Source organism: Macaca fascicularis, chromosome 5, assembly GCF_037993035.2.
Source record: "Macaca fascicularis isolate 582-1 chromosome 5, T2T-MFA8v1.1".
Taxonomy (NCBI): Eukaryota; Metazoa; Chordata; class Mammalia; order Primates; family Cercopithecidae; genus Macaca; species Macaca fascicularis.
In genome coordinates this window covers 126959064-127103242 of record NC_088379.1, presented here as the reverse complement: position 1 = coordinate 127103242, position 144179 = coordinate 126959064, and the positions used below count along the sequence as shown (strand labels likewise).

Sequence of the window (144179 nt, the reverse complement as noted above, 5' to 3'; positions counted from 1 at the left end):
CTCACTTTTCCATTTTCAAGGGGTTTCAAAGTCCTCACTTTGAAAAGAAAAGGCTTTGCAGAAGTGACTTCTTTCTCATTGTGTTAATGACAGATAAGGAAAATGTGTCCCTCCAATCACCTCACCTATGTGGCCCCTGGGGTGCTTCACCAGCCTGTAGACCACCCATCATTATCTGTCCCAGCCTTTGTGAAGACAGCCAATAGCTCACATTAGGCTTTACTAGGATCATGTTTCTTTACTGGTCTCCTGACTCTTCATGAATCAAATCCTTAGCAGGCCTTAAACTTGCCTTACCAGTTATTATTAATAGTAACTGAATGTTGTCACTATCCCACTGGTACATCTGTAGCGAGTTTTCTTGCTTGGGCTGACACAGAAGAAGCAGGCAATATCCATCTTTTTGAACCATTGATTCACACAGGGACGGAAGAAAAAACACTGAACAGGAAGAAAACACCAAATGCTCTCTATGGTTTGTGTTCAGACTTATATGACAGATGAAAGGCAAGGGAAACCAAAATAATAGCTCTGAGAATGACGAGGGCTCCCTAGAGAAAACTCCCAGTGAGGGAGATTTGCGAAATAAGCCTGACCGGTCAACAGCACCCAAGCAACGTTTATTTCAATAAATGTTCACTGGATGCCCTACTGTATGCCAGACCCTGCGCTAAGTATCAACCTTAATTCTGCATATTTTGTCATCTGTGGATACCAAAAATAAGAATACTGACACATTTGGAAACAGGACAGTTTTACAGTCATGGTTTTAATAGCCTTAGCACCTTTAGAGAAATGATTAATTTTGGCAATTATTGATGTTCAATTAGGGTTACTCTTTGCATATTAACTAATACTACCTGGGATATTGGAATAAGAATCCAAAAACATTTGAAAATTTTCAAAAGAGAAATTATCAGTGTAACATAATAATTTTCATATGAGATGCTATTATTTAAAAAACTTTTTGGCAATCCATTTGGCATGGTTCCTGACAGCGCTAAGGATTGTGATTTTTGAAGAGTCAAGAGACCAGTACAGAAATACAATCTTAGGAAAGCCTGAAGTGAGCTGTTCGCTGCTTCACAAAGACTGGGTTAGAAAGTAATGGGTGGCCTACAGGCTGCTGAAGCACCTGGGGGCCACACTAGGTGAGGTGGTTGGTGGGGCACATTTTCCTTACCTGTCATTGAAACAGTGAGAAAGAATTCACCTCTGCAAAGCCTTTTCTTTTCAAAGTGAGGATTTTGAAAGCATTTGACAAACAAAATGGGAAAGCAAGTTGATTGCCTTTACTCTGCTTTTCTTCTGGTGAGATATTTGCATAGATGTGACTGAATTCCAGAATGCATTAATGAAATCATAATGTTCTATATAATTCCACATTCATGTGGTGTGTATAATCATGCTGGCACTTTGATCTTATCTTTCTATTCCCCAAACAGTCTCTGACCATACTGACTACCCAGAACTTGTAATGAAAACACTGGTGGGTGTGAAGGAAAGGGGAGACACCCAAGTCTTCAGCTTTTACCTGACTCAAAATTTGACCATCCTTAGAAACAAGTATAGGATGGAAAAGAGGTACAGGAGAGTTTAGATACACTCCACTTGACATCAACAGACACATGTGGTTCCAGAAGGCAAAGTTGTAAGAGCAGTCGTAAGCAAAAACCACTCACGCTATACTACTCATATTAAGTGAAGAAATATAATGGAATTTATCAAAAATCTAGATAACCTTTCCTAAATAGCTTGACATTCCAATATGTGGCATTGGGAGCACATATATTTGATACTGAAAATTTTCTGGCATGACAAATATGCAACCACATAAGGAATTCAACATAAATACCTCGCATATAGTGAACCTCATTCATTGCTGTAATGTCATAATCCTTGATGAAACAAACAAACTGGCAGAAGAGAGGAATTTTTCTTTATAAGATTCTGGGTATAAAAAATGAAAATAACTCCGTAGTCATAATTCAGTGTATCAAAGAAACTTAGATTCTGGGACACCAGTGTGAAAACAAAAACTTAAAACCACTCACCACTTCTCACTACCCTCCATCTGAAAATGTTTGTAGCCCTATGTCCTCAGGCTGCCATCCATGCTTCTAGTCTTGGAGTTTGTCCCAGTTGCTTAGATTGGAGTCAACTTTCACTGCTTTCTAGGACAATCATATCATACTAGGGGAGGCCCAATCTGCCCTGAACTATTTCTAGGGTAAGTGTATTGGGCTTCTAGATTGCTACCAGTGAGTTTCCACCATTGTTGGCCTAACACATGAGAAACTTCTACCAACAATATTATATAGCAATAATAAATGTTACTAATAAAAACTAAGAAAAGTGGCATTGGCAATTCTGGTAGCTGATATCATCAAATCATCTGGGCCTTTGGTAATTTATTGACAGCACCAAGAAGCCAGAATTGGACAATGAGGTTCTGGGACAGCCACCACTGCGAGGAGTACCCACACGGGAATGCAAATATCAGTTCCATTATTCACTGAGTATGGCCGCTCACAACATAGATGCCGAAGGATGAAATGTCTTTGTGATTGGGTTACACTAACTCTGCAGGAATATTCAGGAAAACAAAACAAAAACAACTGTATAGTTTACGACACAGAGCAAAACTCTTCAAATTGGGAAAATTAACAAGGTAACTAGAAATTTCATTTAATGCCATTTACATTTTCCCAATTACACAGCATTTTAAAGATATGTTTCCAGTTTCTCAGGTAGCACATCAACCTTCAACTCATTTTTAACCACTGGTAGCCAATGTTGGAGTTGGTGTGGTTTCTCCTATCCTGTTCTAGCTGATTTATTTCTCTCTTCACACTAATCACATGGCCCATTTACAGAGCGTTCTCTGAGTTCCCTTTTGGCTCTCCTAATGCTTTAGTAAGATTTTCATAGCAAGTCTTTTAACAAATTGCCACCAAGTCTACACATTACCATTGCCCCTTGTTGGAAACCAAACCTTTAGCATTCCATATGTGCTAGGATTGTTTTGACTACTTCTTGGGTGATGTTTTTTATTTATTCAAACTTGAAACATTTTCAGGTTTTTTTTTTTTTGCAAAATCTTCAAATGGCATATCAGCATTAATTTTGTATGTTTTATCATCAGTAACTAAAATTCCTGTTCAAATATTAAAACCATTTTTGCTAAATCACTAAACTTTGGTAAATTGGCAATTCAGTAAATTGAATTTTAACTTCAAAAGACAAAATGATCTTTGGTGCATTGATCTATGAGGGCTGCAGGCTGTGAATATTTCCATACTTACACTGAACAACTTCTATAAAACATAAATATATATTGACATTTTTGAAACATTTTGGCTATAATAGTGCCCTCAATAGAAAGAACACACATTAGAACACATTATCTGTGATGTCAATCACTAATAAAGGGACAAGCCCTTGAGGAATTTAGACTCAAGCAAAGGAGAAGTGTCTTCAACAAGAATTCCATACAGTGTTTATAAATAACCAAGAAGGCCCAGGATTCTGTTTATAGATATTATGTTGTATCTTTCATCTAGGAACATTGTTGTACACTGCTGGGTCTTTCATGTGCTTACTTACCTGTGATGCCCTATAAGAACTTTGGGGGGCCAGGGGCAGTGGCTCACACCTGTAATCCCAGCACTTTGAGAGGCCAAGGTGGGCAGATTGCTTGAGTTCAGGATTTCAACACCAGCCTGGGCAACATGGCAAAACCCTGTCTCTACAAAAAATACAAAAATTAGCCAGGCATGGTGGCACATGCCTGTAGTCCCAGCTGCTTGGGGGCTTGAGGTGGAAGGATCACTTGATCTCAGGAAGTCGAGGCTCCGGTGAGCTGAGATCATACCACTACACACCAGCCTGGGTGACAGAGTGAAACCCTGTCTTAAAAAAAAAAAAAAAAAAAAAAAAGAACTTTCATCTTACTGCTTCAGCCATAGGGTTCCTACTTGTTAAGGTTATAATAATTATCATTGTTTATATGGTAATATATTACTTACAAAAATACTGTGAACCATTCTGTCTCTTAATAAGGCAATGAACTAGTTACACTACAGCAGATTTTCTTTATAATGAGGTATAATTTTATACAGTAGTATAGAAGAATACTTCAATTCTTCACCTAAAATTTCAACTTGTTACACATTCACACGTAGAAATTTCAGTTGAGTCAAAATTCTGTGAAAAATAAATGTAATACTCAGAAAGCCAAGTTCCCTTTCCCCAAAGCTGGCTCAGCAGGTACCTATGCCTCTATCATCACTATGCTCCAACTCAAATGTGGCCTCTCTTAAGACAGACAACAGCAAATTCAGGAAGAATTTACCTAGCTGAGACTAAAACCACAATGAAGAGTATTGGAATGACATTTTGATAAAGTCAGGGATCAAACTGACACCACCAATAAACACTGGAGCATGTTTGGCTTCATTGAGAAGAAACCATAAAAAGAGAGTAATGTTTGGCTACAAAACCAAGTAATCGCAAACGTGCATATACCAAATTTTTCTTCTAGTATTCATGAAATAAAGCTACTTCCCCCAGGATGGCTCAGCCAGCCCTGCCCCCACTAGGCTCTATTCTCATCTATTCCTGGAAACAGTATAAGAATTGAGCAATCTTGAGCTATATTCACACTGGTGACTGGCAGAGATTAATATCCTCTCTGAATTACAGTAACTTCCTCCAAATCAAACCATGCACAAAAACCCCACTCTGATTATAATATATAACTATGATATAAAATGAAGGAGCAAAATATCTGGACACTGAAAACCAAAATAGATTCTTAACTCTTTTCCCTAAAATAGGTTATATGAAATCTCTTTTTACAAAGAGATAATTGGCTACCATAAATAGTATAATAAAAATAGTCTCTTGTTTCTGCTATAAAAATTAAAATGTGTTCATGACAAAAGAGAAGACCACTGAGTTCTAACCTTTGATTCTTAATATTGAAGTCATTTTACAAAAATATAAATATCTTATTATACGTAGCAGTTAAACTAGCCTTGAGTTTACTACCAAATGATTACCTACTTTGGGCACTATTAAATGACTTAATTTCCAATATACTTCTTCACTTAGTAATGAAGCTATTAGTCACACTTTAGCCCATATAATTTATAAATGATTGATGTTATTAAAACTTAGCTTGTTATCTAACTGTGGGAATATGCTTGTGTGAAGCACAGGCTGCAGTGTTAGGACATACTTGTTAAGGCTGCAAAATATCAGCTTGACCAGCTGAATTCCAAATTTTAGAATTTTTGTAAATTAAGGATAATAATGCTATGAAAATAACAAATGCTTTCAAAAGGGAAAATGTTATCGAAACACCCTTTCTGCCTTGTGTTTTGATATTTTCTCTACCTTGTCATTGGAAAGCCAGTTTAGAATTCATTTCTGTTTCATACCAGAAGTTCAGAGCTCTTGTTAAATGAGCAATGACCAAAGACATGATAATGACAGCTGGAAAAATGTGGGGAACTGGTTCTACAAAGGCAGGTATAGTTATGACACTAAGTAAGGAGTCATAAGATTGGAGAGAATTGAAGTGGATCTGGTTGGCAATTGGAAGTCTCTCATTTCATGAGTGAGTGATGAAAATTATTCTGTATGTGAAGGACAAATTGAAATAAAGGAGATAGGAAGACCAGCTAAGAGGCTATTATGAACATAAGTGAGAGGTGAGTAGGACATTGACTGATGTAGTAACTCTGGAATTAGTAAGAAAGACGTTAAAGGGGAAGGGGAAGTATGAATGAGGTGAGGCAGCAGATTAAGTAAGAAGGAAAGATAAGAACAGGTCACAGAAGCAGTGACTAAGATGAACTCCAAGGTTGGAAACCTAGAGTCCCAGGAGAATGTGGAGGCCTTGGCATTCATAGAGAATTTTGAAAGAGCTGCAGATTTGGAGAGCAGACAGAATGGGAGCAAAAGATGTAAATCATAGATTCAGAAAATAAAACAGTATTTCATGGTAAAGAAAACTTGAGTCATGTCTAAATATCAAAGGGAGAAATAAAGGAAAAAATATGTAAAATATTAGAGAATAGGGAAGAATTCTCAATATGCACAAAGGCCCTGGTCAGAAGAATTCATGTTAGTGATAATGCACTGAAAAGAAAATGTGATCTGCAGAGACACCTAATCCTAAAGTGAGAGGACTCTGAAGGAAGGCAGGTGGAAGCCAGGAGATAACATCACAAGATGCCAGTGCGCCAGACTCTTGAAGGTGAGTCGACTGTCATCAGACCCTATTCCATCCTCCAATCCTGATTCATGTTGTCTGTACGCTACCCATTTATTCATTTATTCATCCATTCATTCACTTAACAAACTGATTAGGGACCTACTATGTAGCAGGCACATGCTAAGATGTGAAGAGATATAAAGCAGAATCTTTCCCCCCAGAAAGCTCACAGACTCACAGAGGTGTTAGCGGGTAGGGAGGAGACAGATGTCGATAACTCATGCTTGACGCTCCAGTAAGTGCTCATTTTGAGAACAACAAGGAGGACACATAATTCTGACTAGGGAATGAGCAGGACTTCCTAGAGAACGTTTGTCAAAAAGTCATAAACATAAAAACTTTTCACCAAAAGATATGTACAAGCATGTTTACAGCAACATAATTCATCAGATCCCCCAACTGGAATCTATCCAAGAACCTGTAACAGTAGAAAGGTAAATAAATTGTGGTATATGCACATAATGGAATGAGAATGAATGACCTACAGCTACACACAACAGCATAGATGACTCATAGAAACATAATGTTGCGTGAAAAGACAGACACAAAGGAGTGCAGATGTAAAATTCCTCTTATGTGAAGTTGAAAAGCAGGCAACATGTATCTATGGTGTTAGAAGCCGCAGTGATGGTTGTTCTTTTGGGGATGGAGGGATAAAGACTGGAAGGGAGTAGGAGGGGGCTTCTGTAGTGTTAATACTGTGTCTTGATCCAGATGCTGTTTACATGGGTATGTTGAGTTTCGAGAAATTCCTCGAGCTATACACTTACTGTTTGTATACTTCTGTATACACCTTATACTTTAATAAAAAATGAAATGAAGCTTAAGAAGAGATGTCAAAGTTTGGGACACTGTGGAGTGTGAACCAAGGAGGACATGATGAAAAGAGAGTACACTAATTCTCCTCTGCCTGTTCCTCTCCATCCACTATTTTTCACCCTTCTCCATCTGCCTGTGCTCTGGAGGATGACTGCTATGGGCTCAATTGTGTTTCTTCAAAAAAGATATGTTCAAGTCCCTAATCTCTAGGACCTCAGAATGTGACCTTATTTGGAAATAGAGTCATTGCAGATGTAACTAGTTAAGATGAGGGTGTACTGGAGTAAGGTGGGCCCCGAATCCAGCATGACTGGTGTCCTCATAAGAAGACAGTCATGTGAAGACAGAGACAGGGGAGAGTAAACAGCATGGCAAGATGAAAGCTTGAAGTGAGGCTTCTATAAGGCAAAGAATGCCAAAGATTTCCAGCAAACCATTAGAATCTAGGAAGAGGTGGGGAAGGATTATGCTACAGTTTTAAGAGGGGCAGTGGCCTTAATGACACCTTGATTTTGAACTTCCATCCTCCAGAATTGTGAGACAACACATTTCTGTTGTTTTGAGTCACCCAGTTTGTGGTACAGCAGCCTAAGAAATGAATCCACTGACCTTTATAGATGGAATCAGTGGGCCAGGAAGTAGCTGTAGGAGGTACCATAGATCAGAGAGGATGAAAGAGCCCGACTATGCAGGCAGCTGCTGCATTTTTCTACCAAAGGCCAGCTCTCTCTCCAGGCCCTTTAACTGCCCCCTCCTCCTGCCTCTTAGTCCCAGGGATGGTGATGGGTCCTGCTATTGCTAGCACCAGGGTAATTCTTCATTCCCTGTACCTCCCCCTTTATCCAGCTTATGCTTTTGTAAATAGTCCTTTCACAAGCCCTCTTCAATTGTCTTATTTGAGTACTCTTAATTATATAAAGAAAGAAACTAGCACTTCCTAAATTTTACATTTGTATGTATATGTACATTACAATTTTCAGAACAAGCTTGTGAGAATTATAATGAGAGGCCCTCAGGAAAATCTCCTACAAAGGAACTAAGACCCTCTGATACTGACATGTAAAGGTTTTTTCTTTTAGTGGTAATTGATGGGATTCAAACATCACAGGTATTGCCTGTTGTTCTTAAGCAAGATATGTGTGCTGTTTCCAGAGACAGACTGCAACAAGAGAGAATTTCTGCATTCAGCAGAGCCCCTCTTTAAAATTCCTTTGTTTAGAAACCATTCTTGTTTGCTTTTATTTCCACAAAAAATAGAGGGGAGGGGAATTTATGTTTCGATGTACAGCAATGTAAGGTGAAAGAATTTTGTGGTTGGCTGGACCATGGCCCATAATTTCTATTCTGGGAAAAGTTACCAAATTGTCTCCATAGGCTTGGCTACAAGCTACAGGCCATAAGAAAAAGCCTTTGGTCATTTGCCCATAAATGAAACATCTACATTCAGAACTCAGAAGCAATAATCAATTGAGAAGACCCATCTTCATGGCCAAAAAGTGTGCTTCAAACAATACAGGCAATAGCTAGATATGGCTTTGCACTGAATTTAATAAAGAAAAAAGAGTGAAGGAAATTGTGACTTAGAATTTGTTGCATTATGGTAAAAAAATAAATAAATGATTATTCTGGTCCAGCGAGAGGAGTAGTAAAATAATTGCAATAATAGTATTATGTGCCGGACTAAGCATTTTGCACATTTATCTCTTCAACCCTACAACATAGGTAATATTATTACACCATTTCGTAGATAAAAAAGGTAAACCTTGAAGAGGTCAAGTAAATTACCCAAAGTCATATGGCTAGTAAATGTTAAAGTTTAGGAGTCACACCAAAGTCTACAATATAGACATCAAAGTGCCACTGTCTTCCCATTACAAATGGGAGGGGAGAACCTTTGCATCTCCTCTCACAGGCTGAAAAACCTGGGTGTAAGGAAAAGCTGAGTTGCATTTAAAACAAATGGAATTTCCCCCCAGATTCTGAATTCTGACCCTGAGTCCATGGCAGAAGCAATGCCCCTATGTGGCAGATGAGGAAACCAAGGCTCTTGGAGGTTAAGTAATTTGCTCAAAATCACACAGCTATTAGGTAGCATAACCAAAAGTCTTGCTATCCAAAGATGAATATATGTTCGTAATGAGTAAAAGCTGGTCCTCTACGTTTGGAAAGCTTATGAGTATTAACCTCGAAAATTAAAGTGCTAATCAAAACAGAAAGTGTCTTTTCCAGAAATGTACTGCTACTAACTGATTTCACAAACCAGATCCAATGCCTCAGGGAGGGTACTTTTTCCTCAGGGTAAACAAGCTTAGCCTCTTACAAAATTTTATCGAATAAGGAATTGGCAGTGTGAAAGAAATATTTAGCAGGATAGATCCTGTAAGGCCAGGATTACTCAAAAACTAAGAGACAAAATTGAATTTACCGTGTAGGAACAGTCAAATGGGGTCATTACAGAAAAATGACCAGTCCCAGTGGAACTGAACTAGGGTTCAAACATCGCCTGTAGGCCAGTGCGGTGGCTCATACCTGTAATCCCAGTACTTAGGGAGGCCGAGGTGTGCAGATCACTTGTGCAGATCACTTGAGCTCAGAAATTCAAGACCAGCCTGGCCAACATGGTGAAACCCCGTCTCTACTAAAAACACAAAAATCAGCCAGGCGTGTTGGCACACGCCTGTAATACTAGCCACTTGGAAGGCTGAGGTGGGAGGATCGCTTGAACCTGGAAGGCAGAGGTTGTAGTGAGCCGAGATCATGCCACTCCACTGCACTCCAGCCTGAGCGAGAGCAAGACTCTGTCTCAAAAAACAAAAAAAAGTTTTTTATCACAAGTATCTTATGATTTATGTTTATTCATTTCATATTATGTATTGATGCTAATTTATAATTAAGGTTTAATATATCTTTAAAATACATGAAGGACATTAATAATATATGTCCAAGGTAGCAATAAGAAAATTGAAAAGGTAATGGAGTGTTACAACAGAGCTAATTGTTATTCTGTAGTTACAGCTGTGCCTTACTGGCCCCATGTAAAGTTTCTTCTATTCCAATAACAGATATTCTCAGTGGTTTCCCTTCCAGAGCCATGCTGAGTAGCTAAAACTGAAAAAATACCATAATAAGACAATAATCTAACTAAGTAGTTATTAAACGTTAGAGCGTAGCGAAAGCATCTGGAGGGCTTATTCAAACACAGATTTAGGGTCTCCAGTTTGAGAGTTTCTGACTCACCAGGTCTTCAGAGGGGCTGGAGAATTTTCATCTCTAACATATTTTCAGTTGATGCTGATGCTATTGGTCCACGGAAAACATTTCGGGTGCCTCTGATCTAACTGCATGAGTAGATCTGTTGCCCATCTGTTGTAGAATCCCCCAGGAAAGTCTTTTTCTCTATTTGTGTTTTCAGCAAGTATCAGTTTCACATGCATGACAAGGTTAGAATTGAGATTTAGAATTGAGATTTAAAAATTTAAAAAAAAAAAAATCTTGGCCTCTCCATTCTTGATACAAACAAAGATGTCAACAAAATGCTGTAAGAAGAACATAACATCAAAGCTAAAAACAAAAACAAATCCAAAAACCAATTCAATATAAGTTTCCATAGATTTTGGTGTGCTACCTGGACCTGCTGTTTTAAGACTTACTTGATGGAGACAGAAGTTGTAAACCTCCATAAAATTGTGTGAGAACAGCACTATTTTCTTCATTTAGCAGCTGACAAAATAAGGACTTGAATGGTATAAATAATTACTGAAAGGCAGCAGACTAAGGGAATGGTAAAAGAAAGAAATGAAGATAAAGGAGGAGAGAGAAAAAGAAAAAAATATTCAGCTTTTCTGTTTTCCTCTGCTGCTAAATGTGTACATCACACTTGGAGGAAAAAAACTCCTGATGGCCCTGTTTGCTTATCACTGGATCATACAGCATGAGAGCTAAAAACGATTTTATTTTACAGAAAAGCAAACTGAGGCTCAGAGCCAATAAGCAACCACTGCTAATTCCCCTAGCTGGTAATGAATGACTTACAGGAAATCTTGGAGCTCAGATCCAGTGCCCCCTCCACCACATCTAGTTGCAACAGTTCTAAAGGCAAAAGATACTCTGGTTAAAATGGAAAGAACACTAGCCTATAATTTGAGTTCTGGATCTCCTCTGTGGACCTGTCATGGAATCGGTTTGGTTTCACTTTCCTCAGTTCTAAAATGAAAATAAGTTCTACCTCACAAGGTTTTTCTGGGAATCTATGACGGAAAGGATGTGATGTTATATTTTGTAAACTGAAAAGCACTGCACAGATGACAAATACTCCAGTGGAGATCTGGTGTGACTGATGGGCCTGTGGGCATTTTAGAGCTTAATTGGCAGGTTATAAACAGGAAGAGACAAAGGTCTTAAAGAAATAATTTATGGCCGGGCGCGGTGGCTCAAGCCTGTAATCCCAGCACTTTGGGAGGCCGAGACGGGCGGATCATGAGGTCAGGAGATCGAGACCATCCTGGCTAACATGGTGAAACCCCGTCTCTACTAAAAAAAAAAAATACAAAAAACTAGCCGGGCGGGGTGGCGGGCGCCTATAGTCCCAGCTACTCGGGAGGCTGAGGCAGGAGAATGGCGGAAACCTGGGAGGCGGAGCTTGCAGTGAGCTGAGATCCGGCCACTGCACTCCAGCCTGGGCGACAGAGTGAGACTCCGTCTCAAAAAAAAAAAAAAAAAAAAAAAAAAAATTAATTTATTCAAAATGAAAGAGCCAATAACAAGTAGCTCTAACAGACTTCTATTTCTTGTGGTGAATGGCATACTCCGACATTAAAATTGCATATAAGACCAAATTTGTATTGAAGTTTGAAAAAAAAAGTTAAAACAAAAACGAACAAGCAGAAAGCAAGAGAAGATGTGATCAAGTCACATCTGGACCATAGGTATTATGAACCCATAATACCCAGGTTATCCCATAGGTTGGCATTGCCTGGGAGGACTGAACAATCACTCTTTAAGCCTTTGGTATTAATCACATATTCCACAGAGCTCTTGCCCTAGCTGTAGCTATTCATGCCAAATTGTCAGTCTGCCTGCACCATCTGGGGAAGTTGTAGGTCAGTAATATCTAGATCTGAACTTTCGAATGGCTTATGGCTCTTGCGATTACCAAGAGACTCCCAAACCTCTTGTTTTGGGACTAGAATTTCTGGGAGGCTATTTAGCAACACTGTGGTTCTTCTAGTTAATGGGAATTGCAGCTGTGGCTCCAGAAGCCTGTGACTGCAGATACTGCTAATCGGGGCATTAACTACGAGACACTAGAAGCAATACAGTGACCTTTATGCAAAGGCCCAAAATAACCAAGGCCAAACTGAGATGGAATAAGGAAAACTTAGCCTGAATTAGCAGCCATGATATACAGCAAGAAAAACAGGGATTACTTGTCTCCACAGTCTATGTTTAGCAGAATGTGCTCCTTCGAAAGCTGGAATGTGTAGCTGATATTTATAGAAAGCACCATATGCATGTCCAGAACCTTTCTGTGGTATAAAAAAGCAAACTGTGGTGAACCATGGAAAGGAATTCATTGTCAATGTTGGTAAACTGAAACCCCAGTGATGGGGATGTAATTCTGTTTGACTCACTGGAGCTGTTTCCCCACCAGTCTTGGGTGCTATGAGGCAGTTCAGGGCACTGTGAGGATAGAGATGGGGGAGGGAAGCTGGTAGTAAATAAGAAACTTTTTAAAAATTAAAAGAAGTTTCTTGATCTTCTGGTGTCCTTATTTAAAAGCAGAAAAGATACAATAAAGGTGTCATCGATTCTAATGCTGTTCGGTGGAATGGACAAAAAGCAATGATCAGGAAGAAATAAGCCATGCATGGAAATAGGAGCATTTGCTAACATTTTCCTTCAGGCAGATTATCAAGAAAATCATTACCCTACTTATTCTATAGTGTATTCATTTAGTTCAGTAAGTACTTATTAGGCACTTATGTGTTAATTTTTCTAGGGAAAATGTTACTTCTGTTTTTTTTCTGTTTTGTGTTTCAAAAGAAAGCCTTTTCCTTCTAAAGAGTTTTAGGTAGCAGGCAGGTCTGCTTTACTTATGGTAGGGCCACCACTGACCTAGATGGTGTCCATGTGTGGGTGGAGGCAGGCTCGTGGGTGCGTGGCTTAGGATGTGAAGTGAGGGCTGGATTTCAGCTCCCATTTGTGCCCCAATCAAGGTGTCATTGAACAGTGAGCAGACTGCCCAGCTGTCCTTAGTAGCCTGGCTTCATATAATAAACATTATGTCTGAAGAAGTTGTGTGTTAATTAAATATATGCGGACTCACTATGACCTTTGGCTTCTCCATAAGGGGAGGTTTTATAAATTGTCAGGACAGTATCTTACACTCTGAAACCAAATACTTGTAGCAATTCCATGATGGGTTTTTTTTTGAGGGGGTGGGTGGGGGTGTAAGGTGAAGAATTATCTCCTAGTTGATCTGTTCTATAAATTAATATTTAACATCATAGTAATTATTGAATTATTCTAGAATAGTTTAATGAATTAAGTTAAACTCAGTTGAGTTCATGTCCAGGGTGGCGAAAAAACCTCTGTCTATGTGCTCCTGAGTTCTTCAGGATAAAAACTTTATTATCAACTATTCTGAAGGAATATGTGGTACCATAACAAATTTATTTCTTGCTACCTAATGGTTCGGGAAGACTCCTCCAAAATAAGTATTGAAAGTTGGCAAAGGAGACAAGAAAACAGGACTGCTATCAAGAAATTATTCCTAAAATTGGTTTCCCTGGTCTGTCGATTCTCACCACTACCCTCCCTTCTAGGGCTGCACAGTCTAAGTTTAGAGGTGAAACGCATGCCATGTGCAGATAAAAGACAAAGTATTTTCTCTTTTCTCTCAGGGTAAGCATAGACCTTATGTGTTAATGCGAGTTTTTAAAAATTCACGGTCTTGGTCAGAACTATTTTGGTTGGAAGTGACTAAACCCAACTTGGATTGTTTTAAGATGATGCGAAGGCAACTGTGGAGCTGGGACTTGAGAAGAAATTCATACCAGGTCTCAAAACCTGTTGCTCTCACTTTCTCCTAATCTCTCCTTCTGGTTTCCATCTCTTGACCTCTCAGTTTCTGTCTATAGGTCAGCTGTATATTTTCAGACGCATCTCCTCATGGAAATATGACCACCAGCCGCTATTATGCCGAATACCTCCAAGTTTCACCACCAGAGGGAGACTGAGACTAGCCTCTGATCACAGTTTAACCATCACAGGGGAGGCTCCCTCTGATTGGCCTCCCTTGTGTTCATCCCAGCTGGGCCGGAACCTGTTCCAATCAGCTGTAAGTAGGACATGGTTTACTATCACCACCTGGGCCAATCAGAGCAGGCCGGTTGGGCTCTGTAAGTGAAGGGCAACTTCTATTTGCTTATAGGTAGAGTAGGGGAAGGAGCATTTCCCGAAATAAGGCCGTACAGTTGTGGACAATGACCAGTATACCCATTCTTACACCAGGTGAGAGTTAACAGCCTCCTTTGTACTTATTTATTCAGCACCAGTTTATTGAACTAGGTAAGAAGGTTGGGATGGGAAGACATGGTTGTCTGTATATTCCAGAGCACAGTCCAGTTGAATATCATTTAGGGGCAAAATGCTAAATGATTAAGAACTTGTGCTCTGACTGGGAAGACCTAAGTTCAAATCTCAACTTTACCATTTACTTGGTGAGTGATCCTGAATGAGTTGTTTAACCTCCCTCAAACTCAGTTCCCCTTATATTCAAAGCACTTTGCCAAAGAGCCTGACATGCAGTAAGCACTCCATAAATGACAGCTACTATTATTATTACAAAATATATCAAGTAAGTCTTATTGTCACTGTTGTGTTAATAAGATAGTGGCATGTCTTGTGAAGACCACGTAGAATTTGGGTAAAAGTCCACATTGTTTTATTTGGATGCACCCTCACCAGAGCAGCTGCTGCTGCGAAAAAGCCCCTGTACAAACCAGACTTTACCTCAGAATAATTTTCTCATTATAGTGGCACCCTGTCCTAAATTTCTGTGTTTCTAATTTTGTGCCTCTTCCTGCCCATTCTCTAATACTTGCTCGTCTCTCAGTCTGTGTCTTGACACACTACATTCCCGATATTCTTATTGTTCCTAACCTTCTCTGCCTGCATCTTTCTGGCAGGAGTTCCTGACTCTCCAGACAAGTGAAGCCTGCATGTTTCATACTGTCACTGGAGTAACTTGCTGTGCAGGAAGGCAGGAATGCATTGGATATCAGCACTGACACAGGAGAGCAGAACCAAAACAGGGAGAAGTGAGTGCAGATACTGAAGTAGAAAGGGATAGAGAGTAAGTGAGTCACCAACGCTCTTAGAAGAAGAAAAGCATGCATCCCAAGGGACAGTGGGCAGCGAGTAGCTAAACTCTTGTGGGAGGCTGCCATAAGGTGGTCTGCAGTCTGGTCCACGAGGGAGAAAGGAAGAGCAAGGCAAGAAAAATGAAGATATACAGTGCAAAAAAGCATGTGCAGGTGGAAGGATTAGTAGGGATTCACTTAATTGCTGAAAGGCTTGAGATTCAGACTTGAAAATGGGCAGGCATCAATGCAGCTCTGGAAGATGGGAAAGGAGGAACTTTAGCATGGTCTCCTGACAGGGCAGGGTACCACTGATAAAATCTCTAAACCCCGGTGTTCCTTTTGTTGTGTCACTCACTCCAGATTCAGAGACCCAAGAGAGGGCATCTGACTGACAGAGTACAGGTTAGTAACTCACACCTTTGTTGGCCTGGGGCTTTGAGAGGATAGAGCAAGTCACTTCAGCTCCTTTGAAGGGCGGTCCCCAGATCTACCATCCACCAGCATCACACACAGTGAGAGAGAGGTAGTTCCCCAAAAGGAAATTAGGGTACTGCTAGGAAATGGAATAAACCCCAGGCAGCCAACAAAACAGCAAATGTCCTCTGCATAGTTCCCACGGCATGACATTTTTGTTATTTTAATACAGAAAAATGAGTTGCATCGATTAGAGGAAAATAAACATCTCCATAGATGGATTACATCATGTAAGGATTTTTTTTTTTAACAGAATCCATTTTGTAATTCTAAATTTTATATAGAAATCCAAATGTAAACAGATAAAAAGCAAAACTGCTGGGTTGGAAGGGGAGAAAAGACCCCACATTCAGTCTACTTTTGGCAGCCCTGAGGTCCCACCACGTAGAACCTCAGACTTTGAGAAACACAGTTTGAAAACCTCAGCTGAAAGTCCTTAATGGTGGCTATTTTTTATAAACTTCAAGCACATATTGAAAGGCAATTCTCACATTAGAGTTTGTAGGGGAAAATATATGCACCAGTGTATTTAAATCGTAGTTCTTGGTCTTCCTTGCTGTCAACCAGAGGTTAAATTATGGCTGTGAAAAAATAAAAATGCAAGAATAATAGACTGTCCATAAAATGTTTCTTTGCTTTTCAGATATGTTTTCCATGTTGCTTTATCATTTCAAGTTAGTCCTGAAAGACTAGAAAATTTACTCTTTATTATTAATATGTTGTTCTTGGAACTTGAAAAGGATGAGACTGAATGCTCTGTGATTGTTAGAACCACTGTTAAAACCAGCAGAGACTGATCTCTATACAAGTAGCTTCAATGGAGAAGAAACTAAAGACTAGAGGGCATGAACTCTACAATTACAGAGGTATTTTCTCCAGCTCAAAACGAAAGTGCATTGACTGGACAGAAAAGCAAATTGCTAGCACTAAGCCTTCCTGAATGAATAGAAGAGTTCAGTGATATCTGCACTATTCAAGCCAGCACATTGCAACTGCATCAACATTTACAGTCAACTTTTTTTTCAATTTAAAATGATTTCCAGCATCTTCAAACACCAACTTATATAAAAATATTAGAATATGAACTTTTTTCAAGACCTTTTCTCATCTTTAATTTAAAACAGTTCTTCCCAAACTCTTTTGCTTAATTGCCAAATAAATCATAGTTACCTAGAGATTCCCTAAATGATAAACATTGGCAACTTGTTCTTTTATCACAATTAGAGAAAGAAAATAAATAGGTGGATATTAGTTTGTAACACTTAGGGTCAGAAAGAGGAGATTCAGGAATGTAAAGAATTATGTATTATTATTATTTTTATTGTTGTTATTATCAAAAAAGTAGACTCATAAAGTCCTGCAAACATTGTGCTAAACCTGCTGACTTCCATTCCAAATGAGGAGTTAAATATAGGTGAGAGAAAATCAGTGGTGTGGGGAATTTCAAAAAGATCTCACATTCTAATCCTGCCTTTCACAATTTGGGATATTGTTTAATATTCATTTAGAAGAGAGGAAGAGTAAATGCTAACATTAATTAGCCCTTGAGGAAAAAAGCAAACTGAATGTATTTCTGAACTGCTTATTTATATATAGGCACTAATTTTATCCTCAGAGAATTTATTGTTGTACCTGTGAGCTGGCATTACTGTTTGAATTCTTATATTTAGCTGATGCTAAAATCATACTATGATATTTATAGGACATTTAGAAGCCTTCTGTGACTTCTGACTTTTCATTCCTGGTGTGCCATCTACACAGATGGGTGATAATTGCTTTGGGGGTTTAATAATAATATTAATAATAGTCTTTTCCAGTTGGGAATTTATAATCTAGTGGACAAGTAGACACATACACATTTTAAAATATGAAATAGCAAACCAAACCAGTACACACTTAAGGTCTGATTAGGATATACAGCAAGTACTATAGGAGTTGGGAGAAGAGAGGGGTCACCGTGAGCTGTAAAGATCATTGAAAAGTTTGTGAGTCAGATAGGACTTTAGCTGGGTCTTTGAAAGTTGGTAGGATTTTGATTAGAAAAAAAAAGTAAGAGACGAGAATATCCATTTGGGGCAAGAGGACTTCCATGCACAATACTGAAGGGTATATAAGAGTAAATAATTCTAGCTGCTAAAACAAACAATCTCCAAATCTCAATAGCTTAACACAATAAATCTTTACAACTTTAAATAATAATTTAAAGGCACTGGAATTCTTTCTTTAGAGAGTTTCTCATATGGAAACATTCCATTTCCCATGCTCTTTTTACTCCTTCTGGTCTTCAGTTATACATTTTTGACATTATTGATATGCTAATAGCAACAGACAATAACGTCATAATTAATAGAGCTATTCACATCCCAATTCGATATGGTGGGGGTGAGCATCAGGAGAGAATAAGGGGTTCATCTCCATCCAGGTCTACCCTATTATTCAGGGCCTGAGGCTCATTTCATCCTTTAACATGGTCATCTTCTGCATATGACTTCCAAGTTTACCACAGAAGAAAATGAGTGAACGGAGGATTGTGCATGGGAGGTTCTTACGGGACAGCCCCAACAATGGTGTAAATTGCTTCTGCTGTCCACTGTCCAGAATGCAGTCAGCCAGCCCCAACCTAACAGCAAGGAACCTGAGAAATATATTTTATCTGTGTGCCTGAGAGCAAACTTACATTGCTGAACCAAGTGTTGTTTTTGTTGCAGGGGATCATATGAGGGACAGTAAGAAGAGGCAAACTTTAATGGCAATTGCTGGTCACCTCCCCAGTTCCCATTTTTCCCTCCTAACATTACTGTAAATTTTGTACCCCAAGTACCTCCTTCACTTCAAAGGATATTGACACTGCCTTTAAGTACAACTGGAAGCAGAGGAGTTCGGAGCAGGCTAGCTGTCATAGGTTATTAGAAGCCCTTGTCAGTTCCTTAGTAGATAACTGACATGGTAACACTGGTACTAGTCAATAACAGTAGAAGACTGATTGGAAAAAAGGGAGAGACTTGAAGAGGAATAATAATAATGTCTTTGTATTATTTTTAACCATATTTGTCTTTTTTAATATTTTTCCCCTACAACCTCTTATTATTACTAGACGAGGAGAGTCTGGATTATTGCCCTAGGGAACAAGAAAGCAAGTAACACTGAAGGGAGAGAAAGATGTCAGAATGATATTACGTATCTGAGAATTTACATGGCCTTGGGAGAGAAGTGTAGGAGAAGGGGAGAGAGAGAATCCAGAATAGTGAAGCTTAAATACTGAAGGAATGGACTATCATAAGAGACTCTTAGCCAAAATAATCTGAGTTACTTGAATGAACTAAATAATTATTTCCTTCCACCCCCCCATTACAAAATAGGAGTGAAACTTTGAGCTTTATTATTACAAATAAAAAAAATACTTCTACCCATTGCATTTAGTAATGAAAAATGTGTGTCTGTTACAGACCAGTTTGGAGGCTGGCTTAGCTTGGGTGTCCCCAAAGGCAGAGCTCTGAGACAAGGTTTGCATGCAGGTGGTTCATTTGAAGAAGTGGTCTCAATGAAAAGAGTGGAGAACTTGGTAGAGCATGAAACAAGAGGGGAGGACAGGAAATACAATGGTGTACTATCCAGTTGGTAACTGGGGCTTGATGCCGATGGCTCTATCTGTAGGTCATGTAGAAAGAGCCTCAGATCCACCTCAGGGATGGAAAAGGGGAGCATTTTGTTACCCTGCCCCCTTGCATACACACTCTGAGGCCGCAAGTGTGAGGCTCACGGTTGGAGCACCATGTGCCAGGTGCTGCAAGGTTAACCTGTGCAGAGCTGGGTGACCCAGCAAAGACTGGAGCAAAAGGCAGGCTGAGCTGATGGGAGGTGCCTGAGACAGTTGCAATGATCCAGTCATAGGATGATGAGGGCACAAGCTAGGGAACTCAAAGAGTCAATGAAAAGGAAAAGACATCATGCTGTCCTGACCTTTCATCTGCAGGTCTCCTCTGTCCTTTTAGAAGGAGCAATAATCCCAGCCTTTACAAGAAAGCAAAATTTTACTCATGGATTTTAAGGAGATATACTACTTAAGGAAGCCTCTAAAAAAAAAAAAATAGGAGAAAAGGGGAAAGGCTACCAATTTCCTTTTTTAAAAAATGCCACTGATACAGAAAGTCAGACTAATTTTGATATAATGACCCCTCTGTGTTATCACTTAGTCTAGAGTAAATTGAGGTTTCCCAGAGAGTGAGTCTCTGATTAATGCACTTCAATTTTTTTTCTATAGAACCCTGGGATATTTGCCATTACACAGAAAAAAAGCAGCTAAAATAGCTATGTCCCACACTGACCTCTCTACTCTACCCACTATAAATGAAATGTTTTTGGCTTATACCCATAGTCAGGCAACTATTTTGACCAGATAATGGTCTCTGGACACTGGAATTCTTCCTTTAGAGAGTTTCTCATACTGAAACATTCCATTTTTCATGCTCCATTTATTCCTACTGGTTTTCACAGTTATTTATTTTTGACAGTGTCGATATGCTGATAGCCACAGCCAGTAATGCCATAATTAATAAAGTCACAACTTGACTGCCAGTTCCAAGAGAAGGGAATTTGACCTGAAAATGAGGATAAAGAAATATCTTGGCGGAATTTTTCTGTTCTTCACTGCACTCTCTTACATTTTTCTAAGCATGAGAATCCATTTAGCTAGTGATACCTCTTTTAAGTGATTACAACTTCAGTTATTCTGATTGAAAAAATTTCCATGCTGAGTACATAAGACAGAAAATTACAAGCAAGCTGTGCTTCTATAATATATTGCTAATGTAGTCATTTTGAAAACTAATATGGGGAACTTTTAAGTCAGTGTTAATACATCTACTCTTTCAACATTTATTAAGGAGCTATTGTATACTAGGTGCCAGAGATTCAAATTCAAGGAAGTCACCATCCTCGAGATTTTATAGTCTAGTGTACTAGACAGAAAAATAAATAATGATACTACCTGTGGAAGATACTGTAAGAGGAGCATTCCTCATGTGTTAATGCATCAAAGAGAACCCCTAACTCTACTTCTAGGTGTGGGATGGGAGCAGATGGGGAAGAAGGCTGTGAAGAGGAGGTTGATCCAGGGCTGAGTCTTGAGGGATGGAAGAAAAATCATCAGTAGAACAAGGAAGGGAAGGGCAAGTCCAAAAGTGTGGCAGTGTAGTTGATCATAGCTTATTTAACTGCTGCAAGACAGAGTCAAGCTGGCCTATAAGGTATCACTGGACAATCACCTTAGAGAGAAAAAGTTGATTATGAAAGGTTTTGGTGAGTTTAAACTTTATTCAGGCATTGGAAAGATAGTCTGGGGATTTTTAAGTTGGAGAGCAACATGATTACATTTGCATTTTAGAAAGAAACCCTTGGTGGTGGCATGGGAAATGGGTTGATAGGCTGTTGCAATGCCCAGTCAAGAGGAAACCAGGGCCTGAAGTCAGGCAGTGCTGATACAGAGAAGAAAAAGGTGTACTTGAGAAACAGGGTATAAAACTGTTTCCATAACCAACAGATGAGGGGATAGTGCGTGGAAGAGGATAGGGTTTTTGGTTGACTGTTTTTTTTTTTTTTGGCCTTGTCAGCACCAATACTCTTCACTACAATCGCTGCCTGCTCTCCTGCTAATCATTCTCTTAACATGAGCAGATAAGCGATAGGTGAAAGTAGTGCTTCAGAGCAACAGATGCTTTGTTCAGATGTACTCATTATAGTCTTACCTTCTGGCATTTGCCGATTGATGTAGGATGGGCCATTAACAAATATCTGGAACACAGTCATGTTTATAGGAGAATTCTAGAATAAATAACTGGAATTCATATAAGTCTTTCCAGTTTACAAAGCCGTTTTTCCATTTGTCACCTCACTTAAGACTCACAGCAATGCTATGATGGGTAAGGCAGGGGGTCTCCCCGTCTCATACTGCCAGTGAGGCAGTTGTGACTGAGAGGTCAAGTCACTTGCTCAAACCCACACAGCTTCTGAGAAACTGACCTAGGAATCCCATAGTATCTTTCTCACTCCAAACTTTACATTACCCAACATTAGCTGAGCCTTTTGGTTTTTGGCTTGGAATGTCCACAAGGCTTTTTATTTCCATGTTAATACTTACCATATCTACCCAACTGAATTATAAATTTCATAAGGTTAGGAATTGGGTATTATACCTCTTTTTTCTTTCATATATACTAACTAGATAATCAATAACTATTATTAATAGTAGAGATTTCTTTTAAAACTGAACATAACTGCAAATTTGGGGCAGCATTTAAAGTCAGCACTTAATTATTTATACCAAGGAAAAGGAGTATGGATCAAAGAGTGTCAACCGGTACTGCAAAGCCCATAAGGGTCCTGGAAAGGGAGTATGTATAAACTAACACTTACAAACATGGGCTTTTGTGTCATGCAGATCTCTGTGCTCCATTTATAATAGCGCCAGCATTTATGATCATTGGCAAGTTATTTAATATCTCTATGCCTCAATTTCTTCATGTCAAGGAGGAAAAGTAATACAACCACATGGAATTGTTGAGAGGAAGGAACAAGAGAGTACATGTAAACTCCTAGTCCAGAGCCTGCTACACAGTAAACCTTTCAATATATGCTGGTAACCCAGATATCAACTGAAGCCCCCATCCTATTTCCTTCCCAGAATTTCTGTGTCAATTTTGGCTGTTTGTGACTCTGTTCCTGCTCTACGGAACTCTTGCTCACCAATGTCTTATCTCTATTTCTCTGATTCAGACTACCTTCTATGTGGAACTCAAGCTGCTTGCCTTGAATTCCAACCATATCCTGATCCTCAAAAAAATTACACAATGCATTACAATGTATAGCAAATTTTTACTAATAATTCAGAGGAATGGCAAAAAGGTTGCATCACAGATTTCTAGGGCAGACAACTTGAAATATAATGCTTAACTTTCTTCTTCTGGAGACCCTTGGCTATTTCACCAGCTCTCACTTCCCACCAAGTTGCTTAGCTCTTGCTTTGCCTCCCTCCTTTATTGCCACAACATCTAAAACAACAATAACTACGATTCTTCCTACCATTGATGGGGTTAGAGAGAACACTGCTGCTCTAACTTCTGTCTCCCAGCTCAGTATCAACCTCCCTCTTGAATGATGGAAGACTGTGAATGGCAGGCCCCTGCTCCAGGTCTCACTCTTCTCTCCTCTCCTTTATAATCTCTGTGAGAAGAAAGGAGCAGTGTAAAGATTTATTTCCCCACTGAAATGAATTATGACACCCCTTCCTTCTAAGGAAAAACTGTCCACAGTCCATTTTAGTTTCAGATACCTTTTTTTCTCTTAGTAACATATTATTATTGTATATTGTGATGATGGGTGCTGCTTGCTTAATAAGATATAAAAAGATGATATTGAGTGAACTGGGTTTTTTTTTTTTTAAGATATCTCTTCATTTGGTCAAGGTCTTCACTCCCATCCCGTGGCTTCCCATCAGCACTGACTAACGTCACGCAATTCATCAGGTGATAACTTAAAAAGGAGTTTGGTTTGTATAAGATGCAAGAAAACTCCTTGCAAAGCAATGCCATAATTTTGATTCAGATAAACTACTTCTTAAATAGCTAATTTTTCTTCAGCCTTTGGAATAACATGGTGTCTTACAATTACATGGTATCTATAAATTACTGCAATGTTTTCTAGTTACCTCTATTTCAAATAAAGGATGTCTCGTTATTTTGGGAAAAGAAACAAATGTCTTTGTCCTTGTGCCAATGAAAATGAGGTGATCTCAAATTCAGACAGATTGAAGATCTGGTTCTTAAAAAGGTGGCTCCCTAAAACAATATTAAATAAAAAGCAGGCGAGGCATGGTGGCTCATGCCTGTAATCTCAACATTTTGGGAGGCCAAGGCGGGTGGATCACCTTAAGTCAGGAGTTCGAGATCAGCCTGGCCAACATGGTGAAACCCCATCTCTACTAAAAATACATTAAAAAATTAGCCGGGCCTCGTTGTGCGCGCCTGTAATCACAGCTACTCAGGAGGCTGAAGCAGGAGAATCGCTTGAACCCAGGAGGTGGAGGTTGCAGTGAGCCGAGATCGTGCCACTGCACTCCAGCCTGGGTGACAGGGTGAGACTCTATCTCAAAAAACAAGGTGCAGTTAGAAATTGGAAGTATGCTTTCCATTTCACCAGAACTCCTATTTGGAATTTTGCCAGTAAGTCAGAATGTTCAGTATCTGGTGACTAGAGGATTTTAATACAAACCGTTTAGAAGAAAGAATGAAACATGGCGTTGCTTTCTAATATATGACGTCAACTCCCTAATTAAATTGTCTTTTCTGAAGAGCAGTCAGACATGTTGGTATGAACCCAATCAAAGTTATGTGACTTTACATCTGGGCTTTTTAATTGCCACTTTGATGGAATGTAATAGATAGTTTCACTCAGGGATCTTGCTTTGTTATCTCTAATCTGTCATTTTGATTTGGTAATATACATGATGTCTCTAGCTTCAATTCCATTCCCTTTTCAATTTACATTTGAGGTTAAGACATGTGTGAATTTGAAATAAATTCATGTTGGATTTAGTATTCTTCGACTTTTGACTAGCATTAGCCTTTCCCTGAAACACTTGCTATTAATAAGCTACAATTTCAGCACTAGTTCATTGCACAATAATTGTAAGATAATGTACCATTTTTGTAAGGTAATGCACAATTATTGTTGTTTGTACCTGCCCAGGATCCTTTTCCCCTTCCTGAGACAAAACTCAGATTCTCTTCCATCTTAGTCTAGGTGGCTGGGGTAGGTGAGCCCCTCCTCCTGATGCCAGGACAGGGCATGTGAGGAGTATCGTATCAGTGTATTGTATCTCTCAAGGATGGGCAGAGTTGAGAGATGAGAAAAAGAAAGAGCCTTAATTACTTAGAGCCTGGATCCAGCTGGCCCAGAATCCAGTCTACCTTGGAGTCCCTAATTATGTAAGCTTACATCAGTTTCAGTTAGTTTTCCTATTACTTACAATAGACAGAGTTCTCACCGTAACAAATAGCCTTAGAATATATTTGTTTGGCAGTACCTCAAGAAAGATTTCCCTTTAGTTTATCTCTATTTTGCTAAGTTCTTGAAAGTAGATATAAGTCACTTACTACAGAAATTTCAAAGATGACCCAAAAAAGCACATTCAAGGGCTTGTTGTTTCTACTTCTGGGTTGGTAACGCTTACTCACACATTACCGTCAGGAAATCTTATTTGTAAGCCAAAGTTTCTATTATCAGACGTGTTTCTGAAATCTGGGTTTGCATTTCATTTTATGTTTTGTTACTTTGTCTCCTTTTTCTAAACTTTCCATGCATCTGCTTTAACATCTCACAAGAGGGAGAGGGAAAGTGGACTGTCTGAGATGAACCTCTTCAGTAGGAAAAAATAATTTCACTAAGCCTGGTCCTCCTATATTGCACCACAATTTACATTACTGTCCTTCTCCTTCCTGTTCCTGTTTTTATGTAAGAATTTACTTTTATATAATAATTTATTTGATTACTAAGACACATTAATTAAACTGCTCTTGGCTGTAAGCAGAAAACCCCAACTCAATTGACTGAAGCAATAAGAAAAAATCTATTTCACATACCAAGACGTCTAAGTGGGAATGACTTCATGGCTAGTTAATTCAACAACTAATTGATGGATGTCTTCTCTTTCTACTTTGCTGTCTTTGGGAAAGTGTCTGTCATTTAGCAAGATGCCCGAAGCGGTGCTAGGCCTTATTGCACAATGTCTAGGGAAAAAGGAACTGCTTCTTCCCATGTGTCTGTTTTCATCAAAGAAGAAATGAAATACCATTGACCAGAGCTGTATCATGTGTTCGTGAATAAGCCAGTTGCAGACAAAGGGAATGGGAATATATTATTGGCACTGTGGATGGGACCAGCCTCCTCTAAAAAGAGGCCATATGAGGGAGAGGGAATACCTGAGGACAGCAGTTGGGAAGGTAACCAAGAACTCTGTCCAGTGTTAGCTTCATGGCTGTGCATCTTGTGCAGTTGCACAGATCCCACTCCCAGAAAATCTCTGTTGTTAGTTTAATGCTCTGCTATCATGACATTCTTCCTCCTCCTCCTCCTCCTCCTCCTCCTCCTTCTTTTATATGGAGTCTCGCTCTGTCACCCAGGCTGGAGTGAGGTGGCACAATCTCAGTTCATTGCAGCCTCCGCCTCCCTGGTTCAAGTGAGTCTCCTGTCTCAGGCTCCCGAGTAGCTGGGACTACAGGCATGCACCACCACGCCTGGCTAATTTTTTGCATTTTTAGTAGAGATGGGGTTTCACCATGTTGGCCAGGCTGGTCTCAAACTCCTGAGTTCGAGTGATTCACCCGCCTCAGCCTCCCAAGGTGCTGGGATTACAGGTGTGAGCCACTGCACCCGGCCTATCATAATATTCTTAATAAGTTCTCAATAAGGGACCCTAAAAATTATGTGGTCTGTCTTAGTTCTGGCACGTCAAATAACTATGCCAGGAGATTGATAGAGTGTCATCTTCATCTTTTTCATTTTCATCTTCCCTTGGAGAATTGTGAAATAAAATTTTGCTGTGCAGAAGTGAAGCAAAAGAAGCCAAGAGAAGGTGGAAGGTAGTAGCTACTTATGTAAAGAAGAAGCAGTCAGTGCAGATGTGAGCAGTTAAAAAGAGAACAGAAGGGATGGAAGACAGAGAGCGGAAAAGACAAGAAAGACACATACCTTGGGGATGAGCCAGAACAGGCCAACATTTTCTTCCTAGGGGGCTTACGCCAAAGAAGATTGCTTTCTCTTGGAATTATAATCTTTGTCTAGGCAAATGCTGTGATTAGCTTTATAGCTGTTTAATGATCCTTATGTTTGCTTACAGTTTCTGTTTATTTTTAATCTTTCTGTCTTTCTCTCTGTGTCTCTTTTTAACTCTTTGTTTCCTTTCTCATTGTATTCCTTGTTTTTTTCCTACTCTCTTTAGTTTTTCTGTTCCAGGGCTGCTTTCCTCACATCAGTTATAGCTTCTCTCCTCTTTTTAAGAATAGGTTCTACTGTTAGGTAAAAGGGACCTACCTTCCCTGAATGTGAAAGGCTTGGTGAGAACATGGAACTTGAGCTGAACCCTAATGAAATCCTCTGACCTACTACAGGAATGCAGCATACTTCTCATTGCTGTTTCCATGGTTGACCCCCGGAGTCACCCCCATTTCCAGGAGCGGGTATGTGAGATAAACCTGGTCAATCAGTCCAGTCCAGTCCTTGGACTTGGTGATTATTTGAGGCGTGGACACCTTCCTCAACCATCTTGTAAGTAAAATTTAGCTCCGATGTATCTTCCAGAACCACTGGTAAAGAGGTGCTCACTACATTCTGGAGTTCAGAAACTGATACGTTATAAACCTGGAGCTGCTGGCTGACACTTTTCTCATGACTTGGTTAGAGCCTAAGAATGAAGGCAGCACAGAAGACAGCAGAGCTGAGAGGCGGAGAAAGATTTAAAATATATATTCAGCTTTTGTTTTAGATTCAGGGGGTACATGTGTAGATTTGTTACATGAGTATATTGTATGATGCTGAGGTTTGGGATACAAATGATTCTGTCACCCAGGTAGTGAGCAGAGTACTCAATAGGTAGGTTTTCAACCCTTGCCCGTTTCTTCGCTCCCCTATCTAGTAGTCCCCAGGGGAGAGACAGATTTGTAATGACAGCATTTGAGCACTCAAGTTCATGTGAGCCTGAACTCTCACCCAGACTTTCAGTTATGAGAACAGACGAATTCCCTTTTTTATTTAAATCTATTTAATCAGGTAACTTTTAATTTAAAGAGATCTTACTGATACACATCACTGCCACCACTAGACAACAAACCCGTGCAAGTATTTTCAGCCACTTTCTAGGAAAAGATGTGTTTTCAAGGAAACTTTGTTATCTTTCCAGTTGTTTAAGACTTAGAACAATAACGAACAATAAACATAGCCCATGCTTGGGAACATGCCTTCTGACTCATTTGGACTAATCAGACCCAGAGGATTCAATCAATAGAACTGAGCGGGGTCTGCTCATCTGCTGCCTGCCAGGTGGAGAGGATTGTTTGTCCTCACAAGTTAGCAGAACTCCGGGAGGCAGCACAGTTGAAACTGATGTGACACTTGGTAAACAACACAGATCAATTGAAAAGGTGACTACACCGGCCGGGCGCGGTGGCTCAAGCCTGTAATCCCAGCACTTTGGGAGGCCAAGACGGGTGGATCACAAGGTCAGGAGATCGAGACCATCCTGGCTAACACGGTGAAACCCCGTCTCTACTAAAAAATACAAAAAACTAGCCGGGCGAGGTGGCGGGCGCCTGTAGTCCCAGCTACTCGGGAGGCTGAGGCAGGAGAATGGCGTGAACCCGGGAGGCGGAGCTTGCAGTGAGCTGAGATCCAGCCACTGCACTCCAGCCTGGGTGACAGAGCGAGACCCCGTCTCAAAAAAAAAAAAAAAAAAAAGAAAAGGTGACTACACCAAAAATCGTTAACTCATATACATGGCAGAAATGACTTCAGGCAGGGGAGAAGGTGAAAAGGACAGAGATTTTTAATCAGGTTATGAAAAAACAATCTCGATAAAGAGGCAACATTAGAAAACAAATTTTATTCTCTTAGAACTTGCACATAGCCTTCCATTTCACCTGCTCTCGAGTTCCATTAGCTTTCTTCCCTGTAGAAATAAAAATGAAAATAAGACAGACAGAAAAAATTATTGTTGTTAATCATCATTTAGGCTAAAGTCTATTTTCTGGCAATCAGCCCCATTAACTACAGATACTTTTTGAAGAATAAATATATTTCTAAATTATATTCATTATCTTAACGTCACCGCTATCCCAGATTCCAGCATTTCAAATTCCTAAATTTAGGAAGCAAATTATCGTGTATATGCTTTATTTTACAAGAGTCCAATGTATACAAACCCTCACTTTTTTCTTTCTTTCATGGATAAACTTCTCAAAAGTTGTTCTACATTTACAGTCACCTCTTCTTCACTTCACTGCCCTGCTTCTGGACAGCTGGACCCGCCTATAACACCTTGAAGGCAAATTGGGAAAACCCCACTGGAGCTCTCTGAAATTCCCCAACTTCTCTTTCTGTGTTGCAACTTGCTTTCCTTGAAACCTTCTGTTCCCACCTTGTATCCTTAATCTGCAGCTCCAGCTTAGACCCCTTGAGACTTGACTTCCCTACGGCTTGAAATCTTGCTTTACTTAAGTGACTATGATCTGATTCCCTTCTCTGTTTCCCACACATGCATCTCTTTTTCTGCTTTGAGGAGGAAATTCTGCCCTGAACTTTAGTGCTAAGGAACCCACCCCAGACAACGCAAAAGGCAGGGTGGGGTGAGTCAGAGTGTCTGGAGGCCCAGGCAGGTGAGGATAAGGGCTGGCAAGGGGGAGAAAATTTGAATCCCACTTTCAATTCACTTCTCTAGTACTCTGGCAGAGTCAACAATGACCTTGTATCTGTTCAATCCTGTGAAAACGTTCCAGAAACCAATTATGCTAGCCTTCCCTGGACCTTCTGATATTATTGGCATTTCTCTTTCCTGAAATAGTCTTCTCCTTTGGCATTTTTCCTCCTTAGGCCTCTAAACACACACCTTCTCCTGCTTATCTTTCTTTTCCTCTAACCATTCCTTCCTTTTCAGGTTTCCCTGGTTCTACATTTACTCCTCTTCTCTTTTCACTTCACTGATCTTCCCAAGTCATTTCATCCATCTCATGCATGGCTTTGACCTATACCTCCGTGCCCAGTGTAGGTGCAGGTCAGACCTTTAATTCTGTCCTGTTCTTTCTTGTGAGTCCCAGACTTGTGTATCCGATATGTATACTGAACAACTCCACATGGATACTCACAGATTCCTCCTCCAAGATGCTCAATACCTTACTCATTAAATCCATTCCTCTTCATCTGCCACCAAGTTACCCTTCATCCTACATTCCCTATTTTAGTAACTGGCATAACAGTCCCTCAATAGTGCAATTCAGAAACCTGTGAGTGCCACTAAAATGCAAGTCCTGTCAACTCAACCTCCCAAATAACTCTGCATCTCCTCCACTATATTAGGCTCTTGTTTTCCTTGCCTTAACTACTGCAATGACTCCACAGCAAGACTTTGTGTCTCTAGTCACTTTTCCTTCTAACTTACCCCCCAAGTGGCTCTTGGAGTTATTGTAATAAAACAAAATCTTATCACATCACTCCTTTACTGCAAGCCAGTTGATGACACTCTATAACCAATGAGAAAAACATGCTTTAATACATCTCTTAGTTCATATTCTGTTGCTTATAACGAATGCCTGAAACTAAGTAACTATATTATAAAGAAAAGGAATCTATTTGTTACAGTTTTAGAGGCTAAGAAGTCCAAGGTCAAGGAGCCACATCTGGTGAGGGACTTCTTGCTGAAGAAGAGTCCCCAGGTGGCACAGGGTACTGCATAATGAGGGTACCAAGCATCGTCATGTGCTAGCTCGGGTCTTTCTTTTTTCCTTTTATGAAACTACCAGTTCCCCTCTTATGATAACCCATGAATCCATTCATCCATTCATGAGGGCAGACTCCCATGATCCATCTCTTCAAGGCCCCACTTCTCAATACTTTCACACTGGGGATTAAGTTTCAACATGAGTTTTGGAGGGGACATTTAAAGCATGACAATAGTAAAGTCCAGCATCATCTGTACTTTGCTCTCCTTTATCTTCTTTTTTTAATGCTTTTTTTATTTTGAGACAGAGTCTCACTCTGTTGTCCAGAGGTTGAGTGAAGTGGTGCAATCATAACTAACTGCAGGCTCAAACTGTTGGACTCAAGCAATCCTCCCACCTTAGCTTCTCAAGTAGCTAGGACTAAAGGTGTGTGCCACTATGCCCAGCAAAAAAAAAGAAAAAAAGAAAAAGAAAAAAAATATATATATAGAGAGAGATGAGGCATCTCGCTATGTTGCCCAGGCTGGTCTCAAACTCCTGGCCTCAAGCAATCCTCCCTCATTGCCCCACAAACTGCTGGGATTACTGGTGTAAGCCACCATGCCTGGCCCCATATCTTCTTCATAACCTTCTTACTTAGACACAGCTAGTCTTAAAGAACATTTTTTTCTAGTTCCATTCTTTCACTCAAGACTTTAAGACTACATTGCCCTAAAAGAAATTGAGATTTGTGTTTCATTTCTCAATGACACAATTTCATTTACCTTTTATGGATGAATGTATACATTATCATACATTGATGGCATGAGGGATGAAAAGATAACTCACAAAGTACCCCCAGCAGGGCCCTGCATTAAAACAGTGCTGGTCAGACAATACTCAGTATGTAACTTATTATTTCATACAACTATCTTCACAATTTGGTCCTCTCTACCTATGGAACTTTATCTCCTCCAGCTCCTCCTCTTCACTCTGATTTCTAAAAATAATCTCAGGTTTATTTTTAAATACAAAGACCCCTTAGTATACTTGATTATAATTCAATTTATAAAGATCTAATAGCCATAAAACTTTTGGGGTGAAATATATTACGTAAAGCTGGGCATACTATACAAATAGGTATTAACATTTAGATTTCTCTTTGCAAAGGCCTATATGTTCTGTGACCAGAAAGAATATAAAAAATTGTACTAAGATTGACTCACTCTACTAACTAAAAAAACCTTTAAAGGCAATAAAACGTTTGCCTATTGGAAAGCACCTAAAGAGAGCTTCAGGTAACCTTACTGGAAGAAGGAGTTTCCTGGGCTCTCCTTGCAGAGGCAATCACAAATCTCCTCATGGAGAACCAGAGATGTCAAGTCTGAGTCAGAGAGTGAGAGCATTTCTTTTTTTTGTTTGTTTGCTTTTTTTTTGTTCTTTGAGACAGAGTCTCACTCTGTCGCCCAGGCTGGAGTGCAGTGGTGCAATCTTGGCTCACTGCAAGCTCTGCCTCCTGGGTTCATGCCATTCTCCTGCCTCAGCCTCCCAAGTAGCTGGTGCCTGCCACCAAGCCCGGCTAATTTTCTGTATTTTTAGTAGAGACGGAGTTTCACTGTGTTAGCCAGGCTGGTCTCGATCTCCTGACCTCATGATCTGCCCGCCTTGGCCTCCAAAAGTGCTGGGATTACAGACGTGAGCCACCGCACCCGGCCGAGAGCATTTCTTTTTTTTTTTTGTCTTTTTTTTTTTTTTCCTTTTTGTGGAGAACGGGGTCTCGCTATATTACCCAGGCAGGTCTTGAACTCCTGGGCTCAAGCTATCCTCCCACCTCTGCCTCCCTGAGAGCTGGGATTACAGGCGTGAGCCACTGCGCCCGGCCGAGCATTTCTTAAGACAAACTCAATAGTATGTCTAATATGATCTATATTCTTCTGAGATTCTGAGTTGAGAGAAGACAGAGGTAATAGGGAAGTTTTTAGCTACCAAATGATAAACCAAACAATGAGGCATTAATAATCAAACATGTTTACAGTTCATTCCTTTCACTGGCACTGAATAGAATGCATAATGCAGCAGTTTCATCAAAAGGTCATAATGTGAGAAATTACGCGCTGAACATCCCTGAACCCCTGTAAATGGAGTAATGACTCCATGGAAGAAAGAGTCTCTAGAATTATGATAAATGATGAAAGACTAAGATATTTGGCAAAGAAGTACATATGCAAATTTTAAAAGATACTCGAACTAAGGTATCTTGTTGTTTAAAATTTGAAAAGGGGCATGTTTGTTCGAACACAGAAATAATGTGCTGTATATCCAAGTGATTTTGGAAAATTAAATTGTAAAATATGGTCTAATTATTATTTCACTTTTCTTGGATTAAGGTGGGTTTTTAGTTTACTCTTTTAAAAAAGAATATGCTATAGAATAGAATTTAGATTGTTCACTTTTTCACATAAATCAGCCTCGCCTATTTTCAATTTGTGAGTTATTGGGATTGAGCCAAAGCTGATTTTTTTTTTTTTTTTTTTTTTTTTGAGACAGAGTCTTGCTCTGTCGCCCAGGCTGGAGTGCAGTGGCACAATCTCGGCTTACTGCAAGTTCCGCCTCCTGGGTTCAAGCGATTTTCCTGCCTCAGCCTCCCGAGTAGCTAGTACTACATGCCACCACGCCTGGCTAATTTTTTTATTTTTAGTACAGACAGGGTTTCACCACATTGGCCAGGTCAGTCTCAAACTCCTGACCTTGTGATCTGCCTACCTTGGCCTCCCAAAGTGTTGGAATTACAGGCGTGAGCCACCGTGCCAGGCCCAAAGCTGATGTTTTTATAGTGAAAACTTGAATACACTTATTAATTCATTTAAAATAATAGTATTCAATTTTATAATGGTAAATATGAAGCTTATGTTCTACTAGAAAAGAAAACAACAATCAAAATAAATATGACAATTTTTGAAAGTGATAAGTGGCCTAAAGGAAATAAATAAGTGGTATGACAATACTAATAACAGTTAACATTGATCAAATACTTTTTATATGCTGGTACTATTCTTTACATGTAATCTTGTAATGTAGGTAGTATTATTAGCCCCATTTTATGCATGAAAAAACTGAGTTACATGGAGGTTAAATAACTTGTCCAAAGTCACGCAGCTACAAAATAACAGAGTGAGAATTTGAAGTGAAGTTGTTTCCTGTGTATTAAATCAATCATCTTGATGAAAACAACTGAAATACTTAAAAGAAACATTTTAAAATTATCAAAATGATAACAAGATAGTTTTTTTTTTTTTTTTTTTTTTGAAGGCCTAAGGTCAAGGGAAAATGAGAACTCTGGAAGGTAAATGGGTTGAGGAGAAATGGGTACAGAAACTGCTTTTGCTCTGAAGTCATTTGTCAATCTGGATAAATTAGAAGCTTTGTTTTGAAGGCCTTGCTGGGCAAGGGAGATGGCATGATGTGGAGAAGTCGTAGAAGATCCTCTCCTAAATAAACTGGAAGCTCCCCTCCACAGAGCTGCACACTCAGGACAGGCATGAACCAGAAGTGAGCCAGCTCAGGAAGAAAATTTAAACCCCTGATTTAATTGCTATCTCAAGACTTCCACTTAGTTTAAGGTGAAAGTGCCCCCCAGAAGCCTAGACGAAGCAAACAAAAATTCTTTCAAACTAAAAGATGAGTGGGCCTTCACCTGTGGGACTCAAATTGTTTACAAATAATTTTTCAAATACAATGTTCTACACACAAAGGAAACCGGCAACATAAATAAACTAGACTTGAGTAAGAATCAAAAATAATAAAAACACAGACCCCCCCACCCCAACAAAGACTTCAGAGGCAAACAGTGAAAGAACTATGCTCACCATGTAATATAAATGAAGATAAGCTTGAAGACATCTGTAAGAAACAGAAAACTATAAAATGTTGCAAAGTGGAGTTTTTAAAAACCTGATCTTCTAGAAATACAATATATGACAACTAAAACTGTAAAAATGTCAATGAATTAGTTTGATGCCAGATTAACCTAAAAAGCTGAAGAGAGAATTAATGAACTGAAATACAGGTTGGGAGGAATTATCCAGAGAACTGTATGGCGAGATATAGGGCTGGAAAATACAGAGGAAAATGAAAGAGAATTAGAGGATATTAGGAAAAGTTCTAGGCTAACATAAATTTAACTTAAGCTTGTCCAATGTGTGGCCCATGGGCTACATGCAGCCCAGGATGACTTTGAATGCAGCCCAACACAAATTTGTAAACTTTCTGAAAACATTATGAGATTTTTTTGTGATTTTTTTTTTTTTTTTTTTTTTTTTTTTAGCTCATCAACTGTTGTTAGTGTTAGTATTCTGTGTGACCCAAGACCATTCTTCTTCTTCCAGTGTGGCCCAGGGAAGCCAAAAGATTGGACACCCCTGGTTTAACTGCTATTCTAAAAGGAGGCACAGAGGCAATATTTGAAGACATAAAGACTAAGAATTTTCTAGAACTAATGACAGACACCAACCTACAGAGTCAAGAAACTCAGTGAATCTCAAGAAATATTAATACAGAACTCCCTGCTTATCCACAGTTTCACTTTGCATGGTTTCAATTAACCACAGTCAACTGTGGTCCAAAAATATTCATGGGAAATTTCAGAAATAAGCAATTCATAAGTTTTAAATTGCATGCTATTCTGAGTAGCATGATGAAATCTTACATCATTCCATTCCATCTCGCCCACCTGGGATGTGAATTATCCCTTCATCCACATATCCATACTATATAATACCCACCTGTTAGTCACTTAGCAGCTGTTTCAGTTATCAAATAGACCGTCATGGTATTGCAGTGCTTGTGTTCAAGTAACACTAGTTTTACTTAATAATGGTCCCAATGTGCAAGAGTGGTGATGCTGGTGATTTGTATGTGCCAAAGAGAAACCATAAAGTGCTTCCTTTAAGTGAAAAGGTAAACATTCTTTACTTAATAAGGAAAGAAAATCATATGCTGAAGTTACTAAGATCAGTTCAGTTATTGTTGTTAATCTCTTACTGTGCCTCATTCATAAATTAAACTTTATCGTTGGTATGTATGTACGTATAGGAAAAACCATAGTATATATAGGGTTCTGTACTATCCACTATCCATACAGGGGACTTCTCTATCAAGAGATCTACCCTTAGACAAATCAGAGTGAAACATCAGAAAACCAAAAACAAAGAGAAATCTTAGAAAGCTTCCCAAGAAGAAAAGACAGATTGCCTTTGAAAGAACAATAACCTGTTAGCTGACTTCACGGCAGTCAGTGAAATGACTATCTTCAGTGGGCTGAGAGGTGTGCAGAGGTCTGATGGTGTTGGGGCCTATAGACCATGGTAAGAAATTTGCATTCTAATAAAGCCAAAGCCATTAAAAGGTTTGAGCAAGACATAATCTGATTTAAGTTTTACAAAAGTCACTATGGCTATTTTGTAAAGGAGGAATTTAAGGGAGGAAATGATAGATTCAACATAAGGGCTGTTGCCATAGTCTGTACAAGAGAAACACTTAAAGAATATTAATACATAAATAGATATCAACCAGAAAAATGGATTCATCTTGGACATATCTTAAAACTGTTATTCAAGGTGTAGATAAAATTATAAAAATAAGCCTATCAAATCTGTAGATCATGTACAGTTTTGAACAAGGGAGACCACTTTAGGTGACAAAGTCAGTACCCAAGAAGACTTCAGCTTCTTGGTGTGGTGGAATAAATGAAACAAGCTGAAATTAAACAGAGTAAATGTGATACAGGAGTGACAGAACTTAGTACAGCTCATAGAAGAAAACAAGAAAGGTTTTCTTTGACAAGATAAGTGAACAGCGATTTCAATCTTGGACTCATTAATCATTCTACATAATAGTACACATTTCTTCATACTACTTAGACCAAACCTTGTCCCCAAACGGGACAAGGATGATGATGAAGGGCAGAGAACCATATTACAGAAGGGATTTTTGGAAGAACTGGGGATATTTAACATTGGTAACTTAATATTATTTCATTAACATGTACTGAACATCTCCTTTATGCCAGACTGTCATAAGCACAGGAGATTCAAAATATATAGGACTGGTTCCTTTTCTCACAGTATTTATGATTTCATTACACTGAAAACAAAAGTAGAAGATTGAGGATAAACAACTGTCTTCAAATAATTTTAGATTTATTTATTTATCTTGAGATAGAGTCTTGCTCTGTCACCCAGGCTGGAGTGCAGTGTGATCACTGCTCACTGCGGTCTCGACCTCCCAGGCTCAAGCAATCCTCCCACCTCAGCCTCCCAAGTAGCTAGGACTACAGGTGCCCACCACTATGCTTAGCTAATTTTATTTCATTATTTGTTGAGATGGGGACAGCGTCTCCCTATGTTGCCCAGGCTGGTATCTAACTTCTGAGCTTAAGCGATCTTCCCACCTTGGCCTCCCAAAGTGCTGAGATAACATAACAGCCAAGAGTCACCTCACCTGGCTAATTTCAGATTTATTATGTGGAATAACAAATGGGTATGACAACTAGGTAAGCATCCTAGCTTTCCTGGAGGCTAAGGCAGGAAGATCCCTTGAGCACAGAAGTTTGAGGCTGTACTGAGCAATATTCATGTCACTGTACTCCAGCCTGGGTGACAGCACGATCCTGTCTCAAAAAAAACAAACAGCAACAACAACTTAAAAAATCAAGCAAAAAAAAAAAAACTTCTTTAATAAATGTTTTAAAATGTTAGAAGAGTTTTTAGTATGGTAGATTGATCATTTGATGGTTCTAATTAACAACCTCCCTGTATCCATGCTTTTAAAATGTGACCATGCCACTCCTCCCATCAAGATATAGAGTCTATTTCCCATGTCTTGAATCTGAGCTGGCCTTGTTAGGTGCTTTGGCTAATAGAATGCAGCAGAAGTGAACTTGTGCCAGTTTATAAGCCTAGGCCTCAAGAATCCTTGCATGCTTCTACTTTCTCTCTTAGACCCCTGTTCCACCATAAGCACAAGCCCTGGCAAGCTGCTGAAGGATGAGAAATCACATGAAGGGAGCCAAGGGATCCCAGCTGGCAACCAGATGAACCCTGGAAGCACAGTGAACTAGACCTCACATAGCTGCATGCAGACACACGAGCACAGCTTAGCCCAGCCTAAATTGCCAACCTGACTTGCAGTATCACGAGCTAAATAAATCGTTGTTTTAAACCATCAAGTTTTGAGGTTGTTTGTTATGCAACAATACTTAATTGATACAGCCAGCAAGTCCATGAATATCTTCAATCAATTTCCTTGGTTCGAGAAATAATAATTTCTGGTTCAGGTTACTTCCAATTCACTATTATATTTCTGAATGGTAACAAAAGGAAGCAAGTAATGAAATGATTATTCTATATAGATAAGAGCTTTTGTTATTAATTTTTAGATCATACTTAGGATAGTGATACTTTGCTGCTTTTCTGACAATGAAGTTAGTTTTAAGAATGCCTTGATGTATTTTAAAGACAATTGGCCTGAATAAGAATTTTAGCTAGTTTATGCCTTTTTCCCTTACACGTATCTTGAAATATAGATTCATAGTTACTTAGCTTCTTATTCATTCTTTTATTTTGCTTGTGCCAAGATGCTTACTGTGGGCTATGACACTTTAAATCACAATGAAGACACTGAATTTCCAGAGGTATAATATCACTTTCATCTTTTGGTTCAAAATCCATATGCTTCCAACATATTCTCGCAGTAGTTGAGCACTTCCTTTCCTTGTTATGCAATAAAAATAGAATCCTTGTATTTCCATTTTCTTTTGGAAAATTTCCAGCATTCCCTATACTATCAAATCATGGTATAGGAAGGATGATTTAGGGGCACGATATCTCATTGCTACTAAATGCTTTTCATTTTTATTATGTGTTACTACTTGCTCTGTATTAAATGCCCCTTTCCTTTTGTGGTGCTGTGCAGGATTTGCTATACAGTAAAATATAGTGCAGATATTCCAGATTATCCTTCAAGGATTAACTAGTCATTCTAATTACTATGTGCCATAAAAACTGGACCTCTAGGTTGGATTACACAAAGCAATATAAATCTGGGAAAATAAATGATCTGTTGGCTGGGCCCAGTGGCTCATGCCTGTGATCCCAGCACTTTGGGAGGATGGGGTGGGAGGATCATTTGAGCCCAGGAGTTTGAGACCAGCCTGGGCAACATGGCAAAACCCTGTTTCCACCAAAAGTACAAAAAAATAGCCAAGCATGGTGGCACCCGCTTGTAGTCCCAGCAACTCGGGAGACTGAGGTGGGAGCATTGCTTGAACCTGGGAGTTGGAGGTTACAGTGAACTGAGATTGCACCACTGCACTCCAGCCTGGGTGACAGAGAGAAACCCTGTCTCAAACAAACAAACAAACAACAACAACAAAAGATCTGTTAAACAGCCAAGGTCAAAATTAAGAAGTCATTGCTAGCCTTTCCCTGAGAAAGAAGTTGTGGACCTTGAGGATCCTTCCATAGTCTTCAATGATGTTCTCAAAGCCAACAACCGGAAGCAGATGAGTAATGTAAAATCTGTTTAGAATCTCTGGAACTGAGATTTACCTCTAATTTTATGCCCAACTCTTGAGTCAGATCTTAAATGAGTGAACCAAATAGCCCTCAGGAGTAGCCCTCTACTTTTTTCTCTGAAGATCTGTTTATTTTCCAACTAACCAAGAATAAGACAGTTCTCCTACCACAACAGCTTTAGTATTATATCACTGCTTGCGAGTTTTCCCAACTAAGGTCTTTTCCTTAGAATCTGTTCCTGATATTTACCTCACAGATATTTATGGAGTAAATATATGATCATGACACTAGGCCCTATGATAAAACTTCTATGGTCTTCCCTCTGGAAGACAAGATAATGAAATTATTCATTTAAAGACACTACTTTAAAGGGTATTATTACCTTTTTATCATCAAGAAAGCTTTTGGCATCCATTCCTTAAGGAGCACATTCACAATTCCATCTCTTTACTAGTAAAGAGAATTATGTTTTGGAATCAAGTTCCAGGCACAGTTTTCTTGCTTAGAAAATGAATGCACTCTAGTCAACAAAAACAAATTCTGAAAAACTGTAAAAAATATTTCTTCAGTTCTTGACTCTCACTCACTTCTGGCAGGTTCTGATAGTGAGTTGGGAGGGCCATGAATGTGCAAGGGGCCCCCAAAATGCCTCTCTTTCTATTACCATCACTGGGATGCACAATGCACTTCATCAAAAGCAGTACTACTATTAACCCCATGAGAAAAAGGAGTCTGTTCCAGGCAAATTCTTTTTACATGTAACACTCATCACTTTGTTTTTTGTGTGTTTCATTTTCCTACAATATACTCCCAAAATAGTCTGCAAGTTGGGAATCATCTTACCAGAAAGATGGTTAAGTGGAAAATGTAACATGATGTGAAAAAAATTATCAACCTCTAGGACTAGATTTTGTGACAATGATGCAGTTTGTTAATCATGCCATATTCACATCCGATCAGTTATCAGTTCTTGACAAGTTCACCTCCAGAAATTCTCTAGTTTCTCTACAGTCTATCACCACAACCCTAATTCAGGCCCTCACTTCCTTTCCTGGGTTCTATTGTTTTGGGCTCTAACTTGGTCTTCCCACTCCCTATCTTTCCCTATTCTAGTCCATCCTGATTTTAATCATCTTGAGACCAACTTAAATTGTATTATTGACACGGTAAAAATCCTTTAATTGTTCACCTTTACCTACAGTGTAAGATTCGAACCTCTTCCGAGGCATTCACAACTCTTTTCTACCTAGACACATCTCTTTCCGAATGTCCTCACCCCTCCCATTCTCACATACCCTGAATAGCCACTCTGCACTTCCTGCCCCTCTGCCTTTGCACTTTCAGTTCCCTTTAATGAAAATATCCTCCCCACTGCAAGTATAAATTCTATCTTTCTCTCACAAGTCAAATCAGATGCCACCTTCATCCACAGTCTCTCTGATATCCTGTGTGAACAGAACCAGTCTATCCCACTTCCTCAGCTTGGGTGGCAGAAAGAACTATTTTCTCTGTAAATTCAGCTTGAATCACTCTTAGCTGTACCTCACATAAATGCAAAATGGCCTTCCCACTGGAGAGTCCTCTCTCCATGGTAACTCCAGTGCCCTCAGGCATGATTTCTCAGTCCTAGTGGACAATATAATTACTCTTATCTCCAGGAGGAGAGAGAGAGATATTGAGAGAGGAGGAGAGAGAGAGAGAGAGAGAGAGAGAGAGAGAGAAGCTAGCTCCATCCACCCGGGGGCCCTTTCCTATCACCTTTATCACTCTCATTTTCACACTAGAGTATTGGGAAAACACTGGGGATCCGACATCCCTGACATCCCTGCGCTTCGCCTCGTGTCCAGCACTTGAGAACCTTGTCTTCCTGCACGTGTACTACCAAAATCTGGCAACTTGCCATCCAGGGCACTCCCTGTGCTCTGAAGAAATGCCCTTGGGCCACGTAGGGTTACCACTGCTGTTGCACTGGCCATCCTTTCCTCCATGGGAGGGGGAAAGGAGAACCCTCTCTACTTGCTGGCACAGGCAGCTGCCCTCATCCCCACCACTCCAATGTTGCCGTTCTTCACTTAAAAGGTTCCTTAAGTCTGCAGCATACCCACGGAGCCTTGGCAACCCAAGGCATTGTGAGCAGTGCACAAATGGCTCACCCTTGAGGAATTTCCTCTCAGCCTGTGTTGTAGGTGACGCCCTCCATCCCATGTCACTCCATCCCTCACTGTCTGACCCGCATCCCCTTCCCAAGATCAAAGCTTCACATCACCATCAATTCCATTCAATGTGCCTTCCAAGTAATCATCTGAGTCCTTAGGACACATACCAGTTATACCAGTTAAAGTGCCTTTAGTTGTATTTAAAAAAAAAAAAACACAACTACTCAAACTAGATTAAGCAATAATGAAATTTGCTGGATGACACGATATAACTAGAAACTTAGAAGTAGCATAGGCTCGAGGATGACTTAATGCAGTAGCAAGCCCTATTTCTTTGTGATTCTTGGCTCTGTCTTCCTCTTTGTATCGACTTCATTCTCAAGGACAAAGGGGACCAGGGTAGCCTTAGTGTCTGAGCCTACTGCCCACGCGTGATACATCCAGAAGAGTGAGAAGGTTGCTTCTGCATGCATTCCTGGAATAGGAGGCAAAAAGATACCCCGAACCCCAGCAACATTTCCTCAGTGGCTGAAATGTAGACTCCCATTCTTGAGCCAATCCCTGGCAAGGCGGAGAAAGCTTACCAACCAGGCCCGCCCACTGGGAGTCACTTGGGCTTTCCACGGAGGGGTGTACACCTGAACAAAATTGGGTTGATAGAAATGACAAAAAAGAATGCTGAGCAGGCTATCACCACATCCACTAGAGAGGGATTTCATCTGTGCCTCAGAATAGCTGCCTTCTTTCTGAACTGGTGAAATAGAAAACCTCTCATATACATTGATTAAAATCTTAGATACAGCAATATTACCCATTTTTTAAATAAGCTTTTAGAATCCTACAGTCACAATATTGAGCAAAAGAAGACAGACACAAAAGAAGATATGTACTGTATGATTTCAATTATATAAAGTTCAAAAACACTGTATTGTATTAGAAATAAGAGGAGTAATGACTGAAAAAGGGCATGGAGAGGGATTCTGGGCTAATGTTCTGTTCCTTGATTGATGCTAGTAATGGCAGAAGTTTTATTTGTTAAAATTCATTAAGCTGTACATACATGATTTATGTACTTTTGGAATACGTGGTCTACTTCAACTAAAAAGCTAAAAATAAATAATAGAATTATAGTGCAAAGTATTGTCCAAGCTGTGACAGATATTAAGATTAATAATAAACAGTCTCTTCAAGATTCAAGGATGTTGTAGCTGAGCAGAGGAGTCACATAAGTCAATCATCCATTACTACACAGTGTTAGGATATGTTCTATGATGAGGAGCATGAGATCCAAGGTCAAGTAAGACTTCCCAGAAAGGATCACATGTAAGTTGGAACAAGCAAAACGTGTGGGTATGAATTTGCTTAGTGAGGAGTGAGGGGATTGTGCAAATGCACAGAGGTAACAGAGTACCTGAGAATAGTTCAGCATGGCTGGGTCTGAGTGTCTAAGAGGAAGAGGAAACATAGAGGGTAGAGAGGTCAACAGGGGCCTTTTAGGTTATGTTAAGGAGGTGGGCTTTATCCTGAAGGCAAGGGAAAGTCATAAAAGGGGAAGAAGGGGACTACCATGATCCGTCATCAGCCGAGAACACAGCTGGCATTCATAGTGAAGGGGCATCTGTGTGTCTAAGGACTGAAAATAATCTCCATGAAGAGGGTGACAGGCATCAGGGCTTGGCTAAAAGAAATTCATGGGAAGCTAACTGGCCTGTAAGTCAGATGATTTAGACTCTTGCCCACCTTTTCCTACAACTTAGATCTGTACCCTTAGACAAGGTGGAATGGGGAAGGGAAAAAAACACTGTGAACTCTTCTCTAATTTGGCATAAGGACAGGGCAGGCACATCTACTTCAGGTAATTTACTAATCCCATTGACTACATCCCCATGCCATAGCTATTCTCACCAGGGTTTAAGAAGAGAACTCAGCCTTAGAATGACAGAGCTGAGATTCAAACCCAGGACTTCTGGGATCTTGGTGCTCTTCGTGCAGTATTCTGGGGAGGATCAAAATTCCCACATCTTTGTCTGCAAAGGGAAGAATTTGCCCTTGGTTACTTACAAGGTCTTTTCAGTTCCTTCCAAGATTCTATGCTATAATTAGGATGCAAACCCTTCATCCAGAGATTAAATAAGTGTGTTCTTAACACACTTCATCTGCAAATTCTTGGTCATAAATTATGTTCCCCTTTTATTATTTTTTATAAATAAAAGGAGCATAGGCTTTCAGAGGCTTCTTTCTAAATTTTACAGGAAATAAAATGTTACTTTAAGAGTAATTAGGGATCTAGACACTTTTAAAAGCCAGGTCTCTATATGTTAAAAAGCAATATGTAACTGATTTCTATATGTTGGAAAAAAATGGAAAAATATTACCCCCACTTGACAGAATAATGGCTTTATATAACTACTTAAGCATGATGTATTACAATTTTGTTATTAGAGTTGCTTTTAATTACCCCCTTTTTTCCCTAATTCCTATGAACCTCACAAACTCATTCCATCATGAGCTGTCCAATGCAAGATAAAAATGTCATTGCTAGTGTCCTAGCATCCAATGTGATTGGTATTGAGCTTGATATATATTTGTTTACTTTTCTATTGCTGACATCAAATGAATATTCAGTGCAGAATAATCAATGTAATTTGACCTTTTGCTCTCTAGTAAAGGAAATAGCACTGTAACCTAATGGCTATATTCTATATCAACACCTATATCAACGTTTGAAAGATATACACTAAATTTTTAGTAGTAATACCCATGAGGTAGAAGTGGTACTGTGGGAAAAGGGACTTTCATTTTTACTCAAAATACTTTGATTTATTAGAATAATTTTTTAACAATTAAAATGTCTTCATATACTACAAGCATAATTGTTAAAAGTAAAGAATACCACTTTCCCAGCTTTCAAAATCCTTAAGAAGTAAATCATTCTGAAAATTTGTACAGCCCAATAATGACTGTATCTAATGAAATATTGTAATTAAGTAAACATAGCTATATGTTTTACCACGATTTTTAGCAATAATAATAATGTTTTATGTTGAGAATCCTATTTTTAAGAAAGAATTTCAACTCTGTTGAGAGAAGGGAGTATGATTCTAAAAAATCTATCAGAATATTCTCTGAGTGTGAAGGACAAATGATATCCACAAAACTCCCACATCTAAAGCCAAGACAATCTTCCTGGGTAATAATAGCAATGTCCAAGAGCAGTGAATGCCTAAGGGGAGTAAACTGGGAGTTGTGCAACCAAAACTGCAGTCATGAATCCCACAATTAGATTAAATTTTTACAAGATTTATTGAATGGCCGGCCACATTATGCATTAGGGAAACACAGATGACTAAGATATGGTTCTTTAATACCAAATTGGCAGGCTGATCTCTACCCAAGTAATCTCAATGCTCTACTCTGGTATCAAGGGTAATGATATTAGTGTAAAAAGAGGAAGTAATTAATTCTGCCTTGGAGAGGTGAGGCATGGTGGTTAGGGGAAGTTTTCAGAACAGCTGATCTTCTAGTAGGCTTAAAAGGCAGATAGAATGTCTCTGGGCAGAAAAAAAAGTGTGGAAGTTCATTTATTGGGAGTAGGGGAAGATAGATGTGAAGGCCATTGCACAAACAAAGGCATGTAGAGAGTAGGTGTGATAATATGAGGTACCAGATTGAACTGGGAGTGCAGTGAGGAAAGGATGCTGAATTAGTGAGAAGCTGCCAGATGGGAATAGGAAAGGTAACTTAGGGTTGAGTTCAATTCTAGCAGCATGGCAGACTAGATACCCTAAATGGTTCTCCACTATAGTGGGCGTGGCGGCGGGTGCCTATAATCCCAGCTACTCAGGAGGCTGAGGCAGGAGAATTGCTTGAACCTGGGGGACGCAGGTTGCCGTGAGCTGAGATTGCACTACTGCACTGCAGCCTGGGTGACGGAACAAGACTCCATCTCAAAAATAAATAAACGAACCCCTGTTCCTTAATAATTATTTTTAAAATCATGCTTTTTAAAGAATTGTTGAGCACAAAAAGAAGAGAAATAGCTTAGGGCTAGCTCTTGCCTCCAAACCAAAACAAAAACATTGAGTTGAAATGGAAATGGTAAGAAGCCTTCACTAATCTGAGGAGCAACACCTGTACCAGCACTGGGACAAGAATACTACACCTAAATCTCATGCCAATCCCAATCCCTAGGTAAGAATTTACCCTGAGATTTCAACATTTACAACTGGATTCTCAGAAGGGCTAATGTCTTTCCAGATCAGCACAGCCTCCTTGTTCCCAGCAGAAGAAAATCCAAATCTTCTCTGAAGTAATTTCACTTTAGGCCCTTAGAATTTTCACAGACTACATTCAATCTGAAACAAACTCACAATAAAAATAATTTTAAAATAAACTATCAAATACACAAAGGAAAATCTACCTTTGTGAGTAAATAGAAATAAGCAATAAATACAGAGATCTTCAAAACTTTTAATATTGTAATTAGTAATTATATAAAATTACTATTCCTCAGATAATCTTAGCAGTAAAAGGTAAAATTTTTTAAATGAGCAAAAACCATAGACTTTCAAAAGTGACAAGACAGGTTTGAAAAATAATCAGGTAGAACATTTAGAAATAAAAAAAAATTGTTTAAAATAAAAACTTAATTGAATGTTAAATGACCAATAAAAACAGAGAGGGAATTACCTTATTCTCCTTTTTCATGGCATTTACTTGCCTTTTTTGTGGCATTTATCACCTTCTACATTCCACGTAATTTGCTTACTATATTTATCATTTATTGTCTGTTTCTTAATTTCATCTCTTCAAATGTAAGCGCCTCCTGGGCAGGGATGCATTTATTTTGTTCCCTGAGGTACTCAACTGCCCAAAACAGTGTTTACCATTAGTAAGTGCTAAATAAATATTTGCTGAATAAATGAATGGAACTGTCCAGAATGTAGCAAGGAAGTATTAGGAGATGAAAAATATTAAAGAGGTATTAAGGAGCACAGAGAATAAAATGAGAAGGTTAAACAAACATCTAATCGAAATTCCAGATAAAGAGAAATACTATTCTCCAAGAGAAATGGCTAATAATTTTTCATCACTGATGAAAAACATGAAGACATAAACATAAAGATATTTACTTGCTTTGTTCTCACAAGACTGTCCTCAGGAGCAAAGTACTCTTTGAAGATTGTCAGAGAATAAGGAAGCCAGGGTTATTAAAAGGAACTTGTCCTCATTCCCTGTCACCTTACTTTGATGAATTTCGGACATTCAAGTTGGGCTAAATGCTTTGATCTTAAAAGAAATAGTTTAAGATGGGAAAAGACATGAAGCCCACTGATGATTTACCCTGTCTTGATTAAAGGTTAGATTGAATTATATCACTGGGTTTTCCAGGTCTCCAGTTTGTAGAAAGCAAATGGTGGGATTCTCAGCCCCCATAATCGTGTTAGCCAATTTCTCATAATAAATCTCTTCATGGCCGGGCACGGTGGCTCACACCTGTAATCCCAGCACTTGGGGAGGCTGAGGCGGGTGGATCATCTGAGGTCAGGAGTTCAAGACCAGCCTAGCCAATATGGTGAAACCCTGTGTCTACTAAATATACAAAAAAATTAGCCAGGCGTGGTGGCAGGTACCTGTAATCCCAGCTACTCAGGAGGCTGAGGCAGGAGAATTGCTTGAACCTGGGAGACGGAGGTTGCAGTCAGCTGAGATTGTGCTACTGCACTGCAGCCTAGGTGACAGAACAAGACTCCATCTCAAAAATAAATAAATAAGTAAATAAATCTATCTCTTCATAATAAATCTCCTTTATACATGTGGATGTGTGTGTGTGTGTGCGTGCGCGTGCGCGCATGTGTATGTGTGTGCATATATACATTTACATAAAGAAGAATTTCTAGCTTAGGTAGAGAAAGGTGCAGGTGCTCAATAAATATTATTTAATGTAAAGAGTAAATTCACTTAAATGATAAATTTGTATGTTTAAACAGGCTTATAATTAGGTAAAAGTGAGCATAATGTTATGAAGTCATGTATCTTTTACTGGTTCTCTTTCTCTGGAGAACCCTAATACAAGTAGGTATATAAGGTTTTTTTTTTATGATGCTTCATAATTTACATATACTTTATATATGTCTACTTTTTATGTCAAATATTACATAAAAGAAAAAGTCCCTTAAATTTTGCAAATATTGGATATACAGAATCATATATAAAGCTCGTTAGATGATACACGTGAAATCATTTCAAGCATCATAAAGATTATTATTCTTTTTTAATATATGAATATTTTTCCTAATAAAGCTCTAAGCTCTTGAGAAAAGAGACTGTTTATATTATTATGTATCTATGGTACATACTGAATCACATCTTTATTTGAATTGAAATATTAAAAATAAAAGAGAAAAGAAAAATAACTTTTTTATATTCAGGGGTCAGGAAGTCATTCAGGGATTATAGAAGAAGGATAGCATCTGGTCTGGATGTAAAAGATGACTCTGGTAGCAGAAAATGTAATGAAGTGAAAGTTGGGGAGAAGAAGAAACCCGGACACTGAACACCAGGAGAACAGTGGAAAACTGCTGCAAGAACATGGGCTGGGGATCATGAATACCTGAACTGGGAAGGAGGCAGTGGGAATAGAAGAAAGGGTGGTTCAGAGGTGCAACTGATGGGAGCTGGGGAGAGACTGAAGGGGAGGAGAGCGGTTTCTCATTCAGCAACTGGGAAGATACTGAAGAAGAAAAGCAGATAGATGGGCAAGTTTGTGAGGGAATTAGTCAACCATGTGACATGGGGGAAGTCAGCTTCTTCATAGCTCATTATTCTTCTCATATGTAATATGAGGGTGCTGGGCAAGGTACTCTCTTAGGATTCCAACTCTAATATTCTGACTCTAGACAGCAGAATGCTTTTCCTCCCAAGTCATTCAATGAACGCTATTGTGTTTATTCCTCATATCACTGTGAGGAAGGGAGAAGCCTTGGAAAGATCACAGTTTCCTTTACCTCTTCTTGTTATCTTCTGGGAATTTAGAGCGTGAGAAATTATTCAGAACTTTAAAATTTTCAGGTAAAAATGTAACATCAAGAATATTCATTTGACACAGTGGGCATGTGAAAAAAAAAAAAAGAAAAAGAGAAAATATTCAGTTGTCCAAATGTAGTCAAGAAAAAACAATTGCCATATCTTTTTAAAAAATCCTAAATTTACTTCAGAATGTACTGACTAATTAATAATATAAACAGTGACCAGTGACTCCTGGAAAGGTAGGGGGCATTACTTAGGGGAATACTTACATTTATTCTGTCAGTAATTTGATTAGCAGAATTTCTACCTTCAGGTAGAAAAACGTACAGGTGCTCAATAAATATTATTTAATGTAAGTGGTAAATTCACTTAAATGAGAAACTTGTATGTTTTAACAGGCTTATAACTATGCAAGAATGAGTATGATGTTATGAAGTTATCCTTTAATAAAGGTTTTTTTTCAGAGAAATAATTTTCTGATATTATGGAAAAATAGTGATGTAAATTTTTTACACTAAATGTATTACTTGAATAAAGTATTCATTTGTTAGAATATACTTATTTTATTTTAAACAAATTATTTTTTAGTTTTTAAAGGAGCTGTTGAAGAGGTCTCTTTCAATTAGGAGGCTATTGTTGTTTTGCTTTGAGCAGCCATATTTGTTTTGTCCCAGAGAACATGGCTTATCAACCTCTTTATTTGTTAATTGATAAGAAAAGAGTCCCTCACTCTCCAGCAGCAGCTGTAGAAATCTAATTTCAAACATATCTATGCAAATTATTAAAAGGAAGGAAGGAAGGAAGGGAGGGAGGGAAAAAGATAGGGGAGAGAAAAAAGACAATTTTTACAGTGGAAGAAAAGGAAAGAGGGAAGGAAGGGAGAGAGGAAAGGAGGGAGGGATCAATAATAAGGAGAAAAAAATTAAAATTTTCATTAGATAAATATAATTCACAAGTGCTATGGAGAAATAATTATCCCCGCATCATTCTCACTTATCAGGCATGAAGAAATGTCATTAAGACCCTGTTATCACTTTTATTGTACCACTTTTAAAATTTATCCTGTGCTTACGTCCCCTCTGTGGGAAAATACATATTCTCACACATGGTTTTGAAAATCACTCTGGAAGGAAATGTGGGAAAATCTATATGGTGTGACAGAAGAATATGATTCAACAATTATTTGTGTTACCTACCCATAGATAACATTCAGGGAAACTTAAACCATCAGTTTCTGTTATTATAGGCTTAAAAATACTATTTGTCTTAATGGTGCTAAGTAGCATATTGCTTTCCAGTAGAATTAGCCTCATTGAATGACAATAATTCATTCCGAGTGTTTCCCATGGGAGGAATTAACAAACATGGTTAAGTACTGAGGGGGAAAAATAAAGTTAGGATCCTTATTTGAAATATATTTAAATACCTTTGGTTCTATCCTCTTTATTTTGCCACCTCACTGACTGGCATGCAGCACCGTGCTTTGGTGCTAGTACATTTATTTCTATGTATCTCTCAAAAAAATAGCCATTGACTAAATGACTGATTAGCTTACTATACTCTCCTTTCTATCGCTTAGAAAACATATTAAGAGCTCCACAGTAAAAAGACGTGTCTTTTTTTTCCCCTTCTCCATCTTTTATTCCACATCAGGAATTAGGGAAGGAAGAAAGTTTTATAGCCTATATCTAAATAAAAATCTCAGACAAAGGGTAGGACTTGAAATGATAAGTGTATACTCCTGCACTCAGGGAACTAGGAGGCTTCCTTTACTAAATGACACTGAAATTAAACTCAAGAAAAGGATTTTTCACTAATGATGAGGTCACCAGTGAAAAACACCAGGGTTTTGCACAAATAAGAAAGAAAAAAGCATGGATTGGTTAGATTGGTATTTTATCAGATTTAACACAAGAATGTTAAACAGAGAGTAAGCGACCCTCTAGCAGTAAGTGCCCCTATAATCAATCATATGTCATGTATCACCTTTCAATTCCTGGATTTACTTCTTTGAACTTTATTGAATTTTTTTTTAGCATTTTATATTTTTTTACATCCAATTCTTCTAAAACTGGAATCTGGAAGCTCTTTGAATGCAGGGAAAATTGTTTTAAAAATGTCTTCCTACAGTGTCTTACACTAGTCTGACATTCAATAAATATTGGCTGATTTGGATAATGAAATTAAATAAAACCATTTAAATTTGAGCAATTAGGTTAAAAAGGTTTTTTTTCTACTTACTGAGGCAGCAGATGGTCAGTGCAGAAACTCTGAAAAACATAGAAAAAACTAAAGAAAAATTTAAAAGTCATAAAAAATCCTAAATGCCTTCTCCCACTTCCTGCCCCCAGGAATAAGTGTAAGTTTTTGTAGCATTTTTGCTATGTTGGTTTGATGAAAAAATACAGCATATAGCTATACATAAAAGTTCCATAGCTCACAATTTTTGTGTAATAGATATCATGAACTTTTCCCCACGTCAATATTCTTTTCTAACATGACTTTTGTGTCAGTTCGGTATTCCATTGCATGAAAACACCATAAATCCTAGTGAACACCAAGATCTTATTGTTTGTAATTTTGTCTATTATAAATTATTCTACTGTGAATATCATATCAAAAAATAGCGATTTATAATTAATCAAATATTTGGTTGAGCTCTTATTAGGGAGGATGTTTGACAAAGACAGAATGGAATTAAATGGGTTTGTACAATTTTGTATTGCATATTTTACATATTGACATAGAAAAAAATCACTAATCTCTTCAGTTTTAAAGTGTGGCTAAGAAATAAGATACTGAGATTTTATAGGAAAAAAATATTGTCTTTTTTCTTAGAGTATAAAATAATTATAGAAAATGAAGGCCTTAAACCATTTAACAATGGCAAAAATAAAAGGCTTAACATTTATTTTCTTCATCATTTATCATATATTAGTGAGTTACTAAAAAGAAATACGGGGAAGAATTTTTGCTAATTCAGTAAAGTTTGAAGGCCGTGCATGCTAGATAAATGACATAAATACATTCTTAATACACTGATAATGATCATTGATCAGTCTCAGTCTCAGTCTTAACTTGTGTCAGATGCAAAAAGCTATGTGGCTTTTTAAAAAAACTCTAAAATTCTAAATTATAACCTATTTACTTAATTATAAAACATGACACTGCCAAAATCTGTCCCTTAACTGAATCAGTTTTTTTTTAATAATTCTATTACCAAGACGAATGATAACAAAAACTAAAAACAAAAATCTCAGAATATGCCATTTAAAGGAATCAGTTCAAGGACTACTTATTTGTATTCCTTTTCATTGGTTAGGCATCCTAGTGACCTTTTTTTTAAATCCAAAAACTTTTATAGGAGGTAATATATCAGATTACTAATTTTTTTTTTTTTTTTTTTGAGACAGAGTTTCACTCTCGTCATCCAGGCTGGAGTGCAATGCACCATCTTGGCTCACTGCAACCTCCACCCCCAGGGTTCAAGTGATTCTCCTGTCTCAGCCTCCTGAGTAGCTGGGAATACAGGTGCCCGCCACCATGCCCAACTAATTTTTTTTTCATATTTTTAGTAGAGATGGGGCTTCACCAGGCTGGTCTCAAACTCCTGACTTCAGGTGATCTGCCCGCCTCAGCCTCCCAAAGTACTAGGATTACAGGCCAGATTATTCATTTAAAAAAGGTTTTAAGGAAAGGATTATTACTAAGATTATCTACCTCTTATCCAATTTAATCCCTTGCTCCCAAAGTAGGTTTATACCTTAAATATGGGCTAAAAAATGTCAGTAATTTAAAAAAAATAGCAATGGGAAAAGAAACAAAATGGATTTGGGCCATAGGATGGAGATTCACAAAGAGTATATGACTTCTGCTCTGAAGAAGTCATAATGTTCTCAGAACTAAAATCTTCAGTCTAGCCCTGTAAGCACATTCAGTTATTGTTTACCAAGAACATAAAGACTATTAAGGTTAAGGAGAATGGCATATAGATAAAATACATTTAGGAAGTACCCAGGTCCATGCCATCAGCATCACTCCCACACCTACTACCACCTTTATCAGTTTACATTGTTACCTATAACAAAAAAAAACTCTAGTCAAAATTAAATTCTCCAAGAATCTATTGAGTGGTAGTCCCTATCCCCAAGAGTAACACCCTGAAGGGAAAATAATTTATAAAAACAATAGTGATTGCTCATAAATAATATATATTTCAGTGTATATTTTTCTGTCACCTCATAGAGTTAATCCATATTGTTATCCTTTCTTGAAACAAGGTATAACTTCACATATTTCTATTCATCCCTATCCCCTGCTACCTTCTGTGTTATGATGGCCAGCCAGCATAAGAACCCTCTTGACATTCTTGGTCCTGATTTAATGTGGGGCAAGACAGTGCCATTGTGTGTTTTCCTTCAGGCTCATCCAGCTGCACAAGTAGAAGCATGGCTGAGTAGAGTTGGTTTTGCCGAGTGAACATAAGAAAGGGAGAGGGAGCAAGGCGGTTGAGCGCATTATGCAGGGAATCATTATGATGATGGTCATGGGTTTCAAGCTGGGTAAGTAGGCATCGGAATAAACAAAAAAGAGTAGATCAATGGATTAGAGGTTCTGAAAAGATGGAAGGATTGCTAGAATTGTGCTAATACAGGGAGTGACCTGCAACTACAGGAGGTGGTAAGGTCAGAGAGTAAGGTGCATGAAATTAAGATTATGGAAGGGTTTTAGTCGGTTGTTGTGACAACTTCTAGGGTGTGATCATGCGTAATGGTTGAGGTAGGGTGTAGGACAAGATACAAAGGAATTCAAGAAACTGAGACGCCAGGGTGTTAGAAAGATCATCTATGTATACGCTGAATCTTCAAAAATTAATATAGAAAATGTGCAGAAGAGAGTGATAATGAGTCAGGAGCTAAAGTCACAGAGAAATTAGGTGGGGCTCAGGGACAGAGAGATAATTGCAACAACAAGGTTACCTGGTAATATCATTTGATGAAATTACATTCAAAGTTGGGGGAAAAGGAGGGAGAATGGTCTGAAGCAGAAAAAAAGAAAAAAGAAAAAAGATCAAAGAGACCTACAGTCATTCCAGGCCCATAAATATAGAAGGATGTATCAGAAAAAGCAGCCCTGACTTGAGAAGATTGTAAGGGAAGAAGCATCCTCAGGCAACCAGGTTTTCTGCAGAGTAAGAAGGTAAAGGAAACTTTCCTTCAGAAAAGAGGTTGAATGTGTAGCAGATTTTGCTGAGGAAGGATCTTGAATTCCAGAAGAAACAAAGGAAAGGAGTTCAAGAGTTTGATAAAGAATATATGGGCCAGGTGTGGTGGCTCACACCTGTAATCCCAGCACTTTGGGAGGCCGAGGTGGGTAGATCATGAGGTCAGGAGTCTGAGACCAGCCTGGCCAATATGGTGAAACCCCATCTCTACCAAAAAGCTAAAATTAGCCAGGCATGGTGGCATGCACCTGTAGTCCCAGCTACTCAGGAGACTGAGGCAGAAGAATCACTTGAACCCAGGAGGCAGAGGTTGGAGGTTGCCTTGAGCCGAGATTGTGCCACTGCACTCCAGCCTGGGTGACAAAGTGAGACTCCATCTAAAAAAAAAAAAAGAATATGTGGGAGATGGGGTTAGAAGTAGAAATGGGCAGATCTGATGGGAGAGGAGAGGTGGCCTGGAGTTGGGAGCTTTTACAGTGAGTCTTATAAACATGTAGGTAAAGGGCCTCATATGGTTTGGCTGTGCCCCCACTCAATCTCATCTTGAATTGTAGCTCCCATAATTCCCACGTGTTGTGTGAGGAAGCAGGTGGGAGATAATTAAATTGTGAGGGCAGTTCCTCCATACTGTTCTCATAGTAGTGAATAAGTCTCATGAGATCTGATGGTTTTATAAGGAGAAACCCCTTTCACTTGGCTCTCATTCTCTCTCGTCTGCCACCATGTAAGACATGCCTTTTGCCTTCTTCCATGATTGTGAGGCCTCCCTAGCCATGTGGAACTGTGAGTCCATTAAACCTCTTTTTCTTTATAAATTGCCCAGTCTCGGGTATGTCTTTATCAGCAGCATGAAAATGGACTAATACAGGGCCTAACAAAGACAGTCCTGGTGGACTCAAAGCAGACAATAGGGTCATGGGAAGGCTGGAACTGCTGAGTGTAGGGAAAGGAGATATTAAGGATATTCACGTTCCTTCATGACCTCAGCAGCTAGAAACAAGAAGGCGGCTGTGACAAAAGGTATCTCCAAGGTTGCCTTTTTTTTTTTTTAAGAGATGGAGTCTCACTCTGTCGCCCAGGCTGCAGTGCAGTGGCGCAATCTCAGCTCACTACAACTTCCGCCTCCCTTGTGCTAGCAATTCTCCTGCCTCAGCCTCCCAAGCAGCTGGGATTACAGGAACACGCTGCCATGCCTGGCTAATTTTCTGTATTTTCAGTAGAGACGAGGTTTCACTGTGTTGCCCAGGCTGCTCTCGAACTCCTGAGCACAGGCCATCCACCCGCCTCGACCTCTCAAAGTGCTAGGATTACTGGCATGAGCCACCAAGCCTGGCCCTCCAAGGTTTCTTGACACTTGTTCATGAGGTCATGTGACCAGGGGGACATGTCTTGTCCGGTGTGTACTTGATTCACTCTTGATTCCTGCTGGTTAGGGCTGCTGATGGGAATTTAAAAACATCCTCCTCATACAGCAATGTTAGTGCACAAATAAACAAAGTGTGCATATACTATGACTCAAAAATTTTAGGGATTTTCTGGAAAATATTCCCATGTGGCAATCAATTTACAAACAAATTAAATAATGAATGGTTAAATACACCATAGTATATCCGTATTATAAAATGAGGTAGATACATTGTTAAGCGAAAATAAAAATAAGTTGCAGAACAGTAAGTATAGTATAGTTTCCTTTATGTATTTTTAAAAGCAACATAAAATCCTATACTTGCATAGCATATCTAACAAACGCTTCTTAGAAACTTACTACATGTTAGGCGCTGTAGTTGCTTTACGTATGAATTCACTTAATCAGCTAGGTACTATTATTCTTGCTGTTGTATAGATGAGGAAACAGACCCAGCAAGGATAAATAATTCACCTCGAACCCCAAAGCTATTAAAAGGCAGACTCAAATTCTGTTCTAGGTAGCCTGGCTCCAGGAGCTCTGCTTTTAAACATGTAAAATTGGCTATTACAGACACATATTGAAAAAAGCCTGAAAAAAATACGCCCCAAACTCTTAACTACAATTATTTCTGAGGGGGAGAGTAGGATTGAAGGAGGTAAAAGGTAAAGAATATTGTTAGTTTTTACTTTCACTACTTCATGCTTATTCAAACTTTTGATAATTAGAATATATTCACTTGGATAGTTCTGGTCTTACTTCCTTAAAAAAAATTCAGTGTGGTTCCAGTCTATACCAGGTTTGTGTTCAAGGTACGATGGCGGCGTTATTTAAAAAGTGAAAAGAGTAGGGACGAACTTGCCTCGAGGAAGGAAACTTCAAGGAGGAGATTTTGAGTCTTGAAGGATGAAGAGCTTTCCAGGTAGACATTCATGGAAGGGCACATGGTTGGTGTTCTTTATTATTATTATTATTACTACTATTATTATGATGACAATGATGACAGAGTCTTGCTCTGTTGCCCAGGCTGGAGTGCAGTGGTGCGATCTTGGCTGACTACAACCTCTGCTTCCAGGTTCAAGAGATTCTCCTGCCTCAGCCTCCCCAGCAGCTAGGATTAGAAGTGTGTGCCACCACACCCAGCTAATTTTTGTATTTTCAGTAGATATAGGGTTTTGCCATGTTGGCCAGGCTGGTCTTGAACTCCCGACCTAAGGTGATCTGGCAGTCTCAGCCTCCCAAAGTGCTGGGATCACCGGCTTGAGCCATGGTGCCTGACCTACAGTTGGTATTCAACAAGTTTTTTGAATGAATGGATTCTAGATAGAAGGAACACATATACAAAGTCTCAAAGGAAAGGTAGCAGGAGTCAAAGCTAGAGAGATAGGCAAGGGCCAGATCACGAAAGGCCTTATGTGTTAAGTAAAGGACATTATCTGGAAGCAATGAGGAGACATTGAAGGGTAAAAGTGGGGGAAGATCATATATATTTGGGTTTATTTTAGGTTTCCAGGGCATTATCTTACAGGTGCTTACTGCACATTAAGTGGAGGGATAGTAGAAGAGCATAATCACTGCTGCTACTAATGAAGATGATGAATAAAGCATGTGTACTGTAATTATGGAAAATAAAGCATGTGTACTGTAATTATGACTGTGACAAATCATCTACTATCTTATATTTTCTGTATTTAAGATTATTTCATTCATGGCCACATTACTTTTTTTTTTTTTTTTTTTTGGAGAGAAATGTTTTGCTGTGGCCTCAAGCAATCCTCTCTTCTGCCTCTCAATGTACTGAGATTACAGGTGTGAGCCACCATGCCCAGCCCTATCTTGAGATTTTTTTATATTCTTAGGTACTGGTAATTTTTTTCCTGCTTTTGACTGAATTGTATATTTTGCATTTATATAAAAGTATATTCTGAAAGATCTAAAGTCATGAATAAAATCTTCTTATATGTGTTCCCAAAAAGTCATCCTAGCTAAGCAATTCTATTTTTTCCCTATAACATTTCCAACCCATAAATCCTTACTGCACCCTTGCTGCCTGTTTTGAGCTTTTACTATTCCTCCTAAATCAATTGAATTTCTGGATATTGAGTTTTTGCTGAACTATCTCCAAAGGTGTCTTTGTTTTATTTATATTTTAATATATTTGGCTACAGTATGCATTATATTTCTAGCCAAGGATGAGCTGATTATTTTTAAATAAGATATTATTGGTGGCATAGGCCCTTCAATGCATTTTTGGTAAAAATCCACCTGTGATTCACTCAGCTGACTTTACATGAAAATTGGAGCCATTTATGGTTTGGTAGCCTGCCATCTTCTTTCTGATGTGTGAGAAGCCTCTCTTTCCTTTGGGATTTCAGAATTTTAAGCTGCTAGGTAAACAGCTGAGTGAGGGAAAAGTCCTCATAAAGCAAACAAAACATCCTAAAGCAATGACTTCTTTTTGTTGCTCAGTAGCCAAGATTAATGTATAACTTTTAGAAGAAATACTTTAGTGTGCAGGAATTGTTTGATGTAGATACTAAGTCTTTTATTATTTTTCCTGGGCTCTACAGAAAATGTCAGCCTTCAGAGGGTGCCAGAAAATTCCATTGGACAGAGCTCCTTTTGCAGAATAAATCACCTTTAAGCCAAGATTCAAAGCTTTCACTTTCCATTATATTTTAGAACATTCTCCTGTTTGGTAGTCAAGCCTAAATCTATTGAACGCAAAGAGGTATAACCTGTCTCTTTTTGGTTCACAACAATATAGATCTTTATTATGCCTTCTATCCCCATCCCCAACTCATAATTATAACAGAGGTTCTGACTGGTTGTATCCAAGACTTGAACTTAAAAGGCATACATTTTCAATAGGGACTGTATTGTTTACTGAATTTTTATATTTTACACATTGATGTAGTTTGAATGTATGTCCCTGCTCAAATCTCATGTTGAAATGTAATCCCAATCTTGGAAGTTACGGCCCAGTGGGAGGTGTTTGGATCATGGGTCCCTCATGAATGGCTTGGGCCATCCCCTTGGTGTTAAGTGAGCTCCCGCTCTGAGTTCACACAAGATCTGGTGTTTTAAAGGTGTGTGGCACCTCCCACCAACCCTCCCTTCTCCTTCTCTCCCTCTTTGTTTCTCCTGCTTTTGCCATGTGACCTGCCTGCTCCCCTTTCACTTTCCACCATGATTGTGAGCTTCCTGAGGCCTCCCTAAAAGTAGAGCAGAAACCAGCACCATGCTTCCTGTAAAACCTGCAGAACTGTGAGCCAATTAAACCTCTCTTTTTTTTTTTTATACACTACCCAGTCTCAGGTATTTCTTTATAACAATGCAAGAACAGCCTAATACACATGTCCAGTTGGACTTTTCCACTTCTCGCAGACATACACAATGTTGGACATCAATGCCTTCCAGGAACCCTCAAGGACATCACTTAAAGTCCCCCTTTGAGTGCTTATCTCATCACTAAGATATACAACAACCTTCTTTCTGAGGGTATTTACTCACAGACTTGACTCATTGATTAAGATGTAAGCCACACTATGAAATTTTTTTCCTGGCATCCAAATCTCTTTTAAGAAATGACTTATAGAAAAGAAAAAGAAAAGTAAATAAAAAAGAAAAAATAGAATTTATTAGAGTAAAAAATAATCTATAGAGGTAAATGAATCATGTTCTTAAAAACTGTTTAGTTATGAAAACATTAATGTGTATGAACATTTAGTCAGGATTGTGCAAAGGATTCAAACATAAAGTGATCAGACTGGATGTCCTTTAAAATGTTTCAACCCCACACAGTTCATAATTTTCTGGACAGTACAATCTCCTCCCTTTCCTTTATCCCTAAAATCTTTAAAGACATTATAATAATCATAATGTCATATCAAAAGGATTAACAGTTGAATTACATGTTTCTATGTTGCCATGTGAATATCTTGTAATTTTAATTATTTAACCAAAATTTGCATTAAAATGAGGCCATTGAGCATCTTATGTGGGTATTTCATACATTTTCAAGATAATTTACTCCAGGTGAATATGGGGAATCTTGCATGATACCAGTACACCAGTGGCATGCCAGGTGAATATCGGGAGAAAAGATAACTTTTTAATTTTTTTGTCTTCTTTATTTCTCTTTGCTTTTGCTTTATCTTAACACTATTGCCTAAAGTTAAGAGTTACAGGATAAAGGAGTTACATTTGAAGATTAGAGCTGGACAATGGGAGGTAGAAAGGGCATGGTTTATGTCAATGGGAAAACAGTGTCCTTTATATATACAGAGTGTTTAAGTGAGTTTCACCCTCACTTCTCGAAATTCGTATCTGGTTAGACTAAGGGCATCAGTAAGTCAGGTCTTTCTGCAATCAGTGGTGGTGAGTAGATATTTCTGCTTTTAAACGAAACAAAGTTAAAGTGGTTAACCACTAATCTGGTAATATGGACACTAACAACCTCATCCTAAGTCCATTATTAGAAATTCAGAACTTAGTATGGGGTTGCATTTGGAACCTGTAAGAGGTGTGCATGTAGCACAGAATAAATTTGACATAAAAGAAAGGGGAAAGTAAAGAGAATTACATGTACATTTTTAATTAACATTTTAAATGTCTTAAGAATTCAGCTTGGGTAGGATAACTATAAATAAGAAACTATTGTCTCTCATTCAATTGAAGGCAAAAGTACCATGACTGGAAAGACTGACCTACTCTATTTTCCCAATTTCTCTTTCTGACAGGTGACTTATATGACCCATTTCTGCCAGTTTCCATATTATAAGTGATTGGTATTCTTTTTCTCCCTGAAGGAAAGACAAATATAACTTTGAAGAACATGTCTTTAAATAGTTTTTGGAAGAGGGTCGGCAGGAATCATTGGGATTAGGATGAAGTGGAATTGTTCTTAACCTTGCCAAAAATAGAGGCTAGACAGATTTGACTTCTGTGTGTTCACACAGAGAGAGATTGAGGAAATGAACACTAAGTCTTCATGCCCACTTTCCTCAAATCTCCAAACACAATAGCATTCTAAGCCTTGAGCTGCAATTTAGAGTCAAGTCATTCTTCAGATTGTCAATAAAAAACTACAAGCACTCATCAAGTCTGTATCTTACATTGATTCCCTCTGGGACTGATTTCATATCAAAAATTGTATTAGCAGGTATGTAAGGAGTACTTGATCATAGAAAAATTGATTAATAATACACTTAGTCACATAGGAAGGTTATTACAACCCCTTTAACATACTAATTTACTCTTGGAGATCGAGCTGGAGAGAGCTGTGAATTTCCCATCTATAAAATGTAATTTTTTTTAATTTTTTAAATTTTTTTTGAGACAGGGTCTCACTCTGTTACCCAGGCTGGAGTGCAGTGGCACAATCTTGGCTCACTGCAGCCTTGACAGCCCAGGCTCAAGTGATCCTCCCACCTCAGCTTCCTGAGGGGCTGAGATTACAGGCACAAGCCATGCCATGTCACTGTGCCGGCTAATTTTTTTTATTTTATTTTTTGTAGAGACAGGGTCTCACTATGTTGCTCAGTCTGGTCTTGAACTCTTGAACTTAAGAGATCCACCCACCTTGGCCTCCCAAAGTGCTGGGATTGCAAACGTGAGCCACCGTGCCTGGCTTATAAACTGTAATAATTGTTAAGAACTATGAAGGATCTGAAATTTTACCCTACTGGCAAGCTAACAAGGTAGTTAGCCACAGTTTCATGAATGCTGGCAGAAGGCACAAAACTCCCCGGCCAGACGCAAAGGACAGTTTATTACTCATAGCAATAGCAGTATCCAGAGTGCCAGTATTTGTGCCAGTTCCCTGAGTCTCAATTCCCACAGAGTGACATGGAGAGGGGCAGATGATACCTGCACATGCAGTGGGTTGCATTACAAGAGAAGAACCTGGAGCTTAGGTAACCTGAATCTTTTATAACAGTCAGTAAGCATGCTTGACCTTTGCCCCAAGGAGAGCGTTATCTTTATTACACAGAACGTTACACATACTAGCTCTTTGCTGTTTGCCATATAAACATCCTTGAAAAGATATTCCAGAACAAAGGTAACCATTGCCTCTGCTTTCAAGATGTATAGAAACATGAGGCACTCATGAGAATTGTCTCCCCAAAATAATAAATTTCTGTCTCTATTTGCTCAAGATTGAAACTATACATAAATCCCTTAGCTTTGCCCCTTAGCCCATTTTCCACTCCCTCCTCAAATTGGGAGCCCATCTTGACAATGCTATTGGTAGATGTTAATGGGGTAGGGGCGGGGCAAATTCAAAATGGAAGAAAATTATAACTTTTAGTAATGGGTAAGATGAAAGTGGGCCAGGCGCAGTGGCTCATGCCTGTAATCCCAGCAGTTTGGGAGGCCGAGTGGATCATGAAGTCAGGAGATCGAGATGATCCTGGCTAACATGGTGAAACCCCGTCTTTACTAAAAATACAAAAGTATTAGCCGGGTGTGGTGGCGGGCACCTGTAGTCTCAGCTACTCAGGAAGCTGAGGCAGGAGAATTGCTTGAACCCAGGAGGCGAAGGTTGCAGTGAGCCGAGATTGCGCCACCGCGGTCCAGCCTGGGTGACAGCACGAGACTCCATCTCAAAAAAAAAAAAGTCAGAAACCCTACAGGGGAGTTGTAGGCAGCTCCTCGCATCTTCCCTTCCCCTAAAAGCATCTTCCTTTCACTTCACTTTAATACACAGCTGGTAATTCCACTAAATGGACAGTTATTATTGTTTTTGAAAAATGTAAATCCCTTGGAGCATTAAGGACTTTTAGGGGCTCACACACATTAGTACAAACTTGTGTAAAATACTTTCCCTTTAACAGCTAACTGAGACTGACTGCCCTGAAGGAGTAGCAGTTTTGACTGGCAGGGAATAGAAAGGTCATTGAGAAGCATGCAGCCCTTTTTGGGTAATGGCAGACCAGAGATAAGATCCTGGAAGAATTAAAACAATACGATGTCACTGAGCTCATAGGTGCCCTGAAACATGGCATTATAAGGTAGACAAAGATGTAGAGAAAGAGTGGAGAGATGCCAAAGAAAGGTTTTGCCCATTCTCAAATTTTACTTGGGGTTGGCACTATACCCAAAGCAGCAGAAGAAAAGTCTCTCCCTCCCCCTCCTCACTATGGGATCTCTTCATTTCACAAATAGTTATGGAATGGCTTCTGTTTCAACTGCCACTGCTGTTCCAACTGCCACTGCTGTTATTACTACTTACCATTTATTGAACACTTGCTATGTTGCCAGCTTTATGATTACACTGGTGTGACAATGTCAAATAAGACACTGTCCCTGCCGCTAGAAGAACTGATAGCCCAGTTGTACAACTTAGCAAATACTATTATTATAGAACGGCGTCTAAATCAGATAGGGTAGATCCTTGCTTTAGGAAACAGACTTCTGATTTCTATTGTTAGTTCTATAATTCACATAGTGAACTAATAGTAGCTAATACTAGTGCCTACTATATGCCAGGTACAGTTTTAAGTGCCATTAACACAGAATCCTTATAACAGCCCTATGAAGTAGGTACAACGACTATATCTTCATTTTACTGAGGAAAAAACTGAGGCTTGGAGAGGTTAAGCAGCTTTCTCAAGATCATACAGAACCTGCAGGCAGCCAAGGTGGGATCTGATTCCAGGCCTCTGGCCTTATGTTCTTAAATACCTCCCTATAATACAAGTTTAAGCTAACTTTCCAGAAAATATAATCATAATTCATAATTTATTTCTATGTTAAAGTAAATTTTGAGTCCTAATGTGGTTTGGCTGTGTCCCCACCCAAATCTCACCTTGAATTGTAATGATCCCCAGGTGTCAAGGGTGGGGCCAGGTGGAGATAATTGAATCATGAGGGCAGATGCCCCATACTGTTCTCATGGTCGTGAATAAGTCTCATGTGATCTGATGGTTTTATAAATGGAAGTTCCATTTATAAATGGAAGTGCACAAGCTCTCTTGCCTGCCGCCATGTAAGCCATGCCTTTGCTTCTCCTTTGCCTTCTCCCTTGATTGTTAGGCCTCCCTAGCCATGGGGAACTGTGAGTCCATGAAACCTCTTTCCTTTATAAATTACCCAGTCTTGGGTATGTCTTTATCAGCAGCATGAGAACAGACCAGTACAAGTTCCAAACTTCTGACTAGAGGAAATTTTCAAAACATATGTTTTAAGTGAGGAAACTGCCTGCGATCCCCTTGGACTATAAGAGAACAGCAAGCATTAGCAAAAAGCAGTGTATGGGACATTATAAGTTCTGTGTAAAAGGCACTAGAATGTTAATTACCACATTATAAGTTTGGGGATCCTAATTTGGGGGAGGTTGATTGTTCTGATATGCAGCTTTTATCTTCTTAATTTATACAGGTAACAAAATTAATCAGTTAAGGCTGCTTTAAAAAGCAAGCAAATGCATTTATAGGAGAACTTCTACTTTTTTTTTTTTTTTTTTTTTTTTTTTGAGACTGGAGTCTCACTCTTGTGCTCTTGTCGCCCAGGCTGGAGTGCAGTGGCACGATCTTGGCTCACCACAACCTCCGCCTCCCAGTTTCAAGCAATTCTTCTGCCTCAGCCTCTGCACTGGGATTACAGGCGCCTGCCACCACGCCCAGCTAATTTTTGCACTTTTTTTTTTAGTAGAGATGGAGTTTCGCCATGTTGACCAGGCTGGTTTTAACTCCTCACCTCAGGTGATCCACCCACCTTGGCCTCCCAAAGTGCTGGGATTACAGGTGTAAGCCACTGCGCCTGGCCAAGGACTTCTGCTCTCAAGGAGGGGGAAGAAATGTACACTGTTAGGAACGCTTTACCTGTTTCTGTGCTCTTGCTACCTTCAGAAAATTGCTAAGTCTAACTTCTACACTGTGTCTAATAAGAAGACACTGTTGAGCAGGAATTCTTACAGATAACTGTATTTATATTTTAATTTTTTTTTCATACATTGAAGTGTTTGCTTTTCATGCCTGTTTTTTTTCTTCGTGGTTTCTCCTATTCCTTTTGAGATCAGAAAGTTCTCCTCTGTTATGGGCTGAATTGTGTCCTGCCAGAATTCACATGTTGAAGTCCTAACCCCCAGTACCTCAGAATGGGCCAGTATTTGGAGATGGAGTCTTTAAAGAGGTAATTAAGTAAAATGAGGTGATCAGGGTGGGCCCTAATTCTATATGAGTGCTGTCCTTATAAGAAGAGGCGATCAAGACATAGGCACAGAAGGAAGACCATGTGAAGAGAGGGAGATGGCCATCTACAAACCACAAAGGGAGGCCTCAAAAGAAACCAACTCTGTGAACACTTTGAAGTCAGACTTCTACTCTCCAGAATTGTGAGAAATTAAGTATCTGTTGTTTAAGCCACCCAGTCTTTGGTACTTTGTTATGGCAGCCCCAGGAGACTAAGGCATTGTGTAAGAGTAAACCTTGGTGACTCCAGCATTGGTATAGAGCTTCTATCCATAGTCCTCTAAGGCAGCAGTTTATAAACATATTAATGTAATTATAAAGAAACTACAATCTTAATAATTCATCCAACAAACATTTATTTAGCTTGTCCTGCATATCAGATACTGAGCTAAATAGCAAGGACAAAAAGATGAGCCCCTAAGTAGCTCAAAATAAATAAGATCCCACATCACCCTCAAGGGATTCATAGTTTAGAGGAAACTGGCACATACAGAGTGAATTTCAGTATTGTGTGATCACTGGTAAGACTGTGGTATACATAGTGTGGGTAAGGACCAGAGCCTGTGGGAAATCCACTGGGACCCAAGAGGGCTGTCACACTGAAGGCCACAGCTAACCTAGTTCTCTAAGGAAAAGTCAAAGTGTGGCAAATGAATGAAGAGAGACATTTCAGTGACAGGAATGCCATAGACAAACACAGAGAAATGGGAAAGTATCTAGCATGTCAGTTGATGACTGAGAGTTTGGGGTAACTGCAGTTAGAATGTGTATGAAAGAAGGTGGGAGGAGAGATTGAAAATTTGGATTTTAACCTGAAAGTAGTGGGAAGCCACCAGAGATTTTTAGAAAGAAAAGTCGTGATCAGATTTTGCTTTGAGCATGGTCTTTCCAGTAGTACAAAGAATGAAACAGTATGGGGAGAGGTGGGCTGCAGAAAGGCTGGATAGCAGGGAGAAGCAGGGGAGCCTGAATTGAGGCGGTGGTACCGGGTGGAGAAGGGCAGTCCTGCTTTAGAGATAGTCCAGAGGTGAAATTGAACAGGTCTGCTAACCTACATTGTGAAAATGTTAACACTTGCTTATGTACTAACAACTGAAAAGCACTTCCAGGCATAACGCACTATACAATATTTACTTGTTTTTGTTTTTCCTGTATTAGATGTATAAATGATTGCTTCTTTCAACATATAGACTTGCCAATTTAATACACAATATTTTACTTACTTTTTAAGAATTAAATTCAAAGAAGCCACATTTTCTTGTGTTTTGCTTAAATTTGGGAAGAACTGTTCCTCTAAAAAGTACAGTATAATTGGATACAGTTAAATAAATTTTATCTCATCAGAGCGTGTCCAGTATTTTTGTGATTTTTCCAAGTTGGACTTGCTGGAAAGCCGTCTATTTGAAGCAAGAGAAAGTCTGGGAGAACACACTCTTCCGGATCTAATCTAAGTTTTCTCACTACCCACCTATCATAAGTACTTTTTTCAGTCTCTCTAGGCCAAGGCTTTCTTATTCATAAAAGGACCAATAGACTCCTTGATTCCTAAGATTCCTGCTAAGATTCTGTAACTCTTTCCTCCCAAAAGAATGACTGGTCTTGAATTCCAAAATGCAATTTTTCTGCGTGTGTTTTAAAAAGAAGACTGCATGTCGCTGAAAAATCTTCCTTGGAAAGTATATAAATCTTATTAGATGCTTTTGAGATTCAGTAAAAGAACCGAAGTATCAGGCACGTTTAAAACATTACCAGGCTGGATGGAGTACGAAGGCACTGAGGGGAATGTACTTAAACCTCCGTAGGTTCAACCAAGTCTCACTGGGCGTAACACAACGAACAAGTGATGCTTTTTGAAACAAATTTGGAGAGTTGGCTGCAGGAAAATTAACAAGCCAGTGGATTTCCTTTCCCCTTCCTTAGGAAACTTGTTTCTGTAGATGCAAAAAGGGCCCTAGATCCTCTGGAAGAGAAAGAGGCGAGTGGGGAGGGGAAGTTTCTCTGCTTTCTTTACTCCCCACCTGCGGTCTGTCTGATTTCCTCTCCAGCTCTGTCTGATAAGGAATTGATTCTCCCCCTCCTGTTCCCCCTCCCGCCCTCCCTCTCCTTCTCCCTGAGTAACGATGCTGTCCTAGCAAGTGATGCTGTCGGAGACAGGAGACAGGCGCCGAGGAGGCATCGCCGCCGCCGCGGGGCTGGAGAGCCTCTCCCAGCACCAGCGCCCCGCTCGGCCCCGGGCTTCCTCGTCGCAGCCACGGCCGCGGCGGTTGCTCCCACGTTTTGATGGTGGGCGGCGGCAGCTCGGCTTCGGCGCCAGCCTCTAACTGCTCGATCGCTGGCCGCACCGCTCTCCGCTCCTGCCTTCCCGCCCTGGGCCGCCCGGGGCCGCGGAAGCCGCGGGAGGTGGGGAAGGGGCGCCCCGGGAAGACCGCACGGCCGCGAAGGTGGAGGAGGCCGGCAGCTGGTACCCCCACACCCGGACCGCGGCTGGCGCGATGTCCACCAAGGTCAGGAAGTGCAAGGAGCAAGCAAGGGTGACCTTCCCCGCGCCGGAGGAGGAGGAAGAGGAGGGCGAGGACGAGGGAGCGGAGCCGCAGCGCCGCCGCCGGGGCTGGAGGGGCGTCAACGGGGGGCTGGAGCCGCGCTCTGCGCCCTCGCAGCGTGAGTCGCACGGCTACTGCCCGCCGCCCTTCTCCCACGGGCCGGACCTGTGAGTACCGGGCCCGGCCGCGGCCCGCGCCTCGGAGGGCGGTGCCGGGCGGGGGGCGGGAAAGCGCGCGCCGGGCGGCTCCACGACGTGCCCGGGACCTCCGAGACCCACATGGTACGGCCGGGCAGTTCGATTCGGGGTGATTTGGAGGGGACAGCCCTCGGCCGGAGGCTCGCCCCCTCGGTCCCGCGCGGTGGAGGGACTCGGGCCGCCGAGTGCGTGGCGGGGGCTCTGTCCCGGCTCAAGCGCACGGAACAGCCCGCAGGCGGGCACTCTGACTTCAGACCGGCATCCTGGCGAACAGCCACTCCCTGCCCTAGAGCCCAGGAGCTCGCACGACTGCCGCCAGGGCTGGGCACCCCTTGGAAGACGGACCCCGGGGTCCCGAGCTTACCTAGGGAGGCCGAGGAAGGTTAAAAGATGTGCACAGACCCAGGCGCGCACTTGAACCCCGAACTTCTCCCGGGTGTCCCAGCATGTAGCCACGCTGGGAACTTGGGTCCCCTCCGACGCTCTGGGACGTCGGGGGCGGGGGCAGAGAAGTGGGGAGTAGGGAGGGGACAGTGCGATACAGGGTGTGGGTTGAAGGTTTGTCCAGGCGCCTCGTCTGTCTGTGGTTCAGGCACAGTTGGGGTGAAACTGGAACTGAAGCCCTATAGGGTTCCCTGAGGGAAGGAGTGGGCATCGGGCAGCCAGGGAACCGTTTTAGTGGTAACTTTGGCCGCGGTTCCCGGGCGGAGTGGCTCGCGCCCCGGCACGGGGGCTCTCTTTTTCTCTTTCTTTCTCCCCCTCTCTCTCTTTCTAAACGAAGGAGCGGTCGGCGCGCTAATGCATGAGAAAGAGCAACTTTTCTTAATTTCCAATCTTGGAGACAGCTTTTAATCAGTGCGAGACGCAGAGAAGATAAAAAGAGGGTGATCGGTTTCACAGGGTGAGATGCTCTGTATTTTTCCTGTCACGTACACTGGGAATGCCGCAGGGCTTACTGTCTTTTTTAGGAAGAACGCTCAGAACTAGGTAGAGAACTTGGGGTCGGATGGTGGCGGGCGGCGCAGACCGGCTGAGCCGGGGAAGTGGTTCTCCAGGGTGGGGACAGAGGTTCTGCAGCGCCCCCTGCTGCCGGCGAGCGGCCCACCGCCCGAGGCCGAGACCTCCGGGTTGACCCCTGCACCCCATGATCGCGCGCTGCTTCGCCCACGCGGAGTCTGCGCCTGGTCTGGCTGCACCTACCCGTAGAACACAGGAACACAATCAATGGCTGGGAGTAGATCCCTCAGGGAAGAGTTCTGATTTTAAATGAGCGACTCATCCGGATATGGTTCAGTTATTGCTGAAGATAAGCATGGAATGGAAACGGCCCAGGAAATGGAGGGAAGGTACATCCTTTGGGATTAAAGCGCCACCAGCTCACTTCCCCGTCTCCCTAAGGTTTTAAAACATTGTCCATTTTTCCTTTTGCCAAATTAGTTTTTATAACCTAGCTGTTTCTTGGTTCCTTTATAAAATTCTTCTTTTTTAAAAAACCTTAAATCCTTCCATTAGACACCTGAACTCTTATCTGAGGAAGTAGGGCGGAGCAGAGATTATTCACTTTGCTTCTGAAATTTGAGGCCAGTTACACAAAGCCCTGGGGCAAATTCTATTGTAGATTTGCTGTCTCACTGCTAATAGAACATCTTTTGTATATGTTTGCTAACTTTACATAATTCAACAAGTAAATGTTGTGGTGTACTTATTTTGTAGAGGTCAAGAAGAAGACCCAGTCATTTTTAAGGAGATATACATTAAAAACTTTTCTTCTAGAGGCGGGGCAGCAAGCTCTTCATGTTTCTTTCAGGCTTGTCACTTGGTAACATCAGAGACTAGCTTGGTCTCTGTAACAGAGATCAGCTGTTTATTCCACCTTTGAGGAGAATACGGCCACTGTTTAATAAACAGTGTTTATTGTTGTTTAAAAGTGAACACGACACTTTTAAATCCTTAGGATGGATTCCGAGAAGGATACCCAGGGTCATTTCAGTAGACAAAACAGCAGAGCTGAATTTAAAATTCGGCAGGATGCTGAGGATACAATCCTACCTTTACCAAGATAATTTCTCAGGGTAATTCTGTTGCTGGTTTCACTGCTCCCTGCTCCCCTATTCCATGTGGAAATTTTAAATAGACTGACTTGGTAGGAAAACTGTCACCTGCTGTATCACTAACAAGAGTATTTTTACCTGTTGATAGAACTCTTGATTCAACCACTGATTCAAACCAAGACTTCCTTCATCCCAGTTGGTTGCAAACCTAGGACCAAGTAATATGTCATTGTAGTGATGGCCTCATTTTTTAATAATGTTTCAGTTCAATATATCTGATGAATTCCAAAAAAGGTATTGGAAGGCAGTTTTCATGAGTCTCAATTCAAGTGTTTCTCAAGCATGCATATTTGCAAAGTGTGGGCTAGGTACAGCAAGCCACAAAGATGAGCATGACAACTTTCCTGCGCTCAAGAATTTTAAAATCTCATGAGGGAATGGTGGGAATGAGACTGGGCATGAGCAATTATGCTGTAAGTTATAGTAAAATCAGTTCCGTTTTCAAAAAAAAAAAACATACAAAGAGTTACAAAGGGTCAAGTGCAAAGAAGAGAAGGACAATGTTAGGTTGTGGGGAAATCAAGGAAACCTTTATGGGCCTTGAAGGATAGATAGGACAAGAAGCAGAGACAAGGTAAATACTTAATTCAAGTCCTCTCTTCCCCCACAATGCCAGGCGTGTCTAAGGAATATAAGTTGGGTTTGGATGGAATATAGATATGTGTAGGGGAGCAGTGATATTTAGCTGGACATGTTGGTTTGAGGCATTAGTGTGGAGGATCCTATATGCCAGAACGAGGCACTAGGGAGCCACTGATTGTTTTAAAGTAGCAGTAATTTGAGCAAACCCACTCTGAATTGAAGTGACAATTAATAGAAAGTGAAGAGACAAATTAGGAGATGACTGTAACTCTCCAGGCTGAGATTAGGCTCTGTAATAGTGTAGTGTTGGTGGAATAGAAAGGGGAGAAATTGGGGGGAAAAAAAAGCCAGCTAGAATCTATGAAATTTTGCAACTCACTATCCATGAGGGCTTTAAAGAGAAAGCAGGATCAGAGACAATTTAGTGATTTTTGACCCAGATAACCAAGATGGTTGATGCCATTGTTGACAAGAAAAAAGCAAAGGTGAGGATCTGATTTTTCAGATAGTTCTTTTGTTGTTGTTTTCTTTTTAAAGGAATAGTGAATGATCAAATATTTCTGATAGAGGTGTTAAGCAGGGAAAAGGAAATACAAGTTTAAAGCTGTCTGATGGGAATTGTTACACAGTTGTGTGACTACATGAGATTACTCAAAGGAGTGTGAAGAGAGAAAGGGAGTCCAAGCTAGATTTTGAGGGAAAAAAATTTTTGTTTAGAGGGCGGGGAGAAAAAGCAGCAAGAAAAGAGAAACATCGATGCACACTTGGCAAAAACTGAAAAGATCAAGAGAAAAACTTATGACTCTACTGTTAGAAGAATCAGTCCTTGTAAGTATTGGCATACATGCACAAAATCATTAGATTTTTCAGCAATGTTATCTTTAACAGAGAAAGATTTCTAGAAAAAAATTCTGTTTAGTTTTTCTTCAGAGGAAGTGCTGCCAAAAAGTAGTCACAATAAAAGCAGTTAATTTGTGTTTATATACTACTTCATGCTGTCGTTTATACTCATTCACTTAAATCACTCCTCTTTAAAGCAGTTTTTAAAATCATTGTCACTTAGCAAATGAGGAAATTAGTACACAGAGATGTAATGTTCTAACGCTTCCCCGGCAAATCAATATTAGATCTTCTAATACTCACCTTTATATGGTCAAGGAACCAAAAATGAGTCCACAGTGCCTTGTAACTCAGATTACCTAAAACACTTTGTATGTTAGTGTCTGTGGCACTCACTGGTCTTGTATAAATGTTCCAGGCTTGGCTTAGTGCGTGTGTTGGCTCAGGCATTAGACTGGAAGCAGCGCTTCCTTCCCTCCCAACCCTGGAGGGAATCAGATTCTCCAAGTGATTGCTGAATCTTAGGGACAGGAGTCTGAACGTTGAGTCCAGACTGACTAGTGTTATTAAGAAAGAAGCAGCTTTCTTTACAGTTACAGTTTAATTTTTAAGAACAGCACAGCATGGCATTAGACTTAAGGAATTTATTTTTTTAATTTAATTTTTTTTTTTTTTTTTTTGGAGACAGGGTCTCACTCTGTCACCTAGGCTGGAGTGCAGTTGTGCAATCATAGCTCATTGCAGCCTCAAATCCTAGGCTCAAGTGATCCTCACATCTTAGCCTCCCAAGTAGCTGGGACTACAGGCACACACTACCATACATTTTGTAAAATTTTTCATACAGACGAAGTCTCACTATGTTGCCCAGGCTGGTCTCTAACTCCTGAGCTCAAGCATTCCTCCTGCCTCTACCTCGCAAGTGGCTGTGATTATAGGCATGAACCACCGCGCCACCCAGCCTTGAGGCCTTTAATACTCTGAAACTTTTCTTTATATTATCAGTTGTATAACCTAGAGTAGCAATTTCACTATGTACAATGAGTCGTCATTTTTGTTGGTTTGTTTTAAATTATTTTATGTGGTATCAAAGTAATACACGAATATAGCTTTAAAAGTTAGATAGTGCTAAAAGACTTCTACGAGCATCAGCAAGCCCCAGCAATTTCCTGGTCCCCTCTCCTTTTCTGTGTACTCCACTTTCAACTTTTTCATATACTGATATCTTTTTATTCATATTTTAGATGTTATCAATAGTCTCAGGTGAGAATTTATGTTCACATGTATCTCTTATTCTCCCTGTATCTTCCACAAGATGGTTTATCACAACTTCTGGTTAATATCTTATTTAAGTTCTACATTAATATGGCCATGTAATCATTGTTCACTGCTAAGTCAAGTAGTATAATATGACTACATTTATTTGATTTGATAATTGGTTGTTTTTCTTGGAGTAAATATTTGTCACATCGTGTCCTTGTTTCTTAGCTAAATCTTCTACAGTGTCTAACTGTGTATGTTTTCCTGAAGTTATCCCTTCTAGAGCCCTCTAACTTTCTTTGTATGAGGTCTTCCCCCCCCCACCCCACCCCGCTTTAGGAAGCTCTTAGAATTGTCTCTCCATTAGCTCTCTTCTGAAGATGTACCTTGGTATGGATGCTTTCTTCACCACCTGAACTGGACACTGGGGTAACATTTTCCATCTGGACATTATGTCCTTTAGTTCTGGGAAGTTTTAGTTCTGAGAAGTTTTCCTAACCACCATTTTTATTCTTTGCTTTTTCTAGAATTTCTATTGTCTTGATGTTGGACCTCCTGACTAATCCCCTAGTTTTTGTATCTCTTCTCTTCTGTTTTCCAATGCTTGCTTTTTCTGTTTTTTCTATTTCCTTGTTTCTATCCCCCAACTCTTTCACTGAATGTATTTCCATCTTAGTGATTATATTTTTAATTTCTAAGAGTTCTTTCTTGTCTTCTGAGTATTCTTTTTTGTAGCATTCTTTATTTCAGAGATCCAGGGTTTTTTTCCTAATGTTTCTCAGGGGAGAAGAGATTGGGAAATAATAAACCTGGCTGTTGGTATTGACGAACTGGGCAAGAGTCCCCCTGTTCCTAGTTCCTGCCCTCCCGTAGGCCTGGTATCCCCACGTCTAGAGCATTTCTGTTTCCGTATCTCCAGAGATTCCATATCCTATCTCTTATAGGGGTGCAGGAGGGTTGTCACTTAACCATATCAATTAGCAGGTGGGAATGTAGGGGGAGGGTTTCTATGCACTTGTTATACAGCCAATCCCCTCATTTTAGGTTCCAGCCTTATCTCTACTTTCTGGAATTCTTTTTGCCTTCAATTTCTGGGCATTCTCTGGCATTGAGCTGGGTGGATCAGTGTGTTTTCTGTAACAGCCACTCCAGTTGAAACTTCTTTCCGTCCACTAAATGATTTACTATTTTAACAACTCATCACCTTTCCACCATTATATATTGTGGCTTGGAGTTACAGATGTCTCTTGGTTTCATGGAAGATGAAATTTGTGTTGCAGTTCCTTTTTCTCCTTGTTTAGAGAGGTAATTTTGAAAAGGAGAAGTGGTGAGAAAGGCCTTTATTTCACCGTCTGGAGACTGAACATCTCTATGATGGTGTGTTGTGTTTATTTAAGCCCTATCATTGGCAATATTATTGAACATAGCCAAGAATGGCAGAAGGAAGAACATTCTTACTCGTAACTGATCTTATTAGGCACATGGAGTAGATAGTAACTTACACTGTGTGGTAAGAAGGTCGTCTGAATTCCCCACCTAAAATCATCTTAGTACCACACTTCTGAAATTTAACAATATAGAATATTTTGAAGAATAATAGAATGTTTGAATTTGAGAGGATTTCATCTAGTCCAGTCTCTTATTTTACAAATTAAGAAACTGAAGCTGCAGGTTGACATCTGATTCACAGCAGCCCCAGGCCATCTGAAATCCCCAGCTTTCCGGGACTGTGCTGTTCGTGCTGTGGCCTCCTTTGGTTAAGCATTTCTGTCTGCCTCAAAGAAAGTTTAAAATGCATGTACTCCTGGGAGAAGCAATACAGGAAACTATTAATTAGTATTAATTTATTTATGAAATCCAATTAATTCATCATTTAAATTTGGCTGCTGATGGCAGATCAACTTGAGAAAGTTGGTAAGCTAAGTAGGAGGTCTAGGAATAAGGGAAAAGAGGAGAAAAGGGTATTGCAAAGCACAATTGACCCCCTGCCAAATATTATTTATGATTATCCCTTTTATTAATATTAGAGAGGTGAGAGGATCCCAGTCCAGCACTAGACCATCTTCTGAGGACTGAGTTAGAATTTTAAGGATTTTTCATTATTGTGCTGGGATATAAAATGTGTCTGTTCTGCTGTCCCTCTCTGTTTCTCTTAAAGTTGTTATTAAACATTGAGCTTTTCCTTTGCCTACAATATCCCATAAACCTTTACTCCCCCACCTTCCCCCAGCGCCCACCCCTGCCATTTATAATAGGCAATCAAACACCATGGGAAATGTAATAGGAGGAAGAAAACTTTACGGAGTTGCTGTGCCCTTCCTAGCTCAGGATTGAGATATCCTGTTTCAGGGAGGATGCTTAAGGAATGATGAATGGCTGCTGGGCATTCTTCTAAGGAAGGGAGGCTCTTTGCTTGTCCAGAAGTCTTGCTTCTCAACCCTCTCCCCTGTACTGCCCTTGGAGTTGCATAACATCCACCCAGAAGGGGTGCCATATTAGTGGGCTGTGCTAGGTGAACACATAGGAGTCTGGCCCGATACAGAGGGTCTGCAGATGTGGACTGGGATGGCTGACTTCACACTTATGCACGAGGGGCTCAGCAGTGACTTTGTGAGAATAACTAGGATTGTTATAGCATTTTGTGTTTAATTTAGCATTTAGGTCAGGTATATTTGTCTTCAATTATCTAGTTAAAAAAAAAACCCAATTAAAAATACTATTTTCTTTGCACTGTTCAAATAATAGGTGATAATATGGATTTGGTCCTAGGTCCTTTTAAAACATGAGAATTAAATGTCCACAAATGCGTGACTTGTTAAGGAAAATGTGTGACTTGTTTTGACTTTAGATATGGATGATAATGATAGAAAACCAGATCCCTTTATTCTAATAACTATATGTATATAATTGATAGTGACTAATGTATTTAAATATGAACTTCTCTTGGGTCAGTAGAAGTTCCTTAATTTTATTATCTAAAGTCATTTTGTCTGAATTCTTGTTCAAATATAGACTGAATTTATATAACTTTTAATTTCATTGTCACTGATCTTCCTGAAATAATAAAAATTAGTTTTAAAAAACATTGTGAAGATGAGTTTGAGATTTGTTTAATTACTGATTATTAAAAGTTATTAATTTTAAGATTTATCTTCTGTTTGCCTCTAGATTATCCTGATAAAATATAACTATGTAAAATCAAAATCAAGAGATATAGAATGCATCAAATACTTTTGTGGTGTAACCAAGAATTAAATGTTATTAAGCAGAAATTTGCTTTGAAAGAATGATTGTTGACATTACTTTTATTATTATTAATTTATATTATTCGTGACATTCTTTTTTTATAGATAAATCACTTCAATGCCCCTCCACCACTGCTTCTTCCACACATAATCATATGTGACCAGGGGTATTCTATAATCTAGAGGGGGAAAATTGTCTGTTCCTTAGGTCTTCAGTGATGTGGTTTAAGTATGTGTGCATCTGTGCACCCATCCCTCCAATGGATCTCACCGTATACTAAAAGCCAAGCATATGGATATGAAAAGAGGCAGCCTTTGCCTTTAAGAACATTTTAGCATCACTGGGGAGATAGGCATGAAGACAGACAATTGCAAAGCAATACAGTGGTTGGTTTAAGGGGAGTTATACACAAAACACAGTCCTAGAAGCATAAACATCTAAGTTCTAGAAGGCATTTGCTTGAATACTTTCTTGGGCACATACATTTAAGAAGTATTACCAAGAAGTCATGCAGGCAATGGCTAAGGGTCCTCACTTCTGCTCCAGTGTACTTTTAGAGGGAGCAATGCACTGTTAGGTATCTGTTTGCTTTTCTGGTTTTAGCTGCTGAGGAATCTGGCAAAGAGCTACTCATGCTTTCATGAAAAGAAGGAGAGATAAAGCAATGGAGATAGACCAGGGTTCCTCTCCTTAAATACACAACAGCTTCTTGCTTCTGACAGTCATTAGGGCAAATGCCAAAATTATCATATGTCTAATAGATGTTTTTTAAGTTTTTTTTTTTTTTTTTTTTTGAGACAAGGTCTCATTCTGTCACCCAGGCTGGAGTGCAGCGGCGCAATCTTGACTCACTGCAACTTCCGACTCCTGGATTCAAGCCATTCTCGATTCTTGTGCCTCAGCCTCCCAACTAGCTGGGACTACAAGCATGCACCACCACGCCCAGCTAATTTTTGTATTTTTAGTAGAGATGGGGTTTCACTATGTTGCCCCAGTTGGTCTAGAACTTCTGGCTTCAAGTGATTCATCTGCCTCTGCCCCCTAAAGTGCTGGGATTACAGGCATGAGTCACCATGCCTGGCCAAGATTTATTAAAATTATACATGAAGAATTCTGAATATAATGCAGGCCAACAGAAACTATCAGGGAATTCATTACTGTGGAGACCTAAATATCTCTCTGCGCTTATAAGTGCTGGAATGTTTACATTTTAAATATTTATGTGTGTGTGTCATGGGGCGGTGGGAAGGATGAGAATCTTTAGAAATGAAATCTGTGCTTTCCTCTTTCTTCAGTGAAGCACTTTATCTTGCTGGTTTGGTTGTTACTGTGACAATGTATTATTGAGCTCTATGATGTGTAGGTAGATGTAGGCTGAGAAGTAGGTATGAGATACTTGTGGACTACCTGTGGCCATGTACCCTCTAACTAAGCAGTTGAACTGATGGGCTAGCTTTCTCTACCCTTGCATGCTGGTGCATTTAGTGGCTACTGGGGTTCAGTATCCCCATTCCACTTCTTTCCCTCCAAAAAATATATATTAAGAGATGTTCAAAATGTGCGTTTTTGATGATATTAAGACTGTTTGTCAGATTCTCTCTCCTCCTTCCAACCACATACACATAAGCCTACTGTGTAGATGTCAGATGTCTCCAGAGGTAGGCGCATTGACTGACAGGTGCCTGCTTGCCAGGGAGATTATGGGATTTTTCTATTTTTTGACTTTTCTTCTCTGATTTTCTTGTCCTTTGTCAGTACCTGCTGCTTCCCACCCTCATTACCATTTCCAATTATCACCATCTCCATAGTGTAACTAACATGGTGGCTGTTCTCTAACACTTTCCCCCACCTCTGTGCTTTTCTCACTACTTATCTTCTGTGGCTCCGTCTGCTCTTCTTGCCCTTCACAAACTGATGGACAGGATCCTGGCTGGTTAGCGCTGTCACTTTCTTCAATGTGGTGAACTCTCCATCCAAACATTTTGGATGTCATTCTCATTAACTCAACTCACAGTGATGGTGTTCTTACTTTGCTTGCTTGCTACATGGGTTGAACAGTTGGTTAATCTTTACGTCATTCAATAAAGGATTTGAGGTGACTTCCTTAATAATGTTCATGTATTGCAGCATGCTAAGGAGCTTGTCATTCAACCCAAAGAGCCATGTTAGAAGCTGTTCTTTGTAGAACCAAAATGTTCCAACACATAAGCTCAGCATACATTTTAATAATGATACTTGGATTTATAACCCATTGTTCATTTTCTTATTCCCTAGCAGCATCATGATAAAGTAGCCAGGAAGAAGACCTCTGAGCTCTAATTTTCTAGTTCTGTACCCCTCAGTGACTTTAAGGGAGGTACCATTCTGATGAAGTCTTTTAATCTGCAGAATTAGTATCAATTGCCAAGTATTTTTGAACATATAGTACATTGTATAAGGTACAGTGGAGATAATATATCAAGAATAAAACATAAGAAGCATAAAACGTTTATCCTCAATTGAACTTGAGGACATGAGTGTCACAGGAGACAATCATCAAGGAGATGAAATAAAATTAAGTGTCTATTATTTATGAGTAGACTACCTATATTACAAAAGCTCAGGCTGACGTGGTCGGGAATGGCTTCAGAAAGGATCAAAAGACTCAACATTTCATATTGAACAGAATCTTGTGGGTCATATCGGCATCGCCCTGTGAAATGTGACCCTCTGTATACAGAAGTGTGATGTAAACTGGACCCTGATGGTAGGAAGGATTTGAACTGGTGAAGAGCAGAAATAACAGTATATTCAGGGAGGGAAACGTAAGAGGAACATCCCAGAGGTAGGTGTAAAAGGGTCAAGAAATCATTCACAACTTGGATGGGCAGCAACGTCTAGCTCCTGTAATCTGCCTGTAACAAAAGTCTGTCTCCTCAGCCTCCCACCTACTGAGTAGGAGAGAAAAAATTAAATGCCCAATCTGTGGTTCACATTAGTGTGTTTTTGCTTACTACACAGACACTCAACAAGTGAATAGTGCAATCAATAAATTAAGCAATTAAGTCAATTAAGCAGTTATGTGAATTGACAAGGAGGGAAGGCTTGCTCTGCATTTTGCAGGGATTTGGTCAGTTAGGACAGTGTCTCCCCATGTCTTGAGCTGGCGTGGAAGGGGTTTTTGCTTCCTTATTCTTGTCCCCCAATCTCCAAAAGGGCTCAGAGTCTCAGTGGCCTGTCTGCCAGCATTCAGCACACTGCAGAAAGAGGCTGGGAGGCTCACCTCTTTTATCTTAGTTTGATACTAAAAGTAAATGTTTATTTGGATAAACTTGCTCAGGCTCTCGGGAACTACCCTTTCCCCTGCTCCTCTCTGTCACATCTGGCCCTTGGGGGAGGGGAGCTTTCCCCCTGGACGGGGAAACAGTTAGTGTCCTCTAACTCTTCTGGTCTCTGGGCACTGTTCTATGTCTACTTGGGTGCCGCTTGTCAGCAGAAGTAACTGGATCTAGGCTGACTTTCTTTTGTTAGAAATCCAGATATGCTCCCTCAAGTACTTGGTTTCATCAAAGCTCCCACCGCTACAAAGCCCAGCACCTGTAACATCCTCCATCCGCCTTACAGTACCAGCAGTCTGTCCCAAGCCTTAGTGCAGGCTACCTGGCTCTCATAGCAGGGTCCACATCGCAGGGGAGATGAGGGTGGCTTGAGAAAGCTCTTTGCTTTACCCACATCATTCCATTACTTAACCAGTATTTAAGGTACTTCCTTATTTATTGAATTCACATCTTGACTTTTACTTCCTTGCTGTTGTTTATTTATCCTCCCAGAACAGTAAGCATCACGGCTTTGCTGTCAAAAGTGGGAGAGCTATCTTGTCTGCACAATGAGAGCACTTTATGATCAGGGTCCTTCAGGATGAATTAGAGGAATAAAGGAATTGAGCAAATCTTTTCATTAGACAATTTCTCTTTTCTCAAATTCTGCTTGCAAAATCCTCAAAATCATTCAGTCGAAAAATAGAAAAATCCCATAATTTTTTGCTTGCAAGAATCTGAACTTCTCCATGATCCTTTTCTTTTCACTCCTCTAAAATGTATCTTCTTGAACACACTCACCCAACTCTATGCTGCACCACCCACCCTCCAGGCAGAGATCCTGAGTCAACCAGGGCAAAAATCTTGTATTGAAAAGGCAAAAAAGCAGAGCACCTTAATATATTTTCAACAAATATCCTTAATAGTACGGGAGTACCCTTGACAGTACAGGAATAGCAGAATAATATGTTTACAGGACAGTGAAGAATGAATCTGAGGAACAAGGGAAGGAAATTTGGCTAGGCAGGGTGGGGTGGGCTGTGACCATCCCTAAAAGTCATACAGAGGAGTTGTGACTGATGAAAAGAGCAGTAGGGGGGTTACTAATGGTTTTCTGGTTGTTTTTTTTTTTTTTAAAGAGAAGTGTGATCTGGTGAAAGCAGAATTTACGAACAGGAAGATGCTGGGCATGTTTGTCATGTATAAAGAGGAGAATCAGGTACAGCTGGAGACAGTGAAAAATAACATTCAGACAGATTCCAGGTTGAATCCCAGTTCTTCGTTATTTTAGCATTTGTGTTACCTTGGGCAATTTCATTTGAGCTCAGTTTTGTTATCTATGAAACAGAGAAAATTATAACTACTTCGTAGTATTGTTATGAGAATTAAATATGATAGTGCATTGAAAACACTACATACATATGAGGTACTCAAAAAAGTTTAGTTGCCTTCCCTCATGCCATCTCTGCTGGGAAGCTATTACAACAGCCTAGCTATGGCTTGATAAAGATCTGGAGGCTGGTGCTGGCAGTGAGAATTGGAAGGAAGCATTCAGTACAAGAAACATCCCAAAGCAGAAGCTTTAGAACTTTGTGACTGACATGATCATAACAGTGAGTCATAGATGACCTTGAAATTTCTAAACCTGAATAATCAGCCTGAGATACAAATGTTAGGAGTGGGAGCTGCTTTAAGGAAGAAGGTGAGTTGGGGCATTTTAGAGTGGCCATGGGACAGACCACAGTACATGTGGGACCTGAGGTCAGGTGAGAGGATGGGATCTAGGAAGCAATTTGGAAACTCAACTAAACAGATATTTATCAATATTTACTTTCTATGGGTCACTGGGTAGAACTCTGTGGATAATGATAAATAAAACATGACTGTACTGTCTATGAATGTGTACAGTAGTGGCATATATGAGAGGGTATTTATTAATACTCTGGGTTTTTTTTTTTTTTTGAGATGGAGTCTCGCTGTGTTGCCCAGGCTGGAGTGCAGTGGCCGGATCTCAGCTCACTGCAAGCTCTGCCTCCCGGGTTTACGCCATTCTCCTGCCTCAGCCTCCCGAGTACCTGGGACTACAGGGCCTGCCACCTCACCCAGCTAGTTTTTTGTATTTTTTAGTAGAGACGGAGTTTCACCGGGTTAGCCAGGATGGTCTCAATCTCCTGACCTCATGATCTGCCCGTCGTGGCCTTCCAAAGTGCTGGGATTACAGGCTTGAGCCACCGTGCCCGGCCTTTTTTTTTTTTTTTTTTTTTTTTTTAAATAAAGTCAGACACTTGAGTCCGGGAGCCTGAGGTTGCAGGGAGGCAGAGGTTGCAGCGAGCCAAGATCCTGCCACTACACTCCAGCCTGGGTGACAGAGTAAGACTCTGTCCCAAATAACTTAAAACAGGTTTAAAACACATGGAATATAGGATATTTGTTTTTAAATCTATGTGAGAAATCATTTAAAAAAGGAGAAAGACTGTGCCAGAAATTTGGAATAAGATAGTAATAATAATTGAGCAGTTTTAGTTCCTAGCTATATTCCTGGATACCGTAAGAGGGGTCAGGGGAGTGAGGGTTATACAGTTTTTATTATTAAAGGACAAAAACTCATCTGAAGAGAGAGGCTTGTTGATTTGCAATTCTAGGTTGACTTTGGCACTTTAATCCTCAAAAAAGGTACAAAGAATACTATAGTGAACTATCTATTTAACTCTTTAATTGTTTTTGTAAAGATACAGTAACGTTTTAAAAATATCACTTCTTCATAAAAGCAAGGTCTTGACATTAAATGGTCACTGCTGAAGGCATTTCTGTAGGCTGCCTACTTGCTGTGCTGTGGTTTAGGTAAATAGCTTCCTGGAGACCAAATTTTAAATAGTTAATAAAGTTTAGGGAAACTAAATGAATGTGAGACTACTTGTCCCTTAGCCCGTGCTGCTCAAACATATTATTTCCACTTCATTTTTGGCAGGACCAGAGTGACAACTGCTTGAAGGCCTCATAGTCAGGGGTCATTGATCCAGGATGCTCCATTATTTTTATATTGGAGGTTCCCAGGAATTGTAAAGGACTTTCATTTAAAGTACGTATTTCAGGGTCCAACCATGAGAGATTCTGACTTAGTTCATCTGGAATGGGGCCCAGAAATCTGATTTCAACAAGCCTTCCAAGTGACCTTGAGGCAGGTGGTACTCAGGTCACACTTAGAGAAACCCTGTCGGAGGTCAGATGAGTTGATAGGAAAGTTATGAGAACTGAGGAGTGTTACTTGTATTTTAGCTTCTGAATAGAGTAGAGCAGAGGGTTTCCTATGGTTCCACCACAATATTTCTCAGAAGAGCCTTTCATCTGCTTAAGTGTTTTGTTTGGACAAATTCTAGGATCGCAAAAAGCATGAAAAAAAATGTTTTGCCTTAAAATGTATTGTCAGTGTCCTCATTCAGGCTGCCATGACAAAATATCATAGAATGGGTGACTAAAAAAACAAACAAACGGCCGGGCGCGGTGGCTCAAGCCTGTAATCCCAGCACTTTGGGAGGCCGAGGCGGGCGGATCACAAGGTCAGGAGATCGAGACCACAGTGAAACCCCGTCTCTACTAAAAATACAAAAAATTAGCCGGGCGCGGTGGCGGGTGCCTGTAGTCCCAGCTACTCAGGAGGCTGAGGCAGGAGAATGGCGGGAACCCGGGAGGCGGAGCTTGCAGTGAGCCGAGATCGCGCCACTGCACTCCAGCCTGGGCAACAGCGTGAGACTCCGTCTCAAAAAAAAAAAAAAAAAAAAAAAAAAAAAAAAAAAAAAAAAAAAAAACAAACAAACAAAAAAACCCAGAAATTTATTTTCTTCCAGTTCTGGAGACTGGAAGTCTGAGATCAGGGTGCCAGCATGTTCGGTTTTTGGAGAGGTACCTTGTAGGTGGCCACCTTCTCGATGTTTCCTTACATAGGAGGTAGCAGGGTGAGGGGAGCAAGCCCTTTTGTCCTATAAAGGCACTAATCCCATCATCAGAGCCCCATCTTTATGATCCTATGATTTCATAATAATCTCCCAAAGGCTCTATCTCCAAATACCATCACATTAAGGGTTAGGGCTTCAACATACGAATTTTGTGGAGACACAATTTGGCAGTTGGATATTACTAGCTATCTGTATTAGTCAAAAGATGCTTAAACATGGCCCTCATAGATCTGCGGGTCAGTGGTACTCCAATGCTTTTACTAGAAAGACATCCCTGCAGAATGTACTGTCACAGTGTTGAATGACCCATTGGATGAAGATCAGAGGGTAGGAAATTCCTGGCAAAATAATTTTAGTGTTAACATTGCTAGAGTTAAACATTCTGTCCCATTCACCCACATTCCTTCCGTATTTTTCATGCTAGAAGAGATACATTGTCAAGGCCAGCTGAGATTATGTTTATGTATTGTGTATGATGTGAATATTGACTCGTTCCATCAGTTCAGACTAATGAAATTTATCTTAGTACTATAAGGAAAGTTAACAAAAAGACACTTCGATTTGTGAATTTACCATGAGTGACATTGTCAGCTCTTTTATTTTGATAAAACAGTGTAATTTGTTCTAATTGAGATATCTGACTTCTCAGTGTCAGAAGTTTTTAAAGACAAAATAAAAATGACATGTGATTTGTTCTAAAATCAGACATTTCAGTTCAAATATATTGTATGGAGGTATAGCTTCTGAAGGAATAAGATAGTATTAAGAAAAAACCTAAAATACTAAGAAATAGAAAGGAAAAATTCATGAAAGAATGATGTCCTAATATTCTCAACCCAGTGTCTTTTGGGAGAAATAATAGGATTTTTATAAGTGATTTTCCCTGTAGGTAGCAATCATTAAATTAAAAGCCTTTCCACCAAGATGTCACACTTTAATAAGGGTTTATTTTTCCAAAGATAACCCCTCTGAGTATTGAAATTCTGACATATATACTCCGCATAGATTTCCTCTCATCGATACATAATATTTTATACAACATGGAATTTCTTGTCATTTGAAGAATATCAATTCATAGATTAACAATAAAAATATTGACCCAATGAAGTCAGTACCACTAATAGTCATAAAATATACTTATTGCTATCATATTTACAAGATTTGTTTAAAATCCTTGTCATAGAGTTTGGTCTTGAGACAAAGTTCTCTTCTATGCAGTTCTTGTCCACCTAAAAGTCATTATTATACCAACACACACCCCCCCACACACATGTCCCCCAACTCAGACTTGCACCCTGCCCTTGTCTCCCACACATACCACACATCATACACTCTACTCCACACCCTCCCCTACACATCATACCCTACTCATAACAGCCAAATACAGGACATTTATTTCACTTCAGAAAGATTATAATGTAATGATTTCTAATAAATACTTATATTTTAACATTTTGTCAACTAAGGGATTAAAAAATAAAAATTTTAATAAATAAAAATGTAAAACATTAATTTTTTGTTTAATAAAGAGATTCACACTGTGGTTAAAACTATTCAAAATATGCAAGAGGGTATAAATGAAAAGTGAAAGTCCCCCTTCCTCTATGACTTCTTAGTCCCAGCCCAGATATGACTTCAAAAGCTTCATGTGTTGATTTCTAGAAATTGCTACAAATACATATGTGTATATAAAACAAATATGTTTATTTAATTTTTAAAAGTTGATCAGTTGACACTAGTCGAGCCATTAGAATTGGGTGCCAGTCACAGCACTGTGTCCTTGCATAAGTCAACAAGCCTCTCTGGGGACCCCTTTAGTTGCCATACCTCTATAGAGTCAGGCTTGCCCAGCCACATTTGCCTTAGTCCCTATCCGGGAGACCTTCTGCCAGTGGCTTCTGTGCTCCTCTCTCTGTTTGGGGCCCACAGAGCTGAAAACCGAGTTGGCACTGGGCTGCCTCTGATTCCTCTTGCCAGGGAAGCTTCCCAATTTAGTCATCCACCCCAGGCACCCAGGGAGGCCGATATCCTCTCTAATTAATTTTCAACTTCTGACTCCACGAATACAGTTTTTTCGATGGTAGGAGGTATTTCTGGAATATATATTCTAGAAATAAAGCATTTTCTTTTCTAGCCATTCACTTTTAACTTTGACTTATTTGCTTCAAAAGTCAGTATTGTGGAAAAAGCTTTATCTGGTACTTTTTGGTACAATTCATCCCACCAAAAATCACAGATTTTTAAAAGGAAGTTATCTTGAATGTTGGAACTGGGTAAGGTAAGGTATAGATTTATACAATATTTGTGCAGTATTTTAATAGCCACCAAAATATTGCACAGACTATTGAAAGATTATAGATAGTCACAATGTTAAAAGTGTTTATTTAGCATTGTTTTTCAGAGACCCTGAATTTCTGAAAAAAGCTTTTTATTCATGAGGAAAATCTGGAGAACTTTATAAAATTCGATTTTATACCTGGCATAAGGATGATGCACAAGGAAATGAAATTATTTACCTAGCATCACGGAAATTAAGATGTGAACTCAAATCACTGTACACATCAATTGACATAACTTTTATAATGCAGCTAAATAAATCTCAACTAATGTGGTTGTGTTAGGATTTCAGTGCACATTGATCTGGATGTACAAATAGTGCCCAGCTGCTTTACTCACAAAGTAATTCTAGTGATTTTTAAACCATAATCAAACCTTATCCTTTCAGTTCCAAGAGGCAAATATGTAATACTAGTAATTAAATAATTCTCATTACAAAGGCACAATTGTTTTCAATGAAATCAATCTAGGTTGATGCTCAAAATTGCTAAATCTTGTCTGCATCTTTGAAAAGATAAATCCTGTAACTTGGGGATGGGTGAATCCCCTTAAGAGAAATGCATAAGGTGGAGGGTGTGGGGGCGAGTGGCACGTATCTGTAGTCCTAGCTACTTGGGAGGCGGAGGCGGAGGATTGCTTGAGCCTAAGAGTTCAGGGCTGCAGCTGTGATCTTGCCACTGCACTCTAGCTTGGGCCACAGAGACCCTGTCTCTAAAAAAATATTTAAATAAACAAAAATTTTAAAGAGAAAAAGATGAAACTAAGATCCTGCAAGATGATACTTGGCCTAAACCCTGTGCTTTTTTAGGGGGCTGAGGGTCAATGATTTTATTTAGTTAAAAGGATGCAATGACTTGGCAGGAGTGTTTTGGTCTCATTCTTGAAAAAATTAACTTCCCTTAGCCTTCAAGCCTAGTACTTTAATGCCAAGTACCTGCAAGCCTCAATGTCCAAGACTTTTAAGAGCAGAAGGTACGATGAGTTACATCTTTGCTAGGGTCACAAGGAAGGCATGGGTATATGGAAATTTTTATTATTCCATCTGAATATCATGTTCTAGAGAACAGGAGCATTTGTTCTGAAGGGCTACCGGCTCCCTTCTGGGATCTAGCAGCCAGGGTTAGATCACAGGTGTCACTTTCAGGCAAGTAGTTAGCAACGATATCGCTAGCAACTGAGCCGGCCCCCTGCAGACAGAGGTTTGCAGTGGGTACTGTGTATTACAGAAAGGGCCCTGACATGTGAAAGGAAGGAATATGCCCTAATATTCTACAGTTGTTTTATCGTTGCTACTGATTAGGTCCATGGAGGGAAGCCCATCCCTGAGACGCATGACGGTGATGCGGGAGAAGGGCCGCCGCCAGGCTGTCAGGGGCCCGGCCTTCATGTTCAATGACCGGGGCACCAGCCTCACCGCCGAGGAGGAGCGCTTCCTCGACGCCGCCGAGTACGGCAACATCCCAGTGGTGCGCAAAATGCTGGAGGAGTCCAAGACGCTGAACGTCAACTGCGTGGACTACATGGGCCAGAACGCGCTGCAGCTGGCTGTGGGCAACGAGCACCTGGAGGTGACCGAGCTGCTGCTCAAGAAGGAGAACCTAGCGCGCATTGGCGACGCCCTGCTGCTCGCCATCAGCAAGGGCTACGTGCGCATCGTAGAGGCCATCCTCAACCACCCTGGCTTCGCCGCCAGCAAGCGCCTCACTCTCAGCCCCTGCGAGCAGGAGCTGCAGGACGACGACTTCTACGCTTACGACGAGGACGGCACGCGCTTCTCGCCGGACATCACCCCCATCATCCTGGCGGCGCACTGCCAGAAATACGAAGTGGTACACATGCTGCTGATGAAGGGCGCCAGGATCGAGCGGCCGCACGACTATTTCTGCAAGTGCGGGGACTGCATGGAGAAGCAGAGGCACGACTCCTTCAGCCACTCGCGCTCGAGGATCAACGCCTATAAGGGGCTGGCCAGCCCGGCGTACCTCTCGTTGTCCAGCGAAGACCCAGTGCTCACAGCCCTAGAGCTCAGCAACGAGCTGGCCAAGCTGGCCAACATAGAGAAGGAGTTCAAGGTAAGCTTTGCGCTCTACCCCGGCTGCTCTGCGTGCTCACCCACTTCCCCACTGCTGCCTGGCCCGCTCTGCCACCGTTCGTTCCACATTCGATTTTGCCCAGTGAATGTGAAATCACGAGGGACTGAGAGCATCATTCAGACCTCGTCTGATGTTTTCTTTCTCCCTCTCAATGATGGTGCTGTGACAAATTCGCTTTGGGGATCCAGTATTCTGGATCAGAGAGCTATAATTATGGTGCCGCTCTGTGTTCTGGGTAAGCATTAAATAAAACTCAAGATTTCTCCCCTTTTTGCTAAAAGGAGGGTTTTGGTGTGACTTTTTGTCTTCCAAATCCTTCCTCCTGTTTTGTAGTTACTTGTATGGTAGAACATAAGTAGTAATAGTTTGTTTTATTTCCCCTGAGGGAGTGTACCGTTTCCGGAGTTCCTGCAATACTAGGTCTGTGTTGGACTGGACAGAGCAAGCTCCCATTCCATCTCCACGATAGTGTTAGTTTTGAATGCACTGTTCATTGGCCCAAGCATTTGTGTATCCCTTTAGAATCAAAAGTCAAAAGACCAATAAAAAATACTATTAAAGTCATTTCACTGATATGACAAAATGCCTTTCCCTGAATTCCGCATATGTATATTCAGAATGGTGAGCCGCAGATGTCAGTTCAATCTAGAAATATGAGGACAGCAAAGTGATTTGCTTTAAGGGATTTTTTTAATGAGTGAACTTTTTTCCTGGACATTATTTTCAGTCAAGCAGTATTATTTATTTTTATAAAAATTATACATTAACGACAGGTCATTTTTATTTTTTGATCAGTTGCTACCTCCTCCTATGCATTTTGATTGGCTACTAAATCTGGGTATTTCATAGTTCTGATCAATATCATTTAGACTGTTTTTGACAGGTTCTTGTCTCCCATTTCCCATCTAAAAAGATGATTGTAGACATCAATTCCTTAAATTATTTTCTAGATGCTAAGTTAATCTTTTTAGTTGAGTGTTATGGTGTCAGATCACAGAAAAAGTGATTATTCTTTCACATCTGAATATAGTTTTTATAGTTAGTGAGATTTACACAAATGCAACTAGCAATATAATTCAGGTTACAGAAAATATACTTTGTCCCGGTGTTGCAAGAAAATGGTGGGAAAGTGGTCCCATCCCTTTTCCATACACACAAAATTCCCTGGATATCCATCAATGCTCATTTTGTCCCAGTGGAGATCTGGACTTACTATAATTTTGTTAATCCATTAAAATTTTTTTCTGATGTAAAAGCTACACACATTTATTGTAAAAAATTTCCAAAAAAGGTAAAATACAAAGAAGAAAGTAAATGTTACCTTATATCTAATCCCTTTGAGGAGATTCATTATGTGGTATTTGAAAAGATTTATTTACTTGGCCCCCAAATGATTTTTTTTTTTAGATAGAACTCAGAGCAAGTTGGAAACTCCAAATTCTGTTTAGAGACAGCAGAAAAGCACGTAGGTAAAGCACTTTTAAATATCACTTTGTTATTTTGAAACAGTAATTAAAACATAATTCTAAACGTATTTATTTGCCACTGTTTCAAATGCCACACAAACCTTGTTTTTACACATTTTTCTTGATATATACTGAAAGTCTGCAAGAGATTCTATAAAAGGGAATATTTTCTAAGATCATGTTTTAATAATTTACTAAAGATGGTGATGTTTGCAATTCCACCCAGAGACGTCAGCTCAGTGCAACTATGGTAAGAGAATTTGTTATTCATAGTTTTACCCTGAAGCTGGCTAGATACATATTGGTAATGCTTAGAATCTCTTTCATTGTAACTTAAAGAGTCACCTCTGATAACCTTTCAAGGGTGGGGAAATATCACAAATGAAGAGGCAAAAAGAGAGAAAACACAGTTGAATTCTAGAGAACATCTATAAAGCTGCCAAATATCTATAAGGATATGCAAAAATCATCTAAATCTCCCAGTTCTTTTTTCTAGATTATATGGAAAGTGCTTGTGTAGCAAGATAGCCCTCTCTGAGCCGAAATTAAGACAGTTCTTTAGAAATTATAGTCTCCGAGGACTTCACGTCTCTCTCCCCTAACTCAATGTGCCTTTTCTCTCTCATTTTTACCTGTCCTTGTTATTCCTTTCTTATCTGTCTTTATTTCACCTTTCTCCCCTCTTGTCCCATGTTCATGTCCATCTGTCAGGGCTTTAGACAGACAGAGAAAATAGTGCTTCCATAGCACTGACCCAGAGACTCTGAGCTCTGAAAAGGCAGTGAAAATGAAGCTCATTTCTGAGGCAAGCAGGTAACCTAATTTGCCCTATTCCATGGTGTTCGCTATATTCTTCCCATGGGGACTTTGAGCTCAAAGTGTTAGCCTTGAAATAAAAAAATAGTTCCCTAGTGAAAAAGAGGTGATTTTTTTCCTTTTAAAACACCTATATTTATTTTATCTTATCAATGGCCCATAATATCTAGTATCTTACCCCTGAAATTGCCATCATTTAGGTGCTTCAGAGAAGATTCTCAGCCACTCTGCAGTTTTCACATTTCTTTGAGAAATGCAGTAGGCATGGTGCTGAAAACATGTGAAGGTCAATACCCTAAGAGGTCAAACATTCTAGGATACAGATTTAGATAAATTAGTGGAGGATAGCTCCGTGACAGGTTATTAAAGAAATATTTTGGATGTGCAAATGCCATTTGAAGCTATTCTGAGAAACAGAATATTGGAAGGATAGACTCTTGGTCTAATCCTCCAAAATGTCAGTGGCAAGGAAGCCAGTCATTTATTAAGCTGTGAGAACGCAAATTGAAATTTTCTAGTTCTGACTGAGCCATGACGCACCTTTTTTGTAAAAATAAGGAAGCGGGGAGAGGCGTTTGCTTCCCCGTGCCTCAGTTTTCCTCTCCTTAAAGTAAAAAAACAATTTCACCTTATATCACACTACAGCTGTAAGGAAGAAAAAAAAATGAATATAAAAAGCAAGATGACATTTTATAGCAGGAAAATACTCTAGGAATCATCTTTAATTTTGCAAAAGAGAAAGCAAAGGCTATAGGCAACATTTCATATGCTAAGCCTAGATTTGAGTGTCTTGAGTCCCAGTCGTAGGTATTGTATATAATATAATGTACCTGGTAATATCGAAGCACTTAGCACCTAATTTGTACCAAACATGTTCTAAGCATTTAATCCTTATAGTACCAATATTGGGTAGGATTGATTATTCATGTCAGAGACGTAAAGTGAATTCCACAATATCACACAGCCAGTAGGTGGTAAAGCAGTATTTGAGCCCAGGAAGTCTGGCTTCAGACTCTATGCTTTTAGTCACTATGATAACTTGCCTCTTTTGTTATTAGGGAAAGGGCCTGACAGAACCAAGCCTGTTAAGAGTTGAATTTCAGTTTTCCTCTTCAGGATAAAAAAGGATTAGAATGATAATTAAACCACATACATTAAAAGGAGTGTGCAGAACCTGTTGATATATTGTAATGAAGACTGAACTTCATTATTCTTCCTCTGGCTTGAGTGGATCCTTAGGGTTTTAAGTTCTGCTCTATAGGGTGTGCAGTAGGTCCACCTGCTAACTGTGGAGGGCTGTGGTAATGGATGAGTGGTTTATTAAAGACCATTATGCAAAAGTAACTTAAAAGAAAATTATTAGAAAATGTAGACCAGAAAATGGTCTGATCTGTGAAGTAACATGGTGGAATTACCATTCAATGCGGCCTCATGGTGGAATTAAGAGTCGATGTGGACATGATTGCTTTTACAGCTGAAGAGAGGCTGTTCTTAGCTGGAGTTCTCCATCTTTCCCGGCGAGCTCTGCATAGGTTTAAAAAAAGGTATCCAATTACTGTAACAAAAGAAATCACCATTATCTCCAGTTCTGATTATTTTCTGCACTCTGGCAACAGACTTCTTTAAGTGGGAAATGTTTAAATTGTTATAAAAACAAACAGTGCTGTCCTTGCAGCATGTTTGATTATCAGTTTTTTGGATTATTTACTGATCTTTCAGTGGATGTGAAAAAAAGCTTTCCTTAAAACTAAACAGTTTATAGACTATAATTTTATAGGTAATGAGTTATTATTTAGGCATTACTGCAGATGTGGGTACTAAGTTTTCTTCAAAGCATGGAAAGTAGCCTCTTTCTATTTCTGATCAATGGAGAAATGACCACCCTATGTTGTACCAAATCTTACAGAACAGTCTGAACTGAAGAATAACATGAGGAAATTTCATCTAAAAAAATCGTATTAAAAGGGAAGCTTTATATGGAAACGGGCATGGATTTAATACTTCTTCTGGATGCTATAATAAAATATTTCATTAGTCTTTCAGGAATGGAAAGCAGATGGATATTTAACTGACACTCTGCACAGAAACCAGAGACTGAACATTTTATTAATTTTATCAGTTGCATGGTACCAACTTGAATGGAAACTAAAGATTGAAGTTTTATTCATTTTATCTGTTCCCTTATGAGGGGAAAAGGATTAACTGTAACTGTTCTTTATCTGAATTTCTGATATCTGAAATGGAAACTATTCTAATCTGTGTAGCCTTTAAACAGTCTCTCTTCTTCTTGTTTATTTTAGCTGATGACGTGGTTTTGCCCATCAAATCACATTAATTATGTAAAGGAAAAAAATTGGAATTCTTCACGTCTTTTATTTAAGTATGATTTTTGGAAGCCCAGTAATTCTACTGTGCCAAATATTACTTAGTTATATAGACACTTACAGTGTCTCAGGACATGTTACAGTGGGGAATTCTGTTTTCCTCAAGTGTTCCACATTAGATTATTATCTAGTTAGCCTTCCTAATAGGCTAGAATTTTAGTGAAAGTCATAAAGTGGAACTAGGGTTTCCAAAAATGAGACACTTTCTCAGGAGATGGTCATTGACGCCTTCATTAGAACAAACGGACTAGAAACAAAGCTCCATTCAGAAGGCAACAAGGAATGCTACCAACTGACTTACTTATAGTAGTCCACAGCAGTATATAAGTATGCAAATGAAATTAAAGATTCATGGATTATTTTTAGCAAGGTGTTAGTTCCAGTGGCCTGGAAATTTTTCTCTCAGGTACTGAATTCTGTAACCCTTGAGAATTCCATTACATACAATGATATATTTCTCTTCTTCTAGTTCTGCAGGGCACAATAATATGCCCTTCAGAGAAACAAACAAACAGAAAACCCTCTGTATACAGGTGGGTATCCATCTACCTCTCTACAGTCGTTCTAAACCAATTATTCTCAAACATAACATGTATCAGAATCATCTGGAGGGTGTGTGAAAACACACACAGATTGCTGGGCCCTACTTCAGTTTCTAAATCAGGACATGTGGGCTGGGGTCTGAGAATTTGCATTTCTAACACATACCCAGGTGCTGCTGATGCTGCTGTTCTGAGGACTACACTTTGAGAAGCAATGTCTCCAGTAAGGCAAGGGATAATGAACTGGACAAGTTATTTTTCACTGTCAACCTAAATAACAGAGAGAGAGGTTCTCTAAAAGAAAATGAGGCCGGGTGCAGTGACTCACGCCTGTAATCTCAGCACTTTGGGAGGCCCAGCTGGGCAGATCATTTGAGGTCAGGAGTTCAAGACCAGCCTGGCCAATATGGTGAAACCCCATCTCTACTGAAAATACAAAAAAATAGCCGGGTGTGGTGTCACCTGCCTGTAATCCCAGCTACTTGAGAGGTTGAGGCAGGAGAATTGCTTGAACCTGGGAGGCAGAGGTTGCAGTGAGCCAAGATTGTGCTACTGTGCTCCAGCCTGGTGACAGAGCAAGACTCCATCTCAAAAAAAAAAAAGAAAAAAATAGAAAATCATATTTATCTGGGAATGTAATATTGCAGTGGAAATACAAGTGACATGGTAAACTCTGTGTATTCAGGGAGGTAAAGAAAGACAAGTTTTTTAAAAGAAAAGTGAGGAGGGCTACGCTCCAGGAACAATAACAAAGGCAGAGCTAGTCCAAAGTTGTACAGGCAGTTGCTGGGCAGACGTCCTCACAGAGGTATTTTTTGTGTAAGGTCGCGATGGCCTTTATGCAAGGTTATAGTTTTTGCACCCTCTTGTGATAGTTTTGTGTGTGAGAACCCTTCCTTCATGGCTTTCTCTGACTCTATTAGTCAGGGTTTTTTTGTTTTGTGTTGTTTTTAACACAGTTGACTTAGTTTTGACAACTTTCATATCACATATAGTTGATCTTCTACATCAAATTGCCATTTTAGAAAAATGGCCATTATAGAAAAATTTCCAATGTAGAAATGGTCTTGTTTTGACTTTACAAGAACTATTGTTTGTACAAAAGAGAGAAAACTCTTTGATCCTTTGGTCTTTCAGCATACAATTTTTTGAGTAAATGCTTTTTAAAATTTTTAATTGACAAATAATTATTGTATATATTTATGGGGTACCATGGGATGCTTCGATAGATGTATACAATGTGAAATGATTAAATCAAGCTAATTAACATATCTATCACCTCACATTACTTTTTGTGGTAGTGAGATATTTGAAATTTACTCATCAATTTTGAAGTATATAATATAGTATTAAAGCTATAGTCACTGTGCTGTGCAGATAGATCTCAAAAACTTACTTCTCCTGTCTAAATGAAACTTTGTTCACTTTGACCAGTATCTCCTCATTTCATCTCTACTTTACCCTACGTCTTACTCCCACCCCCTGCCTCTGGTAGCCACTTTTCTATTCTCTGAGTTTGACTTTTTTAGATTCCACATATAAGTGAGATTATTATCATGCCATTTTCAGAACTATCTCGGATGGTTGGGCTGTTTGCAGGAGAAGGAAACCTGGCTAAGGGGTTGGGTGGGTGCAAATCCAGCCTGTATTCAGTTCAACAAGCCTTGCATCCAGGTAGGCTGCAGCTTTCTACCCCCAAAAGAAGGGATACCTTTTTCTAATTCACCCAAACACTTTCCATTGAATAAAAGCAAATTATTTTTGTTAAAACACTAAATCTCTTGTTCTTAGAATGACTATCGGAAGCTCTCCATGCAGTGCAAAGACTTTGTAGTGGGTGTGCTGGATCTCTGCCGAGACTCAGAAGAGGTAGAAGCCATTCTGAATGGAGATCTGGAGTCAGCAGAACCTCTGGAGGTACACAGGCACAAAGCTTCATTAAGTCGTGTCAAACTTGCCATTAAGTATGAAGTCAAAAAGGTGAGTGGGCCTACTTTCATCTAGTGCCATATTAGAATAAACATGTAATACAAACTATGCCATAATCCTAGGAAAATTATTAAAATAATAAGACTAGATGCTAGTAGGCTGGGCAACATGGTTAGACCGTGTCTACAAAAAATAAACAAAATTAGCTGGGCATGATGGCATGTGCCTGTAATCCCAGCACTTTGGGAGGCCAAAGCAGGAGGATCACTTGAGGCCAGGTGTTCAAGACCAGCTGGGCAACTTAGCGAGACCCTGTCTCTACTAAAAATTTAAAAATTAGCCAGGCATGGTGGCACGTGCCTGTAGTTCCAGCTACTTGGGAGGCTGAGGCGGGAGGATCACTTGAGCCCAGGAGATTTGTAGCTGCAGTGAGCAACGATAGCACCACTGCACTCCAGCCTGGGCAACAGAGCAAGCAAGTCCTTGTCTCAAAAAATAAAATAAAAAATAGATGCTATTGATAAAAGGTTTTTTTGTAGGGGGTAAAGTTGCAAGTTAAATGTGTAGCTTCTGATCCTTTCTACTTTTTACCCATGGTGGGACCTTGAATAAGTCATAAATTTGTAAATTTCAGTTCCCTCATGTACCAGGAGGATAATATCTCTTATCTATCTCAGGGTTTTCGTGGAATTTAAATGGGTTATGATATGCAAAAGCACTCTGTAAAATGTTAATTACAATACAATTAATAATGCTGTTACCTGTATATGTTTTTGTAAGGCACTTTTACATTCTTATGTGAATCCTTGCAGCAAGTCTGTTATTATTCATTTTATCTACAAAATATGTCAGTAGATGATGGGGTTTCTATTCTACAAGGAAACTGAGGATTGCCAAGCTTCAATGGCATGTCTAAGGTCACACAACTATGGAGTTGGTCATGCAGGTGCCAGAAATAAAAATTATGATTTTTTACTCTGGTTACTGCAGAAAAACGGTTATGTGTTTCTATTTGCCAACTTGTATGGGGCTTTTAAATAATTCATAAAAATTGTAGTTATAATGTTTCACAATAATAAACATCTCAGTTATCCAGAATCCAATACTTTATACATGTTATATAACAGATTTTTTTGTACTTTAAGAGAAACTGATAAATCACAAAGAAATAATCTGTTATCAGCTCTGGTTTTATAAAGTTGATCAATTTACAAAGAGACAAGTGTTCTGTCTTTTCTGCAGTGTGACATGGTGCTTAAGAGGACAGGCACTAGAGCCAACCTGTAAGGATTCAGGTCCCGACACCACCATGTGCTCCTGTGTGACCATGGGCAAGTCACCTAACCATCCAGGCCTCCATCTGCTCACTAGTAAAGTGAAGACAATAGTTGTACCTACTTATTCATTTGTTTAAGGATTGCATGAGATAATGCATGTAAAGTAATTAGCACACAGTAGTACATCGTGATTGCTCAATAAGTATTAGCTATTAATAATAACATTTCTACATTATGAAAATTCACACCCAGAGTGATGACTCTTAAGCTAGTTAATCCTCAGTCATCAAAGACAGATTTCATGCCCCTTGTACTGAATCAAGTCCTTAGTAAGAGGAATTTATTTAAGCAGGAAGGAATTTAGTGAGTGATATTGAGGAAGCTCACAGAATCCTAAGAAGAGCTACAGGAACAAGCTTATCTAAGCTGTGCTTCCAAAAACCTCACCCAGAACCAGGCACAGCGCTGACCTGCTAAGGGAGTTTCTGTGGCCCAAATGGAACAATTCTGTCTCTGCTGCTCCCATATCAGCACAGAGAGGATGCTCTGAATCCTGCCTGTTTTCATATGGCTCTTTCCACTGGTCAAAATGCCTCTGATCAGTGGACCCAAGCCAATGTTTGCACCCTAGCAGCAAGCGAGGATGGGGAAATCTCTCTCACTCTGTCTCTGTCTCTTTCTCCTCTTTCTCTCTCCCCTCCTGTCTGTCTTTCTCTCTTCTGACACACATAATTCTGCTACCACAATGTAGAAAACTTATACACATAGTATTTGCAAGATTTTGGTCAACCATTAATGGCAGATCTCTCCTCTATTTCATAAGACAGTCAAATGTGAAGATTCTCAGTAAAGATGGAAATAAAACCACTTTTCAAAGAAAGTATGTTACAAGATAATTAAATTGGCTAAATTGCCCTCCTCTCAGAGCGTTCTTGCTAGTTGAGGTTTAGTTATTAATATATTGAGGGAAAAGGATAATTTTGAGCAAGATTGATAGTAAACTGTTTTTCAGAAAACTCTGTGGACATATATTCACACATCCTGCAATATGTATCTCTTTTCTTTGACACCTGAGAGAATTGATTTCAGTTGTCACTGGTTTTTTATCATTGCTTTGAAAGTGTTATATGAGCAGAGACAGCTCATCTACACTTGTGCTTCTGTCAACTAAACTGCCTTGCAGAGTTTCTTTCTTCCTGCATGTTAACTTTAAATAAATTGGCATGTAGGTTACAGTGTATGAGGTGTCGTTAATAATAAATTGATACCAGTCAACCATCAGGCAACCAAAAAAAATATTTAGAACTGTAAGGAGATTCAGGACTTTGCAAACCTTCCTGGTTTTGTTTGTTTTATGCTATAAAAGGAGTATTAATGAGTAAAGTCTTTGATTTGGAATCCTCACTCAATAAATGTATGTAAAAATTATATTCTAGAATAATAAATGTACATAAGAATTCTGTTCTAGAATAATAAATGTGTATAAGAATTATATTCCAGAGTGCTTGCAAAGCCCCAATTCCTCCTTTCTTTCTTCCTTTCAAAGGCTTCCTTCATTTTCAGTCAACACTCACCCGTCTTCACTCTCACAAGGAGGAAAAATATCACCCTACCCACTCCTGCTGCTTCCTTTTCCCACCATCTCATTTCTAGTCTCCAAGCAAAACCACATCTTGGGTTATAATGATGCATAAACCCTGCCCACTCTGGCACAGAGGTAGACTATGGCCATATGCAAGTCATTGGGATTTCAAAGTAACTTTATATGGACTCCCCTACCCCCTGATAACATAATAAACTCATATTTATTCAAATCAACCCATAATTCCACCAAGGAAACCATTCCTATCTAATGGTAAGCCATATTGACCGCATATGAGACTCAGGAAGTCTTTCTTCTACCGACTGCCCAAGACCTACTCCCAGCTTTGGTTCCGAGTCTGTTGTCTTCTAACTGGACTCAGGATTCCCAGAGCTCTGGTCTTTCCCAGAAATCAAAGCATGAGTTCAACCCAGGCCTTACAGAACTCAATGATACTTAATCCAGTAAATGAATATATAAAACACCAGAATAGGAACTATCTGACCATGAATTTAATGTTTATGTCAGAAAGAACTTTCTAATATAAAAGCAAAGAAATCTCAAAGCAAAAATACAAATAATCTGGTCACATATAATTTAAAACCTCTGTATGACATCAGAAAGATTATAAACAAAAGAGTGAAGGGCAAACTGGGAAAATTTTTTTTTATTATAACTCACAAAAGATTGATCTTCATAATATCCCAAGAACTCAAACAAATTTGTAAGGAAAACATCCAGAGCCCTGTAGAAAAATTAGCACAAGGTTTGAATAGGCATGTCACAGAAGAGAAAATTCAAATGACTAACATCCATATTTAAAATTTTCAGACCTTCTAGTGATAAACGTATACTAATGTACAAATACCATTTTCCTTGTCTCAAACTAACAAAGAATAAAAATTTATAATTCTCAGTGCTGATAGTAAAACAGCAACCATCTGCCTGCATCTTTACTAATAAGGAATGGATTTTGGAGATTATTCATCCTAAAATCTTTTTTTTTTTTTTTTTTTTTTGAGATGGAGTCTCACTGTCACCCACACTTGAGTGCAATGGTGAGATCTCGGCTCACTGCAACCTCCGCCTCCCAGGTTCAAGTAATTTTCCTGCCTCAGCCTCCCAAGTAGCTGGGATTACAGGTGCCCATCACCATGCCTGGCTAATTTTTGTATTTTTAGTAGAGATGGGGTTTTACCATGTTGGCCAGGCTGGTCTTAAAATCCTGACCTCAAGTAATCCGCTCACCTCAGCCTCTCAGAGTGCTAGGATTACAGGTGTGAGCCACTGTGTCCAGCCTAAAATCATTTTTAAGGGATCTCTAAGGTAAATTATAAAGCTGGAAGGATAGTAAACACTATTGCTATTTATAGAAATACCTATATTATTCTTTGAAAAGAGAATGGAATAGACTGGAAGATGAAATTTGATTTTCTGAAAATGGGTACAGGAAAATTAATTTTTAGGCAAAAACACTAATTTTGTTTAATTAGAATAATGGACTGTTTGCCCCTTCCAAAAAGTCTTGAGTTCTAATTCTGAGTGTACCTCTATCCTGCTCTGTGATGTGCAGCTGAACATTAATCCACTCCCCACCATAGAAATAACCAAAGTTCTACCTGCTTCACCATGAGCTATGTCTATTGTGAGAAAGTTTTTGACAAAAGATACTAGAGCTTGGTAGACCACTGAATCTGGAAAACTGGGCTCTCAGATAGAGAAGGAGAACATTTCCTGAGTTCTTCCTTTCTGTTCTCCTATTAATATTTCCTCCATAGTAGGATTAGATTTAAATGTAGAAAAGCCATCCTAACAAGAAACATGCAGCAGTATAAATAGGATAAAAGCATCCATTGTGTATCCACTTTCTGTGCAAAAAGTATACAGGGGAAGCCCAGAATTAAAGAAATGCAAAGAGAGAGTTGTAAATATGCCACTGAGACTTTGGAATGGGCGTGCTGGCTGGCACAGTCCTGTGTGCTGTACTGCGTGGCCCCTTGTCCTGGTCTTCCCCAGGTACCAAGAGATAACAGAGCGTTTTGCACTCAGCAAGTTTGAAAATCCAGAAAACCTTTGCAATATAAGTTTTGGGTTTATATTTCACAATTCATTGAGTTTTAAAAAGAAGTTGAATTGCCTAGTTTTTATTTACAAGAATATTTTCCTTTAAATTGTATGAATTGTGGCTCTAACGGTATCATTAAAAACAAATCCAGAGTTCCTACCATGTTTTTACGCAACAGTATTCCCATGAAGACAGTTCTTGTGAAGACTGATTTGATGCAAAACAGTGTAACATTAATTAATTTTTAAATTTAAAATTTGATTGTTTTCCCTAACCTGCCCTGATCAGTGGTTCAGTTTATAATCTATCAGTCATTTGGCAAGAAAAAAACATTTCATTTGTTCTCAATGCTGGTTGTCCAATTGAAAGATTGAGATTTTCTTGTGTCAAGCATTCTCTCTTTAAATCAGAAAACTCAAAATAAGGGTATTATTTTTGTGATAACTTCAATTTGCTGGTCCACTGAAGTTAGAAAACAGAATACAAATGTTATCCTGTTGGGTGTAACTGGTGTAGTGGCATAAGGAGATTTTTCAGGAGGTAAAATACTTTTCAGGTATAAAGGTCACTGCCCTATTTCGAAGTCATTGAAAAGACCAAAACTCATCTCCTAAAGGGATTAGCTTTTTTGCCTTCGCTTGCTATTTTTGTACTGACTTTACTTTCTTTTTTGAAATGCTCCTTGTGTACTCGCATTAGGATTTTAAATCATTGGAGGAAAATCTGTTTGTGTGGATTAAATGAAATCAACAGAATCCATGAAGTGGTGTATAATTATCTCAAAAAAAAAAAAGAGTAGAATTAGTAGCATAGTAGATAGACCCGTTAAGCTGAATTTTAAAGTGTAACAGGCAAAATGCAAAGACCACAATTTTGGTTACTACTTAATGTAGAGTAAGGGTTTGCACTGTTGTACAAGTTACATCAAGTCAAAGACTGACCATCACATATATGCCATATGGAAAGGATTGAGTCCATCAAGTCTTTGAAACTGTGCAATCTTTATAAATATGTAATTAATGCCATAAAGCACATCTTCCGATTTAAAAATGAGTCCAAGGACAAGGAGTAGGAAAGGGAGATACGCTATAACATTAATATTTCTGTCCTCAAGAGTTTAAAACCTAAGAACGACCAGTGCCTTAGTCCACTTGTGTTGTTTTAATAGAATGCCTGAGATGGAGAGACTTATACGAACAAAACTTTCTTGTCTCATAGTTCTGGAGGCTGGGAAGTCCAAGATCAAGGCAACAGTGGGTTTGGTAGTCTGGTGAGGGCTGCATCCTCTAGAGGGGAGGAACACTGTCCTCACATGGCAGAAGAGTAGAAGAGCAAGCTAGTTGAATGCTGCATAAAACCTTTTTTATAAGTGTCTTAATACCATTGACAAGGGAGCAGCCCTCATGGCCTAATCACCTCTTGAAGGCTCCACCTGTTAACTCTACCACATTGACAGCACCTAAATTTTGTAGGAGACACATTCAAATGATAGCTAACCAGATACTCACAAAAGGGAAATTTGTCCATCAAATCCATATAGACACGTCTTCCTGTCTCCTAACTTCATGGGAATTTTGTTTCCTACAGAAACCCTTGGTCCAAAAACTGCATTGTTGATATCCTAAGTGGTAATCTGATTTGATGACATTATATATTCCACCTGTAGTTTACCCTGAATGAACCATTACCTGTCCCAAGCTTAGCCTGGCTGCAGTCATCAGGGATGCCTTTTATTTATATATGTCTAACTTCCCTCAAATGCAGATCCTTCAAATATCAAGATGATTGTACCAACATTCAAATTAAGACTATTTTAAATTCTGATTAGGCATCTTGACAAGCATATGAGTTGAAGCCTCAGTTATAATAGCTTATTTTGTATCTATTCAAAGCTTACTGTGTACCCTAGAACAATGACCTCTTATCACTTAATTCAACTCTGATGCTTCCATTTTTATCTTCTTGTACCAATATACTTGCCCAATATACTGCCTGGATCTGGATCATACTGCCCCTGCCTGGATCATAGGAGGGGCTTAAGACATTTTGATGAGTGAATAAATGAATGAATGAATAAAGGACATTAGGGACCATAGAGGGAGAGGTGAAGCAAGAAGGAAATGATCTAAATACAGTACAGGGGCAGAAGTGGAAGTTTGGAGAAGTTCTCAACAAGAATCCTAGGAAGTTGTCACATATACCCAGGAAGCCTCAACTTTGATTATATTCATGAGTTCAAATAATGATTGCATTGGTCTGTGAAATGCTGTTTTCAAAATTACAACCTTTGAAAAGTGACAAAATCTTGGGTTTGGAGAGAAGACCTAATATATCCTTAGCAACTAGCAGCTACTGAAAATCAGGACCTGGGATTTTGAAAACTGAATGGAAAGGAACTCGCATGATAAAATATGCTTCTTAGTTCAGGCTGCTGTAACTAAGTACCATAGGCTAGGTGGTTTATAAACAACAGAAATTTATTTCTCGGCCAGGTGCAGTGGCTCATGCCTGTAATCCCAGCACTTTGAGAGGCTAAGGCGGGCGGATCACATGAGGTTGAGAGTTCGAGACCAGCCTGACTGCCATGGAGAAACCCCGTCTCTACTAAAAATACAAAAAATTAGCCAGGCATGGTTGCACATACCTGTAATCTCAGCTACTCGGGAGGCTGAGGTAGGAGAATCGCTTGAACCTGGGAGGCGGAGGTTGCGGTGAGACAAGATTGTGCCATTGCACTCCAGCCCTGGGCAACAAGAGCGAAACTCCATCTCAAAAAAAAAAAAATTATTTCTTACAGTTCTGGAGGCTGGAAATCCAAAATCAGGATGCCAGCATGGTGAAGATCTGGTGAGGGCTCTCCTCTGGGTTGCAGACTGCTGACTTCTCATAGTATCCTCACATGGTGGAAAGAGAGCAAGCTCTCCCACCTCTTCCTGTCAGGGCACCAATCCCATTCATGAAGGCTCCTCCCTCATGATCTAATTACCTCCCGAAAGCCTAGCTTTCTAATACCCATCACACTGAGGCTTAGAATTTCAACATTATAACTCAGTTAATTATCTCAAATCTAATGTTCGTAAATTTATTCTCACCACCTCTGTCCGTGGGTCATTGAGTTCCCGTGTATGGTGGTGCAGAGGCAGCTGCCAGTGCAGCCATCAGTGGGCTTCTCCACTGGGTGCACTCTGGGGGCAAAAGCAGGGATTTGGGGGAAATTGCATCTCCATCACCTGTCCTGGGAGATGAGACTTTCTTTTTTAATTAAAATTGTTCATGGGAAACTATGCACCAGTCAGTGGATACCTGTGCGTTTCCTTGTAGGTGGGCTTTGATAAAGAGCCAAATATTAATAACTCTAGGAATTGCCTGGAGTTACTAAGAATCATCAGGATCATTAACTACAACTTGATTAAAGAGGAACCTTTTGACAAGTAGGAACTGCAGCTACTTTCTTTGTTTCTCAGTTCCCAAAAACATTTCATGGGTGTTTCTTAACAGGTTCATTATTACTGTTTATTCTATTTTTTAGAAGACAGTGATACCTTGATTTTTGTGTTACTAAGAACTCCTTTAAAAAATATGTTGTCACTCATAGTTGATTTTTGAATTCCTGAGCTTGGACAAAGAACATATGGCCATTCATAAAAAGGCATATCTGGCTACAAATGGGCAGATTTTGGCATAAGGACCTTTACATGGGCCTGACTACAAATACATTCTGCTTCTTGAATAATGACAGGGCTTTAAAGAAATCCCAGTCCCTCTAAATGATGCAGGCAGATAACTTAACAAAATCAAATGGGAAAAATCAAATGGCTGGGCTGAAATAAGTATAATTTTCTCATTTTTCCTGATTAGAATTTTATTTATTAAAGAACTGCTGAAGATAAATAGTCGTGATATTTTGACCTTTTGATAAAGGAAGCAATAAAAAAGAGGACAGGAGGGAAGTGACATTTGATGTCAGTTCCTGGAAGAAGTGCATGTGTAGACCCAGCATAATATTTGCAGGTTCATTGATTATTTTTCAGACCTTTTACAGATTTGCAGTAATAGTACATCATTACACAAAGGGCGCATCATGCATATTTTTTTTTAAATGTAGCATTTTAGGGGTTGCTCACGAAACTTCACACATTTCTCTTTTAGCTATAGTCTACAATAAACCAAGTAACTTTTTTTCTTTTCCATTTTGAACTGAATGCAAGTAAGCTGGCCAACCGCAAGATGGGACACATTTTTACAAAAGAAGCCAGATGTCACCCAGATTCCACAGAGAAATCTGTGAATCATGGAGGGTTTCTATCAAAAAGAACTATGATTAAGGACACCACCAATTTTATCCTCTCATTTCCATTCTAGTTCTTCTATTAGTTCTGAAATAATTTTGAAAAATGGAGGGAAAGCAAAGAAGAATATTACCAGAACCTTCCAGTACCAATATGCTAGAAAAATATGCTTTAATGTCTTTAGGATGCACGTGTATTTAATAGTTGAACTACTGACAATGGTATGGTAACTTACCTTTCTTTCCCCTTCTCAAACTCTCTCTCTCCCAACAGTTTGTGGCTCATCCCAACTGCCAGCAGCAGCTCTTGACAATCTGGTATGAGAACCTCTCAGGCCTAAGGGAGCAGACCATAGCGATCAAGTGTCTCGTTGTGCTGGTCGTGGCCCTGGGCCTTCCATTCCTTGCTATCGGCTACTGGATTGCACCTTGCAGCAGGGTACTCGCTTTCTACATCTATTTCCTCTCTAGTGGTGTACTGTGTCTCTTTGGGATAAAAAAAGAAAAAGCTTCATGCTTAAGACTCTTATCAGTTTTACCCTGAATGTTAATTGACTCAAGAACACAAATTCTCTTTTTTAATTACTGGATCAATTCAAATAAGGGATGAAAAAGGATTCGGTACCAGTGGGATAGATCACATTTGCAGGCATACAGTACTTAGGCTCTTTTCAGATAAAATCCTCATGGTAGACAGAAGGAAAAGGTGCTTGAATGAAGTAGCACTTGTACTGATTTTACTGACAGCTTAATAAGTAGAGTGTCAGCTGGGTTGGCCTGTGAACAGACCGGGGAATGGAGAGGACTACAGCAGTAGTACCAAGAAGCAGTTTCACTGGGAACTAGAAGGGCAACCCATTTGGACCTGTCAGAAGAAATCCAAGGTTGAGTGTGTGAAGCACAGTTGAGAACAGTGGTGGTATCCAAAGTCTTCAAGAAAATGCATGTCAGGTTCCCCTAGCCCTGTGTTAATTCAGACAGTTCTTAAAAATGTAGGATTTAGGTTCAGGGATTTTAAGTTTTTTAAGATTGTTTATTGTTTTTGCTTGGATCATTTTGGTTAGTACCTTTATTCTCCTCTCAACTTTCCAATGTAAAATCAATTTAGTTGTGCCCAAGAGATCCCCTAGCAAGATGCGGAAAGGAATACTATTCATGCCAGTTATGGGCACTGCCAGAGAGAAGGAGCTGCGCTGAGATCCTTTAATCCTGTTTTTACATTCTGAAATTTGGTTTTGTTTAAATCAGAGGTAGTTTCAAGGCAAAATGAGTCAAGGGCACTTACAAGTGATCCTGGAAATCTGTCATCTCTCTGGCTCAGCAATCTACCCCAGCAGAGTTCTGCTCTGCAAACACCATATACGTGTGAGAACGTTCATCCATCTCACTTCATCATTGAGTTGCCCATGCACGTGAAGGCAGAACGTTTGTCATTTTGATCGTATTTGATGACTCAGCCAAGTTCTTTTGTTACATGTCATGGAAAATTACTTTAAGATTCTTCAAATACGTAAACACTAAAGATGAAAAACTATAAATAATATGAGAGGGCATGCAATAAAACGAAAATCATATCTTACCCAAATAATTTTCCTTTCTGAAGGAAATGAGTTGGAATGTTGGGGTTTAGAAGTGTTTGTCTCTTAGGGGAACTTAATCAGTTAAAACATTCCATCAGGTTTGAAGTAACCATCTTGGAGTCCACTTCTTTTCTCCCTACACTTTTACAAGTACAACTAACAGTGTGGCGTGGTCTGCAGAGAAGGGAAACATGGAAGTTAAGCCATTCCCAGAGCCCATGTTTAGAGCTGCCGTATACCACGTATCTTATGACAAAAAGGCAACATAGCAAGAATTTTCCATGTATATCGCATTTTTGAGATTTGCATTCTGCTTTCTTTTCATGTTATTTAAAGTTCTAAGAGATTGACCTTTAGGAGAAACAGGCTTGATAATTCCCAAGAAATTTCTATGTGCTATGGATAAGCTACCCCCAAACGTGCCCTTTTTGCAGCTGTGTAACAAAGTGATATGTAAATGTGTTGTTTATTTTTCTGCGTCTAACATGGAAAATGTGACTTTTGTGTGCATTCATGTTCAATCCCAAAAATACCTGCCATCTCTTTCATCATTTATTGACATCACATTAAGGTTCTAGACCTACAAAAACATTTGTTCGGAGTTACAGTCCTTTAAATGTGAACCTCAGTACTTTATAAGGTCACAGACGGAGTTAAAAAGCAGGGTCTGAGAGTGTAGAAAAGAACATACTTGATGAATCTACCAAATGTACCTAATTCTTAGACTATGGAGGCCCTTGGGACAGGAGGAATTGTTTTTCATTTTCACAGGAACATGGGACTTTTAAGGACATTATATCATAGGGGATTTTAAAGGAGTCACCTTAAAATAATTATAAACTGAACTTTGGAAGTCCTTTTGTACCATTTACATGATTATCCAAGTCAGAAATTACTTTAGATTAAGTTAACCTACTTAGAGGTTTTAATTATTGTGTATCTCCCTCTTCTTATTAAGGCAGTAACAGATGCAATATTCATCTTAGTTCTAATATTTTCTGCCTTTTTTAAATAGCATACCAGGTATAACTTGATTTTGGAATATTTAGAAATGAGAACTAAAATTTACTTCTGTAGTAGTAATTTTTTTAATCTTCAAAGGGTTTTTAATGTCTTATATGAGTCTATGAGAACCTCATAACATCTCAGTTACAAAGCAATAAAGAATTACACAATACAAAGTTGAAGTTTCTTTTTCTAGACCCTAAAAATCTGGACTTTGCATATTCTTTTGTGTAAAAATAAAAGCAAGAACCGGTATAGGCCCTGTGATTTCCAGAAGTGCATCTATGAATTCAGTCTACCGTAAGACAAATTGGACATTTAGGAACAATGAATTTTGAAGACTTATTAAATTATTTTTGAAGGAAGCATCCCCCTTTAAAAGAATATTTTTCATAATGTAGAGCTTTTTGGAAACAGAAGCAGAATTATGAGTGTTCTCCTTTCATCAATTTTTTTTTTAATCCTATATTGTAATCTCCACAAGTGAAAGCCAGATTTTCTGAAGCAAACTTTTCCTCTTTGTTTTGTTGCAGCTGGGGAAAATTCTGCGAAGCCCTTTTATGAAGTTTGTAGCACACGCAGCTTCTTTCATCATCTTCCTGGGCCTGCTTGTGTTCAATGCCTCAGACAGGTTTGAAGGCATCACCACGCTGCCCAATATCACGGTTATTGACTATCCCAAACAGATCTTCAGGGTGAAAACCACCCAGTTTACATGGACTGAAATGCTAATTATGGTCTGGGTTCTTGGTAAGCCTTTTATTTATTCTACCAAAAAGTAATTATAGAAATAATCGCCATTTTCTATTGAAAAAAATGTTGTTATGTCTTATATGGTGACAACATCACTATTGCAAGATAAGCTAAATAGCAAAATAATCAAATAATTTTCTAGCTAGGTAATGCTAAAAGGTGTCCCCTAACACTAAATAAAATTTTTTATGTATAACACGACCCTAATTACAAATATACCATGTTTCAGAAACCTAATTTCAATTATTGAACAAGATGTAAGTTTTAAAATGTGACTCACTGTGATCAATTATTTAATTGAAATACTTGTGAAATAACCCAATGACTATCAACTGATGACAAATACTTTCTTTGTTGTTTAGTGCCAGAGATTTTAGGAGAGTTTTCATTTTCAGAATGTTTGTTATTAGGTTGAGTGCAAAAGTAACTGTGGCTTTTACTATTTTTAAAATGACAAAAACTTCAGTTACTTTTGTGCCAACCTATTTCATCTTACAATAACCCATTTTGAATAGCTGTGTTAAAATAAGAATTTGAAGTTATGTGAGGAAAAGAATTTGTTGTGCTCTCTGCTAAGAAATGGAGATTGGAACCAGGTTGTTTATTTCTGATTAATCTGAAGTCATTTTTGTATCTGTTTTATCCAGTGTGAGTCTTGATGTCTTCTTATTTTCTGAGTTAGTAGGTTAGTTCTTCCTCCCATTCACTCCTGTGGCCTCAGCCTAGGTCAAGTAATTATTTTATATATTTTCTTTTAAGCCATTAACTTTTTAAAAATTCTACAATATTTTCCCTTTATGTAGTCAGGACAATTTGTTAAGTTGTTAAGTTGTACTATTTTGTCCTCTTGTCCCAGAATGGCATTTTCTGCTTTCAGTTTCTTCAGAATGTCCTAGGGCCTCTCACTTAAGGGTTTCGTCTTTTTCAAATAATGTTGCTCACTTTTTAGCATGACATGGAAATGAGAAGAGGGGATAAGAGTGTGATATGAGTATTATTGGTAAACCGTTCTTCTTGTTAAAAATCTTGGGGACTTATTTCTCCAATAATCACTACAGTTTGATAACTAACCATTGTGATTATATAGAACATATTTTCTTCCCCAAAAGTCTTATAGGACAACTTGAAGAACCTTCCTTGCTTATTTTCTTTCCTTCTTCCTTCTCCTCACCCCGCTCCACTACCTCCTCTACATCAATAGAGACGTTTCTGGTGCCACATGTAGACTGCTTCTCCAAATTCTAGTGTTGTGGGGTGAATTATTTTCTTAGCAGGAGCTTCTTCCATTTAACTCCGCACAGGGCCTCAGTGACCATACAGTCAGTCAGTCAATGCTTTGTGATGCCTAGTACTGTGCTTGATGTGTAGGGTATTTTAGAGATACCTGTGGCCTGGTGGTGGACACAGTAATGGCTTCTCGGCCTAGCCTGTAAAATCTGACCTGCACCTTCTGTATTTGTTGTGACAGGAATGATGTGGTCTGAGTGTAAAGAGCTCTGGCTGGAAGGACCTAGGGAATACATTTTGCAGTTGTGGAATGTGCTGGACTTTGGGATGCTCTCCATCTTCATTGCTGCTTTCACAGCCAGATTCCTAGCTTTCCTTCAGGCAACAAAGGCACAACAGTATGTGGACAGTTATGTCCAAGAGAGCGACCTCAGTGAAGTGACACTCCCACCAGAGATACAGTATTTCACTTATGGTAAGTTATTAGCTTCAGGGTCTCCTTATGTTTCAGGAAAGGTATTGGAACCACATTTTGGAAGGAAATGCCAATGACAGTATGTTTAGTATAAGAGGTGTATTGAATATTTATGGACAGTGGAGAAATCATGAACTTTGGAACCTACAAAACTGGATTCATTTCAAGGCTCTGACCCCCTTTACTGTGTAAACTTGTTCAAGTCAACTTGCTTCACTGTGCCTCAGTTTTCATAGCTATAAAAAGACAATGTTACAAGGTGGAAGAAAATTACCTTTAAGCCTATAAAATAATTACTATTGGGAGACTGTCTTAATTAGGGAAAAAATAGTTTGATAAACTGCTTGATGTGAAAGATAAGTCCCCGAGAGCAGGAGATAGATAATAAAAGTTGCCAAACTGCTCTACAGGCAAAGTGAACAGTAATTCAGCAGAGGCAGGAAGTAGGTCCTAAAGTGACCACAAGAATGTAAGCTCTGGAGAACCAGCAGAAATGTTGGGGGAGGATGTTGTCCTGCTCACATGTCATGGAATGGGGTTCATGTCAAATATCTCTATATTGTGAAGAGCAGTGAGACCTCAGCTGACACCCAGTGTGAAAGAACATTGATGCCTTCCTTCCCCCGAACAAACCAATGGTAAGTAATGTTAGCTTCCCTTCTCTTGAGGCCAAATTGAGGAGCCACAGCTAGCAAATTTGTATATAGTTGTAAAATCTGAAATCTGGAAAAGACTTTAGAAAGTGCTGTCTAATCTTCATCTTACAGGTAGGGGAACTCAGGCACAGAGTTTAACTGTGATCTGGTTGTGAAGAATAATTTTTTTGGGTGTAATTAGGGCACATTGTGATGAGTACAAGTAGCATGTAAACGTTATTGAAGGCTGGACTTCCGCTCCAAAATGTAAGATGTAATTAAGCACCTCTGTTATTCTCAGCAAGCAAAGATTTTTATATACTAAGGAGACTTGTTCAAATGAGCAAATGATCACCATTTGTAATTAAAGAATTAATTTTAGATTGCATTTTATATATCTTGACTATTTCATAACCTATTTATTTAAATTTATTCATGTATATTTAGTGGCTGTTGTCTGGAAGGGATGGATTCAGGCTTCGCTATCTTCTATATGTATTGTTTTGATCAAGTTTTTAACCTTTCTAAGTCTGGTTTCTGCATCTCTAAAAGAAGATAATAATATCAAATCCATAGGATCATTGAAAGCAGTGTTTGACACATATTAAATAGTCAAGAAATGTTATTTTTTTAAACTTTTATTTTATATTCAGAGGGTACATGTGCAGGTTTGTTACCTGAGTATATTGCATGATTCTGAGGTTTGGAGCTAGGAATGGCCTCATTACCCGGGTACTGAGCATATACCTAATAGATGTTTTTCAACCCTTTCCTCCTCCCTCTAGTAGTTTCCAGTTTCATTGCTGCTATGTTTATGTCCATGAATACCCACTGTTTAGCTTCCACTTATAAGTGAAAACCTGCAGTATTTGGTTTTCTATTCCTGCATTAATTCACTTAGGATAATGGCCTCCAGCTGCATTCATGTTGCTGCAAAGGACATGATTTTTATTCTTTTTTGTAGTTGCATAGTATTCCATGAAGTATATGTACCACATTTTCTTTATCTAATCCACTGTTGATGAGCACCTAGGTTGATTCCGTATCTTAGCTATTGTGAATAGTGTTGCAATGAAGATGCAAGTGCATATGTCTTTTGGTAAAACAATATGCTTTATTTTGGATATATACCCACTAATGGAATCGCTGGGTTGAATGGTAGTTCTATTTTAAGTTCTTTGAGAAATCTTCAAAGTGCTTTCCACAGTGGCTGAACTGATCAATAAATGTTAAGTTTTGTTGTTATTGCAGATGTCTGCAATACATCCATTCTTTTGGGAGTGACTCAGTTTGTACAAAATTAACCACATAATATTTCATTGACCTGACAGGTCTGCTGCAGACTTAATAAGTGACCTTGAAAGGGTTTTTAGGGGTCCTCATTCTGAATCTGTATCCAAAATTCTTTTACTTCAGTGGCATTTTACATTTTTCAGGGACAAGTTATATTGCTGAGATATCATATTGTCAGCACCATTGTGATTCAGTGACATTCTCACTCCTCGAAATATTTTATTTGCATAAACTATTGGATGAACTAATTTTCCCACAAAATATGGGAAAGAAGTTACACTCCAGCTGTGCCTATAGGATGACAAAATAACTGGTCAGTAAATTTAATAACTGAAGGGACAAATCAGTCAAGTCAGTTGTTTTGTCATCCTGGAAACAGTCTGTGTCTAACGAAGTGTTTTAACCTCTTCACGTTTTGTATTTTATTCTGTTTCTGCTCAATGTGAAGTCAGCTTAGTATCTTTATAATAGTGTACCCTCCATTGAAAGTAATATAGAGTTTACGTTTCTGGTTGAAGATGAAAATAATCCCTGGACAGTTAATTAAATCTAGAGTAGTTTCAACTGAGATGGTAACCACCTACCTACAAGATAGATCCTATTTAAGGTATTTGCTTTGCATAGTTGACAATGAATAGAAAGCTCCATTTTTAATCTCTTTCTCTCTTTTTTTCTAGCTAGAGATAAATGGCTCCCTTCTGACCCTCAGATTATATCTGAAGGCCTTTATGCCATAGCTGTTGTGCTCAGCTTCTCTCGGATTGCATACATCCTCCCTGCAAATGAGAGCTTTGGCCCCCTGCAGATCTCTCTTGGAAGGACTGTAAAGGACATATTCAAGTTCATGGTCCTCTTTATTATGGTGTTTTTTGCCTTTATGATTGGCATGTTCATACTTTATTCTTACTACCTTGGGGCTAAAGTAAATGCTGCTTTTACCACGTAAGTAAAACATCTTTTTATAAAGGAAAGAGAAATTCTAACCAATCTACAGAAAACAAAGGAAAAATTTCTGTGATTGTAATAAAGATGTTTTTAAGCACAGAAAATAATCCATCAAAAACAGTTAGTGCTTGTGTGTGATTACATTGCTCTGAAGGCTCATCTCTGAGCTTAGTGAGAGTTTGACCACAGAATGGGTCAGAATTTGGAAAAACCCTAGACAAAACTGGCTATATTAAGAAAACAGGATAACAGATTTATAATACTGGGTGTCTCTTGCATTATGTATAACATTAAAATTAGTTTCATCATTTTATAGCCAATACTCTTCTTTCAAAAAGGAAGCATCAGCTTTTATTTTAATATATTCATTGATCAGTACAGGGAGTTGAGTAAGAGGAAATTATAGCTAAACATTTTATAGCCCACTATCATGATAATACCAGTTTCTTCCTTTGGCCATACTGGTTTCTGCACTGGAGACTCACCTCTTCCATGAAGTCTTCCTTGATCAAGTTTCCTTAGTCATTTTCCCTTTAAGTTCCTTCAGCATGGAGACACACAGATTGCGAGATCTGTTCTCACCCGGTGGTGTTCGGTTGTCATGGACATAGGGCCTCTGCTGTGTACTGCAGTTCTTCCAGGTGGGGAGGTCATAAACCCTTCCTGCTCTGCCTTTGTTCCCAATAATGCCACTACTGGAAACAAACTATACACTCAGTAAGTACTCTATAGACCACAGTAGAATATCAAGCCCTTGTAGACATCTCAATTGTTCTAAAATGAATTTTTTAATAGTTAATATAGAACAGGTCTTGGAGGTGAAAGAGATTTGAAACTCGCTTTATTGTAATGAAGAAAAAAACCTGTTTTGAACCCGGCAGGGAAATGACAAAGAGATCTTGCACACAGTGTGACCCCTGCCCCCATTTTCCTTTTAACTCTATGGTAACTCATTTTATACATTCTATTTTCTTCAGTGTTTTTTCTAGGGATGTGACCATACAATGTAATAGAAAGGACACAGGCTGAAAATCATGCAGACCTGGATTTGAATGCAGTCTCTGCTGTTTTCTAGCTGTGGCTTTTGGTTAAGTTCCTGAACATTTCTCAGTGTCAGTTTCCTTATTTTTAAAATAAGCACAATAAAGTTTAAATAAGGTCGTTGTGACAATTATGTAAGGTGAGTTATATAAAGCCTCTTGCCCACAGTAGGAGCTCAGAACTGCCAGTGTCCTTTCCTTTTTTACTATCCCCCTCTTCCCACACATGCACTCCATATAGATTTGAAGAGAAGCGAGGGGCAGCAAGGTTTGCAAAGGAGCAAGAGGAAGGTGCAGGAGAATTTTGTGACACAGTCAAATAAATGGCAGGAACAAAAAGGTTATGGTTTTTCTTACTCTCCTGTCAGCATCTATGCCATAACATCACACAGCCAAATGTTTCGTAATAGAGAGTAACTATACAGGAATAGAGTTCTATTCAGCCCTCCATCCTCAGGGTGTAGCAAAATTTCTAGAACATAATAGATGCTCTGTTAATATTTGTTTTATGAGTGAATGAATAAACTAGTACTAAAACCTACAAATCTATAAAATTCGTTGTTATTTAGGATGTTATAACAAACTTAAAACGTACTTTTTCACAAATCTTTCTCTGAGAAAGAAAAAGACTTACTTTTGAAGGTGTAATGGAATTTTATGTGTGTAAATCTTTAATTTAATTATTATTAATTTAGTTCACCAGTGATTACAATTTGGTTCTGTGACAAAACCACCCAAATACATGTTGCCAAATATCATTTAATTAAGGGACAAAAGTAGGTAATTAGTCTGGTGAGGGTCTAAGTGCTATTTGTTGTGGTAGAAGAATCGGGAAGTACATTATATAAATTAAGGGAAAAGAACAGGAGTCTTTCGTTCTGTTGCCTCCTCTTCATTTCCAGTTAAGTATTTCTAGGTAGGTAATATATTCCTGTGATAAAAAATTTAAATAGAGAGGCGTCTACAGGGAAATGCCTGTCCTTCTCCCTACCCTTGGCACAGTCTCTTACTTCTCCTTAGTTCCCAGAGGCAATGGTTACTTTTGAATATTTTCAGAGATATTTTTTATATAAAAAAGAATATAAGTATTTGTATGCCTTTCTTTTTTATTTAAATTATAGAATATTTCACACTTCCTATATCTTATTTTTTCATTTAGTATATCTTTGATATAATTTTATATAAACACACAAAGCTCGATCTGTCTCATTTTCCCACAGTGGCTGCATAGCATTCCATCATATGGATATACCAGCATTATTTAGCCTGTCCCCTATTGATGGGTATTTAGATTACTTTCATTCTTCCCTACTGCAAATGATGCTGCAAGGAATATGTTTTTACATACTTTTAAAAAATTGGTTATATAATTTTAATCCCAACCCTGTTCTACTACAGAAAACCTGATTTAAATTTCTAAGTCACATACAAAATCAAACAGCAAATTCCCCTTTTTGTAGGAGAAAGGAATGGTTATTGTGACTTGACTTCAGCTTTCTCCTGTGGAGTTCAGAGAATTTTCACTTGATGATAATTTCAGAAAAGCTAGGCATTGGCACCGTTTAATCACCAGTTCCTGAAAACCTGAGAGAATAATTTTTCTATGAAATGTCATAACAGAGTGGTTATACTCTTGGAGTATATTATGGTGGCATTTTACACCTGTACAGTAATTAGACCCTAACTTGTTTTTTACTTTTCACTCTTAGATATTGAAAACTGTTAACTTACTTACTTTTTACCATATTTTTTCAACAGTGTAGAAGAAAGTTTCAAGACTTTATTTTGGTCAATATTTGGGTTGTCTGAAGTGACTTCTGTTGTGCTCAAATATGATCACAAATTCATAGAAAATATTGGATACGTTCTTTATGGAATATACAACGTAACTATGGTGGTCGTTTTACTCAACATGCTAATTGCTATGATTAATAGCTCATATCAAGAAATTGAGGTAAATCTGTTTTCTATCCATAGTGTCTATCCTTGTCATCCTATTCTGATAGTATACATCTGCTTCTGTACCCTATGGCTGAGCTCCAGCTCATGTAACAAAGAGGCTCATATCCACACAGAGCCTGGGCCTTTCCCTGTGTTTTCTACCTGGATAGATAGCTATCCACATTCTGGTGTCTTCTAGGTGCACAGCAGGGTTCCCCATGAATTTATTGCTGCTCTGCCTTCTCTCAGGGTATACTTCAGAAGTTTTGAAATAAGTGGCTAGAAAAAGTATTGGCCCTAAGGAAATTACTCTCTTTTCAAGTAGCCAGCCCACCATTCTACCTGGTAGAATGACCAGATGTTTGGCAAACACTAATGGTGTTCTTTATCCAGTCAAAATTTTGAGTATTCTAGAAATCTCTTGATTCTTGGTTTTGGATTGGGCTGGGTTTAGTACCTCTCTTCACTGTTGTATATATGTTTTCTTATGTCCTTCACTTTAGTGTTCAGTGTCTTTTTAGTGCTTTGTGGTTTGTTAACTCCACCAAATCTCTATGTATGTTTTAGAAACTCATAATATATAGTGTCCTCAAAGTAGAAGTTTTGGTCCTAATGGCCTTCTAGGCTGTGTGAACTGAGAGAGGCAGCTTCCTCCTAGTACGAACCCCCTTCCCTTCATTTCTCCTATCAGTTAGGGTGGTTATCTCCATCACTGTGGGCAGCACAGAGAATGAAAGGAAATGTAAGACAGGATCAGGCTACTCAGGGGCTTATGTGACATTTGGGGACATATGGTAAACACAAAAATACCAAAAAGCAATTCATCTGAGAATCATTTTTTCCCCTTGCCCTTGAAATATAATATGCTGTGTCTACAACCTGGCTCGGATAGGTATAGGTGAGGAAGGAGGATGGGAAATAGGCAACTATTGTCAAACATGCAGAATTGACTGGGTGGGGGACAGAGGGAGGAATTAATCTTTTTATCCTTCCTTGGCACTCTGTTTTTCTTGTCTTTTTGCCTTGTTTTTGGATGGTAGACAGGAAGTTCTGGTTAAATTTCAGTGGGTACAGGTAGAGGCATATGAAAGAGAATGAGAATCTTTTATTTGAAAAATGAGAATATTATGTAGGTCTATAGAATATATGTAGATAAATGTGTATAAGTTACCTATGTCAAAAACATAACTTAGATTCATTGTAAAAAACCTATTAGCATCAGTTACTAGAATATTTAGCTTTTAAAATTAGGTTTTTTCTGTTTTGTGACACAGGATGACAGCGATGTAGAATGGAAGTTTGCTCGTTCAAAACTTTGGTTATCCTATTTTGATGATGGAAAAACATTACCTCCACCCTTCAGTCTAGTTCCTAGTCCAAAATCATTTGTTTATTTCATCATGCGAATCATTAACTTCCCCAAATGCAGAAGGAGAAGGCTTCAGAAGGATATAGAAATGGGAATGGGTAACTCAAAGTCCAGGGTAGGTATCGAAAACTTACCAAGACCTTAAAATAAATGTTCTGTCTCTTTTTTTTCTTGTCTTTTGATGTTTGTTCAATAATTTTTATGTGTGAACTTAGAAGATGTCAAAAGTAACTGTCTAGTCCACAGTCTTTCACAGACTAATACTAAATATTTTCATGATGTTTCAAGAAGTCACTGAGTCAAGGCCCTGTTTTGATCAGAACATCATATAAACTGCCAGATTGTAAACAAACAAAAAAGCCTTTAACTTGTTAAAAGTAACCAGAAAAGTTACTGTTAGAAAACACTTTGTTTTTGTGTGTTCTGTGCTTCTCAACTGTTATTCTGAAGTTACATAGTTTAAACTTCCAGCCTTCCTCTTGGTGTATGTATAGTTCACCACCACCATATTCTCCTTTTTTGTAGAAACTTTTTATTTGGCTAAATAATCTTTTTTCCATTAGTGCCATAAAATAGATACAGGCCCAAGAGCATCCTCAAATAATCATAAGTACTCATTTTATAAATAAGCAAGAAACCCTTGAGTTATCCCAGTTGAGTCATAGTTTAATTTTAACAAAGAAGATAATTTTCATGAGGGTACTTTGTTATCATGAACTAACTTTCAGAGATGGAATTGGTATAGATAGAAGGATGTGAGCAAACCTAAATAATAGGGAATGAGGCAGACAGAAACAAAGTTATGAAGTATAACTTTTTCTAAAATTGTGCAAATGGTCTGTAGCTATAACATCCTAAAAGCCCACAAGATATCAATGTTATCTCCATAAAGCATATGCCTTCCTGAGTGAAGGTAGATATTTTTTCTCAGTTGAAACTGGGAGAAAAAGCTAAGATTAGTGCAATTTGATTTATTGCTTTTTAAAATTGTTTTGAATCTTCGAGAATTGCATTCTTTAAGAAAGTGACCTTTTAAATCTTTTTTTGTTTGACCTGGATATGGGCTCTTAAGGCTATTGGGTTACAAGTCAGCAATTGGTTGCAACAGCCCATAATTTAAAATAATACCTCATGTATGCAGTGAGAAGCAGTATAACACAAAGAAGAGAGCTTCGGCATTAGACCTGGATTTGAATTGTGGCACTTGTGGCTTATTAGCAAGGAACATGGATAAATCACTTCACAACTCTGAGCCTTAATTGTCCACCAATTGTAGACAATTGTCTAACTCTGTAGAGTTGTTGTGAGGATTATATGAGATCTACAAAGTTCCAGCCTCAACAAATATCAGTGCCCTTCCTCATTCACAGTTTACAAAGTGCTTTGCTGTACATTTGAACCTCATGCAACGCTGTGAGGTAGGTATTATCATTATTCCCATTTTATAGATAAGACAATTGAAGCCATTCAGATAACTTGCTTATGCGAGGTCACATAAACTGACCAGTGTGGGGTAGGTGAAGAATTCAAGTATTTTAGCATCAGATGCCTAGCTCTCTCTGCGGCACCTGGATGCCTCATGCTCAGCACCTGAGTCCACCCTTGGTTACCAGCCCACTTCCTCTCAGCAAGCTGTACCTTCAGCTGTGAGGTAACTGGTCTCTTAAAGGAGTCGGGCTCTAGTTGTCACCCTGGGCAGCTCCTGCTGCTACTGAAATTGACTTTGCTTTGAGGGGTCTTTGTTTTTCTGGGGATTTATTAACTGAGACTTTATTGCAAAAAAGAAGTCTCTCAAATGTGGGAGCTCACAACCCTTGCACTTCACAGAACATACCTTGAATTTTCTTTTTCTAGGCAATAGGTCTCACTGACTTCATTCCTGATATTATCATAATGTAGAAGGGGAAATACTAAACGTTAGGTTGAGAGGAGCACACACAGTAGGCTTGTGGCTACCTAGACCCCTGTAAAGAAAACACAGCCTGTTCACAGGAACAGGAAGGAAGCGTTGCATTTAGGCTGTCGTCTCCTGCCTGTATGGTACCATTGACAGGAAACAATAGCCTTTCTCAGAGAAGATGCTGGAAATAGAAAGTTGGACACTGATCTCTCAGGAAGCTTGCTCCTCGACTTTCCACTCTTCCCGTATCTGGTTAAAAACTGCCACAATAAATAAATAAATTTTTGATTTTATTTTTTAAATTTTGCATACAGATGTTTACATCTCTTTAATATTACTCATATTCATAGATACTCTTCATGTATTGAATGTAGCAGAAATTTGGAGAAATTATATTTTTCTATTTCTCTTTTTTAGAAGAGGGGAAGGAGCCTCGAGAAATCTTTCCTGCTAACCTAGACAGCTAACCTCAGTCAGCAATCAGATACTGGCCTCCAGTGGCTGATTGGAGAATTAACTTTTTGTTAGCTAAGGTTTTCGCCAGGCACAATTGTAAGAGAGCAAAGAAAGGTCCTTTCCTATCAGCGCTACTTCCTTCTTCTTAGCATCCCACACCTTCCTGAGTTACAATGGTGGGAAGTTAGGTGGTGAGGTGAATCATCTCTTCGGCTAGAGGGCCACATCTTGGAATCACACCTTACAGTGGCAGAGCTTGTCCACAGATAAGACCTGCTGATATACGTGCAGAGTAGGTAGTACCTGTGGGTTCCTCTTGTTTCCTGTTCCTACCCACTCAAAAGCTAAACCTTAAAAAGAAAAAGAGAGAAAAGAAAAGGAAACTAAAATTCTTTAGCCCAATTCTTTCCAAAATTGTGAACCTGACTCAGTATAAGGCCAAGATACTTTGGAAGATGGGTTATTTTGGCTAATATTTTAGGGCTGCAAAATACCAAATGGTGCCATCTGAACCTGCAATGTGTTTCTATTCAAGTCTAGGAGAGACTCAGGAACAGATCGAACTTCTATGGAACCTGGCCTTCTAGATGCCTTGAGTACATTTTGATAAAGTATGCAAGGTCCCCAGGAAAAATTATGTTTCTTATGAGCCAATTTTTAACATATAATTTCAATTAAATAGTTCTATTACAGTAGTACATTGTGCCAACATTTTGATAAATGTGAGCATATTGCTCACAGTAATTTTAACCTTTGGGAATATATTACATCACTTACAAAGCTCAACTTCCACAAAATGTTTCTTAGGAATGTTGACTCCAGAAATGTTATCAAGGAGAATAAATGGATTATATTTTTTATTCCAAATGAATGTATTCTAATTTACTAGGTTAATTGTATTTTTTCCTAGTTAAACCTCTTCACTCAGTCTAACTCAAGAGTTTTTGAATCACACAGTTTTAACAGCATTCTCAATCAGCCAACACGTTATCAGGTAAGCATTCATTAGACGTATCTCTTGATCTGTATGTGATTCCATATATGTCTGCGTGTGTGTTTGTGTGTGTGTCATGAGTTGAATTATATTCTTGAGATATGCCATGAGGATAGCTCAGAACAAAGAAAATGATTCAACACCTGTGAAATTTTTTAAAAAAATTAAAAATAAAAGAAAATAGTATGTTAGTTGGAGGAGACTTTAGAAATCAGAGTCCAAGTCCTTCATTGTTTTTAACTAAGAGTTCCTCTTACAATATTGAAAGCAAAGTGTTGCTACAATTACCAAATAATGTATAACTTAAACTAAAGAAAGCAGTAGAAGACAGAGTACTTTAGAATGAATAATTCTCCCACAGCAGAAAAACTTGGTTTTTCTCTATGTTTTTCTTTCAGGTGATCCATTTTTTAAATGGATTGTTTGGCTATACTGTTTCATGAGTACTACTTTAAAATATCTTCTGCATTTTGATACTGAATGTGACATTTGAACACTATTCTCCAACTCAGGGGAAGTTATAGCCCTTTGTTTTTCATCTAGTTGATCATTTTGATCATCAAGTCTTTGACTTTCTGATGTGTATAAGTTCACAAAAGTGAAGATCAAGGAATTTATAATATATTGGTGACGTCAATTACTGCATATTGTTCTATTCCTTATCCAATTTTTTTAGAAGCAGGAAACCACAAAATGACTCAGCACACTAATTGTCAGTCTTTTTTTTTTTAAGAAAATTTTTGTAAATTTTACATATTTGTTTATTTTTGTGTTATTGATTTTGTCTAACTTTATTTTTAATTGATAAATAATTGTACATATTCATTGTCTACATAGTGATGTTTTGATACATATATAGGGATCAGATCAGGGTAATTAGCATATCTGTCATCTCAGACATCTATCATTTCTTTGTGTTGGTAACATTCAATATCCTCCTTCTAGCTATATGAGACTGTATGATATTAAAATATCATTGTTAACTATGGTCATGCTATAATAGTGTAGAACAGTGGTCCCCAACCTTTTTGGCACCAAGGACCGGTTTTGTGGAAGACAGTTTTTTCACGGATGGGGTGGGGTGATGGTTTCAGAGTGAAAGTGTTCCACCTCAGATCATCAGGCATTAGATTCTCATAAGGAGTGCGCAACCTAGATCCCTAACATGTGCAGTTCATAATAGGGTTCACAATAATAGGAGAATCTAATGCCGCTGCTGATCTGACAGGAGGTGGAGCTCAGGCGGTAATGCTCGCTTGCCAGCCTCTCACCTCCTGCTGTGCAACCTGATTCCCGACAGGCCACGGACAGGTGCCAGTCCTTCGCCTAGGGGTTGGGGATTCCTGGTGTAGAACACTAGAACTTATTCCTCCTATCTAGTGGTAATTTTGTTTCCTTTAACAAATCTCTCCATATCCCCCCCTACCCCTACCTTTCCCAGTCTCTAGTATCCTCTGTCCTACATTTTACCTCTATGAGATCAACTTTTTTTAGCTTCTGCATATGAGATAGAACATGCGGTGCTTAACTTTATGTTCCTGGCTATTTCACTTAACATAATGTCCTCCAGTTCTATCCATGTTGCTGCAAATGACAGGATTTCAATCTTTTTTATAGAGTCCATTGTGTATATATACCACATTTTTTATATATTCATCTGTTAGACACCTAGGTTGATTTCATATTTTGAATATTGTGAATAGTGCTGCAATAAAACATGTGGGTGCAGTTGTCTCTTTGATAGGATGATTTCTTTTCCTTTAGATAAATTCCCAGGAGTGGGGTTGCTGGATCATACGGTAGCTCTATTTGTAGTTTTTGGAAAATCCTCCATACTGTTCTACATAGTGGTTGTACTAGTTTACATTCCCACCAATAACATTAGAGTTCTCTTTCTCTGCGTTCTTGCCAGCATTTTTTTTTTTTTTTTGTCTTTTTGATTGTAGCCATTCTAACTGGAGTGAGATGATATCTCATTGTGGTTTGGTTAGTGATGTTAAGCATTTTTTCATCTATTGTTGACCATTTGTATGTATTTTGAGAAATGTCTGTTCAGATTATTTGCCCATTTGTAATTGGAATTTTTTTTTTTTTTTTTTTTTTGCTGTTGAGATTATTGAGTTCCTTGTATATTCTGGATATTAATCCCCTGTTGGATGAGCAATTTGCAAATATTTCCTCCCGTTTCATAGGTTGTCTTTTCACTGTTGTTGTTTCCTTTGTTGTGCAGAAGTCTTTGGTTTGGTATGATTCCATATGTTTATTTTTGCTTTTGTTACTTGTGCTTTTGAGGTCTTGTTCATAAAGTATTTTCCCAGACCAATGTCCTGAAGCATTTCTCCTATGTTTTTTTCTACTAGTTTTATCATTTCAGGTCTTACATTTAGGTCTTTGATCCATTTTGCACTGATTTTTATACAAGGTGAGAAGTGGGAGTCTAGTCTCATTCTTCTGCATATGGATATCCAGTTTTCCCAGCATCCGTTACTGAAGAGACTGTCCTTTTCCCAATGAGTGTTTTTGGCATCTTTGTAAAAACTCAGTTGGTTCTAGATACATGGATTAATTTCTGAGTTCTTAATTCTGTTCCATAGGTTTATATGTCTGGTTTTTTTTTTTTTTTGCCAGTACCATGTGGTTTTGGTTTCTACAGCCTAGTAATATATTTTAAGGTCTGATTGTGTGATACTTCTAGTTTTTTTCTTTTTGCTCAGGATTGCTTTGGCTGTTTGGGGTCTTTCGTGATTCCCTACAAATTTTAGGATATTTTTCCTATTTCTGTGAATAATGTCATTGGTATTTTGATAGGAGTTGCATTGAATCTGTAGATTGCTTTGAGTACTATTATCATTTTAACAGTAGTAATTCTTCTGATCCATGAGCATGGGGTACATTTCCCTTTGTATCCTCTTCAGTTTCTTTCATCAGTGTTTTGTAGTTTTCCTTGAAGAGGTCTTTCATCTCCTTGGTTAATGAATTCCTGGGTATTGTAAATGGCATTGCCTTTTTTATTTTCTTTTTCAAATAGTTTGTTGTTTGTGTATAGAAATGTGACTGATTTTTGTATGTTAATTTTGTATTCTGCAACTTTACTGAATTTGTTTATTAGTTCTAAAAGTTATTTGGTAGAGTCTGTAGGTTTTTCAATGTATGAGATCATGTTGGCTGCAGACAGGGACAATTTGATTTCCTTCTTTCCAATTTGGATACCCTTTCTTTCTTTCTCTTGCCTAATTGTTCTGGCCAGAACGTCCGGTACTATGTTGAATAAGAGTGGTGATAGTGGGCATCCTTTTCTTGTTACAGTTCTAAAAAAGCTTCCAGCTTTTCCCAGTTCAGTAAGATGTTAGCTGTGGGTTTGTTACATGCCTTTATTACATTGAGATTCTTTCTTTCTATACCTAATTTATTAAGTTTTTTATCATTAAGGAATACTGAATTTTATGAAAAGCTTTTCTCATCTGTTGAGATAATCATACAGTTTTTATCCTTCATTCTGTTGATGTGATGTGTGATGTTTATTGGTTTTTGTATGCCGAAACATCCTTGCATTCCTGGGATAAATCCCACTTGACTTATCAAGTGGGATTTTGATGTGATTTTGGATTTGATTTATTCGTATTTTATTGAGGATTTTTACATCTATGTTCATCAAGGATATTGGCCTGTAGTTTTATTGAGTGCTTATTTTGGTATTGGGGTTATACTGGTCTCATAAAGTGAGTTAAGAAGAATTCCTTCTGCTTTAATTTTTCCGAATAGTTTGAGAATAATTGGTATTAATTCTTCTTTAAAAGTTCAGTGGAATTCAGCAGTGAAACGATTTGGTCCTGGACTTTATTTTATTATTATTTTTTTAGAAGATGTTTTATGCACTCATTTAATCTTGTTACCTGTTTTTGGTCTGTTTAGATTTTCTATTTCTTGTTCGTTCAATCTTGGTAGATTGAATGTGTCCATGATTTTATCTATTTTCCCAGGTTTTCTAATTTATTGGCATATGGTTATTCATAGTAGTCTCTAGTGATCTTTCATATTTCTGTGCTATCCATTGTGATGTCTCCTTTTTCATTTTCTGATTTTACTTATTTGAGCCTTATCTCTCTGTTTTTAAGTTACTCCAGCTAATGGTTTGTCAATTTTGTTTGTCTTTTAAAAAAAAAGCCTTTGTTTTGTTGATTTTTTGTATTTAGTCTCAATTTTGTTTATTTCTGCTCTAATCTTTATTATTTCTTCTACCAATTTGGGGTTTGATTTGTTCATGCTTTTCTTTCATGCTTTTTTCAAGCATTTTTTATGCTTTTTTTCCCCTTTATGTGCTTCATTAGATTGCTTATTTGAAATCTGTCTAGTTTTTTGATGGATGTTGGCATTTATTGCTATAAACTTGGCGCTTACTCCTGTTTTTGCTGTGTTGCATGGGTGTTGGTTGTATTTCTATTTTCACTCATTTCAAGGAATATTAAAATTTCATTCTTAATTTTTTCCTTGACCCATTGGTCATTCAGGAATATGTTGCTTAATTTTCATGTATTTGCATAGTTTCAAGGGTGCCTTTTGTTATGATGTCTAATTTTATTCCATTGTAGTCAGATAAAATACTTGATATAATTTTGATTTTATTAAGTTCCTGAGACTTGTTTTATGTCCTAACATATGGTCAATCCTAGAGAATGTACCACGTGCTGATTAAAAGAATATATGTTTTGGGGTTGGGTCTGGTAGCTCACACCTGTAATCCTAACACTTTGGGAGGCCAAGGCAGAGGGATTGCTTAAGCTCAGGAGTTTGAGACCAGCCCGAGCAACATGGTGAGACCCCACCTCTACAAAAGTGAAAAAAATTAGCCAGGCATAGTGGCACATGCCTGTAATCCTAGACACTTGGGAAGCTGAGGTAGGAGGATCTCTTGAGCCCACGAAGTTGAGGCTGCAGTGAGCCATGATTGCACAACTGCACTCCAGCCTAGGGGACAGTGTGAGACACTGTCTCAAAAAAGAAACAAACAAAAAAAAAAGTGTACTTCCAGCTGTTGGGTAAAATGTTCCATAAATGTATTTTTGGTCCATTGGTCTTGGTGTAGTTTAAATCTGATGGCTTTTTGTTGATTTTCTGTCTAAATGATCTGTCTAATGCTGAGAGTGAGGTTGAAGTCCCCAACTATTATTATATTAGGATGTATTTCTCCCTTTAGACTTAATAACATTTGCTTTATTTATCTGAGTGCTCTGGTGGTATTGGGTGCATATATATTTACAACTGGTATATTCTCTTGCTGAGCCGATCCCCTTATTATTATATAATGCCTTTCTTTGTCTCTTTTTAAAGTTTTACTTTTAATAGTTACAGTGTATTCCATCATATGGTTATACTTATCTAATCATTCTTTTATTGATGGAAATAGAGGATATTGCTAATATTTAGCTATTACAAGCAATACTATAGTAAATCATTTTGTATATATAACATCTCAATCATGAACAAATACATGGAATTGTCTGGTTAAAATATATTTGAATTTTAATTTTTTAGCTATTATCATACTGATGGAGCTTGTACTAACTTACATTCTTACAATAAATATGTTGAGAGCACCTATTTCCTCCTTAATTTACAAACACTGTGTTACCAAAGGTTTTTATCTTCACTAGATAGGTTAAAATGTGCTGCTTTGCATTTCTTTATCATGAATGAGTTTTACCTTCTTTTTTATGTTTAATGTCATATATACTTGTTACTCCATATATATTTGCTTTTCTTGATGGGCTTTTTGTTATCAATGAAGAGGAATTCTTCATATTTTAACAATATCAGCCTTTGTGTTATGACTTAAGAATGTTTTTACCAGTTTGTGTCTTTTTAATATTTAAAGTATTTTTTCCCATCCACAACTTTTTTTATTTTTGTATAGTCAACTTTACAAATTGTTGATGGAGTCAGGTTTTGTGTCCATAGGAGATTATTTAATATTTTTAACTCATATTTCTTTAGTTCTTTCACTTCTTTGGACTCTGAAAATACTTGGTTCATATAGAATATATTTTCATTTAACCTGTAGGATGGGAATCCAAATATGTTGTCTTTCCAGATTATTATACAGCTGGGTGTGTTGAATAATCTATCTTTTCTATTGATTTGAAATACCACTTTAATAATTTACTGAATTCCTGTATAAATCTATTTCTAGGCTTTTCATTCTGTTCCATTGATCTGTCTATTCATGCTGTAGAATCCACATTAACATAATTGTTATAGTTTAAGACAAAAATCAAACAAACAAAACACACATACATGTGCATGCTTGCACATGTGTACATATGCATGTGCACACACACATACACATCCTTCAGGGGTTTTGTTTTGTTTTTTTTTTTTTACAGAATTTCCTATTATTTTTCCTTTCTTTTTTTTTTTTTTTTTTTTTTTTTTCTCTTTTCTTTTCTTGAGACAGAGTCTCCCTCTCTTGCCCAGGTTGGAGTGCAGTAGTGCAATCTCGGCTCACTGCAGCCTCCAACTCCTGGATTCAAGCAATTCTGCTGCCTCAGCCTTCCAAGTAGCTGGGACTACTGGTGCCTGCCACCACGCCCAGCTAATTTTGTATTTTTAATAGAGATGGGGTTTCACCATGTTGACCAAGCTGGTCTTGAACTCCTGACCTCAAGTGATCCACTTGCCTCGGCCTCCCGAAATGCTGGGATTACAGGTATGAGCCACCAGCACCCAACCTCTTCCTTATTTTTCTATTTGAATTTTAAGGTGGGCTTGTCTGCTGGTGTCTTTATTTTGATCGCGTTAAGGCAAATTGAAGTTTTATAATGTTGTCTTTTCTTTTCTAAGGATATGATACTTTTCGATTTATTAGGTCTTCTTTTGTGTATTTGGTGACATTTTAAAGTAGTCCCCTTATTGTTTATATTAATTATGATTAATTTGGTGCAGTTCTCACAAAACCACCACATACCAACCTTTAAATTGCTAAAAGAAAATAGAAATTTATTTCTCTCTCATGTTCCTAATGTGGTACCTAACAATGTCAGGGACCCAGGCTTTTTCCATCATATTACTGCATCATGAATGGCTTTCAGTCTAACATTATCTCATGTTCCAAGAAAGCTCCTGGAGCTCTGCCTGTTATTTCTACATTCCAAAATATAGTTAGAAAGTGATAGAGAAGAAAGTTCCTTCCTATAAGAAACTTCTGTAAAGTTGCACAAACCACCTGTCTGCAATGGAGCCTGGGAAATAAAGTCCTAATTTCAAGTGGCCACGCACCAAGTCAAAAAGCTGCGGAAGAGAAATGGTAGTGTCTGCCGAAGTGGACTATACTATATGTCTTGGTGTTTATCTTAATACTTTTAAACATACTTAGGTCTCTGTTAATTGATTGATATGTTTCAAGTTTTATCTTTTGATCCTTCAGCTCTAAACTATGAAGAAAATCAATATGCGTGTTTACACCATTTTCCCCCTTCCTCTCCCAGCTCCTGCTTGTTAAATTATTAGAACTGTGCTTGTTGGGGGAAGAATAATAATTTTCTTAATCCCTTTAGGTTCAGTACCTGGGGGCTATGAATTAAACTGATAAATGACTGATAAACAGGAGGGGGAAAAAGGATTATTTATGCATGCAGTGCACATACATGTAGAAAAACTCAGTGATGAGTGGCTCAAAGGGGTAGTTAGCATTTGGGGCTTATATACCAACTTAACAAAGGACAAGAAGTTTGTGGAGAGGTGATATGACAAAGGAAAAAGTGTTTGGGTTGCTAAAGGTAGTAAATTGTTGGAAGGTAGGAGAAACTGATAGAAGATACAGGTTATTTTAGTAAGGTTTGCTTGTACAGAACCACCTTGGTGCTGACTTTCTGTCCCCAGTGGTAATGATTGTTTTTGTCCTAATCTGAGAGGGGGAGAGGAGGAAGACCTTCACAAAGGGAAATGTATGTCTTGTTTTTAGGCAGATGGGTTAGGGCAGAGAGCTCTTTCTGTGTTTCCTACTTTTCAGTTGCCTTCGGCTCAAAATAATCCTTATGCCAAAATGGCATATTTTGGGGTGGCATACTCTGATCCACTTCACTACCTTTTCAGGACTATAGCCTACATTTGGTTTAGTTTTCGTCCCACTGTTAAACATAGTCCATATTCACCAGCAGTCTTTTTTGCCATAATTTTCTATTTATCTCTTTGTTAGCTTAAGTTTGTCTTTTTGTAATTCCTTCAAGAAGAATCTATGGGAACTATGTTCTCTGAGTGGGTTTATGTTCTAAATTAGTTTCCATTTCTATGTATTTATATTGACTACCTGTAATATACTTAGGTGATATTTTTAATGTATGTGTAGACGTTGCTCCAGAGCCTCGTGGAATGGAATGTTGATGTGGAAGAATTTGAGGCCAGACTGATTGTTTTCCTCATATAGTTGACCTGAGGTTTTAGTTTGAATGCCCCAAATATCTTTATCTTTTAAATCCAACAACTCGGTATTGATTGTTCTATAGGTGGATCTGTATCAATTTTTCCTGGCACACACTATGGCCATTGTATTTTTTTTTTTTTTTTTTTTTTAGATGGAGTCTTGCTCTGTCATCCAGGCTGGAGTGCAGTGGTGTGATCTCAGCTCACTGCAACCTCCACTTCCCAGGTTCAAGTGATTGTCCTGCCTCAGCCTCCCAAGTAGCTGGGACTACAGGTGCCGCCACCATGCCCAGTCAATTTTTGTATTTTTTTAGTAGAGATGGGGCTTCATTGTGTTAGCCAGGATAGTCTCGATCTCCTGACCTCGTGATCCATCTGCCTTAGCCTCCTAAAGTGCTGGGATTACAGGAATGAGCCACCGCACTCAGCCACACTATGGCCTTTCAATATGTACATTTAGTCGTCTTTTAATTTTTGAATAATTTTATTGAAATATCTTGAAATATTTTTTCTGCTCCATTATTTTGGATTTCTTCTTCAAAGACACCAATTTAAAGCCTACTGAATTCTTCTTGACTGTCTTCCATATCTACCATTTTTTCCCTATTCATTTTGAATTTTTCATCCATTTCTATTTTAGGCTCCTTTTTTCTCAAACTTTATTTTTTAATTTTATTTTTAATTGACACATTATAATATGCATACTTATGGCATACAGTGTGATATTTCAATACATGTATACATTGTATAAGGATCAAAGCAGTGTATTTGGCGTGTTCATCGCCTTGTTCATTTATCATTTCTTTGTGGTAAGACCATTCAAAATCCTCTCTTCTAGCTATTTTAAAACGTACGATACAATGTTAACTATAGTCCCCCTACTGTGCCCTGTAACACCTTAACTTACTTCTTCTATCCAACTATAACTTTGTACCTGGTGACCAACTTCTCCCCACCTCCCATTCCCCCTGCCCTCTCCAACTTCTGGTAGCCACTATTCTACTCTCTACTTCTATGAGATAAACTGTTTAAGATGTCACATATGAGTGAGGTCATATGATATTTGCCTTTCTGTACCTGGCTTATTTCATTTAACATGATGTCCTCCAGGTCCATCTGTGTTGCCACAAAGACAGAATGTCATTGTGGCTGAATAGAATTCCACTGTGTGTATATATACAACCATACTTTCTTTATCTGTTCATCTGTTGATGGACAGTTAGGTTGATTCCGTATTTTGGCTATTGTGAATAGTGCTGCAGTAAACATGCGAGTGCAGATATCTCTTCACCATACTGATTTCATTTCCTTTGGGTATATACCCAGTAGTGGGATTGCTGGATCATATGGTAGTTCTATTTTTAATTTTTTAAGTATCTCTTCAATATACTGATTTCATTTCCTTTGGATATATGCCCAGTAGTGGGCTTTTTGAATCATATGGTAGTTCTATTTTTAATTTTTTAAGGAACTTCCATACTGTTTTCTGTAATGGCTGTACTAATTTACATTCCTATCAATAGTGTATGAGTTTTCTTTCTCCACGTCCATAGCAGCATTTGTTATTTTTTGTCTGTTTGATAATAGGCATCCTAACTAGGGTGAGGTGAAATCTTATTGTGGTTTTGATTTGCATTTCTGTGATGATTAGTGATGTTGAACATTTTTTCATATGCCTGTTGTCCATTTGTATGCCTTCTTTTGACAAATGTCTCTTTAGGTCTTTTGCCCATTTTTAAATTGGATTACTTGTTTTTTGCTGTTGAGTTGTTTAAGTTTCTTATATATTCTGGATATTAACCCCTTGTCAGTTGCATAGTTTGAAAATATGCTTGCTGTAATCCCATTTGCCTATTTTTGCTTTTGTTGCCTGTGTTTTTGAGGTCTTATCCAAAAACTCCGTGCCCAGACCAGGGTCCTGAAGTATTTCCCCTATGTTTTCTTCTAGTAATTTTATCATTTTGAGTCTTACACCTGAGACTTTATTTTGAAATGATTTTTGTATGTGGTGAGAGACAGAGGTCTAGTTTTATCCTTCTGCGTGTGGATGTCCAGTTTTCCCAGCACCATTTGTTGAAGAGACTGTCCTTTCCTCAATGTATGTTCTTGGTGCATTTGTTGAAAATCAGGTAGCTGTAAGTGCTTCCTGGTTCATAGACAACTGTCTTCTCACTCTGTCTCATATGGCAGAAAAGGGACAAGGAAGTTCTGTGGGATCTCTTTTATAAGAGCACTAATCCCATTCGTAAGGGTGGAACCTAATCACCACCATCACATCGGGGATTAGGATTTGAACACATGAGTCTGGGGTGGACAAAACATTCAGTTCATAACAAGTGAACAAGTGAGTGATAATAACAATTGTTTGGTTGTTAGAGTTTTTTTTTTTTTTCATGCAGCACGATTACAATAGGTAAGACTTACCTTTAAAACTATTGCAGAACTTGGGGGTGGGTGTGGTGGCTCATGCCTATAATCCCAGCACGCTGGGAGGCCGAGGTGGGTGGATCACCTGAAGTCAAGAGTTTGAGACCAGCCTGGTTAACATGGTGAAACCCTGTTTCTACTAGGAAAAAAAAAAAAAAATCAGAACTTGGTCTACTAAATAGGGATTTTCTTTCAAAGTGATAACTCTTAGAATATACTAATTCTAATGGGGCTATCACAACTCAGAATATTTTTAGAACATCTTTAAATAATTACTTTTATAATTAGTCCATAAGACAAAAAATGTTTCATTTTTTTCTAGTTACTGAACTTAGCTAGTTATTCCTATTAATAAGACTTAGTGCCATGACTTTGCATTTTTTAAAAAAATGATCATATCCAACTTCAACAAACATGTAGCCATCACCAATAGGGTCATCACCTTATGTGTTTTATATCCAAATGAGGGGTTTTTTCTCCAAAACAATTTATTTAAAGACAGAGATTCAAATATGCCCCAAGGGGCCACAGCGGAAGAGTTTCAAAAATGTTTTGATCAGGGCCAGACATGGTGGCTCACTTCTACAATCCCAGTGCTTTAGGAGGCTGATATACGATGGCAGTTTAAGCCCAGAAGTTTGAGGCTGCAATGAGCTATGATCATGTCACTGAACTCCAGCCCTGGTGACACAGCAAGACCCTTTCTCTCAAAAAAAGACAAAAATACCAAAAACGTTTTGATCAATAGTGGTATTTATATTAAAATTAATTATTAATAGCATGTTGAAGTAATTCTTTTATGTGTGTAAAGAACTTTTTTTAACTGGGTGTGATTTTTTTTCTCAAGAACATACTTAGGAGGATGGCTATGATTAAATTCTGCTGATTTTAACAATATTTTATTTGTTCTTTATTGTAACAATATTTGTGTTTGGTTATTTCAAGTTAAAAGCATGCAGATATGCTATGATATGTTAAGAAATAGGAATTTATTGTGAGACTCCACAGAAGTTGGACTGTGGGTTCTTGAGTTTTATTCTCTCTATTGTCTCTTGTAGGCAGATCTGCTTTCACAGCTGACTTCGCTTTGGTAACACCCTTGGTCCAAACAAATACAGTATTAAACAGTCTTTGGCCCAGGTGGTGGACTCTGGTCCAGTCCATGAAGGATATAATTGATGACTTGTTTTTACTGGAAGCACATGACAGTTTTTCTCTAAATGGGGCAAAATGAGATGTTCCTGAACTCCACTCACAGTGAGCTTCCAGGCACATTCAGGACAACCCCTGTTATACATGATGTTAGGTTATACAGATACAAAGATATAGGTCATGGCTTCAAGAATCTCTCCATTGAAGTAGAATGGCAGTGTTGAGGTTAGGAAGAAAGAAAGGAAAGAATAAGTAGACAAATACTCACATAACACTACATACTCTGTGGTATAGTTATGCCTATATATGAAATAGAAATAAATATAGATGCAATGAAATATAAATGGTTTGGGAATAGAGAAAACAAAAATAGCTCAGAGCAGTCTGAACTATGTGAGGTATACAGGCCCAGAGAACATGAGTATGGGACTTTCAGTCACAGCCCCCTACCTCTACCCATGCCTGAGGACGGTTGTCTAAATTCATTTGTTCCTGACTTGCAGCCTCACCTGTTATCTTCATGTTCCTGGAATTTGTGATGCAAAGAACAATGTATGACCATTCAAAAGCTTATGTTATTTCAAATCCTTGATAAACAGCTTAGGAACTGCCTCTTCTTTACATTTAAAAACTCACTAGTACTTGCTGCTAATTGGAGCACATATCCAGGGCAACTTGAATCTGTGCTCCCCAGGTTGCAGTCCTTAAACTTGGCCCAAATAAACTCTCTACTTATATATTTAGTTTGCCTCAGATTTTTTCTTTAGGTCAACAGAACTGGGAAACCTAGAAGAGAGGATATTTTAAAGTCAAGCAATAGGTTTGCAGGTCCCTCTTCAAAAAAAAAAAAAAAACACAGAAAAAAGTAACAGGTAAAAGTCAATCAAGTAGAAGGATAAACAGATTTATTATCTGTTGCCCCAAAGAACAGAACTTGGACTGATAGTTATTTTGGCTTCAATACAAAGGAGTTGTTTTCTAAGAGCTATAGTTGTCCAAAAATAGATTAAACCAGCTGTCTGAAAAAATAGCAGGCCCTCAGTCACAGAAGTTTATACAGAAGCTGTGTAATGGTAATCTTTCACAAAGTTTCATGAGTGGTATAAAAACGTGAAAAACAATGATTCCTAAGGTTCTTTTCCTGTCGAAAATTTTACTCTATACTTCTGAGTTTTTTTCTATTTGTCTACATCAGTCTTATTACCCTTCATTGACACTTTTTAGGTTGTTAAAATTCATAGTACAAAACCTACTAATGACAGTCAAATTTGGCTTCTCTGTAGAATTAAATGAGAGAATGAATGTAAAAGCACCTGATAGAGTGCTTAACAATTATTAGTTGAATTTGATTCAGTGAAAAATACCAAGTGAGAAGAAAAGCTTTCACTCCTTTTGGAAAGGAAGATATCTAACCACCTCACAGCTACCCAACCACGCACATCTTATTTCTTCTCCTAGTCTTAATGGAGGGTTGAAAAATGAAGTTGGGTTTGTTTGCAGGAAGGACTGTTTGAAGTAAGTACCGCCTGGGATCTTTACCTGGTTACCACTGAATTTCAGTTTTGGAACCTCTGTTTAGGATTTCCATATCCTGGACGGAGAAAAGCAATAGTCTTTATAGAGTTAGAATGTCTTCCTTAAAGAGTGACTCACAGGCTTGTACCAAGAAAGCTGTATAATTTCTGGAGGTTTGTGGAATGTGGAAGTTAATCTGTTGACTTCTATTGTGTTAGTTAGTTAGCAATTTGAGCAAGAGGGAAAAAAGATGAATCTGTTATTGGTAGTTTAATTTTTAGTACTAGCTTTAATGAAAGAATCAGTTGGAAATGTAGTTAAAGGTAGTATTTAAAATGGTACTTTTACTTGTTACATATGAGTTTCATGGTCCTTGCTTATGATACTGTCATTAAGATGGATTTATCGAGATTTGCTTTACAGAGCTTAGATTATAATGAGAGAATAATAGTTATATTATTCGAGGACCTACTATGTAATTTACATGTACTGTCTCTTTTACAAGACACAGTCTAGCATTTCCATTATGCAGATTAAGATACCAAGGTTCCAGATCTACATGGTTTGTTCTTGCAACTCACAGTCTCAACTGTGTTAAAGAAAACCAGAGTTAGACAGTAGCTAAAAACAGATTTTATTCAGGAGCTATTGCAATAGGGGGAGAGAGGCCTCAAGAGTCTTTGTTGCCTATTACACAATACTGTCTTGGGTTTACTAGACAAGCTTCCTAATAGAATGGGGATGGCCAATCTTTATCTCCTTCTCTGAGCTGCAGATCATTTTAGAATTCTCATGAATTATCTTTCCAACATGAACAAAGGGATGGACTATTACCAGGTAGTGTCATATATGGGGAAACTGATTTCTGTCTAACCTCAGGTACCTTCTTGCCTTGTGCAGAGGCTCAACTTGTCTCAGCACTAATTGTTAAATAGTCATTTCTTTTCCATCAATTTGTATTACTGCCTTTCAAGCTGCTTTTAACTGATACACATAACTTTGTATTTTCGTTTTATAGGAATCTGTCTTCGCTGTCCCCTAAATTTAACCAGATCCCTGATATGTTCACCCATTATAGTGAATTGTTCCATATCAATATGAAGTTTCACTGGACTGGGGACTGTGTTCACTGTTGTATTCCTAGCACCTAGTTCAGTACCTGCCACGGAACTGGCTTTCAATAAATATTTGCCGAATGAATGAATCAATCCAGTTTAAGATCCATCCAGCTGTGAGTCTGTCTTGGGATCTAGATTCTATGCAATTCAACAGGTTTTATATCTTACAGTGACTGGTAAAATGAGCTTTTCCTTTTCAGTAGCATGGGCCCTCTCAGTTTCTTGTTATTCTCTGCATAACATTTTGAATCTTCCTGGATTCCTCTCTTTTACTTGACCTTGGTGTAATTTCTACTTTCTTAAAATTGAAGTATATATTTTCTACTCTCGCTATGCCTGCATCTTAGTTCAGGTCTTTTTCCCTTTCCTTTGTTATCTTTTATATACAATATTTGTTACATGCATAAGAATATGTATAATGCAAAATAAATTATGAAGCATAATTACATTCACACCTATGAAACCACCACCGACCTGACAATGATAACATTATCCATCCATTGCCTCTACTTATATGCACCTCCCTACCTACTCCTCTGCCTTCACCTAACAGTTAATCCCTATCTTGAAGTTGGGTTTCTCCCTTCTTGCTTTGATTTTCTTTTCAAATATAATTTATTACATGTGTCAATATTCCTAAAAATATATTTTATAGATTTACTTGTTATTGAGCTTCATAAGAATAGCTTCATACTTTGTGGTCTTCTGCAACTGGAATTTTTCATTCAACATTATGCTTCTAAGATTCATCCACACTATTGTGTGTGGCCATGGTGCATTAATTTCATTAATGAACACAATAACATTACATTATAACATACTACAATTTGTCTATTCTTGTTAATATTTGTTTAGATTGTTTCTAGTGTTTTGCAATTTCAGACAGAGTTGCTACAAACATTGTTGTATGTCTCTTGGCTCATACCTGCAAAGTTTCTCTAGACCTTATACTGAGAAGTGGACTTTCTAGGTGAAAGGGCATGCAAATGTTCAACTTTAAAAGATAATACCACCTGGCTGCAGTGGCTCATGCCTATAGCTCCAGCTGCTTGAGAGGCTGAGGCAGGAGGACAGCGTTGAGCCCAGGAGTTTGAGGCAAGCCTGTACAGTATAGTGAGACTCCACCTCTAAAATTTTCTTAATATAAATCAATTTAAAAACTAAAAAGATAATACTAAATTGTCAACAAAGTTGTCTACAGTCTTGCCAGTAAAATATAAAAGTCCCCATTGATCCATCTCCTTTCCAACACTTGGCATGACCAGATTCATTAATCATTCTCTTTATTAGATGTAAAATTGTGTCTCCTTTTAGTCATAATTTGATTTTCCCTGCAACAGAGTTTGAAATTGTTTCTTAAGCTTGTTGACCCTTCACATTTCCATTTCTGTGAAACATTCGTTTGTCTTTTGCCCATTTTAAAATTGGGTTGAGTTTTTCTTATTGAATTAAAGTTCTTTATGTATTTGGATCCAAATTATTTTTACTTACAAGTATTACCAATATTTTCTCCCAGTCTGTGACTTATCTTTTCACTTTCTTTATGGTATCTCTATAAACAGAAATTTTAAATTGTAATGAAGTTGCATTTATCAGTCTTTTCTATTGTAATCAGAAGTTTTAATCTTGTTTTTTTTTAAAATCCAGGCCTACCCTAAATTTATAAATATACTGTCTTATATAATATTTTATTTTAAGGATTCAGAAGCTTTATCTTTCACATTTAAGATGCACATGGTATTAATTTTTGTATTCAGGGTATGAAATAGGGCTCCAATTTATTTTTTTCCATAAGGATAAACAGTTATCCTAGAAGAGCATTTATTTAGACTGAAAATAGTCACTGTATATAGATATTAGAGAAAAGCATGCAATGTAACAAAATATATGGCATTTAGAAAATGTAAAATATAATACAGTAATTAGTATATATACAAAATTTAAAGAAAAGATATTGGAAGGACATACACCAAAATGACAACAGTGATTATCATTGGATGGTGAGGTTGCTAATGATTTCATTATTTAGTTGCTCTTCTCTGTATTTTACAAATTCTCTATCGAGAGCATACATTAATGTATTTTTCTAAATACTGGGAAATAAGGTAGTGTCTATGGGTGATAATGTAGCGTCAATGTAACTCAAAAAGAAACTGTCAGTTGAAAGAGAAGCCGTGAATTCAAATCTTCAAGCTTAACTTCTTTTTGAAAGCTTCTTCCATTTCTGAGGCAAAAAAAAAGTATTGGTGGATTATGCAATAAGTCTCAGTAGAAGGCGTTAAGAGAGTTAAGTTCTGAAACCTGCATAATTTTTCTATACATAGTTATAAAAAATTTTTCTCCCAATTTGTTTGCTTTACAGGTATGTAAGCCTCTTTGGAAAATAAGATTCGGGGCACTTATGTATATCAGTGGAGGTCTAATCATTTACTTTTGCCCAACAGCAGATAATGAAAAGACTTATAAAGCGGTATGTTTTGAAAGCACAAGTAGACAAAGAAAATGATGAAGTTAATGAAGGTAAGCATCTCCAACTTGAGAAACATCCTTTTATAACTAACTTAATGAACCTGGAAAACTTCATATTGAGGCATACTTTAAAAATCCAATCCCAGGTTATAGTTTGGATGCCTCTCAGATGGGAGAAGGATCTTATGTTACATTTTTAAAACTTCATCTTTTAAAATAAACAGTTATTTAAAATATTGATCAGAGGCAATTTATCTCTACTCATAGTGCCCTAACTGATTCTTAGAATGTAAAGACTGACATCTTTCTAGCAGTTTTTTAATCCCTCTGACATAAAGTAGTCAGTAGTATTGGTTACATTTTCAGTGAGTTCACATTAGTGTTAACATTTTTCCAGTTAAGCAGATAAAAGAACAGTGACTCAAACAGAATTCATGTGCTCAGGAAAACCTCTATTTTGTTGTTCAGAAACACATTTTTAACCTGTTTTTCTTGTCTGGTGCTTCTCTTTTGAATTTCACTTTCCCCCCTGCCTCCTTACTTTAAGCAAGCTTATTTTTTTAAGGCATATTTGAGGCAGGGCATCAGTGTGGACTATAGAAATTTTTCACAAAAGTCTAGGAGATAGAGCTAAACACAGGCCCAGAGTTGGAAAGAAATCAACCAGGGAGAAATAAGTTGCCCTAAAAATGGAAACTGTACCTTCCAACATCAATGAGATGCCACTAAATCTATCTACACTGATAAAAGAAGAAAGGGCTAAACTTAATAATATTGTTCATGGACTTTGAAGCCGTTACTTGATTAATACAAGGAATCCCTTTTAAATTGAAATCAATCTAATAGTATAAGTATGTAGAAAAGAAACCTGTGAATTTATAATTGATAACTAGCAAAAATCTAATCATGGTGACCTAATCAAACTGTCTCAGGAGAAAGGATTGGAATGAGGTTGTAGTTTAGAAAGCAGAAGTCTGATCAGTTGTACCATAACCTCCATGGGGGGTGGGGCGGGAGGAACAAAGTGGGAAGAATTGTATGGCCAAAACAGCATAAAAAACAAGAAGCATTTCCCAAGCCCTTGCACAAAAGAGGAAAATCAATGGGAATTCGGAGTTTTGAACAAAGTTCTTACTAAGAAAGTGTGTCATATAACCTCCTCGCTTAATTAATGAGGAAATTAAAATCTGAAGAGTTTGAGTAACTTGTGTTTCCTGAATTGGCAGAGTAAATATTTAATACAACACATAGGTTGTAGTCTCCCCATGAGTCGGGAACAAGGAAGAAAGGATAGTAGAAGGTGAAATGGGGCAGGGGGTCCTCTATGATACTGAATGGTGTGAAAATCCACTCCTTCCACCGAAGTCTGCCTCATGATTTCAAATAAGATCAGTTTATTCCTTTTATATTGCCATATGCCAAAGGAAGCACTTTTTTTTTTTTTTTTTTTTTTTTGCCACAAAAGGCTCCTCAAATGTTTTGTATTTCTGAGAGTTAGAATTTTTTTCAAATAAAAAGGCTCTGACTTTTATGTAATAGAAGAATATTGAAATTATACTTTAAAGCATATTAAAGATACCAGGAAATATCATCAAAGGTGTGTTTCAAATGCCATTTTATTATAAAAAGCTAAGTCAATGGTTTGAAGAATCATTTCTTAGATTCAAGGTAAATTCTTGCTCCAACATTCACTTTTGAAAGTCAGTGATTTATCTACATTACAGTCACTTGCAAGAGAATCCAGTGTTTCTTTTCTTTTTTAACCAAATACTGCCTCTCCTTGAAGAGAATCCAGTTTCTAATTGCAATACACGTATGCTCTAAATATTGCCAAACTGAACTATGGGAACAATTTATTTTTATAGCCCAAACTTTCCTATTCTCTTCAAGAATATATTGCCAGTGGTATCATATCTAAACTCCTCAATTGCGCTGTTGCTTGTTACTTCCTTATACATTAATCCTTTATGCTGGACAAACTAATGTCTTCATGTCCATTGCCATTACCTTCCCTAATAAACACTCTCTACTCTTTTTTCTTTCTTTCCCTTACTTCATATTTGCCTTAAAATTATTTGCCTGTCAGACAGATTGATTCATTTTTAGTAAAATTTAGTTTTTCTAGGATTCCCTTTGATCCTAGCAATGGGAAATGTTTGATGCAGGTGTCAACCTTTACACTTGAAAGAAACAAAGGAACTCCCTTGTAGTCAGGAAGGAGATATCCTGGCTATAGATTAGTTAACAGAGAATCACCTTATGTTAAAAGGTGGGTGAACAAAAGGACAATACTTTAAGCTGAGTGTTACTCTTAAAAAATATAGCTGGACTATTTTTATAGCTTTTTTCAAAGGTCAGTATACCTTTAAAGACAGATGTTTCTTAAATATTTTAAAGAAAAAACTTTGAAGTAGCTACTTTGGAGACCTTATGAAGCAAATACATTGATATTGTAAGAATTTCACTCTTTGTTCTCTTCTACATGCAAAGAGCAACTTACCAATAATTTTTTAATATCAATACTATAGGTGAATTAAAAGAAATCAAGCAAGATATCTCCAGCCTTCGTTATGAACTTTTGGAAGACAAGAGCCAAGCAACTGAGGAATTAGCCATTCTAATTCATAAACTTAGTGAGAAACTGAATCCCAGCATGCTGAGATGTGAATGATGCGGCAACCTGGATTTGGCTTTGACTATAGCACAAATGTGGGCAATAATATTTCTAAGTATGAAATACTTGAAAAACTATGATGTACATTTTTAGTATTAACTACCTTTATCATGTGAATCTTTAAAAGTTAGCTCGTAATGGTTTTATTGTTTTATCACATGAAAATGCATTTTATTTGTCTGCCTTGACATTACAATGACATACCATTGTGTTGAAAAGCCCAATATTACTATATTATTGAAATTTTTATTCATTTTAAACTCCACATCTTTGCACTACCTGTTTGCCTCCAAGAGACTATCAGTTTCTTGGGGACAGGGACCATGTCTTATTCATCTTTGTGTCTCCAGCATCTAGTACAGTGCCTGGTACATAGTAGGTGCTCAATAAATGTTGAAACCAACTGAACTGAACTGCCAACAAAATAAAAATAAAAAGTCCTCACTATGTAGCATACCTTCCCTTGTCCAAGTTCTGAGTTCTGAAGAGATCTTTTTTTTTTTTAAATAGAAACTGAAGAAATTTTACAACCAGCTATGACTTGGTAAGACATTCTTAGAATTTTAGGTGTCACTGATAATCCTAGAACCATTGAGCCCCGAGGGAAGAGTTTAACAACAAAATCGGTTAATGGAAAATATAATTACATTAAATATTTAAGTTTCATATAATTATTTAAAACAACACATTAAAGATTTTTCTAAAATACAGACTGCTTGCTTTCTATCTTAGACTTACATTTGTCATTTTTCAGTAATGTGATTTTCTTTTAAGTTGGAGATTATGCAGGGTTGTCATTTTGTTATAACGGTCTATTTTCTGCCTCTGCTGCTTTAATGCTAAATGAGATATCAACAGCTGACTTCGTATCTCATCCGTGAGCTCCCTTCTGAGTTTTGGAGGGTCTGCTCATGGGAAGAAATAGGAAAGAGCAATGACTATGGGCGTACCTGGAAAGACATGACCAAGCATCCCCAGGTGTGTTTCAGTTCCTTTTGAGGCATTTCCTGCCATCATTGCTTACAACGATTGACATCTTTTTTTCTTATCAAAGGATTCCAATTCCACTTTCTATATAAAATAGATTGTGATGTATCTACGTATGCCTTATTACATAACTGAGCAGAATGCTGGTAATATCCGCAATGCCTCTTGGGAAAAGGCATACAGACCAGTAAGTTCCCCGGTCGCTTCAGAGACCATAAAACATTCAAAGCATTTTTTAACCAGCTAGGTTTAAATCTCTCATAGAGTTATGTTTAGCATCCTGAGTCCCTTCAGTCAGTTGCTGTCAAGTCTTACAGGAATACGAATTGTGATCATAGCTCAAAGAGTTTCAGAGGTCCTTAAAACCAACTAAATACATGCTACTTTAAAATCATTGCTGTCACACAGAAAAGCTTTCTAGATGTGAAGACAGAAATAAGTGTTAAATGGAACTACATAAAGCTCTTTAAAGTTACTTCTTAATTTCTACTTTTTGAGAGTTAAATTAAGAAAGGAACTTTATACATTTTTTTGCTACCATTGTAGAATATTTCATTAACTTTTGTGCGATGCTAAGAGTATTTGTCTTAAACATTTTTAAGACTTCATGTTGTGTCTCAGAACTGAATAAAATATTGAATTTTTCCATTGTTATATGTTACCATATGTTATATTAAGGTAGTAAAGATACAAAGTTTCTATAATAGATATTTCTGATAGTTTTATAGTATGGTCCAGATTCCAAGTGTGAAAAGTTTTTGCTTATAGCTATGGAACTGAATATTTTGTAATTTTCTTCCTTGGGGTTGGAAAAAATGCTGAATGAAAAAGTGGCAGATTCAGCTGGGGACATTCAGCCTATGATCCTTGGAATCTGAAGATCAGAGAAGTATGAAGATAAGCCTCATGGTATCCACACGATGTGAATTAAAAAAAAAAACTGACTTTTTTTTTTTTTTTTTTTTTTTGCGTCCATGCCCCTCACAACTGTGGAGCTCTTAACAGGCATTTTTTCTTTATTTACTATGTATAAACTGGTAGTTTTAATATTTCATCTTTTTCCTTATCATTTCAAGGTGGTGTTTCAGAAGAAGGTGTGATGACAAAGTGTAGTGTGTGTGATTGATGTTTTTGATGCCCTGCCCAGATGCCCTCTACTGGGCCAGTGCACCTGTCTCCCATATTCTCCTGTCCAGTTCCTAGCTAATCACTTCCCCTGGAGAATTGCCCTCAGCTAAAAAGAAGCAGTTTTACCCTGGATGTGATGCCTCCAGCTTCCCATGGCCAGTGACTGATGGGGGGGGGCACAAAGGGCCGGCCCCATGTCTCAAGGTGGGGCCAACTATTTGGTGCAGTTCATGCTCCAGAGCTCCTGAAAGGATTAGGCTGATGCCAGACTCAAGTTGAGATGAAATCTTGGTTTAGCTTCTTCCCCTGCCTTTTCAAGTTTCCTTCCCTCCCTTTCTCCAGAGAGCATCCCCTTAATGAGTCATCACATCCAAATCTTGTTAGGTTTTGCTTTTAGGGAACTCACACTAAGACAGAAGGTATTAATGTGGTAGCCTACGGTTGAAATGAGGATTAGTCGAGGGGATTGCTGTCAGAATTAGTCCTTCACTTGAGGATAAAGATAGCTCTGGGTAGCAAGTCCTTTCCCTACTCACTTTTAACAGATACCTTTGGGAAAACAAAGCTCAAAGTTGTTGGGGCAATTCAGAGAAGGGAGCGTTTAAACAGGACCAAAAACAACTTTCTAGAAAAAAAAAACATTAATTAAAGGATTGTCAAAACCCCAGGACTCTTCTTTCCTTGGGACATCTCTCATTTTTTTACCTCTTTGCTATTCTTATTTTTTTCTCAGTTACAGATAAAATAAAGAAAAGAAAGCAACAGTCAAACTGCTTCTTAGACGTACTGTTTGAAAAGTTTGGTACTTTGTAAGTTCCTGCTATATTGAATTTACAGAGCACCAGTGACTTTATGGAAGTCACAATCTGTTCAAAAGTTTGGGTTCTTAGACTTGAAATAATGAGAAAACTTTGAAAAATGGTACACAATATCTTCAAAGAGTTTATGCACAATAAAAACTTTAAAATGATATGTTGTGATTATTAAAAGCAAATTTGATACAATTTAGGATAACTATCTCACCCAATATGTCAATATATTTATATTTCAAATGTGCAAGCCAAGTGAAAGCAGCTTTTGTAAATGGGATGATAAATTGTCTTATGGACAATATCTAAAGAGAACTGAAGCCACACTAATGACTGTGGTGTGGGACAACCCATTTAACTTCTCTGGTCTTCATAAATAGTTCAGGCAAACAGGGTTATCCAAAATCAGGGGTTTCTAGTCCCTGGAGCTCATAGAGCTGTTTCAGCAGGTTAATATCATCCAAGGTGGTAATCTTTCTTTCTGTGTCTTTTTAAATTTTTTAAATAAACTTTTTAAAATATATTTTTAGAAATGGGTCTCCCTATGTTGTCCAGGCTAGTCTTGAACTTTTGGCTTCAAGCGATCCTCCTGCCTCAGCCTCCCAAAATCAGGCTGGGCACTGTGGTGCACACCTGTAATCCCAGCACTTTGGGAGGTTGAAGCAGGTCAATGGCTTCAGTTCAGGAGTTTGAGACCAGAAGGGCAACATGGTGAAACTGTCTCTACAAAAAATACAAAAAAATTAGCCGGGCATGGTGACGTGTGTCTGTGGTTCCAGCTACTCAGGAGGCTGGGGTAAGAGGATAACTTGAGCCCGGGAAGTTGAGGCTGCAGTGAGCTGTGTTCACGCTACTGCACTCCAGCCTGGGTGACAAAGTGAACCCCCCACCAAAAAAAAAAAAAAAAAAAAAAAAAAAAAACCTAAAATGGGTATCTGTAACTTTGTTCAGTTTAAAAAAGAGTTTGAAAATTTCTAAATTTATACCATGTGTTAGGGGAAACTAATGTTTTTACTCATGACTCAGTCATTCTGCTGACCACTACTAGCGTGTTGATGGTTTTAACTTTAATGCAGTTTAAATTGCTTTTATTTTTAGCCATAAGTTGTTTAACTTATAATGATTGCTTTAGCACCATAACATAAGGTTATAAATTACTGAGGTGCATGGTAATTCTGCAAATTTGTCTCCAAAGTGGTCTTTGTCACATCTGAGAGGCAATCATCTTCTGTTGAGTTTTATAAAGACCACTAAGATGTCTATGATACCTTAAAACATCTTTAAAAAGAGGACACACAGTGGTAATTTAACTTGACATTTTCTTTATTGTGAATAAAAATTCCTCACCCTGCTAATTAATTAGTTGAGGAATACTTAAAATTAGTAGTTTGAAATCTTTACTAATCATTTAGAAACAAAACATAGTATGTACTTTAAAAATAATAAATTGCATTTTTAAATGCAAAATCAAAGAACTCCAAATATCATATTATGCAAACTTTTTGTATTGTTTTGATGCTATATCATAGCCTCATTTCACTGTTTTAAAATAAATTTGAGCTTCAAAACAAACTCTTGCTTTCCTTCTACACAATTAATTAAACAGTGGACATCACTTGTTAAATGGAAAATAAGCACTGCCAGCATTGTCTGTTTTTGTTTTTGTTTTGCCTATTTATTAGAATCATAGTATTTCTTAATTATTTGTATGAACTATTTTTTAAGATATTAACTCTTTTCTCCTATATTTTTGTTTTCATTTAAACATTGTTGTGACATATTGAAATGTTTATCTTTACTTTTCATTTTTTTTAAGTTAGTTTTTTGTTTGTTTGTTTGTTTTTTAGAGATGGGGCCTTGCTATTTTGCCCAGGCTAGATTGCTGCGCTCAAGTAATCTTCTTGAGCCTCAGCCTTCAAATAGCTGAGACTACAGGCATGTACCACCATATTGGCTTTTTTCCTTTGTGGTTTCTTCTATTCCTTTTGAGATCAGTTTCCGTCTGTTATGGGCTGAATTGTGTCCCCTCAAAACACGTGTTAAAGTCCTCGCCTTCAGTATCTCGGACTATAACTATAGTTGGAGATAGGGTCGTTAAAGAGGTGATTAATTTAAAATGAGATAATCTCAGTGGGCCCTAATTCAATATGAGTGGTGTCCTTCTAAAAAGACAAGATAAGACACAAACAGACATAGAGGAAGGACCATGTGAAGACACGGGGAGAAGACGGCGATCTACAAGCCAAGAAGAGAGGCCTCTGAAGATTGGTTTGGTTCCCTGCTGACACCTTGATCTATGACTTCTAGACTTCAGGACTGTGAGAAAATAAATTTCTGTGTTGAAAAGCCTCCCAGTGTGTAGTACTTTGCTATGTCAGCCCTAGCAAACTAATAATATATCCTCCAACCTCCAAAATTCTGTAAAATGCTATACAATTCTAGTTTCTTCTATCTCTTCTGTGGCTTTATTTTTCAGTTGACTTCTAAGATTTATCTGTATTTTTTTTCTTGAATCTAAATTGATGTATATTTCCCCCAAATTGCTGAAGAGCTAACCCATCTTCATATATTGTCTATTTTAATGTGGAATTATTTTAGCCTCAGAGAAATAATTGTCTGGAACATAGGGAAAACTTTTTCAGATATTGCTGCAGTAAATAACTTCTCTTCTTAAGAAGCACCTCTTCTCAGGGATTTAATTCTTTTTGTTTCACAATTATTTGTGAACTCTTTCCTGGAAAGCCACAGTGGCTCATGTCTGTAATCCCAGAACTTTGGGAGGCTGAGGTGGGCGATCACTTGAAACCAGGAGTTCAATACCAGCCTGGGCAACATGGCAAAACTCCATCTCTACAAAAAAAAAAAAAAAAAAAAAAAAGAAAATAGAAAAAAAAGAAAAAGAAAAAGAAAAACCACAAAAATCAGGAAAGTAGCTGTATCTGAACTCATCTGTACTTCCCTAGGCAGAGCTCTATGCGCGTTAAGGAAGGACTGATGAAAGTGAGTCAAAGAATGTCAGCTCTTAAATCGTGGGTCACTATGGGTCAGTAGTAGTCTGTGGGGCCCCGAGGGGCAGGGTTGGTTCC

At 38.4% G+C, this 144179-nt stretch overlaps 1 protein-coding gene across 8 annotated transcripts; it reads left to right on the top strand.

Annotated features, from left to right (window-relative positions):
- Positions 1 to 66128: 66128 nt before the first annotated feature.
- Positions 66129 to 139802, top strand: TRPC3 (transient receptor potential cation channel subfamily C member 3). 8 transcript variants are annotated; one of them, XM_045392838.3, is made up of 13 exons: positions 66129 to 66692; positions 85645 to 86416; positions 93437 to 93625; positions 103061 to 103225; positions 105905 to 106121; positions 107593 to 107826; positions 110432 to 110696; positions 113498 to 113693; positions 114955 to 115164; positions 116420 to 116467; positions 118316 to 118399; positions 135474 to 135546; positions 138024 to 139802. In XM_045392838.3, the coding sequence occupies exons 1-13, from the start codon at positions 66478 to 66480 to the stop codon at positions 138164 to 138166; spliced, it is 2811 nt and encodes a 936-aa protein (XP_045248773.1). In that variant the 5' UTR covers positions 66129 to 66477; the 3' UTR covers positions 138167 to 139802. The 8 variants fall into 8 exon arrangements, with proteins under 8 accessions (XP_045248773.1, XP_015306276.1, XP_045248774.1 ...); XM_015450790.4 differs by having other exon boundaries at positions 135471 to 135546; XM_065545436.2 differs by lacking the exon at positions 66129 to 66692 and adding an exon at positions 67289 to 67623 and having other exon boundaries at positions 135471 to 135546.
- The last annotated feature ends 4377 nt before the right edge of the window (positions 139803 to 144179 follow it).

What these genes read in the sequence shown, in the direction of transcription:
- TRPC3 (XM_015450790.4), top strand. Translation starts at nt 66,478, where the DNA reads ATGTCCACCAAGGTCAGGAAGTGCAAGGAGCAAGCAAGGGTGACCTTC. An exon ending in TTCTCCCACGGGCCGGACCT is followed by an intron (nt 66,693 to 85,644) that starts GTGAGTACCGGG and finishes GCTACTGATTAG; the next exon opens with GTCCATGGAGGGAAGCCCAT. An exon ending in GCTCATATCAAGAAATTGAG is followed by an intron (nt 113,694 to 114,954) that starts GTAAATCTGTTT and finishes TTTGTGACACAG; the next exon opens with GATGACAGCGATGTAGAATG.